This window comes from Phocoena phocoena, chromosome 11 (genome assembly GCF_963924675.1).
Source record: "Phocoena phocoena chromosome 11, mPhoPho1.1, whole genome shotgun sequence".
Taxonomy (NCBI): Eukaryota; Metazoa; Chordata; class Mammalia; order Artiodactyla; family Phocoenidae; genus Phocoena; species Phocoena phocoena.
In genome coordinates, this window is record NC_089229.1 from 19,847,507 (window position 1) to 19,968,918 (window position 121,412).

At 42.0% G+C, this 121,412-nt stretch overlaps 1 protein-coding gene and 3 non-coding genes across 4 annotated transcripts; 2 read left to right on the forward strand and 2 right to left on the reverse strand.

Moving 5' to 3' along the window:
* The first annotated feature begins 8,530 nt into the window (after positions 1 to 8,530).
* TRNAK-CUU (transfer RNA lysine (anticodon CUU)) lies at positions 8,531 to 8,603 on the forward strand. Its single transcript has one exon. It is a non-coding gene; the product is annotated as a tRNA-Lys (tRNA).
* A 9,206-nt stretch (positions 8,604 to 17,809) lies between these two features.
* Positions 17,810 to 98,825, forward strand: GNPTAB (N-acetylglucosamine-1-phosphate transferase subunits alpha and beta). The gene is made up of 21 exons (XM_065887205.1): positions 17,810 to 17,926; positions 42,653 to 42,738; positions 51,366 to 51,485; positions 52,548 to 52,589; positions 55,320 to 55,525; positions 69,963 to 70,027; positions 70,295 to 70,429; positions 74,888 to 75,049; positions 75,445 to 75,624; positions 75,838 to 76,008; positions 77,568 to 77,691; positions 78,787 to 78,990; positions 79,672 to 80,774; positions 82,836 to 83,035; positions 83,255 to 83,474; positions 84,151 to 84,264; positions 88,611 to 88,696; positions 88,941 to 89,039; positions 92,468 to 92,635; positions 96,015 to 96,105; positions 98,074 to 98,825. The coding sequence occupies exons 1-21, from the start codon at positions 17,810 to 17,812 to the stop codon at positions 98,149 to 98,151; spliced, it is 3,771 nt and encodes a 1,256-aa protein (XP_065743277.1). The 3' UTR covers positions 98,152 to 98,825.
* Positions 57,588 to 57,694, reverse strand: LOC136131682 (U6 spliceosomal RNA). Its single transcript, XR_010656411.1, has one exon. It is a non-coding gene; the product is annotated as a U6 spliceosomal RNA (small nuclear RNA).
* On the reverse strand, positions 58,935 to 59,041 carry LOC136131700 (U6 spliceosomal RNA). The gene has a single exon (XR_010656427.1). It is a non-coding gene; the product is annotated as a U6 spliceosomal RNA (small nuclear RNA).
* Positions 98,826 to 121,412: the final 22,587 nt, after the last annotated feature.

The following is a 121,412-nucleotide window of genomic DNA, read 5'->3' on the forward strand; positions in this document are numbered from 1 at the left end:
CAAAGTAGTATATTTTTCAATGAATGGCAGGGCCTCAGGAATCATCCCACCAAAGAGGATGTCACCATGCTTCTCCTTCCAAGAGTCTCTGGAACAGTCAAGGAAATTTATGTGAACGAATGTGTGTAACCATTGCTCTGAAAAAAAAAAAGGGCTCACGTACTAAAGTGTACCATCTCTTTAAAAAGCACCATCTGGGACTTCCCTGGTGGTCCAATGGGTAAGACTCTGCGCTCCCAGTGCAGGGGGCCAGGGTTTGATCCCTGGTCAGGGAACTAGATCCCACATGCATGCCATAACTCAGAGTTCACATGCCGCAGCTAAGAAATCCGTATGCTGCAACGAAGATCCTGCGTGCTGCAACTACGACCCAGTGCAGCCAAAATAAATAAATAAAATTTAAAAAGCACCGTGTATAATTTCTACTCTCCCTTTTACGATTCAGAAGAAACTTAAAATATGCTCGTAGGGGTAGGGGTTAAGTAGAATCTCTTTTCCATATTCCTGCTCTGGCAAAGGGGCATTGTCATAATAGGGATGTCACAACTCCGGGTGTCAGCCACCTTTTGAGTGACCCAACGTGTGTGTGTGTGTGTGTGTGTGTGTGTGTGTGTGTGTGTGTGTGTGTTTATTACAGGGCAGGGATCCCTGAGCTGTGAATGGATTCTGGGCCCTGTTCCCAGGTATGGAGAGAAGTCACCTCTGTACACAAAGGCAGGAAACGTTACACAGTGAGCCAGATTTTTCTGGTGCCTAAGCTATACTCACTTGTACATAATTAACCTTTAAAGATATACTGTTTGTTTTCTTTAAATTGTTCATCTGGCACCCTTTCTTCAGGGTATTCTCCTAGAATACCTAGAAAGGGGATTCTTTCTGCTTCACTCACTGATCTATTCCCAGAGCTTGGAGCAGTGCTTTGACATAGGTGCTTAATAAATACTTGGTGAATGTATTCACCTCAGCAATGACCTTCTTCAGGAAGTCTTCCCTCTGTGCCACTCCCCTGTATCAGGAGGCATCCTGGGCTACTTCCGTTACATACTTCACAATGTAACTTTTCAGTCTACCCACTAGACTCAAAACTTTGTGAGCAGGAACTAAACCTCCTACATTTGTATCTCCAGTGCCAAGCACTATGTTTTGTGCTGGTCTCAGCCTATCAATAACCAATGTGGTTGGACTGGCCCTTGTGGTTATTATGATTGCAAGATGCCCTTCAGCAATAACCATCAGGAAACTTTGAAAAAGATAAAGTGTTATTACTTATAAGACCTGGAAATCATATAGCACACCTGTGAGGTCTAAGGGAAAAGACAGAGAGGGAGAAGAGCATGCATGGGACTGGGTTCTCCTTTTACTGGGGCGGAATAGATTACTGCAATTTAATAAATATTTTGGAGTAATTTTAGATTTATAGAAAAGTTGCAAAGATAGCACAGAGCAGGAATATAAATTGAAGGAAGAGAAAAAGATGAGTAGTCCAAACGGTCAGCTATTAAAATCAATCAAGATCTCAAAAACAAAGGAGCTTGGCTCTTTATTTAGTCTGTGGCTGGTAGTATGTTTATTTGAGATGGCCATCTTTGGATGCCTTGGTGATCAGAGCTTAAGTCAGGGGACTTCCCTGGAGGTCCAGTGGTTAAGACTCCGCACTTCCACTGCACGGGGCGAGGGTTCAATCCCTGGCTGGGGAACTAAGATCCCGCATGCTTCATGGCATGGCCAAAAAAAAAAAAAGCCTGAGTCAGGCTGTTGCATTACAAAAAACGGTCGGGGCTTACACTACACACTAGCACAAAATAAATGTTTATTGAGCAAATATGTACCAATGAATGCTTAATACTGATTTAATACTATTGCCTAGAGAATCTGGTCTTCATACAATCGTACATACCATCAGCACATTAGCATCTCCTAAGAGGCACTGTTAACCCCACATCACTGAGTACAGAAATCAGAAAGGCTTAGCAAAGGTTTAGAAATTCTGGCTACTCAAAGGGAGAGAAACCGGAGCACTTTGTGGGAGTGATACCTGTTCATTACAAGTTACTACAGGTTTGGGCAATGGTACCAGAAACTTCCTCAGTTTCATCATATTTTCTGGCAGATGTTTTTAGGCTCCCAGGGTTAAGGAAGAAAGAACATATTTGAGAAACTTGGGGATTTCCATGATGACAATGAGAGTGAGAATTTCTTGAAAATTTTAAGAGGTCAGTTTTTTTTTTCCTTCCTCTTATGAATAGTTTCAAAATTAACTTGCAAATGTAGCGACTCATATGATCTGACTTTCTCAGTTTAGCTGATCTTAAATCTCTACATATATAGGGTTTTCTTAGGAGATGCAGTTCATGCTTTAGTTGTCGTTATCTATGGAAAACTGAGGTATATGCTCATGTTTACCATGATCTCGTGAATTTATTTCTGTAGATAAAATATTACAGGGAAGGGGGAAGAGGTTTCGTCAGCTGTTCTGATGTAAATTGAACAAGATTTGTAATTGGCTAGGAAAATGACAGAAATACCAGGTCAGCAGACAATTGTTTGCCTCCCACCCATCTGAAAAAAAAAGTAATTTTTTTTTTTTAGCCATACCACATGGCTTGCAGGATCTTAGCTCCCTGACCTGGGATTGAACCCTGGACCCACCGCAGTGAAAAGCACCGAGTCCTAACAACTGGACAGCCAGGGAATTCCCAAGAAGTAATTTTTTTGAAGGAGGCACTCCTTTCATAATTCTTTTACTTACTTACCAAATTAATAATTAATGTTTTATTGAAGAACCAATCACCCAGGATTTGTAGTTAATTCATTCAACAAACATTGAAGATGTACCAGTTGTCAGATGTTGTGCTTTGTGTTTAAGGATACATAAAGCAAACAGTGCCTGAAATTAATGACTCAGTGTTCAAATGAACTTGGTTTGCTTGGGGGATGAAAAGTGGTCCTGGGTGACTGGAACACATGAAGATAAGGCTGGGAGATCCTGGGATGACATTGTGAAGGGATTTACATCCATATGATAGAGAGATTGGGTATAACCTGGAAGAAACCTTCAAGAAAAAGGCGAAAGTTCTGTGAGTAGCGTGGTGTCATTATCAGATTTATTCTCTGCAGGTGAAAGCTCCTCCAGGCGTTGGGTGGATGGACTAGAGATAGCAGTGGGGATTAAGGACAGGTGGGTCCTTTTAAGAAATGCTAATGACCTAATCTAAGGCATTGGATTGTGGATGGAGAAAAAATGTGGTGGCCAATTGAATGAGTGCAATAAGAGATAAGAGGTGAAGATGAGATGCAGTTGGTTTCCTGCTTGAGAGGCTCACTGCCTATATCCATCATGAACTGAGCCCGGGAACAGAAGTATGATTATGAGTTTGGTTTTAGATATAACAACAGTTTAATGACTAGTTTAAGATGCTTCTAGGAAACCTAGGTGAAGACAACTGACAGGTAGATGGAAACTGACTTAGGTGGCATCAGTGGACCAGGGCAGGGGGTTACGTTATTAAAATAGGTGAGACCACCAAGGCAGTAAGTGCTGCCCTGACATCAAGCACAAGAAGGAAAAAGATCAGTTTGGGCAGATAAGCAGTCAGTGAACATCGCTACAAGAAAAATGTCAGTAGCATGGTACAAACAGAAGTTAGGTTGCACTGGACTGAGGATTGAAGGCACTAGGATTAGACTTCCGATTCTAAGAGGACAGGTAGAGAAGTACATGATTACAACATGGGAAGATGCTCACATTGATGGGTTTGTTGCGGGAAGGAGGACCCCTTCCAGGTCCCAAGAGCAGGCTCTTGTCTAATGCTTGGAAATGAATTGTCCGAGGAGACACATGTGCTGACAAAGCAAGAGACTTTACTGGAAAGGGACGCCCAGGCGGAGAACCGCAGGGTAAGGCAACCCAGGAGGAGACTGCTCTGCCACGTGGCTCGAAATCTTGGGTTTTATGGTGATGGGGTTAGTTTCTGGGTTGTCTCTGGCCAATCATTCTGACTCAGGGTCCTTACTGGTGGTGCTCGCATCGCTCAGCCAAGATGGATTCCAGCGAGAAGGATTCTGAGAGGTTGGTGGGACATATGGACTGTTTCTCCTTCTGACCTTTACCGAATTCTTCCAGCTGGTAGTGGCTTGTTAGTTCTGTGTTCCTTACCAGGACCTCCTGTGGTAAAACAACTCATGCAAATGGTCACCTGGTCAGGGTGGGCGGTTTCGGCCAGTGGTTGCCCTAACAGGTTAGGACAGAGTCCAATCTGAGGGAGAATCTGAAGACTGATTAGAAGAGGAAGTAAGTGATGAAACAAGGTCATGGAGGAGCAGGAGGAGGGAATGAACAGGAACAAAAGTGTGTTTCATTTCTAGGAACTTTCTGAGTTTCTCAATCTCAGTCATGTAATTTCAGTGCCTGTGCTTAGATTGGGCAAAATGACACCGCACACCTCATCTCAGATGGGATTGGATCTCATCCAAAACTCAGACTGGGACTTGAACCCAAGGGCTGGGACCCCAGCCTGCTGTCTTTTTTTTTTTAATTTTTAAAAAATATTTATTTATTTGGTTGCACCAGGTCTTAGTTGCGGCAGGCGGGCTCCTTAGTTGTGGCATGAGAACTCTTAGTTGCGAACTCTAGTTCCCTGGTCAGGGATCAAACCCAGGCCCCCTGCATTGGGAGCGAGGAATCCTAACCACTGGGCCACCAGGGAAGTCCCTTGAACCCATTGTCTCAATTGAAATCCTCACACATGGTCTCGGGACTTAATGAAGCTCAGGTTCTTTATGTCTCCTCACAGAAGGAACTCAGGGAGAGGCAAAGTGATAGGAAAGAAGTAGATTTATTGAGAGATACTCCATAGACAGAGTAGGGGCCATCTCAGAAGGTGAGAGGCCCAGAAATTTGGGGGTGGTTAGTTTTTATGGGCTGGGTAATTTTATAGGCTAACGGGTGTGAGGTTTATTCCAACTATTTTGGGGAAGGGGTGGGGATTTCCAGGAATTGGGCCACCGCCCACTTTTTTTTTTTTTTTTTTTTTTTTTTTGCGGTACGCGGGCCTCTCCCTGCTGTGGCCTCTCCCGTTGCGGAGCACAGGCTCCGGACGCGCAGGCTCAGTGGCCATGGCTCACGGGCGCAGCCGCTCCGCGGCATGTGGGATCCTCCCGGACCGGGGCACGAATCCGCGTCCCCTGCATCGGCAGGCGGACTCCCTACCACTGCGCCCCCAGGGAAGCCCTACAGCCCACTTTTTGGCCTTTTGTGGTCGGGACTGTCGTGGTGCCCATGGGTGTGTCATTTAGCGTATGCTACTGCATTACAATCATGAGGCTCAAGGTCTACCGGAAGTTGAAGCTTCCACCATCTTGGGCCTTATTGGTTCTAAGCAGTTTTTGTTGTGTCCTCAACAGCTATGTCATTCTTTTAAATGTTGTGCCTTCGTGCCTCCCCTATCTCAGTATCATTCAGGGGTTCTTTCTGTTGCCCAGCGCAAGTTCACATGCCCGATGCACAGTGAGGCCAAACAAACTGAAACTTTGGAGTTTGCAGCAGAGAAAGGTTAATTGCAGGGCCCTGCATGGAGACAGGTGGCTCATGTTCAAAAACCTCAAACTCCTGGATGGTTTTCATGGAGAAGTTTTTATAGGTAAAATTTGAGGTTAGGGCTGCAAAGTGAGTTACTTTTGATTGGTTGATGGTGAGGTAACAGAGCGGTGCTCCAGGGATCATGTGCTCACCTGAAGTTACCATCCTCCACCTGGGTGGGGGTTTTAGTTCTGCAGAAGAGCTCAAAGATATTGTGACGTGTATCCCTTCAGGAGGAAACAAGACCCTGCCCCAAGGCTGCACTATTGTTTCATGACTGCTCCTCCTTTGTTTCTGCAATCCCTTACTTCCTGATTAGCAGCTGCTGTTTGAATCTGCCCTTTGGTACTCAGGGAAGGTCCAGGAGGCTGAGACCTTTTTTCCTAAGAACAAGAAACAGGGGACAAGGACTTCCCTGGTGGCGCAGTGGTTGAGAGTCCGCCTGCCGATGCAGGGGACAGGGGTTCGTGCCCCGGTCCGGAAAGATCCTACATGCCGTGGAGTGGCTGGGCTCGTGAGCCATGGCCACTGAGCCTGCGCGTCCGGAGCCTGTGCTCCGCAACGGGAGAGGCCACAACAGTGAGAGGCCCGTGTACCGCAAAAAAAAAAAAAAAAAAAAAGAATCTGCCTGCCAATGCAGGGGACACGGGTTTGAGCCCTGGTCCGGAAGATCCCATATGCCGTGGAGCAACTAAGCCCATGAGCCACAACTACTGAGCCGGTGCACCCTAGATCCCATGCTCCACAACAGGAGAAGCCACCAGAAGGAGAAGCCCGCGCACCGTAACAAAGAGTAGCCCCCACTCTCAGCAACTACAGAAAGCCCGCGAGACCCGGCGCAGCCAAAAATAAATAATAAATAAAAGAAACAGGGGACATGAAAAGGATTTGTACACTGCTCAGTTTCATCACCATTTCCAAATCGAACATTACAATTGTTCTTACTCTATAGGGTTAAATTAGTTAATATATTTAAAATACTTAGAACAGTGTCAGGGATATAGTTAGACACACAAGAAATACTAGACTTTATTATATTATATTATTATAATAATTATTTTGTTATAATATTGTCATACTACTACTAATTATTATTACTATCTTTGTTATTATCATTACTGTAAGCAGATAGGTTAGGGGGTCCCTAGAGAAAGAGAACCGGGAATGGCTTTCTTGATGTTAGAGAAGCCATTTTGGCCTAAGCATTTTTTTTTGGCCGTGCCACGTGGCGTGCGGGATCTCAGTTCCTCAATCAGGGATGGAATCTGTGCCTCCTGCAGTGGAAGCACAGAGCCTTAATCACTGGACCACCAGGGAAGTCCTGGCTTAAGCCATTCTGTGATTTAACCCTGGCCACAATGCTTGCATGATCAGGTCTCGGTAATCAATTATCTTAGGGAACAAAGGAACGGAGGAACCGGTAAAAGGCAGTCAAACAATAGTGCGGCGATAAAGCAGAGTCCTAGTTCCTTCTCAAGGGATATACGCAATAATATATCTTTGAGTTCTGCAGGAACTAAGGCCCCCACTCAGGTGGAGGAGGGAATGGTGATGTTCACCCTTCTGAATTCAATCAACTAAAGCTCGGACTCTGTCAACCTTTGCCCCAGTTCTATGCTAAACTCTCCTCTGCTCAAGCCGCCTCATGAATATGCAGGTACCCTAGCTTAAAGCTTCCCCAATATTGCTGTTCGGGGGGGACTCTGCTTCGGGAAAGATCCCTACTGTTCTCCTTACTTGCTGCAAGTAATAAATCCTTCCTTCTCCTGATCTTTGGCTTGGTTGTGTCTATTGTCTTGATACCTACCAAGAGGTGAACCCAGTTTTGGGGTAACATTATTACTGTGGAAAGAGTTTCAAAGTCTCCTTTAGAGTAAGCTCCATGATTCAGGAATGGCGTTTCTTTCCCTTGTAAATATAACCCTAAGGCCTAGCAAAGTACCTGGCACATAGTAAACCCTTGATAAAAAATATTGACTTGTTGAATCTATATGTGAGGGGAACCAGTGACCGAAACCACCCACCCTGGCCAGCCCCAATAGTAACAACTTTCATGAGCTATCTTACAAAAGGAGGTCCTGGTAAGGAACGCAGAAAGAACAAGCTACCACCAACCCAAAGAATTTGCTCAAGGTCAAAAGGAGAGAGGAGACGCCAGTCCATACGTCCTACCAACCTCCCAGAATCCTTCTCACTAGAATCCATCTTGGCTGAGTGATGCGTGCGCCACCAGGATGGACCCTGAGTCGGAATGATTGGCCAGAGACAACCCGGAAACTAACCCCATTACCATAAAACCCGAGACTGCGAGCCACGTGGCAGAGCGTTTCTCCTGGATTTCCTTACCACCTGGTTGCCTCTTCCCAATAAAGTCTCTTGCTTTGTCAGCACGTGTGTCTCCCCAGACAATTCATTTCTGAGTACTAGACAAGAGCCCACTCTTGGGCCCTGGAAGGGGTCCCCCTTCTTGCAACATATATATAGAGCAAGTTGTGGATCAATATATATGAGATGATATTTTAAATGCAATTTAATGGTGAAGTGTTTAGAGATGATGTGTGCTGATCTCTGCAACTTATTTTGAAATCCGAAAAAATGGACTGATGAATGGGAATTGGCATAGCTGTTTGAATAGATATGTGAAAAAGCAAATAAGGCAATGTGCTAATAGTAGAATCTAGGTAGTAGATGAGAAGGTGCAGGGTGGGTGCAGGGTGGGTACTTTCAATAAAAAAATGCTTCAACTTTTTAAAAAAATAATTAAATCTGCAAAAACAATTGTCTGGAAGAATATGCATCCTGTTGTTAACAGTGGTTACCCCTTGGGATTGGCAACAGGGCCTTGGAGGGAAGGAGTCATTAACTTTTTACCTTATATGCTTTTATTGTTTTTATTTTTATGAGTGTGAATTGTTTTGGAACAATAAAATTTAAAGGTCAATTTGTGGGAATTCCCTGGTGGTCCAGTGGTTAGGACTCTGTGCTCTTACTGCCAAGGACCCGGGTTTGATCCCTGGTCAGGGAACTAAGATCCCACAAGCTGTGTGGCATGGCCAAAAAATAAAATAAAGGTCAATATGCAAAAGAAAAAGCAAGAGGAAACATTCACAGAGAAAAGAAACAGGATGAGAGCTATAGGAGATTTTGTCTTCTTTGACCTACTAAGAATGTAATACTTTCATAATAAGAAAACTAAACTAAGATTTAGTTAAAAACAAAAGGATATTAAAATTCATAGAAATAATGCACAAAAGTAAATATTTGCTAAGCAGACATTTTTGATTCTTACCCACATTTGTTAGAAATTATTTTACGGAAAGTAATTCACTGGTAAATTTCACCAAAAAGAGAATACTTTGACTAACAGGTTCTGTTCTTATTACACTCTTGTTACTATGATCTTTGAAGCTTCAAGGATGTGCTTGCTGGAATTGGACCTTCTTTGGAAATTATCATTGTGGGTCCTGCCACTTAGAGGTGAAATTGAAACCAAGCAAGACCCTGAAGGCCCTTCCCAGGTACAAGTCTCTCCGTGTCTCTAGCTTCTTGTCTGTAGAAAAAGCTTTAGACTTCTAGGCCTTCCCTGAGTTCCAAAGGGCAGACTCAGTTAATGATTGAGAAAATGAAGAAAAAAAGGAAAAGCAGTCAAGTAAGAAAAGTACTAATAACTTGAACAATAGAGTCACAGGACTCCTAGTTCCTCCTGGAAGGATATAGCTAACAATCAGATGCATATCCTTGAGTTGTTGTATAGAAACCAGGACCCCTGCTGGATAGAAACTGCTAATCAGACTTGTTGGAACCAGAAGGTTGAGGATTGAGATTTCTGAAATAATCACCTTGTTACCTCACCACCAACCAATCAGATGAATATCCACAAGCTGATCACACACCCTCAACCCTCACCCCTAATGTTGCCTTTAAAAACCCTTGCCATCCGGGAGTTCAGGTCTTTTTAGCATTAGCTGCCTGTTCTTCTTGCTTGGTGCCCTGCAAATAAATGCTGTAATTTCCTTCACTACAACCCAGTGTCAGTAGATTGGCTTTGCTGCATGTTGAGTGAGTGAAACTGAGTTCTATTAGGTAACAAAATGTGTTGAGTATTTGTTGTCAAAATCTGTAACTTGGACAAAGGATTTAAGCAAGTTTTAGGCCCATGTCTGAATCATTCATTTATTCATTTTACAAACATTTTCTGAGTCCCTACCCTAACAGAAACCTGATGGGCATGAAGAAGATTTGAAGAAGTATGAGGAGTAGACCCTGCCCTAAAAAAGGCTTACAGTCTTGTTCAAAATACAAGTATGCACTTGAGAATTTCAATAAAAGCATGATGCAGTGTTGCATACCATAAAACCATGGCATCTCACATTTATGGAGGATCTTTTTTTATTTTTTAAATAAAAAAATTTTTGTATACAGCAGGTTCTTATATAGAGGATCTTAACCATTATTTGGTTCAACCTCATGAGATGGTTAATGTCAAATAAGAGATAGAGAATTTACAAGCAGAAGAGATCACTGACTGAGGGTCAGAGTGATTTCTGAGGTTCCAGCCTAAGAATCTGTGAGAGTAATGGTACCATTGATAGAGGCACAGAAGGTAAAACAGGGAGGTGATTTAGGCACAAAGATGATGAGATCTGTTTTAGACACTGAATTTGAAGGAATAGGACGTTATATTGACTAGTCTCCATTTGCTCCCAGATTCACTCCCATACCCTTTGCTGACCCCATAAATGGCTTTTCCCAGCCTCTTGTAGCTTCTGCGTGGCTGGCTTCATCCCTTCTGATAATGCCTGCATTTCTAATCCACGACTGCAACTCCTGTTGGGCAGCTCCTTTTCCACAGCTCCAGCTCTCACCAGATTCTGATAACACCATTTCCTTGAAGATATTGTTAAATATACCATTTCCTTTTAGACATTTCCTTAGAGATATTATAATTTTGCCATGGAATGAAATGGAAAAGGAGAAGAGCAGAGGGCAGAGGTCTAGTCCATGTAGTCTGGACCACCTAGAGAGGACAGGAGGACACAACCCAAAAAAGGAATTTATCAAAGATACTTAAGGGGAATTCCCTGGTGGTCCAGTTAGGACTCTGTGCTTCCACTGCAGGGGGCCCGGGTTTGATCCCTGGTCAGGGAACTAGGATCCCACAAGCCTCAGGGGCTGCCAAAATAAAAATTAAAAAAGATACTTGAGAAGAATCAGGGAAGTATTCTTTTCTGAATACCAAAGTAAGACAACATTTCAAGAAGGGGGTTGTCTGGGACTTCCCTGGCGGTCCAGTGGTTAGGACTCAGTGCTTTCACTGCTGAGGGCCCGGGTTCAATCCCTGGTCAGGGAACTGAGATACCCCATGCTGCATGGCACGGCCAAAGAAGGGGGTTACTGAAAATATTACCAAACAGTATAGGATTCATTATTTCAGTGGTGTTTTATTATTTCAGAGGGCAGTTTTTTTGTTTTTTTTTTAGCACTTGGTTTAGAGTTGAGGGTAGTTGTCTCATCAGAGAGGGCAGTTTTAATAGCAGCAAGGGTAAAAATCAGGTTGTCAAAGGTTAAGGAGGGAACTCACTTTAAGATTTGGCAAGGGATTTGAATTGACATTTCATCCAAGAAGACATACAAATGACTAATAAGCATCTGAAAAGATGCTAACGGCATTAGGGAAAGGCAAGGAAGTACAAATCGAAACTCTACTGAGTGACTATAAAAAAAATGAGAGGTCAGGGGTGGTGGTGGTGGTGGGATGAATTGGGAGATTGGGATTGACATGTATGCACTAATATGTATAAAATGGATAACTACTAAGAACTTGCTGTATAAAAAAATAAATAAAATAAAATTCAAAAATTCCAAAAAAAAGAGACGGTGCCGAGTGTTGGAGAGAATGAGAGAAAACTGGAATCCTCTTGCATTGCTCCTGGAAAGGTAAAATTTTGTGTAGCCACTTTGGAAAATGGTTTGGCAGTTTTTTCAAGTGTTAATGTAAACTTACCACAGAACTCAGCAATTCCGTTCCTTCATATTTACCCAAGAGAAATGAAAACGAAAACATAAGTCCACCTGAAGACATGTATGTGACTGTTCACAGCAGCATTACACATAATGGACCCAATCTGGAAATGATTCAAATGTCCAGTGACTGGATAAACAAAACATGGTAGGAATACAATGGAATGCTGCTCAGAATAGCAAACAACTCCAAGAGAACTTTTTTTTGGCCGCTCTTTGTGGCTTGCGGGATCTTAGTTCCCTGACCATGCCCTCGGCAGTGAAAGCACAGAGTCCTAACCAGTGGACTGCCAGGGAATTCCAAAGAGAACTTTTAGGGTTATGAAAGTATTCTAAATTCTAAGTCTGGATTACGGTGATGGCTGAACAGCTATAAATTTACTAAGAACGTTGTTGACCTAAAATGTCTCAATTTTATGGTATGTAAATTATCTCTCGATAACGTTGGTTTTTAAAAAAATGTTAACTAGATAATATTCTAGGAAATTGAGGTAAAAGAATTAGGGCGGTAAATGGATACAGAAGCCAAAATATTGTTTCATGATTGCTCAACAGACACTGAGGCTTTGACCCATAACTTTTTATTTAATATTATTAGAGAGGAACTTATCTCAATATAAAAGAATGTTTCATTTTTTAAAAAAAGGAATATTTCTAGCTTATCTAGAGGAACTTCTCAGAATTAATTAGCAGTAAATCTGCACATTGTGAAGTGAAAATAAAGCCAAGAAGAATGACTTTACCCATTGACTCTAGACAAGTATGAAGTGGGTTGGGAAACATGAGCAAAACTAGTTCTGTCTCATCTCAGTTGCAGTTTTAATGCAATTAAAACTGCTTTAAATTGAGGACTCAAAGAGGATATCAGCCCTAGGAAGGAATAGAACTGTCCACATTGCAAGGGAGAGAACTTAGAATGTAGCTTTTAGAGCTTTGTTTGTTTCACATGCACCTCACAATGGGGCAATAGAGAGAAACCGGCAGCTAGTCTGTACTTGATGATAGAAGAAAAGACAAAAGAAAATAGACTTTTCTTTTTCATGAGCTTCCCTCTCTATTCACACTTAACGCTAATCATTATTAACCCTTTCCCTTGGTACCCCCTAGAGATTCTTACCATAATCATTTCCTAACCCTTTTGGCCTGAAATGTCAGAGGCATCAGTTATATTGCCTTCTACTGTGATATTTGCACTTCAGATAAACTAACTGGAATTTGGTGCCCTTAACTATATAGCTGGTATCACATGGATTTATACTGTTTCCTTAAGATTGGTAACAGTCACTATAATAAATTTAGAGCATTGCCAAAGCATTGTAGCAAAATATCGGAGTAACCCCTGCCAATCTTCTAGAAGGCAGACTGTGTAAGATACAAAAGTCTTCCTATTTAATTATGCACTTAACATTGCAATGAGTTAGATAATCAGTGTTTACAGATAATCAAATACCTATGTTGAGGAACTTCCCTGGTGGCACAGTGGTTAAGAATCGCCTGCCAATGCAGGGGACACAGGTTGGATCCCTGGTCCAGGAAGACCCCACATGCCACAGAGCAACTAAGCCCGTGCGCCACAACTACTGAGCACGCATGCCACAACTACTGAAGCCCGCATGCCTAGAGCCCATGCTCCGCAACAAGAGAAGCCACTGCAAAGAGAAGCCCGATCACCACAACGAAGAGTAGCCCCCGCTCACTGCAACTAGAGAAAGCCCGCGCACAGCAACGGAGACCCAACGCAGCCAAAAATAAACAAACAAACAAATAAATAAAATATGTATGTTGAGTGCTCATCACTTTGGCTCTAAGGAGCAGAAAACTAAAAACCAATAAAAAAAAAATCATGGAGATCAGAAAGTTCCAAAGGTGTGAGGATCAGGAAATTGATACAACTTTCAAACAGAAGGGTAGGAGTTAGCTTTTGCAGGTTAGGTAGATTTTGCAAAGTATATCATGGTGGGCTTGATATTGATCCTGGGAAATAGTTGGAACCTGTAGTTAAATGGATAGCTCGTGAGAACTTAAATGGGGAAGTATAGGAGCTGGAGCGAGGTGGGCAGAGGGAGAGAGAGAATATATATTCTTTTTGAGCAAACCTGAAACTTTCACAAAAATTGACCATGTACTAGGCAACAAAGGAAGCCTCTATGAATTCCAAAGTGTCAATATCATATGAAATACATTCTTTTACCTTGTTTTGGTCAGATCGTTATTTGTAGACTAAAACATCTACTTATTGATTTAAACAGAAAAAGATTCAGTTGGTTCATCCGTGAACCATTAGGAGGGATGAACAAAGATTTTAGGTTGAATTTGTAGGAAGTGCTCCCCAAACCTCAGCTGAACTGAGCTACAAGGGAGCTGTGGACTCTGCCACGGTCGGAGAAGAGCAGACCAGGTCATCTGCTACAGAGGCAGGAAGCCACTTCCAGCAGTGCTGGCTTCAGAACAAAATCACACCTGCACTGACTCACTGGCAAAAAACAGGTGCCCTTTGCCCAGCTTCTTAACCCCATGTCACTCCCGGATTAAAATCTTCTGTGAATTCATCTTATTAGGAGAATCTAAATTACACCTGGAACCCTAGTTTCAGGGATGTGCCAGTTATCAGTTGTTGCCTCTCAGCTCCGACTTCAACCGTTCAGAACTGGCTCCATAATACTGGACTTGGACTTGGAGTATTTCTCCTTTGTAGTGATTATGATGCTAAACTTTGCCAGTAGAGGGCGCTGGAGGTATACTGGAGGAGGAAGGGGGCGCTTCCTGATTCCAGAGGGTTGTTTTCGGTTTTTCTTTCACGTGCTGCCTGGTGGGTTATTGTACCAGTGTGTGGGGACATAGTGGTGCTCTGCCCCATCCATGAACATCCAGAGAGCCCAAGTTACCACCTTAGCCTAGGTCTGGAACCATCTTGCCTCGGTTCCCCTGATGTGGACACTGCGCCCCAGGCAGGGCACATGCAGTGAAGCCCCACCTCCCAGAGTGCACCTGCATTCCATATTGACATTCATGCGATGCAATAAAGTTAGTACTTAGAGGGAAGCTTATAGTTTTGGAACATTTATGAAAAACAATAAACACTAAAACAACTAGCTCAAGAGCAACAGAGAAGGGAATTCCCTGGCGGTCCAGTGGTTAGGACTCCTTCCTTTCACTGCTGAAGTTCCTGGTCCGGGCGCAAAAATGCCCGCCTTGGGTGCGGCCAAAAAAAAAAAAAACTAGGAAAAAAATTGAGACAGACGAAGAAGTAATATACAAAATGAAACAGAGTAAATAACAATAAACATAACAGAAATTAAAAAACCTAGATGACTTGAGTACATTTCTGGAAATCCCCCAGCCAAAATGATCTAGGTCCAGATAGTTTTCAAAGTGAGTCCTACCTCAAAATTTTGGTGTGTTCTTCATAATAGTCTTTTTTTTTTTTTTTTTTTTTTTGCGGTACGCGGGCCTCTCACTGTTGTGGCCTCTCGCGTTGCGGAGCACAGGCTCCGGACGTGCAGGCTCAGCGGCCATGGCTCAGGGGCCCAGCCGCTCCGCGGCATGTGGGATCTTCCCGGACCGGGGCACAAACCCGCGTCCCCTGCATCGGCAGGCGGACCCTCAACCACTGCGCCACCAGGGAAGCCCCATAATATTCTTGTTTCCATTAACAACATATTGAAATTCAACTCACCAAAACTTCAATAATTCCAACTGTGTACTTGATACTTTTATCAGTTCAAAATATATACATTCATCCAATAATTTTTATCAATTGGCTACTATAGGCAAGGCACAATACTAAGGGTAGGGATATATTATGAATAAGATGGGCAAGTCTCTTGCCTTTATGATGCCTGTATGGCATCGATGAAACCTACCAAAAAACCCACAAGTAAAAATCAAGTAAATAGAATAATGTATGGTCACACTAATGAGAAAAACATGTATATTTGTTTATGTGTACATGATATATTTGCATTCACAAAAATAAACAGTGGGCCATGTTATGTTTTGGCTCTTGGAATTCTATCAGAAGCAATAAAATTTCTTAATAATTTTGTTTTATTTGATATTTTGCAAAAAAATTAAAAGCTGCCCTGGCTTTCTTTTTTAGGATAAAAAAAGAAAGGCATGAGGTCACTTACAACTGACCTGTGTTTTATGAACACACACTGTATATCCTGAAAGGAGGCAGGGGACAAAATTAAAGTAGGTTGTCTGACAACAAGCAAGTATTTCAAACCTAAAGCTGAAAAGTAAAGGCATTTCATAATGTGAACACTTTTTAATTTTATTTATTTATTTTAACAACTTTTTACCTTGAGTAAAGCAAGGACTCAGCTAAATATAGACGTATCAGGAGTTATTTCAACTTTGCTTAATCAGCTAGTTCAAGCTCTTTGTTTAGGTTCAGTTTCCTTATCAAGCTTAAGGTAAGGCCTTCCAAATACACCATCTCTATATTCAACATTTACGTTTTGCAGGCCCAGGGCAAGAGGCTCTTCTTTGTGTAGGATTGTTTATTTTGGTTGCTCATTTTTCATCAAGACCGAGGAAAAGGTGACTCAGAGATGGATGGTGTTTTGGAGCCCAACACTTAAAGCATTCTCGTCTCCTAAGTTTCAAAACCGCTGAGAATGTGGTATAGATACAAAGACATGGAGATCAAAGCGTCAGCTTTAGTACTGATAGAGTTAATTGGAGAATGCTGTTCACCTCCTCAGACAAGTGGGCAGCCAATATTTTCTCCCTGAATGAGACAGACTTTCTAGGCCCAGGCCCGGGCTGGGACACAGGTGCTCCTGTACTTGGCAGATAGTGGATCAGAACTCCTGTCTCTGGCAGACAAGCTCAATTCCTTGCAACCTCACCAGTCAGGTACCTCCCTCTTCTCCTGGGATGAGAGGTGGAAAGAGACACCAGCGGTGTTAATAAAATGTTGAAAGAAAAAAGTGCATCTTGAAATGAAATATTGTCATTGCAAACCCCTTGAGACTTAAGTCCTCTGGTTTTATTCCATTATGTGGTACTGTCTAAACCCCCTCTTCTACCCGAAGGCCCTGCTAGAAATCATCTGGTGCCAAAGTAGAAATAACTGACCCCCTTTGCATGGGTTCCTGCCCGCATGACTTCCAGTACACCACATGACTTCTATCATAACAACTTTTTCTGTATTTAGTGGTTTATGTGTTTATCTCCCCAACTAGACTCTCTGGGAACAGCGGCCAGATCTAGTTCTTTTTTTTCTAAAATTTACTTTATTTATTTATTTTTGGCTGTGTTGGGTCTTCGTTGCGGCGCGCGGGCTTCTCATTGCGGTGGCTTCTCTTGCTGCAGAGCATGGGCTGTAGGCGTGCGGTCTTCAGTAGTTGTGGCCCACAGGCTTAGTTGCTCCGCGGCATGTGGGATCCTCCCGGACCAGGGCTGGAACCCGTGTTCCCTGCATCGGCAGGCGGTTTCCTAAACACTGCGCCACCAGGGAAGCCCTAGCTCATTTTTGATTATCCAACACCAAGCACTATGCCAGGCACCGGACACTAAATACATATTTAATTAATAAATGAATGAATGAATTTAGGTTTTGGCACATTTAGCCCCCAAATTTCCTCTTTCAAACAATATGGTTAGACAGCCAGAGAGGAAAGGAGGCACATAACAGCATCTCGTCTTAGGGCTGTGAAAAAACATGATTTCCCAATTATTGTAAATGCAGGAAGGGTTTTGTGCACCAAAACATTCGTGTCAATATAGCACCGTCTGGGGCGCGGCCTCCTTGCAGAGGCCAGCCCCGGCCCGGTCGCCCGCCCAACCCGGTTTCGAGGATCCCAGCCAGGCCGGGAGAGCCCGCGGCGCACGCGCAGTGGGGGAGGGCACTCGGCTGCCCTCCGCCCCTCCGCCCGGCAGGTGGCGCTGCTGTTCCCACCGCCGCCGCTGCCGACCCCGTCTCTGGCTGGGCTAGACCGGGGCGGCGCCGGCCGCTTAGCGGGCCGCGCGACCGCCTCCGCCGCACCGAGGGCGTGGGCTCCCGGCTCCCGGAAGCGGCGGCCGCGGCGTGGAGCCGAGCCGGCGTCGATCCCCGGAGCGGCAATGCGCGGCGGCCGTAGCCTGTGACCTGAGCGCGGCAGCCCGGTGGGGGCCGCGGAATGGCGGCTCGTTGAGGAGGCGGCAGCGGCGGCGACGTCTCCGGCCCTTCGGGCGCGGCGCGGCGTGTCGGCGGCCGGGGTGATGCTGCTCAAGCTCTTGCAGAGACAGACCTATACCTGCCTGTCCCACAGGTATGGGCTCTACGTCTGTTTCGTGGGCGTCGTTGTCACCATCGTCTCGGCCTTCCAGTTCGGAGAGGTGAGTAGAGGCGCGGGAGCCCTGGCCGGGGCGCGCTGAACCCGCAGGACCCCAAGGCGTCCCAGCCCCGGCGCGCTCCACTCTTGCCTTGCCATCCTCCCTGCAGCTCCGGGGACGAGCTCCAGAACCTGCCCTTTCCCCGGAGGCGCCGCGAACTCTGAGCTCCTCTCCGGGCTGCGGTTTCAGCACCTGGGATCCAGACCTCGGTCTCCCGACGGTTTGGGGGATACACGCTCCTTCTGCCGAGTCCCTTTCCCTCCAGGTGCCTTCTTCATGGTCCCCAAGTCATTTGACTTTCTCCCTCAGGCCTTGTTCTCCACGCACCCCTCTCCCGGGACCCAGAGTTCCTAAATTGCACTGATTTCTCAGTCCTTGCCCCTCCTGCGGTTTCCTCCTCAGGTGTCACCCTTCTAATCTTTTCCCTTTGACAGAGGCACTTTATATTCTTAATCCCGTTTCTTCCCGGATCTCAAAACTTTGTCCAAGAGGGGTGTTTTCTTGGCACGTGAATTTGCAGTGGGGAGAGTGTACGGGCCCCAAATTTAAAGGACTTCCACGTGAAAAGGTGCTTTTTTTTCATTTTTTTGGTCTCTTATTTGAGACAGCTGAATATCATCAGTGAGCCCTTAGAGGCTGTACTGGTAGATGTGAAAACACTGATGTGTGTCATCTCCAAACACTTTTCTCTATCCCGAGATCAGCTGAGCCTAGGGCCCCTTCCTGTGAACAGGATGCCCATAACCGTCTTGGACTCCAGCACCCAGTCTCTTGGGAATCAGCACAAACTCTCGGGTCATGGGATATGCTAATCATTTAGATTCCAGATCACACAAACCCAGCCTGTCTTGATCTGCTGTTAGTTAAAGCATATGTATAAGCATAAAGTAATTCGATAAGATTGTAAACCCCAGAGGGTCCAAGCAACAGGTTTGGCAGGTGGAAACACCCAGGTTTAATAGATTTTGTGCCCCTCTGGGTATGGACTTTAAATATTTTCTTGAATGAAACAGCCTTTTGATTTAGGTTGCATGGCTATTTCATGACTGACGGTCTAATATAGTATTCTTTGTCGTAAACAGATGTACAAGAGACTATGAATAGTTGAGAACTGGAGCACACGTAGGTGATTTTAGAGACCATCCCCTTTTAAAATGTGGCTAGGAATTGGAAGAAAGTTGTATTTTCAAGTTGTTAGAAATTCGTCTCTTTATTATTTTTTTCTTTTTTGGGGGTAGGAGGTTGCAAAAGGTTTAAAAATTGACAGAATATTTTTCAGAAATGCCACAGTATACATTTGCTTGAAGTCTGTACCCATGCTGGATTGTGGGCTCCATAAGAGAGGGTGCTATCTTTAACCACTGTGACCAGGTGCTGTGCCAGGTACTGCCAGAGTATACAGTCTAAATATTTGTCTAATGAATATATGGCATGGTTTTCAGGTTTACACTTTTAGTAGTTCTTGGTCTAGGGGCTGATGAAAATAAGTCTTATAAGTGAGGGTTGAGAAAGTGCCCCAGACTTGTAAATGTGGAATATGTACCCAATATTATACTACCTGCTGTTCTGTCTTCGTTTCATGCATTGCACCTTAATGCAGTGATTGTATCTATACATAGTTAAGTGTCTTATTGCTGATAAAAGATTTTTTTGGCCCTGAGTAATTTTAAGTTAGCTGTTTATTAACTCCCCTGCAGTGTGAAGGTGACTCAAAGGCATCAGTTGTTAGCCTGCCCTGTCCCCTAGGGCTCTGCCATCACTCCGGACGCCTCGTCTCGGTGAGGCAGGGACTGGATTAAAGGTCATTCACCTGAAAAAAAAAATTTTTTTTTTCTTTTTATGTATTCCACGTCTGGTTATTTAGTTACTGAAAGTCTTGAAATGGCCACAGATCTTAAAGTTTGGAACAGACAAAAGAAATGAGAGGCGAAGAATGCCAGCAGGTGGCATGGGAAATGGAAACAGCTGGCTCCATACCCCTACTATATTGCCTGTAGTTAATTTCTACAGTGCAGCTGAAGAGGAGCTGCAGGATTAGCAGATCTGGGCTTGAATGCTGGTGCCAGTATTAATGATCGTGATCATGGCTAATACATAGGGCTTATCAGATGTTAGGCACTCTCTTGACTGCTTCACATATATTAACTCATTTAATCCTCACAACATCATACCTGTGAGATGGGTACTAGTGTTAACCACCCCCCACCCCTGCCTCCAATACCAAAGTCTGAAGGTGATCAAGACCCTTACACTCAGCCCACCGTATCCACCAGTTCCGCATCAGGGATACTGGAGGGCTGACTGTATACCCGTTTTACAGGTGATGAAACTGAGGTACCTGCACAAATTAATCCAGCTAGTTCATGGCGGAGCTGGGCTTCAGACCAAGGCAGTGTATGGCTCCAGAGCTGTACTCTTAAGCATGTCTCTATAGCTTCTCAGATAGTCTGGGCTGTCCCTTATACGATCTTCAAAAGGATACTTAACCTCTCTAAACTTCAGCCTCCTCATCTTCAACAAGGAGGCAAGAATACCTTCTTTGCAGGGTTGAGCCTATTAGCTCCTAGCACATAATAGGCTCTCATTAAGCGGTAGAACTACAGCTGCTATCATTATTGTCATCAACTATCTTATGCCCTCCGCACTTATTTTGAAACAAACCTTTGAAATAGAACATGCTCATCACACAGTTAATATTACCAACTTGTTAATAACTTCACTGATTGTAATGGGTCGAAGATCATTGTTAATTGTGGGTTCATCACTATCTTTTTTCCCTCTCTCAGGATAAGTGGTATTATTGGCTGCTACCTTTTAGTAAGCTATTTGTATACTCATCCAAGTACTGAGAAAGAAAAGTGGAATTGAGAGAGGGAAGTACTAAAAAAATTTTTTTTTTATTTTCCCCTTAAGTTGAGCCAGGTCTTTTTGAAGAACTCTTGGGAACTCTGATTAAACAAAAGCAGAACCTGATCCAAACCCACAGGGAGGGCCCTCTGGATGGGGACTAATGGCCACTGAAGTGCATCGCCTTGGGTGAGGGTAGCAGGTAAACTAGTTGATTTCGGCGAGTCACGTGGCCTCCGGGAGCCTCAGTTTCCTCATCTGTAAATGAATGATTATCCCTTTTAGCTCAGAAACTTCTGATTTTAAATGTTTGTCCTCTGTTAATATTGTATAGACCTTAAAACGTGCTTTTGAAGTAAAAATCTGTTATTTCAGGGTCCTCATCATTTAGTACATTTTATATGGAAATCCACAATCCCTTATCTGAAAATTCTACTGAACCTTGGAATTAAACATCGGTATCTTGTAGTGAAACATGTATTTACACTCAGTGGGGAGAATAAAGACTATAAGTAACTTCAAGTCAGTTTAGGTCAAGTTTTGCCACCAGATGAGTTCAGGTCAGGTCAGGTTTTCCTGCCAAAAAAGATCTTCAGTGTTGAGAGCTTTTTGGATTTTAGGATTGTGAATAAAGGATTGTAGATCATTACTGGGTATGTGTGTATCTGTGTGCATGTGTGTGTATAAAATACAATATATTACTTCCTTACATGTACTAAGTATGGAAACAAAGAGGTGTCCAAAAATTAACTTCAGTGAGGGAGTCAGACAAGTTCAGATAGAATCTACCCATACTGGGCAGTAACCCTGGCCTCCCTCCTCTCTTTTGCTCACCTGTCTTCTATCGCCATTTTGGATTAGTTAGATATTCAGTGAAAAAGAAGATTGAAAACTGGGTCCAGCTCCAGTTTCTCATACTGGCCCAATTTCAAGAAAGAAATTAGTTATGCTTATATTTGATTACTTTGCTCATTAAACAGATACATTTTGAGTGTGTTCTTTGCCAAAGGCAACAAATAGTTGACGTTAAAGGAACCTGGCCTGAGAGCTGGGAGGCAGCCTCTGGCCTGGCTCTAGCCCCACCATAAACTGTATCCTTAGTGGTTTCCAGACTGTGTTACTCCCAGCTGCCTCCTAGGTTGGGGCAGCCACTCTTACCTGTCTGTGTAGATTTCTTTTGGGTGTGGAGAAAACTTTCATTATTAAAAATGTTTTAAAACTTCCAGACTGGATTTCTCACACCCCCATTTTCGCTTTAATGTTCTGTGAATATACATTTATTGGATGTTTCACATGGGAAAGCATGAACTATAATGTAATGGAGTTCGTGCTACAGAGAAAATGCCAGTGGCTGCACTGAGCCTCTTTTATTTGGCCGTGCTGCGTGGCTAGCGGGATCTCAGTTCCCCGACTAGGGATTGAACCTGCGCCCTTGGCAGTGAAAGCGCAGTCCTAACCACTGGACCGCCAGGGAATTCCCTCACTGAGCCTCTTTAAATGGTATCTTTCTTTTGGGGGCTTTGGGAGAGATACACAGCCCAGCTAAGTGTCAAATCAGAGACATTGTCATTTTCCCTGCTATTCTTAGCACCTCTAAAATGCTTTGTACCCAGTAGGTGCCAAATAAATACTTGATGTGTGAATGAATGAATGAATTGGGGGTGATCTTAAAGAACCTCCCGTTAAGCTCATTTCCAGTAAAGATAAGTTTTCTACTCTGATGCAGCCCATCTTTACTTACCTTTTATTTCTCAGACATGATTGGTCAGGTTATACCCTGTATGGTGGAGGGTACTGTCAGATACAAAGAATTATGTACAGCTCATCCTTGGCCATCTTTGGCTAGTTGAGATGAGGCCATGATATACATATGAGTAACAATACAAGCGAGTAAGTAATTGAATGCCTGAGTAGGTACACAATAATGACTTAGAAGATCAGAGGAAGGGAAGAAAATTATGCGTTGAAACATCCTAAGGGAAGTTGAGACTTTTATAAGGAGACGGGAGCTTTTTCTTTTTGAATTATTAGTGGTTTACAATTGTTGCTGGTATTAGCCAATGGCAGTTGGTTGCAAGTGATAGAATTCCACTTCGGACCTGGGTTAAGAAAAAAAGGCAGGTTTTTGACTCATGTAGTTGAAAAATATAGGGTGAAATTTCTGGCTGGATCAGATCGAGGTGCTCACATGATGTCATCAGGACTCCTTGTCCCTGTTCTCCAGCTCCATGGGTTTAGTTCTCAGACAAGCTCTCGCCGTATGGGAGCCAAGATTGGTGGCAGCAACTCCAGCAGCTGGTCTCCCAGTTTAGTAACCTTCTCTTCCTCATTAGTGCCAGCTAGACCCAGGGCAGCCTGCCTAGCTGGGGAGTGAGTGCCCTTGTGCCTTCATTAACCACCTTGATCATTTCCGGAGCTAGGGTTATGGGTGGGACTGTCAGCCTCCACTGAACCACATGAACTGAGAGGGGTTCCCCAGAGGGAAATCAGGAGGCTGTTATCAAAGAGCCAGAGCAACAGATGTCCTAGACACTGGCTTGAGTCAAAACCCATCTTTTCCTTGGCCTTGACATTGACACATCGACATTGTGACTGTGATAGCTGTTAGCCCTTTACCTTGTTATAGAAGATGTGAAGGTGTGTTGTTTCCATTTTCCATTTTTGATACTGTGTTGTTAAGTACTCTAATCTGTGAAACTTGTATTGTTTTAAAAATTTTATTTATTAACTTTTTTTTTGCTGCATTGGGTCTTCGTTGCTGTGCGTGGGCTTTCTCTAGTTGTGGCGAGTGGGGGCTACTCTTTGTTGTAGAGCATGGGCTCTAGGCGCGTGGACTTCAGTAGTTGTGGTACATGGGCTTAGCTGCTCCACGGCATGTGGGATCTTCCCGGACCAGGGCTCGAACCTGTGTCCCCTGCACTGGCAGGTGGATTCTCAACCACTGCGCCACCAGGGAAGCCCCTGAAACTTGTATTGTTTTTTTTTTTTTTTTTGGTACGCGGACCTCTCACTGTCGTGGCCTCTCCCGTTGTGGAGCACAGGCTCCGGACGCTTAGGCTCAGCGGCCATGGCTCATGGGCCCGGACCAGGGCATGAACCCGTGTCCCCTGCATCAGCAGGCAGACTCTCAACCACTGCGCCACCAGGGAAGCCCACCGAAACTTGTATTCTTGAGTGGGCGTATTAATATGGAGTTTTGTTAAACACAGTGCTAGTGTGCGCTCATAAATCTTTCAGTAACGGTTCAATATATATCTGTAATGGGTGATTTGATAGTTGCATTTGATTTGACTTACTCTTGAGGTCTAAATAATGTTGATCTTGTTAATGAAATTAAGCAGAAAATTAAGAGAGAAAAGCTTAACCTGACCTTTTTGCAGCATCTGTCACCCCATGTATGTGGGAATGCTCACTCCCTCTTTCTCAGGAAGACCCCCTCTTTGTTCTCCTCGTCCTCACCGTTACTTCTCTGTCTTAAATGCTGGGATTCTCCAGGCTTTGCTCCCTGGCTGTCTCCTCTTAGAGGGGATGTCAGGTTTCAGACCCCAGCCGGATGCTTGTGACTCCCCGGTTCCAGTGCCTTGCCAGCAGGTCCTGGCTGCACACCTCCTGCTGGCTGCCTGCAGCACGTCCCTGCCACTGCGCCGTGCTGTGATGCAGGGGCCTCTCTCGTCACGGTACTCTCTCCTCACCACACGCAGACGTGACTGCAGAATAATTCTGTAACAGTTCAGCGTCCTTCCAGCTCCTGAACTCTCCCAGAAGACACAGGAAGAGTTTGCCCCAAGACCTCATCAAACCTTTCCTGGAACTGGCCCCAGCTGGATCATAGAGCCACCCCTAATAGACACCTTAAAAGGAGGAAGAGGTTTGCTTTTTGACAAGTCTGATGCCCCCGTGAAGTTGGGGCCCCTCTCCTGAACATTTGTGTTATATGCAGGTGGTGTTCCACTTGGAAAGAATAGGTCGGTGTCGCTGGCGGCTACTAGCTGTACGGTCGTGTTGGTGAGCACAGCCGGGAGGACACGTAGCAGTTGTCTTTTTCTCCCACTGGCCGTTGACGTCAGCTTGTAGGGTTAGCTCTGCCTCTGCCCCTGGATGAGACACTCTTGTGGGCCTAACTCAGCCTGCTCTTGTTACTCCTGGGTAAGAAAATGTCCCGTGGTTGCTTCAGATTACAAAACACAATGTCAGTTCAGCCATGAAAGCCTTCAGTCTCATGTCACAACAGAACTTTGAGCCTGTTGAAGTTTCTTGCCTCTCCGGCCCAGGCCTGCTCCAAGCAGAAAGCCTGCAATTGAGGAAGGGAGCTTGGGTACGGTGGGCTGCTTCTCTCTTTCTGCCACGGAGCCTGTTTCTGACCCCTCCTGGGTTGTGGGACTGGGAAGAAGGAAAGGAAATGAGGGCAGGAAAGTCCTTCCTAAATAGGCGCTGGAGCTCTGCGATTTGCTGGTGTCACAGCTCGTTCTCTTCTGAGTGCTTTCAAAGGGCATCCTTCAGAGACCCCACCCTGAGCACTGTCACTTGCTTTTACTCTGCTGAGAGCAAATGCCTCTTCCTCTGGGCTGGTTACTTGCTCCTTCCTTAGCCCCTCAGTGTCTGCTCTTCTGGGGAACCACGGACCTGGTCTGAGGTGACCCTCTGCAGTGCTCTCTTGTGCATGGCCCACATCTCATCTCTTGCACAGGTGACCTGCATCCTTTGCTCTGTAAGAGAGGAAAGATACCTTTTCCTCTACTCTCCTTAGTTCTCAGCTAGGGCCCCTGTAACAGAAGACAGATTAGCAAGAGAAAAGCATACATTTATTTAATGTAAGTTTTAGGGACTTCCCTGGTGGCACAGTGGTTAAGAATGCACGTGCCAATGCAGGGGACGCGGGTTCGATCCCTGGTCCGGGAAGATCCCACATGCCGTGGAGAAGCTAAGCCTGTGCGCCACAAATACTGAGTCTGCATGCTCCAACCACTGAGTCCGCGCACCACAACTACTGACGACCGCGCACCTAGAGCCCGTGCTCTGCATCAAGAGAAGCCACCGCAGTGAGAAGCTTGCGCGCCACAACGAAGAGTCGCCCCCGCTCGCCGCCCCTAGTGCAAGCTCGTGTGCAGCAACGAAGACCCAGTGCAGCCAAAAAATATAAATATTTTACATGACCTTGGGGCCTTCATAAGGAAATGAAGACCAAAGAAGCAGTTAAACCCGAGGGTTGTAATGCTGGGCTTGATGGAGCATGGAGAATAGCGGGAAAAATGCAATAGGACAAAAAAGGGTGTGCGCTCTGGAGAGTAAGCTGGGGGAGACGCGAGGCCTGTTCATTCACATTTCTTGCGGCATTCCTCTGTCTTTAGAGATGAGGATTTCTCCTTTCTTCCTAGCATAGAGAGGGCCTGTCTCACAGAAAGTCTTATGACCTGTTTCAGAGGAAGGTCAGAAAATCCTTTTTATGTGGTGTTTCTCAAATTCATTCAGCTTGAAATATTCAGTTTGCCAAGGTGCCGTATTTGGAGGTAGCATGTCCTGAGCGCCATCAGCTCAAAGTGGGGGTGTGTGGGCTGACTACAGCCTGGCAGTAATGTCTCCCTGTCCCCGGAGCCCGTAGCCAGCCAGCCCTTTCTGTTTTCTCAGGTACGAGGTGGATGTTGCATGCACCCAACTACGTGAACCCGAGGTTGGCTGTCTTGGTGATCCTAGTTGAGTCCTTTTCCCGGATTTGAGGTTTCCTGGCGTGGGAGAGAGATTTCTACCCCTGTCCTTTAGATGAGGCAGAACGGGATTAACAGAGTGCCAGCAGCTTCCCAGAGCTCTCCTCTGACCCCTTCTGCCATGATGTGGATGAGTTTTCAACCACCTCCTGAGGAAACGTTGCACCTTGGTCCTACATATCGCTTTGGAATGTGGTATCTGGTATATTGGTGCTTTAGAAGAAACATGTCTAGATGTACGGCTTCTCAAAGCAGGTACAAATTAATTGAGCTTGCCCAGGAGATGAAACTTATTTGCCATTTCTGTACTCGGCTCTCTGAACACAAAAATGTTGTTTTTCTTCCCTTGGAATCCTTGTACCCCAGCAGAGCACTTAAATCATTCATTAAACTAGTAAAGTTTTTGTTGCAGCACTGCCCCTGGGCTTAGAGCAGTGAACAGAGCCCACTGGTTCCTGCAGACTGAGCGTTTATATCCTGGTTGTGCAGTCAGACATTAAATGCTACTTAATTACAATTGTGAAAAATGCTAAAAGGGGAGAGTGTTGTGGGAGAGACCAGCAGTGAGAACCCATCCTGTAGTGGCTGGGTCAGGAGAGGCTTTCTTTCTTTTTATTTTTTAAACATCTTTATTGGAGTATAATTACTTTACAATGGTGTGTTAGTTTCTGCTTTACAACAAAATGAATCAGTTATACATATACATATGTTCCCATATCTCTTCCCTCTTGCGTCTCCCTCCCTCCCACCCCTCCAGGCGGTCACGGAGCACCAAGCTGATCTCCCTGTGCTATGCGGCTGCTTCCCACTAGCTATCTATTTTACATTTGGTAGTGTATATATGTCCATGCCACTCTCTCACTTTGTCACAGCTTACCCTTCCCCCTCCCCATATCCTCAAGTCCATTCTCTAGTAGGTCTGTGTCTTTATTCCTGTCTTACCCCTAGGTTCTTCATGACATTTTTTTTCTTAAATTCCATATATATGTGTTAGCATACGGTATTTGTCTCTCTCTTTCTGACTTACTTCACTCTGTATGACAGACTCTAGGTCTACCCGCCATTACAAATAGCTCAATTTCGTTTCTTTTTATGGCTGAGTAATATTCCAGAGGCTTTCTTGATGCAGTTTGAGCTCAGCTTTGAAGGGTCAGAACTACTGAGGCAGAGAGCAGAGGGAGAGCAAGTCTGCTCTAGGCCGTTGGTTCTCACCTGGGAGTGATGTTGCCGCTCAGCCCTGAGGCGTTTGGCAGTGTCTGGAGACATTTTGGATTGGCATGACTGGGGCATGGGGTTGGTGCTGCTGGCATTAGGGATTCTGCTAAATATCCTACAGTGCCCGGAACAGTTCCCACAATGAAGAGTTGTCAGGCCCTGAATGCCAGTAGTGCCAAAGATGGGAAACCCTGAATTAGAGGAAACAAGAATGGCTGCAGGGCGCTCAGTCAGGGGCCTTGCACTAGGCTGGTGGAGGGCAGATAAAGAGAAGTGGGCAGATTTGAGAGATTTAGGAGGCAAAATCATCTGGCCTTCATGTTCCATTATGTGCCAGACAATCCACTGACATCTTGGTATATAAAAGTGAACAAGATAGACAGGTTCATTTGTCCTCCCAGACCCTAACGATAGGTGCTCAGTGAATATTTGTTGAATGAATACTTACAAATATTTATTTTTGCTCACTGATTGTGATTGAGCCTGTGAGGAAAGGTGGTTTAAATAAGATGCCTGAAGTACATAAGGTACCATGCATAGTGCCTGGTGCAAGGTGCTGAGTAAATGCCAATTCAATGCCAAGTGCCCCATGCCAGCCCTGATCTTCCCTTGACCACAACACTCACGGAGACCACAGGGCACCTACCTTCTGGCCTGATGTCCAAGGTCACACTGAAGAGTATATTAATCTTTTCTTAGAGACGGAGTAGAAAAGTTCACAATGATTTCTTTATCTGAGTGCGCTTTATTTTGGTTGATATGAAAGCAGAGGAGGCAAGTGCCTTATTAATTTAGCACAGCCTGCACTTTACAATAACATATGTTATCCTGGTTCCTTCTAAACTGTAACAGACAATTGTAGCTGTGATAGGTCGTGTATATTCACAACGTATCTTTGTAAGTTCTTACTGTCCTTAGATTGTTTCAATCTTGTGATCCACATGCAGTGTCTTCAGCAGGTGATTAGTCAGCCTGTGTGGGATTCATACATACACTAAATTAAGCAGGGAAAAAAGTGATCTTTCAGAAATGTTACAGACTAAGTCACACTTGTGCAAGGAGAGTCAAATGCATTCTGTATATGATCAGACTAAAAACTGTATTGCCCTTTATTTTTTAATTTTTTATTTATTTTTGGCTGTGTTGGGTCTTCTTTGCTGTGCGCAGGCTTTCTCTAGTTGCGGTGAGCGGCGCCTCTCTTCGTTGCGGTGCGCAGGCTTCTCATTGTGGTGGCTTCTCTTGTTGCGGAGCACAGGCTCTAGGCACGTGGGCTTCGGTAGTTGCGGCACGCCGGCTCAGTAGTTGTGGCGCACGGGCTATAGAGTGCAGGCTCAGTAGTTGTGGCGCACGGGCCTAGTTGGTCCGTGGCATGTGGGATCTTCCCAGACCAGGGCTCGAACCCATGTCCGCTGCATTGGCAGGCAGATTCTTAAGCACTGCGCCCCCAGGGAAGCCCTGTATTGCCCTTTAAAATTGCTTCCTAAAATTGTTTCTTCTTTGAGGTTCTAGTTTATCCCTCCTTCATTACCTCTCTCCATTAGGTCACTCAGCAGAGATCAGTGGAGGTGTTTACTCTGGGCCAGGTACTCTACTACTTAGAGACACAAAGATGGTTCTGTATCTTTCTGCTATTGAGGAGCTCACTCTCCAGACAGACCAGCAAACAGGCAAACTTAAGATGCATTGTGATAACTTAAGTTGAAGAGCTAGGCCTGGGTGTCCGGGGAAGTTTCTCAGGGTGACACGTGAGCTTGATCTTGAAGGAGATGGCTGAGGGAAGAAACGGGAGCCCCTCCCCCCTTGTAAGTGAAGGATGCTCTAGATGTAAAGGTATGGGTATGAGAGGTAGCCCTCACCTTCTGGAACAGAAGTGGTTCTGAAGGGCTGCAGCAGCGTACCCAGGAGTGAAGCTGGAGAGGCAGGCGGTGGCCAGTTTAGGACTCGCCTATGGAGTGACTCCAAGGAATTTGGATTCCTCCTGAAGAAAATGGGGACCATTCAAATGGTTTTAAGCAAGAGAGTGATGAGTCAAATCTGTGTTTAGAACAGTTGCTCTGAGGTGTTGTGGACAGTGAACTGCAGACGGATAACTGGGAACAGGAGACTGTGGGGCGTAGTAGGGCTTCAGGTGAACCTGCCACACTGGGTGCAGTGCTGCACAGCCAGCAGGCTTTGCATGTTGATTTTTATAATTGTACAAAGGCCTGAAAGAACAATGTCTTTGCTTTTGGAAACTGGCATCATCTATATCTAATTAATTGCTTGACTTTTTGGGCGAGTCTCTTTATTTTAAAGTTGTCCGTACTGAATAGTATGTAAAGTAGAGTAACTTACATCAAAGTACAGTCAGCCCTCCATAGTCGCAGGTTCCATATCTGCAGATTCAACCAACCAGGGATTGAAAACATTTGGGGAGGACTTCCCTGGTGGAGCAGTGGTTAAGAGTCCGCCTGCCAATGCAGGGGACACGGGTTCGAGCCCTGGTCTGGGAAGATCCCACATGCCGCGGAGCAACTAAGCCCGTGCGCCACAACTACTGGGCCTGCGCTCTAGAGCCCACGAGCTGCAACTACCGAGCCCACGTGCCACAACTACTGAAGCCCGCGTGCCTAGAGCCTGTGCTCCGCAACAAGAGAAGCCACCGCAATGAGAAGCCTGCGCATCGCAACAAAGAGTAGCCCCTGCTCACCGCAACTAGAGAAAGCCAGCACACAGCAACGAAGACCCAACGCAGCCAAAACAAAAAGGGGGGGGGGGAATTCTAAAAAGCTCCAAAAGGCAAAACTTGCAAGTGCGCCAGCAACTATTTACATAGCATTTACATTATATTAGGTATTATAAGTAATCTAGAGATGATTTAAAGTATATGGGAGGATGTGCTTAGTTTATATGCACATACTATGCCATTTTATATAAGGGACTTGAGCATCTGTGGATTTTGGTATCTGTGGGTTGGAAGCAGGGTAGGTGTCCCTAAGGATACCGAAGGACAGCTGTACTAAAGAATCACTGAGATTATCGCATTTAAAAGTAAGCTATTACCCCAAGCCAGCAGTTTTCCATAGGTAGTCTGGGGACCCTATCCAGTGATCCACAAGTTCAAACTATTTACACGGTAATACTAAGGCATTATTTACCTTTTTTCGCTCATTCTCTTATTAGAGTACAGTGGAGTTTCCCAGAGGCTTAACAGACATGTGACATTGCAGCAGACTGAATGCAGAACACAAAGATACTCCAGTTGTCTTCTATGAAACCACGCATTAAAGAAATTTGTGAAAATTAAAAACAATGCAACTCTTCTCACTGAACTTTTTTGTTTAGGAAAACAGTTATTTTTCATGAAAATCTTTATGTTGCCCTGTAATGGGTTTATTTCTTAAATGAACAAATATTTTAAAATTTCCTCAGTTTTAATTTTAATATGGTGAACATCAGTAGACATAACCCACATAAAATTTAAACATTTAAAAACTCTTTGGAATCTTAAATAATTTTTTTTTTTTTTTTTTTTTTTTTTTGTGGTACGCGGGCCTCTCACTGTTGTGGCCTCTCCCGTTGCGGAGCACAGGTTCCGGACATGCAGGCTCAGCAGCCATGGCTCACGGGCCCAGCTGCTCCACGGCATGTGGGATCTTCCCGGACCGGGGCACGAACTCGTGTCCCCTGCATCGGTAGGTGGACTCGCAACCACTGCACCACCATGGAAGCCCTTAAATAATTTTTAAGAGTATAAAGGGGTCCTAAGACTGAAAAAGCTGAGAACCTCTGCTCCAAGAATTTAAGAATAAATATGTGGTGGGACTTCCCTGGCAGTCCAGTGATTAAGACTACACACTTCCACTGGCGGGGGCGCAGGTTCAGTCCCTGGTTGGGGAAGTAAGATCCCACGTGCCATGTGCCCCCCCCCCAAAAAAATAAGATGTGGTACCTGTGTTATGGAAATTTAAACCACCATCATCTCTCACCACTATTGCTTCGTTACAATCCATTCTCCCCATTGCAACCAGGCTACCTTTTAAAAAATGTGAATCAGGTTACATCATGCCCATTGTACACAGTAGAAAATCCAGACTCCTAATGGTCTGTATGTAAGATCCTAAATGCGCCACTTCTTTGAGCAGGTTGTGTCACGTATCCACTGTGTGTCCTGTAACTATTTCTACAAAAATGTACCCTAATAGACTACCTTCAAGTTTGCTGGCTTAAAACAGGAGCAGCAAACTACGCCTGTTTTTGTATGGCCTGCAGTCTAAGAATGGAGTTTACGTTTTTAAGTGGCTTTAAAAAACTAAAAGAAGAAGAAGAATTCATAACACATGAAAATTATATGAATTGTAAATATCAGTGTCCATAAATAAATGTTTTAGTGGAACATAGCCATGTGCATTCATTTACTGTTGTCTATGGCTGTTTTCTCAGTACAACAGCAGCATTGAATAGCTGTGGCAGAAACCATATGGCCTGAAAAGCCTAAGATGGTTACTGTTTGGCCCTTTACAGAAGAGGTTTGTCAGTCTCTGGCTTAAAATGACAGTTATTTCTTCTCTGGGATGTGCAGGTCAGGTGGGAGTTGGCTCATCTGGGTTGGACTTGGACCCCATGTCTTTCGTCCTGGGACCAGCAGACCAGCCTGGACATGTTCTTCTCAAACAGTGGTAAAGGCACAGAAAGCAAGCGGATACTGGCAAACCTGCCTGAGGTTTAGGCTCAGAATTGGTGCCGTCTTTTTGTTCCTTGACACATTAGGTTTGTGTCCGCCTTAGGACCTTTGCACTGTTGTCGCATCAGGCTGGAGAGCACTGCCCGCAGACCACCATGTGACATGCTCCTGGTCATACAGGTCTCAGCTCAGTAATGCCTTCTCAGGTGGGCCTTCCCCACCACCCAACCTAAAGCAGCCTCTTTCACCAGGTCACTCCTTTTTCTATTCCCCTTCTTTTTAAAAGTAGTACTGGAAATATGTATGTGTGTATTTAATGTCTCATTTCTCTCTCCCTCAAAATGTAAGCTCCGTGGGAGGAGCATTTCTGTCCTATTCACTACTGTATCCTCAGCCCCTAGAATAGAGCCTGGCACCGAGAGGTGGAGTGCAGAGATACTTTTTCCCTAGTATCTAAATATGGAAAGGTCACCTGGGTGATCAGTTTCTAAACTGAACCTTAATAGAAAAGTATACAGGTTTAGTTGATATCAGTTGACATATAATTATATTAGGGTTCTTCAGAGAAACAAAGCCAATAGGATATATGTATGTGTGTGCATACGTGCATGTGTGCACGTGTGTGTGTGTGTGTGTATGGAAATAGACTGATTATATGGAATTGACTTACAGGATTGTGGAGGCTTACAAGTCTCCAAGATCTGCATTTAGCAAGGCTAGCGATCCAGGAGAGCCAATAAAGTAGCTCTAGTCTAAGTCCAAAGGCCTGAGAACCAGGAAAGCCGATGCTGTAGTTCCTGTCTGAAGGTTGGCAGCCTAGAGACCCAGGAAGAGCTGATGTTTCAGTTCAAGTTAGAAGGCAGGAAAGACTGATGTTACGGCTCAAGGCAGTCAGATCAGAGGACATTCTCCCTTACTCAGCCCTTTTGTTCTATTTAGGCCATCAACTGATTAGATGAGGCCCACCTACATTAGGGAGGGCAAGCTGCTTTACTAGTCCCAATTCAAATGTTAATTTCACTTGGAAATAGCCTAGTTGAGGAAGTTCCCTTCAGTTCCTAATTTGCTGAGAGGCTTTTATTTTTTATTTTTAAATAAAAAAATGAGTGTTAAGGGAATTCCCTGGTGGTCCAGTGGTTAGGACTCCACGCTTTCACTGCCGAGGGCAAGGGTTCTATCCCTGGTTGGGGAACTATGATCCCACAAGCCACATGGTGCAGCCAAAAAAAGAAAAAATAGGTGTTGAAGTTGTCAAATACTTTATCTGTTGATATGATCATATGATTTTTCTTCTTTTGCCTTGAGATATGGTAGATTACATTAATTAATTTTTGAATGTTGAACCCGTTTTCAAAAATACATACCTAGAATAAATCCCACTTGGTTATGTTATATAATTCCTTTTATACATTGTTAGATTTTATTTGATAACACTTTATTGAGGATTTTCACATCCATGTTCATGAGAGTTATTGGTTTATAATTTTCCTCATAAAATGAGTTAGAAAGTGTTCCCTTTGCTTCCATTTTCTGGAAGAAATTGTAGAGAATTGGTATCATTTCTTCCTTAAGTATTTGGTAGAATTCACCAGTGAACCCATCTGGACCAGTTGCTTTCTGTTTTGGAAGGTTATTACTTATTGATCCAAATTATTTAATAGGTATAGGCTATTCAGATTATGAATTTCTCCTTGTTTGAGCTTTGGTAGTTTGTATGTTTCAAGGATTTGGTCCATTTCATCTAAGTTATCCAATCTGTGATCAGAATTGTTGATAATGTTCCTTTATTACTCTTGGGAGGAGTATTATAGTGATTTACTTCTCTTCCAGAATTTTATGGCAAAATGCAAATAACAAAATTTGCCTTTTTTTTTTGGCAGTATGCGGGCCTCTCACTGTTGTAGCCTCTCCCGTTGCGGAGCACAGGCTCCGGACACGCAGCCTCAGCGGCCACGGTTCACGGGCCTAGCCACTTCGCGGTATGTGGGATCTCCCCGGACCGGGGCACGAACCCGTGTCCCTTGCATCGGCAGGCAGACTCTCAACCACTGTACCACCAGGGAAGCCCTGCCATTTTAATGATTTTTAAGTGTATAACTCAGTGGCATTAATTACATTTATGTTGTTGTGCAACCATTACCACTGTTTCCAAAACTTTTTCATCACCCCAAACAGAAACTTGGTATTAAGCAGTAACTCTCCATTCTCTCCTTGGGCCCTGGTAACCTCTGATAACTTCCTGTCTTTATGGATTTACTGGTTCTGGACATTTCATATAATGTATATTTCATACAATATTTGTCTTTTATTTTTCTGGCAGTTTCTGCTTGTTTTTCGGTGTTTCTGAGGAGATGAGAGACTGGAGTTGCTTACTCTGCCATTTTGCTGAGGTTACGTTCCAGACTGATAGTTCTGATTGTTACTTTTTTCATGTAATATTTTACCAAACACTTTACCCATGACTAGTCTGTATGATCCAGAAGGAAGACATTTGTATTGTCCATTACTATGTCCTCAGAGTCTAGAATGGTGCCACATATTTGTTGGCTAACTGAAGTTACTAATTTTTAATAGTTGCTTAAAAACTGCGTAATTTTTAATAGCTTCATAATATTTGTGTGACTGTACCTTTATTTACCTGATTATTGTTTAATTTTTAAACTATCTCCAGGTTTTATTTGTATAAGTAATAATGGTTATTATATTTATACAGAAGTGTTTGGGTGCACCTATGATGATTTTCTTGGCATGTATTTCTAGAGGTGGAATTAGAACAAAGACATGACCATTTCTTTGGTCCTTTGATACATATTGCTAATTGCCCCTCAGGAAAGGGGTTTTTTAGTGGCTTTAAAGCTATTTAAAAATATATAGCATTCTTTTTGCCTGATTTATGACTTCTCTGCATTTGACACTCATAAAAAAAGAACTCTCCTTGGTGAATTTTAAAAAATGTTTTTGTCTAAGTAACAGTATGAGATAAAATTCATTTGTTGATGGAGGTAAGTACAGAAAGCACCACAAGCAGATATTTTGTAAAATTTTATCTCATTTCACTAAACATTTTTATGGCAATTAAATTTTACCAAAATAGAAAAAACTTAGTTTGATTAGTTTTGGCTTCTGGTTTAATAGTTATAACAAATGTTTACCAACTACACTTTTATTTATACTTTGGGTATATTTTTCACGTTATAATTGTTTGTTTCATATTTGTCTCCCCAGTAGGCTGTGAGCCTCTTGAAGGACTAAATAAGTTCAGTGTTCTTTCATAGTCTTAATACCTTACATTTCCTATAGTACTTTGTAGTTATTAGAATAGATGGATATATATCAGCTCACTTGATTTCTTTTATAACAGCCCCTTATGGGATAAGGAATTGTTTTGGAACTTAGAGAGCTTTAAGTGACTTGTCTAAAATCACAAAACTATTACATTTGTCCATCCTCATCCTGCCCATGCTTTCTACCTAGGGTTAGCTCACTATAGCATTTGGCCAAGAAAACCAGGTTCCCCTAAATGAATCTCAAAGATAAATATCCTCACTGCAGTACTTTGGCTTCTCCCATTAAAAAAATAACAAAAACAAAAAAACAAAACTATAGAGACCTTATCCAGAGGAAATAGGAAGAAAAGCCAGGGAATCAGAGCTGCTCTCTTGCCAGAAATGCATGTTCTGATGGGAGAAGATGGTGAAAAATATCTGTGCCAGATCCCACACGGGAAAGAAGCTGTCTGAGATCCGAGGAAACATCCGTCTGCTAAGAGGAGCCAGCAGCCTGTTGACAAAAATTTGGGAGGGGAGGGGGAGTCAGAACTCTTCTTTTTTTTTAAAAAAAATAAATTTATTTATTTTATTTTTATTTATTTTTGGCTGTGTTGGGTCTTCGTTGCTGCACACAGGCTTTCTCTAGTTGCAGAGAGCTGGGGCTACTCTTTGTTGCGGTGCTCGGGCTTCTCATTGCGGTGGCTTCTCTTTTTGTGGAGCATGGGCTCTAGCGTGCGGGCTTCAGTAGTTGTGGCACGTGGGCTCAGTAGTTGTGGCTTGTGGGCTCTAGAGTGCAGGGTCAGTAGTTGTGGCACACGGGCATAGTTGCTCCACGGCATGTGTGATCTTTCTGGACCAGGGATTGAACCCGTGTCTCCTGCATTGGCAGGCGGATTCTGAACCAGTGTGCCACCTGGGAGGCCCAGAACTCTTCTTTTTGTGTGACTTTAGATAAGTCACTTAAACTCTTTGAGTCTCAGATTCTCATCTGTACAATAAAGAGTTTATATTAAAAAAATAAATAAAATCACAAAACTGGGGCTGAGGTCAGGGCCTGCTTTTGTGACACGTACTTAACCTTTAGGCATTGAATAGCTGCAACCCTGTCCAGGAGAACTCTGTGCAGTGTTGGAAATGGCCTGTAATTATGAGCTGTCCAGTACAGTAGCCACTAGCTACATGTGGCTGTTGGGTACTTCACATGTGGCTAGTGTGACGAAGGTACTAAGTTTTAAATTTAACTTATTTAGTCTTAATTTAAATAACCACACGTGCCTAGTGGGGAATACCATGTTTTTGGACAGTGCAGATCTAAATTCATAGGTACAGTAACTGTTTGCAAGGACGTTCTAGCAGGGCTCACACATTGGCATTGGATTTAAAGTACTCCCTGTGTAATTCTGTGATTCTGTAAACTCTGAACTGTAAAACAACTAAACCTACATATATGTACCCAGAAAGTCAGTTTGAATACATTTGGAAACCATCTTTAGTAGTCCCCCCCCACCTTTTCCTTTTATTCAAGTGTGGTTGAGGAGACTTCTTTTTTTTGGGGGGGGCTGCGTTGTGCGGCATGTGGGATCTTAGTTCCCCAACTGGGGATCGAACCTGGGCCCTCAGCAGTAAAAGAGCGGAGTTCTAACCACTGGACTGCCAGGGAATTCCCTCTCTTTGCTCCTCTACTTCTTTAAAAATCTCAGCTTTCTCTCCTAGAAAAAGGAGAGAGATTTTGTTAAGTTATGATTAACCCTATCCTGGATTATTCCTTTTCTCCAACAGTAATCTATTTTAATCTGTACTCATGTAAAAGCTGAACAGTAAGTATTCCTAAATCATTTCATGCAAGTACATGATTAGTCCTTAACAGGATGTCAGCTCCCTGAGGACAAAGCCCTGGTTCCCATTTTTTGCCCTTTAAAATGGTCATCAAATGTATGTTGTGTATCTAATTCTGTGAAGAATTCAAAGAAGGTAGACGTGGTCTAGAAAAGTATCTTTGAGTTTAATTAACGTTCAAGTAAATAGTGGTCATGCATCTTGGGTTTGGGTCATTTCCTGTGTATGAAAAGGAGAGATCAGCCCACTTTTGGTAACCATTCAATGCCTAATAAGAAATGGGTTAATCTTTTATTTTAGCCATTTCATGTTGGGAAATGCAGTGAGCTGTTTGTGTCCTCCCAAAACTTATATGCTGAAACTATTCCAGTGTGATGCTATTAGGAGGTGAGCTCTTTGGTAGATGATTAGGTCATGAGGGTGGAACCCCCATTAGTGGGATTAGTGCCTTTATAAAACAGACCCCAGAGAGCTCCCTTGCCCCTTCCACCATGTGAGGTGACACAGCGTGAACACAGCCATCTATGGACCAGGAGGCAGGCCCTCACCAAATAGCAAATCTGTCAGCACCTTGATCTTAGTCTTCACAGTCTCCAGAGCTGTGAGAAATAAATTTCCGTTGTTTTGAGCCACACAGTCTGTAGTATTCTGTCAGAGCAACCCTAATGGACTAAAGCAGGAAAACAAACATGTTTAATCAAATGTGATTAGAAAATGCTGCTGGTGATGAGATTTGACTTCCTGATTGGTATCAGGGGAGGAGGGGAATTAGCAGAAAAAGATAAAGCTTAGATTATCTTTGTCTGCCATTTAGTGGCTCTTAATGCAAAATATATTTTGTTTTCAGAAACCATGGAGAACCTGTTGTAATTTGGGAATATTATAAACTTCTGATGTGATTATCAATGTATGAAAAGCTCTGTCAGAGTTACTTAGAGTTCTTGCTGCTTGAGTTTGGAGAGCCCTGGCATCTTAAGTTTTACAAGGTAGCTCGTCACATTTATACACTTGAAACTTTGAGAAAGGGACATGTGTTTTTACAGAGAGAGTTTTGCATCCTTGTGTGCTGAGGCCTGCTGTCGTCTCTCTATACCTGTAGCCTTTAGCCTTTACATTGACTATCTGGGAGTGGATCTGAAAGCAGGAAGCTCTGGAGGGAAACCACAGAGCAGTAAGCTGTTCCAAGGTGTTTGTCTTGTAAAACTAGTAGCCGTATTCACTCATTCTAGAAAGTTTATTGATTTTGTGCCAGGCACTGTGCAAGGTTCTAGGACTGAAAATGAGAGATTAAGTTCCTGGCTTTGAGTTGCTCGCAGAGGTGTAGATGATATTTAAACAGGTGGATTAATTATATTGTAGCATGTAAATACTGTCTTTAAGAGACCTGTGAGCAGTTTGCAGTGAGTATTGTACAGCCCTAGAGGATTTGCGTATCTTATCAAAACAATCTTGTGAAATAGGTGGTATTAATATCCTCATTCTACAGAAGAAGAAATTGAAAATGGAGAAGTGCCCTAGATTTTATTATTGATATCCAGACTTAAACTTCTGATCGTAATCTTATGATCCTTGCACTGTTCACCAGTTCGCTTCTTAATAATTACCTTCCTCCTTTCCTTAGCTGGGGAATCCCCAAAGGATTATGGGGCTTGCACCTCATTCACTGTTACTGTACCACAGGCATGCATTTGGCCCTGTTTCGGGACCATCAAGCTCATCAACAAAAGTGTGTGCCGGTTTCATAATTGAAAACGTTTATCAACTGAAAATTTTAGCGTTTGTGCGCACAGACCAGCTGAAGGACTATCAGACATTCTAAAAATGCTGGGCCATTGAATTAAGGGTGATAAACATACCAGTTTCAACTGGTTGAATGACCACATTCATGAATGTGTATTTGACGAAGCTGGCTCTGTGTAAATAAGCATCAGAAGAGCAGGCCAGGTGAAGCTGACAGAGCCTGGGCCAAGCTAAACAGGAACATGGGCTACGGAGTTCGGTTGATTCAAACCTCAGCCCCGTCACACACACTGCAACTTGGCCTGGAGCTTCTTTTTGTGCCATCGTAGTACGTGCCTCAAAGTGGTGCCTTATTGTGGGGATTCAATGGAGGGGTGTGCTTGGCACAGTGGTGCTTGGTGAGTGTGTGTTTGAACCCCTTCTCCTGTGATCAGCACATTAAGACTGACTTTGGCTGCAATTTTGTAAAACTAACCAACAATTGATCTTGAATACCTTGGACGCCATGATTACTAAGATGGAGTCTTAAAAGTGATACACATTAAAAAAAATTTTTTTTAAATTTTATTTATTTATTTTTGGTTGCACTGGGTGTTCGTTGCCGCGCGCGGGCTTTCTCTAGTTGCGGTGAGGGGGGCTGCTCTTCGTTGCGGTGCGCGGGCATCTCATTGCGGTGGCTTCTCTTGTTGTGGAGCACGGGCTCTAGGTGCGTGGGCTTCAGTAGTTGCAGCACGTGGGCTCATTAATTGTGGCGCACGGGCTTAGTTGCTCTGCAGGATGTGGGATCTTCTCGGATCAGGGCTTGAACCCGTGTCCCCTGCATTGGCAGGCGGATTCTCAACCACTGCACCACCAGGGAAGTCCAAAAGTGATAAACATCTTTAACTAGTAGAATAAACTACCTTTAGATGATTTCTATAATTCTTTATTAATAGTACATTGCTTATGTGGTATTTGAGAGCTCATGTAGTATTTTAGTAAATAGTATTTTTAGTTCATTGTGTCTTAAATTTTTACCAACAAACTACCCTTAGTAACAGACAAAAGTAAGTCCTCTGAGGAGAATAATGTAGAGAGGAGGGGTGTGTGTGTGTGTGTGTGTGTGTGTGTGTATGTATGAGGAGAATAGCTCAAAATGGCAAATAGGACATTTTTTGAAGGTCAACATTATATCTGGTATTTTTATCTCATCAATATTCCATTTTTCTCCATAAAAAATTTGCATTACTACCAATAGAATGTTTTAAATGTCTTACCATTATAAAAATGATGGCATTTCAGAAGTTAAGCTTGTTTACCCTCGGCTTCCAGTATGCCTGGCACACTCCCCATACCCTTTACTCGCCCACGTCATGGGAGAATCACCGTCCTACTACAGCAGCACAGCAGACCGATGAAATAGATTTAGTACTTATTTCATAGTTGAGGAAATTGAGGCCCACACATTGTAGTTTACCCAGGGTTACACAGCTACGAAGCAGGAGAGCTGGGAGGTTCTCTTAGAAGGCATCCCAAGTTCCCAAATCCAGCCTGCTCTTACGTCACTCCTACAGTAGTGAGGTAATATTTACTAAGAAGAAGATGGTATGTAATGTGCTGGGTATGAGTTGATAATAAACAGAATTATAAGTAGTTCTCTACCCTTTGAGCAGTTTGATTGGTCTGTCAAGATGCTAACATGGGGTAAAAGGTAAATAACAATAAAACTAAGTGATGCAAGGCATCAAATAAGTGATAGAGATAGACGTTATCCAGAGTTCTGAGAAGGAAGCATTCAGACTGGGCTGAAGAATATGGAAAGGCTTTGTGCAAGAACAGAGACTCGATTTTACAGTAGTCAGTGTTTCTCTCACCTGTTCCTCTGGTCTTTTGTTTACTGCTGATAATGGCTGAAAACTAGCTAATTGCAAGTTGAAGTCTTTTTTGGCTTCTTTGTTTTTTGGAAGGTGTTCATATTTTTACAGTTTACCCCAGAATAAACAATTTTTTAATTGCACAAGTTTTTTCTACTCTTTTCCGTCCTTGATAGTATTAAGGAAATGATCTGACACTAACCCTTAGATGAATTTTATTTGATTTACAAGTTTCCTTTTTCATTCCTCATAGAGCATATTACTCATTCATCTAGAAAAGTTTAGAAAGATTTTCATAATAGGGTTTAGTTGACAGGAATAGCAGAAAAGGGAAATGGTTTTGATGGAAGAGAATCCTTAGGAGCAGGGACAAAAGACCCAGAGGAGGTGAAGACAGGAAGAGACACTGTGTCCTTATGGAGTTGACGTGGGGGCATGGAGGATACAGGTGAGAAACACAGTGTCAGGCCTGCAGCTGGGAGCACCTCTTAGGTAATAGACTTTTAGGACTGGCAGGGATTTCAAAGACCCCCTTCATTTTACAGATGAAGAAACAGCCTGAAGAGGCTAAGTAACTTGCTCAGTGTCACTCATAAAAGTGACAGAGCTGGGATGAAAACCCACATCCCGAGTAATAAGCCAGCATTCCTACCACTTCCCCCAAGATCTAAGTGTGCAGAACTCTGAACTAGAGGAACGTTCCTAAATGTGGTATTTAAGGACCCTTTGCTATTGCCGTTGTTTCTAATACACCGGAGCGGTTTGGAGATGCCAAGATTAATTTATCTGATGAAGGAAGGCATGTTGTATTAACATACAGCACGTCAGCATTTCTCAGCTCAGTGTGAAGCGCACTCTCTCTGATGTTTTCTCCCCACCTTCCAGGTAGCCGTACTAGCCAAGGACAGTTATATTGAGCTTTATTTTATTTATTTATTTATTTTTATAAATTTATTTATTTTTGGCTGTGTTGGGTCTTTGTTGCTGCGCAGGGGCTTTCTCTAGTTGCGGCCAGCAAGGGCTACTCTTCGTTGTGGTGCATGGGCTTCTCATTGCGGTGGCTTCTCCTGTTGTAGAGCACGGGCTGTAGGTGCATGGGCTTCAGTAGTTGTGGCACGCAGGCTCAGTAGTTGTGGCTCGCAGGCTCTAGAGCGCAGGCTCAGTAGTCATGGCACACGGGCTTAGTTGCTCTGCGGCATGTGGGATCTTCCCGGACCAGGGCTTGAACCCATGTCCCCTGCACTGGCAGGCAGATCTTAACCACTGGGCCACCAGGGAAATCCTTGATTGGGTTTGTTGTTGTTGTTGTTGAGTTGCATGAGCTGTTTATATATTTTGAAAATTAAGCCCTTGTCGGTTGCATCATTTGCAAATATTGTCTCCTAGTCCGTAGGTTGGTTTTTCATTTTGTTTTTGGTTTCCTTTGCTGTGCAAAAGCTTGTAATAAGTTTGATTAGGTCCCATTTGTTTATTTTTGCTTTTATTTCTATTGCCTTGGGAGTCCTTTAGCAATTCTTAATGAAATTAAAATGAAATGAAAGTTACATACTCTCAGTATTTGATGCAAAGAAAACATTTGTTTTTCTTTTCTTTTTTTTCCCTAGGTGGTTCTGGAATGGAGCCGGGATCAATACCATGTTTTGTTTGATTCCTACAGAGACAATATTGCTGGGAAGTCCTTTCAGAATCGGTGAGAAGAGATCAGTTTTGGAGAGTAGCTTATTTGGGCTTAAATAAGCCATGAAATCACCCATACTTTAAGTAGAATAGTTGAAGGGGTCTTTCCAAGTTGTAGGTATGGTTTAGCTTGTTCAAGACTACTCCCATGTGAAGGTACCTTGTAATCCATCCTCACGTTTTATGGATGAAAAATTTGATTGCCAAAGAGCAATCCTGCTGTGCGGTATATTGAGTACTTTAAGTTACACGATCTCACTTTGTCCTCGCCCCAGTGGACAGATGGAATGAGCTCAAGGTCATTCCATCCCCCTGTAGGATGAGGAAGCCAGGCGGCTACTCTGCAGCCAGTTCCAAGCCCCGGCCAGTGTTCTTCTGTTGACATCACTGTGTTAACCAGGGCATCTGCTGTGGTATCCACCAGGACTGGACGCCCACATGCCCCTGTGGTCACCACATCTGGCTGCCTCGCTGTGGGGAGGAGCAAACAACCTCACAGGTTGGGTCTTTTTCTCCTTAAAGCCAAGCTTCTTGGTGCAGCCACTCCTGATTGCTGCCTTTACCCTTTTCCTTGGAGACTTTTTCGTCCCTCACAAGACAGACCTCAAAGTTAAAGCAATCTTTTCCAACATCCTCCTTCCCTTCTCACAGCTAAAATAAGTCACACACGGTCTTTTCATTTTTTTTGTCTGTAAAACTGTTACTTGTATGGTTTTATATCATAAAAGCAATGTATGTCTATGGTCAAAAACAGTTCAAACATTATAGAAAAAGAAAAACAAAAAGAAAAAGTAAAGCCTCTCTCTGTTCCATTCTGAATTTCCCCTGACCCAGAGGAACCATGGTTAATGAATTTTTGTTTTGGATTCTTCTGGTGACCGTCCTTTCAACTTAAAAAAAAAGCAAAAACAAAAAACGGAGTTCTCTCCTTTTTGGTTTACTCACTTTATGCAGTATCTATTAACCGCTTTCCATTGTAACCGCGCACAGCTAATCACTATAGGGCAAGGAGCACGGGGTGACCAAAAACAAATGTGAGGTAGCTAACAAAGGTAGTTAACCTCACAGATAGACCTGCCAGAAGCCATAATCAGAAACTTCCCTAGATCCTGACTGTCCATTTTCCCTGGAGGATAGACACCATAAGTCCTCCTCTCTACCTTCACTGAACCAGAAAACCTAGTGAAAGTATAACTAGTAACTGGTGTCAATTGATGCACTTGGACCATTTTCTGGGAGCCTCTAGACTGCATCGGCAGTTCTGCTGGAGCTCTTGTCCCCGCTTAGAAGCACTTCGTTGCGCCTCTATCCACTTGTTATGAGTGCCTATATGGTCCCTATCAAATAAGTAGTTTTTTAAAAAAGCTGTGCTAATAAGACATAGATGTATGCACTATTATAGTCCTGAACCTCTCAGCAAAGAAGGGCTGTAGGATTCCTTGAGTTAGCCTAAGCTTTACTTTAAGCAAGTGAAGGGCGAAGTAGGGAAACTCTAGATCTTTCTCTTAGGATCTCTTAAAACAGCAGTTTCCAAAGAACCTGGGGGATCTGCGAAATCAGAGCTATATTTATAACAGTGCTGAGGTGTTATTTGCCTTTTTTTACTGCGTTGACATTTGCACGAATTGTGTAAAAGCCATGGTGGGTAAAATTGCCACACCTTAGCACAAGCCACTGTAATTCACCACCACCACATATCTGCACGGGGCAGAAAAAAGCGGGTTCGCTTAAGAATGTTCCTGAGGAAGCAGTAAAAATCGTTGATTTGATTCTACCCTGACCCCGTGAGTACACATTTTCTTAATGTTCTGTGTGATGCAACGGGAAGCACTCCTCAGGCACCTGACTGCATGGTGATTGTCTTGAGGAAAAGCCCTCTCGTGGTTGTTTGAGTTGCAGCCTGAACTCACTGTTCTGTTTCATGGATCACCATTGTTATAACTTGAAAGGACAGATGACAGTGTCATTACTCAGACTTGTTATATTTGGCAGGTATTTTCTTGACAGTAAACAAAGCGATCCTGTGTTTGAAAGGAAAGAAATGATAGTATTTGCTGCCAAAGATAAAATTTGAGCTTGGAAGTGAAAATTAGAACTTTGGAAAACTTGTTTCCACCACTGTAAGCCTAACAGCTTCACAATACTGTAAAGACTTCTCTGATTAGATTTGCAGCATTAGCCAAGAAAATTGCATTTGTTAATATTATGTAAGAAAATTAAGGAAATATGTCACCATTTGGCAGAGCTGCATAACTCAGTAAGCTGTTGTTTTCCAGATAACCAATGCATTGATGTTACAGAATTTCACATGGGTGAAAGCCATTCAAAGTGCAAGAAAGACCAATGGGTTTTAATGTAAAAGTACAAAAATTTCATTAATGTAGTTTCAGATCACACATTGCAACTAATTTTTAAGAAACTTCCACTTATTTTGGTGTAGTATCCAAGAAGAATATCCACTATTATTTGAAAAGGCTATTAAAATACGCCTCCCCTTTCCAAGTACGTATCTGTGGGCCTGGGTTTTCTTCAACCAAAAGAGCATGTGGGAACAGATTGAATTCAGATGATTTGAGATGCTTGCTTGCTTGCTTCTACTAAGTCATTAAAGAGATTTGGAGAAATGTAAAGCAGTGCCTCTCTTCTCACTAAATTGTTCTGTTGTTTCAGAAAGTACTGCTATTTTCATTTAGTTTTTATTTTATTTCTTTTAAATTTACTTATTTTTGCTGCGTTGTGTCTTTGTTGCTGCGTGCGGGCTTTCTCTAGTTGCGGTGAGCAGGGGCTACTCATCATTACGGTGCGCAGGCTTCTCATTTACGGTGCCTTCTCTTGTTGTGGCACGCAGGCTCAGTAGTTGTGGCTCTTGGGCTCTAGAGCGCAGGCTCAGTAGTTGTGGCGCACGAGCTTAGTTGCTCCACGGCATGTGGGATCTTCTCTGACCAGGGCTTTAACCGTGTCCCCTTCATTCGCAGGCAGATTCTTAACCACTGTGTCACCAGGGAAGTCCTATTTTATTTTTTAAAAATATTTATTTATTTGGTTGCACTGGGTCTTAGTTGTGGCTTGCTGGCTCCTTAATTGTGGCAGGCGGGCTCCTTAGTTGTGGCATGTGAATTCTTAGTTGTGGCATGCATGTGGGATCCTGCTTCTTGACCAGGGATCGAACCCGGGCCCCCTGCGTTGGGAGCACGGAGTCTTAACCACTGCGCCTCCAGGGAAGTCCCTGCTCTTTTCATTTAAAAAGTTATTTATGTTAACCCATGAAGGGGTTTATTATTGTTTTAAAATGAATTTTTGAATGTCTGATTTATTTTTGAAAATGGCAAGTGTGAATCATTAGAGAAATGCAGATCAAAACTACAATGAGGTATCATCTCACACTGGTCAGAATGGCCATCATCTACAAACAGTAAATGTTAGAGAGGGTGTGGAGAAAGGGGAACCCTCTTGCCCTGTTGGTGGGAATGTAAATTGATTCAGCCACTATGGAGAACAGTATGGAGGTTCCTTAAAAAACTAAAAATAAAACTACCATACGACCGAGCAATCCTACTACTGGGCATATACCCTGAGAAAACCATAATTCAAAAGGAGTCATGTATCACAATGTTCATTGCAGCTCTATTTACAATAGCCAGGACATGGAAGCAACCTAAGTGTCCATCGACAGATGAATGGATAAAGAAGATGTGGCACATATACACAAGGGAATATTACTCAGCCATAAAAAGAAACAAAATTGAGTTATTTTTAGTGAGGTGGATGGACCTAGAGTCTGTTATACAGAGTGAAGTAAGTCAGAAATAGAAAAACAAATACCGTATACTAACACATATATATGGAATCTAAAAAAAAAAAATGGCTCTGATGAACCTAGGGGCAGGACAGGAATAAAGACACAGATGTAGAGAATGGACTTGAGGACACGGGGAGGGGGAAAGGTAAGCTGGGACGAAGTGAGAGAGTGGCATAGACCAAATGTAAAATAGATAGCTAGTGGGAAGCAGCCACATAGCACAGGGAGATCAGCTCAGTGCATTGTGACCACCTAGAGGGGTGGGATAGGGAGGGTGGGAGGGAGACACAAGAGGGAGGGGATATGGGGATATATGTATATGTATAGCTGATTCACATTGTTATAAAGCAGAAACTAACACATTGTAAAGCAATTATACTCCAGTAAAGATGTTAAAAAAAAAAAAAGGAAGTAAATTATATCCAACCACACACACACACAAAAAGAAAATGGCAAGTGTAGATAGTTATAACCTAAAAACAAAAGCTTTTGGGGTTCCTTAAGAATTTTTAAGAGTGTGAAGTGTCTGGACCCTAAAAAGTTTGAGAATAATTCCTTAATGTAGCAGTTCTCAAGCTTCAGTGTGCGGCAGAGTTCCCCAGAGGGCTTGAGAAAAGACAGTTTCTCCCCATCTCCAGCGTTTCTGCATCTGTAGGTCTCAGAGGGGTGCAAAGAATTTTCATTTCTGACAAGTTCACTGGTGATACTGAAACCGCTGGTCTGGTGACCACACTTTGACAACTATTGTATTAACGGATTCTTAATGAAACATAATCTTCCTCCTTCTCCAACTTTTATTTTAACAATGCTGATTTTCCTAAGAAAAGCTCAAAATGGCCTTCTTTTACTCGCAACGTTTATTGAGTACTCACTCGGCCTACTGTGTGTGATGCTGTGCCGCGTGCTGGTGGCGCACAGACGCATAAATCTGCCTGGACGGAGCCTCAAAACTTTTAGAAGGAAAACTAGCTCCGAAAATCTAGACACTGAGGTCAGCAGTTTTAATCAAACACTCTTGTTCTCTTTCTGAAGGGTGTGGGTGTGTGTTTTAAATGTTTCTTCTCTTAATTTTAGATTGCATTAAAATATAGTTTGATTTTTATGTAGGGATATTTCAAAATTATCAAATTTCGATGATGACAAGAAAATGGATCATATGTAATATCTAATATGTTCTAATATATTTTAAAAAACCATAATGTTTATAGGAAGTTTTCATTGTTTTGCTGGTGTTTCTACATGTCTTTTTAATGTTGTTTGCCCTGAATGAAAAAAAAAAAATCCCTTTCTATATGCCAGTGACAAATGAATATGTGAACTGTCTACTGCTGCTAATTGTGAGGGCTTAAGTCAGTCTGGGCTCAGTTTTGTCATCTCTAAAATGTAGATAGTAGATTAAGTGTAAAATCTCTTCCAACTTTGTTTCTAAGATACTATTCATGTTCTAAGTTTTCTTCTCTGCTTTATGTGATGTAGAACCAAGGGACTATTAAGTGCCTTCATATTCACTTAAACTAAACTAATTAAAATAAAAGGTATCACCACGGCTTTGGTTCTGAATCATAGGTAACTTTCTTAGTCTTCAGCTCTAAGATAAAGGCTTCCTTCTCATCTGGAAACTAAGATAGTGGTCTGTGGTTAGAACAAAAGACTCACACTCACTGTGACCATGTCTAATAAGTAGAAAAACAACTGACTCACTGACCAGGGGCAGATCACACGATGTCCTCAGGGTTGTCGGTTTAACACCAGCGAATTGGATTGATCATGTAATACAGCCTTACTAGAAGCACCAGCACATAAATGCATTATTACATACTTATGCTGTTTTCCTCAGTTGAACTTGCATGGATATCTCTTGACTCTATTAAAACAATCTTTAATAGCAGATAATTACTCTTACAGAAAAGCTTTGGAATGTGCAAATTTTTGCCTCCTTTTTAAAAGCCTTTTCTTTCTAAAATATGTCACTTAAGCTTTTTTTTTTTTCCAAATTAATTTTTAGTCTGAGCATAGATAGATCACCTGTGAACTTGGGAGTGAGATGACTCTGGATAATTGTGGGTAATGTGAGGCATTTTTTTTTAATAGAAAAGACTAATGTTTATGTTGAGGGAATGAACTAATAGTTATTTGGACAGTAAATACATATTAAACCCCACTATGTCCCAGGCACTATTCCTAGGCATGTAGTGATGAACAAGAGGAACTCATTGACCTCATCTAGAACTGATATTTTAGTGGGGAAGGATTTTTTTTTTAACTTAAAAACATGAACTATAATCTACCTATAAATCAGTAGTTCTCAATGTGAGTTTTTGGACCAGCAGCATTGGCATTACTTGGGAACTTGTTAGAAATGCAGATTCTGGGGCCCCACTCCAGAACTAATGAATCAGAGACTCTGGGGATGGAGCCCAGCCATCTGTTTTGAAAGTCCTACAGGTGATTCTCATGTCTGCTAACATTTGGGAACCATTCATATAGACACATGCAGAAGAAAACCTAGATGAGGAAGCATTTGCGTATCGTTACAGTAGGGAGAGAGAGCCTGAACCTGTACAGGAAAGAGAGGAAATAATTAATGAAGAGGGGCACAGAATGTGTGACACCATTTTTGCCTTAGAGATAGTTGATCTAGTGGAAGACAGACATCAAAAAAAAATAGTACAACCAGTATGCTAAGGATTCTTTAGAGTACAAAGTACAGTGGAAGTTGCTTCTTAAGCAGTATATTTCCTTTGTGGGAGGTGAGGGAGGAGGGCATTTGGGGAATGAGGAAGTGGTTAAAAAGAAGTATGAAAGAAAGGATATTCTAGGCAGAGGGAGAAGCATGTTCAAAGACACAGAAGCCTGCAAGTTTTTATCCTGTTTGGGTAAGGGCATACACATGGAGCGTCTAGACCACAGGGTATAGATTATGAAGGAGTTTAGATTTTTATTCTACAGGCAGCGGTGCACCTTTACGGGAGGGTTGGTAGATGCTCAGCTGTCACTTGTGTCTGAGTATGAGCTGATTGATTCTGCATTTTCCACATGAAGCTCCGGGTCCCCTGGAACCTCTTTGACCTTCATCTCCTCTTATGCTCTTCCCTTTGCTCCTGTTGTCTCTTCCACACTGGCCTCTAGTTCCTTAACCATGCCAGATAGGCAGCTGCCTCAGGACATTTGCACCTGATGTTTCCCTTCTCCGGGCTCTTCTTCCCCAGTTGCCCACATGGCCTGCTTCCTCACTTCCTTCATCTCTTTACTGAAATAACACCTTTCAGTAAGGCCATCTCTGCTCTCCCTGTTTAAAACTGACCCCCCACTTAGACGTACTGTGTATCCTCATTTTCTTTATAACATGGAACATCATCTGACTTCACTTATTTGGTTTATTTACTGTCTTCACCTTTCTAGAATGTAAGCTTCATGAAGGCATAGATTTTGGTTTTTTTTGTTGACTGCTGAGTCCCCAGCACCTAGAACAGTGCCTAGCACATACTGAGTGCTCCATAAATATTTATTCACCAAATGGATAAGCACTCCTTTCATCCAGTCATCTCACCTGCTTCTTTTAAGCTATGTGTTTGTCACTCTATTTATTTTTTTCCTTCCATAATTTGAAAGATATATCCACCAAACTGCATTTGTTTTCCCCTGAGATAATTAACCCTGTGGCCAAAAGTCATGTTTTGGTTAGTCTCTGGAGCCCTTCGTGCTGCTGGGGGCCTGATCCTGTGCCTGGTCTGTGAGAAAGACAAAAGGAAGGTAAGCTTTCGGTCTTTGGCCTAAAAAAAACCCAGCAACCAAAAAAACAACACCCCCCCCCCAAAAAAAACCATAAAAAGCAAAAAAACCTGTACTGTTTCTTGGAAAAGATCAAACCTGAAACAGAATTATCCAAATTATGTCTATGTCACTATGAACTCCCGTGTTGTAGGTCTGGAGCAGACTCTGAAAGATGGGTAGGATTATGGTAAGTTGATGAAGGAAAGGAGAAGAAAGCTTTCAGCAGGGGTAAAACCTGAACAAAAACACTGAGATAGAGTTTAGGATACTCAAGAATTAAAAGCCTGCCTGACTCCTTAGGGGTAAGATAGTAAGGGAAAAATCAAGCAGGTTCGGGAAGGTCTTCTATGCTAGTAGTGTTCAAGTAAATCATTGAGTTCCTCACGTTGCAGGCACAAATCCTAATCCGCTGGGTACTTTAGGGAACAAAACAGGTGTGTTTCCTGTTGCCTTGGAGCTTACATTCTAGGGGAGGGACACATGAATTACCAGTGTATGTAACATGTTAATTATTTCATAGGTGATCATTGCTATGAAAAAAAAAAACAACAGGGCGAACAGGATGGGGAGGGGCCAGGCTTGGGGGCAGCTGGGAATGGGAAGACTGTAGCATTAAAGAGGGCCAGGTCTTCATTGGGGACTGCTGGCTAACTTTTTTTTTGGTAATTTTGTTTAAGCTTCTTATTTCTTTTCTATGTTTGGCTGCATTTGTATCCCAGCTTTCTCACTTGCTAAACTGAGAATGTAGCAGTTTAAAGTGAGCTTCTAAGACCTCCCCCACAGCCTTAAAACTGAAGGGACAGCAGCCTCCACCGGGTAGCTGTGATGATCAGACGATGCAAAACTGCATAAAGTGTCTAGCAGAATGCAACTCCAGAGAAGGGGCTCAGTAAATGTTAGTGCCCAAGACCCAGTTTGAAAGCATGCAAGTCTGTGGTATACGCCATGGTTGGATCACCTTTTCGCTGATTTTTTCATAACCTCTGAGTTTAAACCCTGTTATGCTCTTATTCCCAAGTATGTTGGCAACATGCATATAAGCTGGAGGACTTGTGTGTTTACCCTAGGCTCTGTCTGCCCATGCCGATCGACGTAGTTTACACCTGGGTGAATGGCACGGATCTTGAGCTACTGAAGGAACTGCAGCAAGTCAGAGAGCAGATGGAGGAGGAGCAGAAAGCAATGAGGTAAAACTGATCGTCAGAAAACAAGACACACAAAGCTCTACACTTGTAACTAATGGTACATTTCAGAAGGTAAGATGACGCTTACACTGCCGTTCAAACAAGAATCTGCATCTCAAATTCATGCCGTTACAAGATTCTGGCAGTCATGCAGCCGACCCTTGTTTCTTGGTGCCCAAGGAGGACTCGGCCACTTCGGTGAGATCTTGGCCTCACTTTGTCAGGTGGCCATCTCATGAATGTGGTGTTCTAGTGATGCCTTGATCTCCAAAGGGCCTAAAGGTGGAGGAGCCACCTAAGGAGCCCTGGGCTTCCTGCTCATTCAGTCTGAGTCCCAGATGTGATAGCTTCATGAAGTAAGGTTTTATTATGCAAAATTGCTACACAGTAAGATGGATTAGTCCCTCGAAAATAAAACAGGCCTACAGACATAAGTTTTTTTCCATTTGATAAAGGCAGTAAAAAGTATATTTGTTACCCTTTTTAATATCAAGTAGTGTACTATGGAACTAGAAACCTTGGTAATTTTTTTAAATATGGAATTTTGATTATCTTATTTATCTGGGAAAAGTACAGTGGGCTTCTGGAGAGCCTTCTGAGCTGGAGATCTGGCTGATGTAACTTCCCTCTGATTCCTCAGGAGTATTTACTGAGAATTTCCCCGTTCATTTCTTTGTAAATGTTATGGGTGCCCCCCAGTTGCAGGTGTTTGGCCATGTTATACTGCAACACATTTGTCTCTCTCTCTCTCTGCTCCTCCCCAGTGCATGAAAATCACTTTGATAGCCTCGTAACTATGTTTTACTAGTAAATGTAAAAGCTTATATTTTAAGTAAACTTTTGTGGTTACTGTGGGTGGTACGTGATAATATTTGTTGATCATAGCGTATTAAAATGTATAATTTATTGTGCGTCTTAAATGTTATACACAGTACAGTACCTCTTAACTTACTGGTTGGTTCTCATGGAGTAACCAGGAAAATCAATGTTGTCAAGTTCCCTCATTCACATGTAAGTCTAGCACTAGTCCATGCATATATAATGAAATCTATTTGCTTTCACTAGAGAAATCCTTGGGAAAAACACAACGGAACCAACTAGGAAGAGGTAAGCATTTTGATTTTCCTCTCAGTAATGAAAATCAAAGGAGTGAGGTGAAACGTCTAGGTTCTTCTCCCTTGCTTTTGTTGAGTACACAACAAAACAGAGTAAGTATTTTTTACTTACTCTGTTGTTCCTGTTCAGTCCCTCTTCTTTTGGTTTTTGACCCCCAAATTAAGTGCATCCGTTAGATGAGAAAACAGAGGCACAGCTGATTGAGAACTGTGGTTATTCTGGTTGTAGCTAACCAAAACTTTATCGTTTCTAGATACGTTAGGTAAGGTTTTTCTTCTTTGTCGTTTCCATTAATCGGTCTTGATGTGCTGTTCTCTTGGTTCACTTAAGTCTAACTTACACCAGTGTTTTCATTTATAGAATCTATGTCCATTGTTTAACTATGTGTTCAGTGTATATTTCCTTATCTTTAAAAGCTGTCATAGTTGTATGTCTTATATTTAAGGACTTGGGAAGGAGATTTAACCCAATGACAAGAATCAGATGATCTCTCTTGATTTGAATCATACCTGACTCTGATAGGTCCTTAAAACAAGACTGTCTCACTAACAAGCGGAAATCTCTGTTAACTGCCACTTCCCCACTGAACCATTAGACTTAAAATAGAAGAGTTATTCATAGAAATGATCCAAAAGTGCCTTCTGAATCATCTGTTAATGTTAATTATGCATATTTATTTATAAATACCTATTGCTAATACTGTTATTTTTATTTGTTTATTTTTTAATTTATTTTTGGCTGCATTGGGTCTTCGTTGCTGCACATGGGCTTTCTCTAGTTGCGTTGAGCGGGGCCTATACTCTTTGTTGTGTGTGGGCTTCTCATTGCGGTGGCTTCTCTTGTTGCAGAGCACAGGCTCTAGGTGCACTGGCTTCAGTAGTTGTGGCTTATGGGCTCTAGAGAGCAGGCTCAGTAGTTGTGGCGCATGGGCTTAGTTGCTCCACGGCATGTAGGATCTTCCCGGACCAGGGCTCAAACCCGTGTCCTGCATTGGCCGGCGGATTCTTAACCACTGCACCACCAGGGAAGTCCCCAAGACTGTTATTTTTAAATGACTTTTAAATTAAAGCAATGATGCAACATTACAGAAAGGTCGAGAGGAAAGACAAGAGCTCACATAATTCTTTGGCCCTCACTCAACAATTATGATCATTTTCTTATTCCATTTTCATGTATGTTTTTATAGTAAATAATTTATAATCTTTGCAATTTTGTGTCCTACTTTTTATTTTATATAATCATACATATTTCTATGTTGATAAATTATTGTAATACTTCTTATCAATTTTAATAGTTATATAATATTCCATAAAGTAACTGTACTATAATTTGCTAAATTTTGGGCACTGCCATATTTTCACTTTGTAAATATTTTGTGATATTATATTTGGGCCTATGGCATTTTCTGTGTGTGGGTTTGTTGTTTTTCCTGTTTTTGTTTCTCTTCTACTTGGACTAGATTCCTGGACATAAACTAATGAGGAAGAAACGTATGTATGTTTTCATGGGTCTGAAGAAGTATACATGTATATATAATGTAATTGCTTTTCCAAAGAGGAAATGGGGAACCCATCTGGAGGGATACCTGCAGAGCTTGCTGCACTTGCACTAACATCGCACCATCATTTGTTTTGTTTTGTTTTGTTTTTGCACCATCATTTTTTGAGGGTGCTAATTTAGTTAAACAAAAGGTCATTGTCTTCTTTTGCATTTCTTTGAATATTAGTGAGGTTGCACAATTTCATGTAGTCTGTTAACTGGTCATAGCTCCCACCTTCTGAGTTCTCTAGCTGTGTCCTTTGCCCATTTGTTTAATTTAGGTATTTCTTATGTTTAGACAGGAATATTTCATGTAACTTCATAAAACTTTGTCACATTAGCTTTTGTTTGCATCAGTGTCCTGTCATATTCAGTGTACTGAATTGTATTCTAGTTGGAATTGGTAAACTGTTCCTGGTAAGATGATACTCTGTTAACCAGAAGTTTTCTACTTCCTAATCTGTCTGATATTGGGCTTTACTGGAATTACAAATAATGTTTAAAACAATAGTAATGAAGTGCTTAATTTCTTGTACACCTTTGAGTTAGTAACTTTTGTGGCAGTCTTATTTTTTAAATTTATTTAATTATTAATTATTTTTTGGGGGGCTGCGTTGGGTCTTCGTTGCTGCACACGGTCTTTTTCTAGTTGTGGTGAGGAGGGGCTACCCTTGGTTGCAGTGCACGGGCTTCTCATCGCAGTGGCTTCTCTTGTTGTAGAGCACATGTTCTAGGCGTGTGGGTTTTGGTAGTTGTGGCACATGGGCTCAGTAGTTGCAGCTCGTGGGCTCTAGAGAGCAGGCTCAGTAGTTGTGGCACATGGGCTTACTTGCTCCACAGCATGTGGGATCTTCCTGGACCAGGGCTCGAACCTGTGTCCCCTGTACTGGCAGGCGGATTCTCAACCACTGTACCACCAGGGAAGTCTGCAGTCTTATTTTATTAACAGGAGTTTGAAAGCTCTATCTTTCGAGTTGCACTTGTTTGATAGTTTTATGCCATACTTGCTAACTTACTAAATTTTTATATTCTTGAGATAAAATTCCTTGTTTATTGAAAGATCATGATTTTTAAATAAAATATAGAAGAAACACCTGTGAAATTTAGTAGTACCAACAAGCTTTTCAGTGTTGATTTAATTTTCAAGCATGTGGTTGTGAGCATGTTCGTGTCTCTTTCCAGTGAGAAGCAGTTGGAGTGTTTGCTGACACACTGCATTAAGGTTCCAATGCTCGTCCTGGACCCAGCTCTGCCGACCAACATCACACTGAAGGACCTGCCATCACTTTATCCTTCTTTTCATTCTGCCAGTGACATATTCAACGTTGCAAAACCAAAAAACCCTTCCACTAATGTCTCAGTTGTTGTTTTCGACAGTACAAAGAATGGTAAGATCTTCTTGTGGGTATTTTAAAATCATGTTATCATTGGATGTTGGAATAACAAAATTTTGAATGGAACAGAATTGGTTCACTTTTAAAGAAATGCCTGATAAACCAAAAATGTAAAAAGGGGAGCTACCATTGTATTTCAGCCCTGCTGTCAGAAAGGGATTGCATCTATTTTACTCTGTGTAATACACATGCCTTCCTGTGCTGTGATCAGGACCTTAAACCTGGTACTCAAATTTACTGTATTCTCTTGGCTGGGAGTTATTCAGGAGGCTTTATTTTTTTTTCTTTCAAAATTCCTCAGCAAGGTTGTTTTCTGCAGCTTGGACTGACCATACTTGGAGCATTCATACTTTAAGTTCTGAATCATCTGGTTATGCAGTTGATTTGAGCCGATAATAGAATTAAATTTGTAATTCTTGACATAGAACTGCGCCCACATCCTTAGAGATCCCGTCCTCTCCTCAGCCACTGAGCTGCAGAGCCCCACACCTGCGTCTCCTTCAATCATCCTTCCTTTTGTCTCATCCTTCCTCTGTGCTGAGTGACTCTCCCAGGAAGCTCTGTTTTCACTTGTGTAAAATGAAAACTGTCGCATTCTCTTTACAGCCCTGTTCTCAAGTTCCCATTCTTTCAATGCCGTACCTCCCAACCTAAATCTTTGGAACCATCTTCGACCCGTTCGTACTCTAACCAGTAATCCGCCTCATCCTATGACTTGCTGTTTTGCAAAAATCTTAGATTCTTACCTTTCATACTCATCAGATTTCTTCTACACCAGACTGAGTTTCTTCACCCAGGCCCCAATAATAGATGCCTGTCTGCGCTGCCGGCCTCTAAAGTGCTTCTCTGATCCGTCTAGCATGAAACTGATAAAATCAGACTTTTCCAATTTCTTTACAGTTGCTAACTCTTTGGAGAGAATAATAGTAGTATATATTTGTTTCTCACATGGACACAAATTCCTCTTGCTGGTGTTCCAGATGGAGTTTTAATTGCCTTGGTCCTGCCCATCGGCCCTCGCATCCCTGCCCTCCTCGCATCTCCTCACAGCCGCCGGCGTCATCTCACAGATGTGGGGCTGCCTGTCCTGAGCCTCTTCCTGTCGAGCCCATCTCCTATTCTTTCCAGCCCCCTCTCCAGTTCTGTCTCCATGGAGATCCTGGACTAGTACATTCACAATGATTTTATTTTTCTGTATCCCTGTAGTACTTGTAACCTAACTCACAACTTAGTTTTTGAGTGCACAGGAGTTTATGGTGTTCTCATCTAATTTCTTTTTTTTTTTTTTGCGGTACGCGGGCCTCTCACTGTTGTGGCCTGTCCCGTTGCGGAGCACAGGCTCCGGACGCGCAGGCTCAGCGGCCATGGCTCATGGGCCCAGCCGCTCCGCGGCATGTGGGATCTTCCCGGACCGGGGCACAAACCCGCGTCCCCTGCATCGGCAGGCGGATTCTCAACCACTGCACCACCAGGGAAGTCCTAATTTCTTTTTTTAATTCACCATTTATTTTCAGCATTTAATTTTATTTATTTATTATTTATTTATTTATTTTGGCTGCACTGGGTCTTTGTTGCGGCACGTGCGGTCTTTAGTTGTGGCATGCGGACTTCTTAGTTGCAGCACGCGAGCTCTTAGTTGCCGCATGCATGTGGGATCTACTTCCCAACCAGGGATTGAACCCGGGCCCCCTGCATTGGGAACGCTGAGTCTTACACACTGGACCACCAGGGAAGTCCCTCATCTAATTTCTTTAGGGCAGAAACCTTATCCTCACCATTTGGTGTCCTGAGCAGTGTCTAACACAGTGCTCATTTCCTGGTACTTATTATTTGTGATTTGAAAGGAAACTATGACTTTTCTAAGCAAAGGTATCTCCTCTTCACACTATAGACCTGTTTCTGAACTATTTTGTATAACTAACTTTTTTTTTTTACTTATAATTACTATTTATTTTTATTATCATTATTATTTACAGTGAGTAATTTTTTTTAAACATCTATATTGGAGTATAATTGCTTTACAGTGGTGTGTTAGTTTCTGCTTTATAACAAAGTGAAAAATATGGAACGCTTCACGAATTTGCATGTCATCCTTGTGCAGGGGCCATGGTAATCTTCTCTGTATCATTCCAGTTTTAGTATATGTGCTGCTGAAGCAAGCACTAACTAACTTATTTTTAAAATTTAGGTTATATTTTAAAATATATAGGGAAAGTACAGGGGTAATTTTTGACAAATTTAACAAGTTATATGATTTATTGTTTTGCTAAATATAGCTTTGTTTTTATTTTCTTTCTCTTTATTTTAACATCTTTATTGGAGTATAATTGCTTTACAGTGGTGTGTTAGTTTCTGCTTTATACCAAAGTGAATCAGCTTTACATAAATCCCCATATCTCCTCCCTGTTGCATCTCCCTCCCACCCTCCCTCTTCCACCCCTGTAGGTAGTCACAACGCACAGAGCTGATCTCTCTGTGCTATGCGGCTGCTTCCCACTAGCTATCTGTTTTACATTTGGTAGTGTATATATGTCCATACCACTCTCTCACTTCGTCCCAGCTTACCGTTTCCCCTCCCTGTGTCCTCAAGTCCATTCTCTACGTCTGCGTCTTTATTCCTGTCCTGCCCCTAGGTTCTTCAGAACCTTTTTTTTTTTTTTAGATTCCATATATATGTGTTAGCCTACGGTATTTGTTTTTCTGACTTAACTTCACTCTGTCTTTCAGTCTCTGGGTCCATCTACCTCACTACAAATAACTCAGTTTCGTTTCTTTTTATGGCTGAGTAATATTCCATTGTATATATGTGTCACATCTTCTTTATCTTTTCATCTGTCGGTGGAAACTTAGGTTGCTTCCATGTGCTGGCTGCTGTAAATAGAGCTGCAATGAACATTGTGGTACATGACTGTTTGAATTATGGTTTTCTCAGGGTATATTCCCAGTAGTGGAATTGCTGGGTCGTATGGAAGTTCTATTTTTAGTTTTTTAAGGAACCTCCATACTGTTCTCCATAGTGGCTGTATGAATTTACATTCCCACCAACAGTGTGAGAGGGTTCCCTTTTCAACACAGCCTCTCCAGCATTTATTGTTTGTAGATTTTTTGATGATGGCCATTCTGACCGGTGTGAGGTGATACCTCATTGCAGTTTTGATGTGCATTTCTCTAATGATTAGTGATGTTGAGCATCCTTTCATGTGTTTGTTGGCAATCTGTGTATCTTCTTTGGAGAAATGTCTCTTTAGGTCTTCTAACCATTTTGGGATTGGGTTGTTTGTTTTTATGATATTGAGCTGCATGAGCTGCTTGCAAATTTTGGAGATTAATCCTTTGTCAGTTGTTACATTTACAAATATTTTCTCCCATTCTGAGGATTGTCTTTTCGTCTTCTTTATGTTTAAAAAATATGGAACACTTCACGAATTTGCATGTCATACTTGAACAGGGGCCATGCTAATCTTCTCTGTATTGTTCCAATTTTACTGTATGTGCTTCCGGAGCGAGAGCTAGCTTTGTTTTGTTTTTTTCTTTTTTTTTTAAGTTTTGAATTTTATTTATTTTTTTATACAGCAGGTTCTTATTAGTTATCCATTTTATACACATCAGTGTATACATGTCAGTCCCAATCGCCCAATTCATCACACCACCATCCCCACCCTGCCGTGGCTTCCCCCCTTGGTGTCCACGTTTGTTCTGTACATCTGTGTCTCAACTTCTGCCGTGCAAACCGGTTCATCCGTACAATTTTTCTAGGTTCCACATACATGCATTAATGTACGGTATTTGTTTTTCTCTTTCTGATTTACTTCACTCTGTGTGACAGTCTCTAGATCCACCCATGTCTCAACAAATGACTCAATTTTGTTCTTTTTTATGGCTGAGTAATATTCCATTCTATATATGCAACACAACTTCTTTTTCCATTCATCTGTCAATGGGCATTTAGGTTGCTTCCATGACCTGGCTATTGTAAATAGTGCTGCAATGAACATCGGGGTGCATGTGCCTTTTTGAATTATGCTTTTCTCTGGGTATATGCCAGTAGTGGGATTGTTGGGTCATATGATATTTCTATTTTTACTTTTTTAAGGAACCTCCATACTGTTCTCCATAGTGGCTGTATCAGTTTACATTCCCACCAACAGTGCAAGAGGGTTCCCTTTTCTCCACACCCTCTCCAGCATTTGTCATTTGTAGATTTTCTGATGATGCCCATTCTAACTGGTGTGAGGTGATACCTCATTGTAGTGTTGATTTGCACTTCTCTAATAATTAGTGATGTTGAGCAGCTTTTCATGTGCCTCTTGGCCATCTGTATGTCTTCTTTGGAGAAATGTCTATTTAGGTCACCTACCCATTTTTGGATTGGGTTGTTTGTTTCTTTAATATTGACCTACATGAGCTGTTTATATATCTTGGAGATTAATCCTTTGTCTGTTGATTCGTTTGCAAATATTTTCTCCCATTCTGAGGGTTGTCTTTTCGTCTTGTTTATGGTTTCCTTTGCTGTGCAAAAGCTTTGAAGTTTCATTAGGTCCCATTTGTTTATTTTTGTGTTTATTTCCATTACTCTAGGAGGTGGATCAAAAAAGATCTTGCTGTGATTCATGTCAAAGAGTGTTCTTCCTATGTTTTCCTCTAAGAGTTTTATAGTGTCTCGTCTTACATACAGGTCTCCAATCCATTTTGAGTTTACTTTTGTGTATGGTGTTAGGGAGTGTTCTAATTTCATTCTTTTACATGTAGCTGTCCAGTTTTCCCAGCACCACTTATTGAAGAGACTGTCTTTTCTCCACTGTATATCCCTGCCTCCTTTGTCATAGATTAGTTGACCATAGGTGTGTAGGTTTATCTCTGGCCTATCTATCTGGTTCCATTGATCTATATTTCTGTTTCTGTGCCAGTACCATGTTGTCTTGATTACTGTAGCTACATAATATAGTCTGAAGTCAGAGAGTCTGATTCCTCCAGCTCCGTTTTTTCCCCTCAAGACTGCTTTGGCTATTCGGGGTCTTTTGTGTCTCCATACAAATTTTAAGATATTTTGTTCTAGTTCCATAAAAAATGCCATTGGCAATTTGATAGGGATTGCATTGAATCTGTAAATTGCTTTGGATAGTATAGTCCTTTTCACAATATTGATTTCTCCAATCCAAGAACATGGTATATCTCTCCATCTGTTGGTATCATCTTTAATTTCTTTCATCAGTGTCTTATAGTTTTCTACATACAGGTCTTTTGTCTCCCTAGGTAGGTTTATTCCTTTTGTTGCAATGGTAAACGGGAGAGTTTCCTTAATTTCTCTTTAAGATTTTTCATCATTAGTGTATAGGAATGCCAGAGATTTCTGTGCATTAATTTTGTATCCTGCAACTTTACCAAATTCATTGATTAGCTCTAGTAGTTTTCTGGTGGCATTTTTAGGGTTCTCTATGTATAGTATCATGTCATCTGCAAACAGTGACAGTTTTATTTCTTCTTTTCCAATTTGTATTCCTTTTATTTCTTTTCTTCTATGATTGCAATGGCTAGGACTTCCAAAACTATGTTGAATAATAGTGGTGAGAGTGGACATCCTTGTCTCGTTCCTGATCTTAGTGGAAATGCTTTCAGTTTTTCACCATTGAGAATGATGTTTGCCGTGGGTTTGTCATATATGGCCTTTATTATGTTTAGGTAGGTTCCCTCTATGCCCACTTTCTGGAGAGTTTTTATCATAAATGGGTGTTGAATTGTGTCAAAAGCTTTTTCTGCATCTATTGAGATGATCATATGGTTTTTCCTCTTCAGTTTGTTAATATGGTTTATCACATTGATTGATTTGCATATATTGAAGAATCCTTGCATCCCTGGGATAAATCCCACTTGATTATGGTGTTTGATCCTTTTAATGTGTTGTGGGGATTCTGTTTGCTAGTGTTTTGTTGAGGATTTTTGCATCTATATTCATCAGTGATATTGGTCTGTAATTTTCTTTTCTTGTATCTTTCTCTGGTTTTGGTATCAAGGTGATGGTGGCCTCATAGAATGAGTTTGGGAGTGTTCCTTCCTCTGTACTTTTTGGGAAGAGTTTGAGAAGGATGGGTGTTAGCTCGTCTCTAAATGTTTGATAGAATTCACCTGTGAAGCCATCTGGTCCTGGACTTTTGTTTGTTGGAAGATTTTTAATCACAGTTTCAATTTCTACTTGCGGTTGGTCTGTTCATATTTTCTATTTCTTCCTGGTTCAGTCTTGGAAGGTTATACCTTTCTAAGAATTTGTCCATTTCTTCCAGGTTGTCCATTTTATTGGCATAGAGTTGCTTGTAGTAGTCTCTTAGGATGCTTTGTATTTCTGCGGTGTCTGTTGTAACTTCTCCGTTTTCATTTCTAACTTTATTGATTTGAGTCCTCTCCCTCTTTTTCTTGATGAGTCCGGATAATAGTTTATCAATTTTGTTTATCTTCTCAAAGAACCAGCTTTTAGTTTTATTGATCATTGCTGTTGTTTTCTTTGTTTCTATTTCATTTATTTCTGCTCTGATCTTTATGATTTCTTTCCTTCTGCTAACTTTGGGTTTTGTTTGTTCTTCTTTCTCTAGTTCCTTTAGGTGTAAGGTTAGATTGTTTGAGATTTTTCTTGTTTCTTCAGGTAGGCTTGTATAGCTATAAGCTTACCTCTTAGAACTGGTTTTGCTGCATCCTGTAGGTTTTGGATTGCCGTGTTTTCGTTGTCATTTGTCTCTAGGTATTTTTTGATTTCCTCTTTGATTTCTTCAGTGATCTCTTGGTTATTTAGTAACGTATTGTTTAGCCTCCACGTGTTCTTGTTTTTTACGTTTTTTCCCCTGTAATTCATTTCTAATCTCATAGCGTTGTGGTCAGAAAAGATGCTTGATATGATTTCAATTTTCTTAAATTTACTAAGTCTTGATGTGTGACCCAAGGTGTGATCTATCCTGGAGAATGTTCTGTGCACAGTTGAGAAGGAAGTGTAATCTGCTGTTTTTGGATGCAACGTCCTAAAAATATCAATTAAATCTATCTGGTCTGTTGTGTCATTTATAGCTTCTGTTTCCTTATTTATTTTCATTTTGGATGATCTTTCCATTGGTGTAGTGAGGTGTTAAAGTCCCCCACAATTACTGTGTTACTGTCGATTTCCTCTTTTATACCTATATGCAGTTGCCTTATGTATTGAGGTGCTCCTATGTTGGGTGCATATATATTTATAATTGTTATGTCTTCTTCTTGGATTGATCCCTTGATCATTATATAGTGTCCTTCATTGTCTCTTGTAACATTCTTTATTTTAAAGTCTATTTTATCTGATATGAGTATTGCTGCTCCAGCTTTCGTTTGAATTCCATTTGCATGGAATATCTTTTTCCATCCCCTCACTTTCAGTCTGTATGTGTCCCTAGGTCTGAAGTGGGTCTCTTGTAGACAGCATATATATGGGTCTTGTTTTTGTATCCATTCTTCAAGTCTGTGTCTTTTGGTTGGAGCATTTAATCCATTCATGTTTAAGGTAATTATTTATATGTATGTTCCTATGAGCATTTTCTTAATTGTTTGGGGTTTTTTTTGTAGGTCCTTTTCTTCTCTTGTGTTTCCCATTTAGAGAAGTTCCTTTAGCATTTGTTGTAGAGCTGGTTTGGTGGTGCTGAATTCTCTTAGCTTTTGCTTGTCTGTAAAGCTTTTGATTTCTCTCAAATCTGAATGAGATCCTTGGTAGAGTAATCTTGGTTGTAGGTTCTTCCCTTTCATCACTTTAAGTATATCATTCCACTGCCTTCTGGCTTATAGAGTTTCTGCTGAGAAATCACCTGTTAACCTTATGGGAGGTTCTCTTGTATGTTATTTGTCGTTTTTCCCTTGCTGCTTTCAATAATTTTTCTTTGTCTTTAATTTTTGCCAATTTGATTACTATGTGTCTCGCTGTGTTTCTCCTTGTGTTTATCCTGTATGGGACTCTCTGTGCTTCCTGGACTTGGGTGGCTATTTCCTTTCCCATATTAGGGAAGTTTTGGACTATAATGTCTTCAAACATTTTCTCTGGTCCTTTCTCTCTCTCTTCTCCTTCTGGGACCCCTATAATGCAAATGTTGTTGCGTTTAATGTCGTCCCAGAGACCTCTTAGGCTGTCTTCATTTCTTTTCAATCTTTTTTCTTTAATCTGTTCTGCAGCAGTGAATTCCACCACTGTCTTCCAGGTCACTTATCTGTTCTTCTGCCTCAGTTATTCTGCTATTGATTCCTTCTAGTGTAGTTTTCATTTCAGTTATTGTATTGTTCATCTTTGTTTGTTTGTTCTTTAATTCTTCTAGGTCTTTGTTAAACATTTCTTGCATCTTCTCGATTTTTGCCTCCATTCTCTTTTCATGGTCCTGGATCATCTTCACTATCATTCTGAATTCTTTTTCTGGAAGGTTGCCTATCTCTACTCCATTTAGTTGTTTTTCTGGGGTTTTATCTTGTTCCTTCATCTGGTACATAGCCCTCTGCCTTTTCAGCTTGTCTATCTTTCTGTGAATGTGGTTTTTGTTCCACAGGCTGCAGGATTGTAGTTCTTGCTTCTGCTGTCTGCCCTCTGGTGGATGAGGCTATGTAAGAGGCTTGATGGGAGGTACTGGTCGTGGGTAGAGCTGACTGTTCCTCTGGTGGGCAGAGCTCAGTAAAACTTTAATCCACTTGACTGTTCATGGGTGGAGCTGTGCTCCCTCCCTGTTGGTTGTTTGGCCTGAGGCAACCCAACACTGGAGTCTACCTCGGCTCTTTGGTGGGGCTAAGGACAGACTCTGGGAGGGCTCACACCAAGGAGTACTTCCCAGAACTTCTGCTTCCGGTGTCCTTTTCCCCACAGTGAGCCACAGCCACCCCTGCCTCTGCAGGCGACCCTCCAACACTAGCAGGTAGGTCTGGTTTAGTCTCCCTTGTGGTCACTGGTCCTTCCCCTGGGGTCACTGCTCATTGCCCTGGGTACCGATGCACACAGTACTTTATGTGTGCCCTCCAAGAGTGGAGTCTGTGTTTCCCCCAGTCCTTTCGAAATCTTGCAATCAAATCCCAGTAGCCTTCAAAGTCTGATTCTCTCGGAATTCCTCCTCTCATTGCCGGACCCCCAGGTTGGGAAGCCTGTCATGTGGCTCAGAACCTTCACTCCAGTGGGTGGACTTCTGTGGTATAAGTGTTCTCCAGTCTGTGAGTCACCCACCCAGCAGTTATGGGATTTGATTTTACTGTGATTGCGCCCCTCCTACCATCTCTTTGTGGCTTCTCCTTTGTCTTTGGTTGTGGGGTATCTTTTTTGATGAGTTCCAGTGTCTTCATCTTGATGATTGTCCAGCAAGTAGTTGTGATTCTGGTGTTCTCACAAGAGGGAGTGAGAGCACGTCCTTCTACTCCGTCATCTTGGCTCCTCTCCCACTAGCTCTGTTTTTTAAATTGAGGTTTCTTTAAATTAAGGTACTCTGATAACACTTCTCCTGAAGAGAAAAAAGAATGACACTATGTTAGCAGTTATAACTCAGTTATAACGTCTGTGGCGAGAATCTTGGGTTTATCTCCACTAATTTTATAACATATCAGAGACATAAAAGATTATAAATTTTGGTATAAGTAAAATCTGTGTTAAACGACAGTCTTCTGAACACTGTTTTTGAATTTTCACTTGGGTTTTTATTTGACTATCCTACTATTATATTGATTCATTCAGTAAAGATTTGTCGAGCCACTGCTCTGAGTTGGTTGTTGTTGTAGGCAAACAGCGGAGAAAAAGAAAAGGCACATTCCTGCCTTCATGGCGCTTCCATTTTTAGTGGGCCACAAACTTACTCTTTTTTTCTTTTCTTTTTTTTTTTTTTGTGGTACGCGGACCTCTCACTGTTGTGGCCTCTCCCGTTGCGGAGCACAGGCTCTGGACACGCAGGCTCAGTGGCCATGGCTCACGGGCCCAGCCGCTCCGCGGCATGTGGGATCTTCCCAGACCGGCGCACGAACCCGTGTCCCCTGCATCGGCAGGCAGACTCTCAACCACTGCGCCACCAGGGAAGCCCTCTTTTTTTTAAAAATTTATTTATTTATTTTTGGCTGTGTTGGGTCTTTGTTTCTGTGCAAGGGCTTTCTCTAGTTGTGGCGAGCGGGGGCCGCTCTTCATTGCCGTGCACAGGCTTCTCACTGTCGCGGCCTCTCGTTGCAGAGCACGAGCTCAAGACGCGCAGCTCAGTAGTTGTGGCTCACGGGCGCTAGCGTGCACACAGGCTCAGTAGTTGTGGCACATGGGCTTAGTTACTCCACGGCATGTGGGATCTTTCCAGACCAGGGCTCGAACCCGTGTCCCGTGCATTGGCAGGCAGATTCCCAACCACTGCATCACCAGGGAAGCCCCAGAAACTCACTCTTTATCATCCTTAGTTACTGAGATCCAGGATCACAAAATTCTTTTTTTTTTTAAAGCTGAGTTGTTTTTTTAATTTATTTTTGGCTGTGTTGGGTCTTCATTGCTGTGCACGGGCTTTCTCTAGTTTCGTCGAGTGGGGGCTGCACTTCGTTGTGGTGTGTGCGCTTCTCACTGTGGTGGCTTCTCTTGTTGCAGAGCATGGGCTCTAGGCACGCGAGCTTCAGTAGTTGTGGCACGTGAGCTCGGTAGTTGTGGCTCACGGGCGCTAGCGTGCACACAGGCTCAGTAGTTGTGGCACATGGGCTTAGTTACTCCACGGCATGTGGGATCTTTCTGGACCAGGGCTCGACCCATGTCTGCTGCATTGGCGGGCAGATTCTTAACCACTGCGCCACCAGGGAAGCCCACAAAATTCTTTGTTAAAGGACCAGGTAGTAAGTATTTTAGACCTTGTGGGCCAAGAGGCAAAATGGCAGATATTATGTAGGTATTTGTATAACCATTTAACCATTTTTAAATGTCAGAATTGTCTTTAGCTTGGGGCCATACTAAATTCGGCAGTGGCTAGATTTTGGACCATGGACTGCCAAACCCTGATCTAGATTAAAAAATCTTAGCTATGTTTGGCATTTTAAAAAAATCTCATTTAGGGTCTCCCTGGTGGCGCAGTGATTGAGAGTCCGCCTGCCAATGCAGGGGACACGGGTTTGTGCCCCGGTCCGGGAAGATCCCACATGACGCGGAGCGGCTGGGCCCGTGAGCCATGGCCGCTGAGCCTGTGCATCTGGAGCCTGTGCCCTGCAACGGGAGAGGCCACAACAGTGAGAGGCCCGTGTACCGCAAAAAAAAAAAAATTCATTTAGCCTCTTTCCAGTTAATCATTGAGATCTGTTGATTTTTTCCCTTCTCAAATGTGTCATTTCTGTCCCGGTTACCCTGCCACTTCCCTTGTGTCCACCGACTGGACAGTCCTCCTGCAGTCAGCCATCCTGCCCTGCGGCCAGGGCCTGCGTCTCCTCAGCAAAATGGTTTTTCCAGTCAGGCTTATCCCTTTGATGTTTAGGAAATGAATTTCCTCCTGTGACACTTGATTTTACCTCTGGACTACATTGACTTTTACAAGGAATTACAAAGTGCCTCCTTATAGCTCTCTCACACTGATCAAATTTATACCCATTGGGATCCTACAGAACTAGTGTAATCCCTTTCCTGTGTGACATTTCTTCTTCTTCCTTTAGCTGTCTCTTAGGAGCTTGTCTGCACCCTAGTTTGCTCTTCTCAGAATGAGCTTCGGTTTCTATTACTTTAAAAGTGTTTCAACTGGAATTGAACATTCTGTTTCAGTGTGGTTCAGTCTTCAAAGAGATCAGGACTCTTCATTTGTGAAGTGTTTACTGAGTGCATACTATGTGCCATGTACTACTCAGTGCTGAAGATGCAGCAGTGAGCAGATGGACAGAAATCTCGGCCCTTATCAAATTTACATCTTGGGCGGCTTCCCTGGTGGCACAGTGGTTAAGAATCCACCTGCCAGTGCAGGGGACACGGGCTTGAGCCCTGGCCTGGGAAGATCCCACATGCCGCGGAGCAACTAAGCCTGTGCGCCAAAACTACTGAGCCTGCGCTCTAGAGCTCGTGTGCCACAATTACTGAACCTGCGTGCCACAACTACTGAAGCCCACATGCCTAGAGCCTGTGCTTCACAGCAAGAGAAGCCACTGCAATGAGAAGCCCGTGCACCACAATGAAGAATAGCCTCTGCTCGCTGCAACCAGAGAAAGCCCACACACAGCAACAAAGACCCAACACAGCCAAAAATTAAAAAAATAAATTAATTAAAAAAATATTTACATCTTGGCAGAGGGATCCAGACAATTGATACAACATACAAGTAAATTATATAGTTTGTAGAAGATAAATGCTGTAGAGAAAAATTAAGCAGGGGAAATTGAGTGGTAGGGCAGACTCCCCAAGAAGGTGATTTTTGAGTGAAAATTTAAAGGAGGTGAGAGAGCCAGCAACATGAATATGTGGGGAAGGAGTGATTCTCCATATATTCCCTATATATAAGGTAAGTGGAATAGCCAGTGCAAGGGTCCTGAGGCAGGAGGATGTCTGACATGTTTGAAGAAGAGCAGGGAGGCCAGTGTGGCTGGAATAGAGTGAACCAAGGGGGAGAGGGCAAGAGATGAGCCCAGAGAAGTCACAGAGACCAAATGGTACAGGCCTCAGTAACCACAATGGGCTTTAGCTTCCAGTCACAGTGCGGTGAGGAATCAATCATTGGAGGGTTTGAGTAGAGGAGTAATGTGATCTGACTTACATTCCAGAAGGATCAGTCTGGCTGCTGTGGTGGGAATAGACTGAGGAGGGGCAAAGCTTGTAATGATTCAGGCAGGAAGGAAGGGGGCTTGGATCAGAGTGGCGGTGAGAAGTGGTTGGACTGTGGACATTTTGAAGGTCAGCTCAACAGGGTTTCCTGATGGGTTGGTATTGGGGAATGTCACCCTTCTTACTCTAAGCCTCTTCTTCTGCTTAAAAGCACAAAACTGGGATGGAAACTCAGTGTGGCCTGAGCATTACTGCCTCATACTGAACTCACTGTCCGCTAAAACTCCTAAGTCTTTTTAAAAATCTTACATGTGCTAATGCTCAAATACCCCTTTGATTTATTTTTTAAAAAATTATTTTTAAAGTACTCCTTTTAATTTTTACTTGGCTTGTTGCCGAGTTAAAGATCTTACCTTCGTTTGTAAGAGATTTTATTTTGCTAGATTTGACTGATTGCTCCAAACAGTCAAGGACTTTGGGGAACCCTTAGTCTGTTACCCAGGATAGTAGCTTCTCTTTTGGCTCCGTGTAAGCCCACACATTTCACAAGCATGCCTTCTGTATCTTCCAAAACTTTGATGGATTGTTGAGCAGACCTATAGCAGACCTCCAGAACTCCCCTCTAGGTTGATTGTGGCTTTTACAATTTTACACTCTCTGATCAGAATTGGTTATAATCCGCCTAACTTGAGATCTGGTCTCTGTTAAATCCACAAAGATGCCATGTGTTGTTTAGCTGCCTTCCTGAGATTATGTACAAATACATATTGCTCAGCTATTCAAATTGTCCGATTTACCAGTATAGAATCCACCATATCAATGGGGACAGACAGACAGACAGACGGAGGCAGAGTGAGGTGTGTACCTGATGAATTTACCCATAATGAACTCATGCTCTTAGTGCCCAGTACTTTCTTTAAAGAGAAACAGTATATTGTGAAGACTTTCTTTTCTCCAGTGCTCACCAACTGTATTTTTCTGATACATTTGAGACTCTTGCTCGGGATCAACACCCATCTTGCAGGCTGTAGTCTGCAGACCCTGCTTTCTGTGCCCATTTTGAGGATCAGAATTGCAGCCTTCCAACCTGTCCTGTTTTCCATGGTCCCCGAATATCAGCAGGTTTGCTGATCTCATTTGTTCCCATCACTTTAGAACTCTCTCCCCATAGGGCTGTGTCATCACCCACATCACTCCCAACTTAATCTGCTCTAATCACATTACCTGATGAATTTTAGGAATTCACTGTGACTCTGGAGGAACTTTAGGAGAGTCCTAAGTGGCTCCCTGCCGTTAATCTAAATGCCACTGGCCTTGCTTTCAAAGCCCCCTTCTGGTTGCCCTTTTTTTCCTAGTACCCACCACTCCCAGATGTTTTACTCTGGTCAAACAATTTTGTTTTTTAAATTAAAGATGTCGATGTTTGATGTTTGCTTCTACCTCTGTGATTTCTGTCCGTCTGTCATTTCTACGTTTCTTCTGCCCACACAAGTCTCTCCTTCAGTATTGCAAAATCTAACGTTTAATCGTACAGCAATTTACATTTGTTCCCCTTTTGTTAGATGGGTTAATTTTGTCTCCCCCAACTACCTTTTCTTTGAGACCATCTATTATACCGGTTTAACAGCTCTCAAAATGCCTTGTACAGTGTCCTGCCAGACATCATAGTTAAGTATTCATTAAAAACATGCTTGTTTATTGTATTCTCTATTGTAGTTGAAGATGCCCACACTGGAATTTTTAAAGGAAACAGCAGACAGACAGTTTGGAGGGGCTATTTGGTATGTTACTTTAAATTAACTGTATTTTTGCAGTAGATTAGAATAAAAGTATGAGAAATAAAACTTTTACTTTGAGAGGCTTTTTAATGTTTACTTTTCCTCTAAGCCTAGCTTTCTAGTACTAGTGAATATCGATTTAAATAATTGTAATATTCTTATTTTGAAGCTTGTGTGATGAAATAGATATTTACTAGTTTTCTCAGCTGTAAGTTTTCACCAGCCTTATGATGTGGAAAGTGAGTTGTGTTTTTCCCCTTTTTATTTCAGACAACAGATAAGGAAGTCCCTGGGTTAGTGCTAATGCAAGATTTGGCTTTTCTGAGTGGATTTCCACCTACATTCAAGGAAACAAATCAACTGAAAACAAAATTGCCAGAAAATCTTTCTTCTAAAATAAAACTGGTAAGAGTATAGAAAATAGAGCAATTAGCGTAGCACATCCCATTTCATGCGTGCCTCTTCTCTGTGGCCCCCTTTGTTATAGTATAGCCGACAATCATAAGCAAAGAGGGTCTCAATTCTGTCAGTGTTGTCACAAAGACAGCTCTTTATTTGTAGAAGATCCTCCCTTTTTACTCTTTATTTGGGCAAAATTCTGAGTCTTAACTTGGTTTGTTGGTTTCCCAGACAGAAGCAGGATTCATTTGTTTAACAAATGAGCTTCTACTGTGTGTCAGGTGCTGTTCTAGCTGCTGAGAATGTAGCAGTGGACAAAGCAGACAAAAGCCCTGATGGCAGTGGAAGCATGGAAGGAGGGGATGGGGGGAAATCAGACATGTGGTGGTAGTTACACACAGGCTCCTGTGGATTTATGAAGAGCTTCCACTCACAGAGGGGGGATGCTTCAGATTTTTGGAACATTTGATAATGTGAAACCTTCATTCATTAATAGCTGGTTGAGCCACTAACATATTTAGTATTTATACTTATTAACTTTTCACGCTTGACCACTGAGGCCATTCGCGAATTGACTTTGGAGACGGTGACATGTCTTTCCATAACATTTCTTGTTCTCAGAGCCATCTGTCTGATTCATGTAGGGCACAGTCCGTGTGGGTGTACTTTCCTTTTGACCTTATGCCAAGATGCCTGCTATTCTGTCAGAAACAGTCCAGGTTGTAAAACGTGAATGTTTCTTCTCTCAGACTAGAGGGCATAAAGTTCTTGGCTCAGAATTTGTTAGGCTCTGCTTTTCTTGATTTTACCAAAAAAATGTTCTTTAAATTCTGCCACTGTGTTTAGCTTCCTGCTTCTCAGTCCCTGCTCTTCTTGATGTCATTTAACAGTTGGGAGGTGGAAGGGTGGAGGTAGTGGCAGGGAGAGCTGTGACTCGGGGAGGGGCGGTTATTTAGTTCATGTCTGGACCATGTTTTCTGTCTGCCGGTCAAAGTTCCTGTTTAACTTATTTCCTTTTCCCCTTGAGTGTTTCACTGTTTTAAGATACATTGTATTACCTTTGTAAATACCATGGTAATATGAATGACATTTATGCTTTTTCTTTTCTTCATATTTTCCTCCATAACTTTCTTTATGGTACCTGGAAGTATGGTGATGCCCGGCTAGATTAGAGTTGAGTTATTTCTTAATCTGCAGTTATTTTAAAATAGATATTATATTCCTCCTTCCCTGAATTATTTTTAGTATGGATTTGGGCAGATAAAACCATAGATTAGCATTCATTTCAGCCAATGTTTATTTGGCTTCTTGGCTTCCTAGCTGTTGGTTCTACAGTTATAGACATATGTGTATCTGTACGTTTGACCAGCACATCTGCTGCTAGGTGGGCGTGTCCTGCCAAAGATCACCAGCCCAAGTCGTGGTCACCCCGCAGCAAACGAGTTTTTGGGCAGTGTGGAGTGGTGTGTGCCAGGAGACGCTGGGGGCGCAGGAACTTGAATTGGGCGGTAGCACCACCAGGCTCGGTACATGTGGACGTCACCTCCTCCGTCATTCACCTGGTTGGCAGTTGATCTGGATTCCCCAGACTTGTCTCTGTGGAGGCCGGCACCTCCTGGGGGTACAGCCAATTATTCACAATGTGCATTGCAGCTCACTGTCACGGTGCCAGCACCTGCGATTGGCTTCAGAGATGAGCACTTCTCATCTTTTGGAGGCTAGAGAGAAAATGAGAAAGAGGAAGCACAGAAGGAGAGTGTCAGTATTCAAGCCTGGTTCTCCAAGGGACTCTCTTTCCTTGGGTCCCACTTCCTGGTTCTGTTATGGGCACCCTGAGAATGAAGTTTCCAGTCATTGGGTTCCCAGTCCCTTTAGTGAGCATTGATTAAACACCTGCTGTTGTGCCAGGGACTGTGCTAAGGATAACTGAGTGACTAAAATCACTTATTGTTTGGGTGTGACTGCTTCCAAACAAAGTGTTAATACAAAGTGCTGGGAGAACATGTGGGCTTCGGTTGTACTGCAGGCAAAGACGGCTTTGCAGAATAGGAAACATTTTGGCTGGGGCTGTGCACAGAACAGCCGTTCTTCCAGCAGAGAAGCCAGTGGGAAAGACCTTTCTGAGAGGAGGGAACAGCTTGAGCGGAGGGCTAGGGGCTTGCAAGTAAATGGTCTTTTCAGAGAACCAAGGCAGCTGTGCAGAGGCCAGAGACCAGGTGGGGATTTTCCTGATGCTGAGACTGGGAAGTTAGGTGGAGGCCAGATTGAGAAAGATCCCCTGGTGAGGAGGCCGGACTTTATCCTGGAGGCAGAGCGCGTCTTGAGGAGGAGGACCCGGTTCAGGCCTGCAGAACACGGGAGCGGAAGGTGTAGCAGGTGGACATTAAACAGGAAGCCGGAGGCAGGAAAGCCAGTTCAGCCGCTGCTGCCGTAGCCCAGCAAGACACTCAGGTTCCACAAGTGCCTTGGCAGTGGTGCCAGTGATGAGAGTGGTTCCAGAGCCATCTGAGAGAAACCTTCAGCATGACGTGGTGACTTATTAGCTACTGGAGCAGATGGAAGGAGAAATGAAAGGGGAAGTGGATGTGACCAGCAAAGACGGATGTGGTGGCATTAACCACACTCAGAGCTTCATGGGAGAAGCGAGGTTTTCAGAAGGACCCTGAGAGCTCAGTTTGCAGTGTTACATTGGAGGGGCCTTGTGGCATATGGGAGGGAGGGCCGTTAGACATTGGGCTTCAGGACCTGAACAGCTGAACCTCTGTGCCCTCCCAGGCTCCTCCAGGGGGCCTTTGCCAAGGCCTGTGGACCCCAAGCCACCTAGCACTCAGTTCTGTCCCAGAGACCCTGGCCGGGCTGTGAGCATCTCAGGACAGGTACTGCCTACTCATCTTGTGCCCTAGTGATCACCTTAGGAAAATGTCTGAAATTTCAAAATACTTTTCTAGAATAAAAGCAGCTTGGATAGAAGAGATTAATTAAGATAAGGGTATTTTCCAAATAAATTAAATTAGGATATTAAAGTACTACATTTATTTATCCTATAGTAGTGATTTTTGCACTCCAGGGAGCCCCTCCAAGGTTCTGTGGGAGCCACTGTGGGAGGAGAGGCTGGGGGAGGGCAGCGAGACTGTTAGGTACCCAGATAGAACAGACAGAATGTTTGCCCTGCGTGGCCCGCCTCCCATCCGTCCCCTACATAGCGAAGCAGAATAGAGACGGCAGTGAGAGCTGACCTTGGGTGAGTGCTTTGTGTATACCAGACACTGTTAAGGTGAGAGAAAGTAATCAGTCACGAAGACAACACACGTGTGCACACACACACACACACACACACACACACAATTTGCAGTAAGAGTTAATGCCTACATAATGAAAAGGGCCTACATAAACTCTACTTTGGGCCTATATAAGCTCAGGAGCTTTGCAAGATGAGCTAAATATAGTCATGTAGCATATACAAGAGATCAGAATGAGCCCAAAGTAATTGTTTGCTCTGTTTTATAAATTAAGAAAGAAGGCTAAAAAATCAAGAAAGAAATTGGCCCTATTAGAAGAGCCAATTCAGCAGAAGGATGTTGCTGTCCTAGATGACTGGTTTTCAACCCTCTCTCTGCTTTTTAAGCTCTGAAAGCCTCTTTTCACAGGAAATTGTATGATACAGAGTTAAAACAAAAAACGTATCGAGGGTGGTGTGGGCTCTGGTCAAGGTGGGGAAGCCTGCCTGTAAAACATGTTGGTGCTTGTGGTGTTCCCTCCTGGATTTATGGTTGCTTTGAAAACGTTGCCTCAAGGTGGTTTTCCTGTGGAAACACTTCAAGCAGCCAGGACACCCGTCGTAGGTGTGGGCACGAGAGCTGTTAGACACCTCCTGGCAGTTGTGCTCTCCACCAGTGTTCAGCGAAGTTACCTTGCAGGGCTTTCCCCAGTGTAGGCAGATGGGTAATATTCTAGAACAGAGGTCACAAACTGGGGACCAGATGCATCTTGTTTGAATGCATGCCAATCAGAAATATTTGCGCTACCATTGAAAACCGGGAGATTTCATGTAACACTGGGGATTCTGGCCTCTCCAGAGATCTGGCAGCCTTTGTCACTATTGACTAGTGGCTGCAGTTTTCAGATGGGGCCTGAGATGTCCCATTTGCCAAAGCCCCTGACTCCCTCTTGTTTCTAAATACTTGGTCCATTGCATCATTTGGGAAATGTGTCTGGCCTGTTCAGGTCTTCTGTTTTTGGTGATACTGGCTTACTATTTCATACATGTATGTGAAACTTTTAATCTTCTAAATATATGTAGTATACATTTAATATGTACAATATGTAGCATATAGTAGAGTACACAATATGTAGTATATATATGTATTGTATGTATTTAAAGATCGAGGATCAAACTGGGAAGTTTAAGGTGTCTCTTCTCTGTTGTTCAGTTTTTCCACGTGTAACCCTCTTGTTATTTTATAGTTGCAGTTGTATTCAGAGGCCAGTGTAGCACTTCTGAAGTTGAATAACCCCAAAGATTTCCAAGAACTGAATAAGCAGACGAAGAAGAATATGACCATCAATGGAAAGGAACTGACCATAAGTCCTGCATATTTATTATGGGATCTGAGTGCCATCAGCCAGGTAAGGGATGCAGAGATTGTTTTAGAACCCGAATTGAGGGCTTTGATTATTAAAGATTTATGAGTCATTATATTAGAAGAAGGAAGAGGGCTTACAGAGAGGTGACTTGATTGGCACTTCTCTAATTTTCCAGTCACCGCCATTGGTTTATACTAATTGAAAGTGACCTGGAATCAGTTCCAAGAAATTTTTCTTCAAAAAATGTGTGAAAGAAATGCTGTTTTTGTTGTGCTGTTTTAAATATGCTGAGTGTTCTGCATTTTTTGTAATGTGTAAAAGCTGGACACGGTCTTTGGAAGTTTGCTGGCGCTCCCTGAGTGCAGAAGGGACAGCTGGGAGGGGCAGGTGTGACTTAGGCGCATTTTACATCTTTCTGTGCCCCATGCTTTTCTCAGTCTAAGCAGGATGAAGACGTTTCTGCCAGCCGTTTTGAGGACAACGAGGAGCTGAGGTACTCACTGCGATCTATTGAGAGGCACGCGCCGTGGGTTCGGCACATTTTCATTGTCACCAATGGACAGATCCCATCCTGGCTGAACCTCGATAATCCTCGAGTGACAATAGTCACACACCAGGTAGCGACTCGCCATATGTCACAAGGCTGCGGTTTCCTGTTCTGTCTTTTGCTGTTCTTTGTCTTGTTCCTGATTTCATCCTCTTACCCATCTCACCTCCATTTCCACCTTCCTTTAATCCTTCCATTCGCCTCCCTCCCTCCCTTCTTTCCAAAAACAAAACAAGACAAAAACCTCTCATCTCTCTCTTTCTCTTTTTTTTTCTGTTAAAAGGATGTTTTTCGAAATCTGAGCCACTTGCCTACCTTCAGTTCACCTGCTATCGAAAGTCACATCCATCGCATCGAAGGGCTGTCCCAGAAGTTCATTTACCTGAATGATGATGTCATGTTTGGAAAGGATGTCTGGCCGGATGATTTTTACAGTCACTCCAAAGGTCAGAAGGTGAGTAGCTAAGAGATGCCTGGCTTAGAAGTCATTTAGAAGTTACAGACAGGAAATAAGGAAATCAGTATATATACCATATTCAAATTGGATCAGAGAAGCATTTTTGAGTGTTAAGCTCGGGAAAGTTAACAATCAGGGAGTGAGAAAACTACAGCGGGAACTTTGCTTCCCTATATTCTCACCCAGGACCCACCCTCTACATTTGCTATTGCAACAGCAGAAAAAGCAAATAACTGTGAAACACAAAATCGTGTTCACCATGTCAGCAAAATGCCCAAGATAGAAAGCTCAAAGTAGTGCTTAAAGACAGGGCTGAAATTTCATTGGAGGCAGCCGGTCTCCCTCTGGCTTTGAGGGGCAGGATGGCAAAGTGGTCACGAGCACAGATATGGGTGCCAGCTGTGTAGCACTGGCCTGGGTGATGACCTGGCCTCGAGGTTTCCTGTCTGTGTATTGGGGGGAACAGGAAGACCCTGGTAGTGTTGTTAGAAGGGTTCAGTGATCAGTTGGAGACTTAGCACCATGAGCTTGTAAGTTCTAGAACTCTGTCAAGCTATGGCTTGACAGGGGAGACAGACAAAACCAGTGACTGTGTACAGCGATTTCCGTGCCAGTAGGTGTGCCCTGGGTGCGAGGAGTGGGAGCGCCAGAGAGCGAAGTCACACTGGGATAGGGACTGAGATGAGCTTGGAAGAACAGGAGTTAACCAGGTGAAGAAAGACCTTGCAGGTAGTTGCACCGTGCAGAGATACGGAGATTTTAAAGGGGAATGCATTTTTCAAAAATGATTTTAATTTAGAAAGCAACCATGTACCATGTGAGTTGTTTTGAAAGCAGACAGGTTCACAGCTCAGAATGCTGTGCTGGATAATTCATCACAGGACCTCGTGTATAAGGATATTGAGAGTTCGTCTGCCCCCCCTTTTCAGCCTTGAGACCAGATGGTGCATGAATCTGCTTAGGAGTTGACAACAGTGTCACAGAAAAGCAGTGACTTGTGTGCACACTTTCCACCTGCACGCTCTCGAACTCGCATTTAAGTCTGGCGTGTTGCTGCTTTATTTCAAAATAGATCATTTATAAGACCATGTTGTAAGACTGACCCGTAAGTTGAGTCCTTGTCTCCTTTCCTTGAGCAACAGAAAAGAGTAAATGTGCCAGGTAAGACCCATCAGCAGGGCAGGACTGAGAAACTACCACAGGATGGCCCTGAACGCAGACCTTTTCCAGAGGCTCAATTTGTTTTGTTTTTCTGTTAAAGGAATCCTAATTTAAGAATAAAAAGTGTCAGGGGACTTACCTGGTGGCGCAGTGGCTAAGACGCTGAGCTCCCAATACAGGGGGCCCAGGTTCGAACCCTGGTCAGGGAACTAGATCCCACATGCATGCTGCAACTAAGAGTTTGCATGCCACAACTAAGGAGCCGGGAAGCTGCAACTAAGGAGCCCGTCTTCTGCAACTAAGACCTGGTGTGCAACCAAATAAATAAATAAATATTTTTTTAAAAAGTGTCAGAAACCAGAAACCACTTTATTTTCCCTCTGGTTTTATCATAGGTTTATTTGACATGGCCTGTGCCAAACTGTGCTGAGGGCTGCCCGGGATCCTGGATTAAAGACGGCTATTGTGACAAGGCTTGTAATAATTCGGCCTGTGATTGGGATGGCGGTGATTGCTCTGGTGAGGGTGTGTTCAAATGTAACTTGTCCATGTTGACAGAATTTTTTTCATTTGTTGTCATTATCAACCATGTACAGTGACTTAAACATTCTTCGCGTATTGAAACAATCGTCGTAGACTCTTTGGAGGTGATGACTGGTGTCCCCATGTGGCCCAGTTTATTCATATTGTTATTGTTGGGGGCATTTTCCCACATGACCCTACACTTGAAAGTGTCTTTTATTATTCAAAATATGAAAATCAGTTATACCCTTAATTATGTGAGCTCGAGAGTAAGAATTGCTCTCACTGGTTCCTGTCGGAGCTCATGGCCAGTGGCCCCTAGAAGCACACTGCTCCAGGTCAGTGAGGGACTAAAGAGATGCAGAAGAAATAAACATCTCTCCTCAGCATCTCTTCTCCCTTTCTTGTACACTAACATTTAGACTTGTTGAGGATAACAAGTTTTTACATTTCTTTATTGCCTTTCAGTTTATAAAGCATCATCCATTATCCACTTGAATTTCTCAGTCACCAAAAGAAGGAGAGTAGGTGCACAGATATTCTCATCCTACTGCATTTGAGGAAACAGGTTTGGGAAGGTGTTGGACGAAACAAAGCTTGTGTTTCAGTCAGCTCTATCAGAGGCACTTTTGAAAAATATGAACCGCTGCAGGGAGAGAACATAGACGTGCAGGAGAGTCTCTGCAACACGGAGAGCTCAGGGACAGAGCAGTGACACTTGGTCACGAGCTTATTGCCAGTGTTAGGACATGTTCTTGTCAGTCCCGAGAGTCACGGTCTTCAGAATAATCTGATCCTCCATACACATCTACATGTGCCCCCCTTGAGCACATCTGAGGCCTGTACTTCTGGGTTGCACAGATGGTAAGTGCCGAGGCCTGGTCATCCCACACCCAGTCCACTGGCAACTGATGCCCCCTTTTCAGATTGTCTCTTTTTAAGCTACGTAAAATCTTCTGTTAAAGAATGGGGTGAACCTTTCCTGACTGAAATTCATGCATCGGTCTTGAAAACACAGCTGAGAAATAAGGAACTGGCTATTTTCCAAGACTGTAAACACAGCAGGATTCTGTTTTCCTCCTCTCCCTCCAGGTAACAGTGGTGCGGGTCGCTATGTAGGAGGAGGTGGGGGCACCGGGGGCATTGGAGTCGGACAGCCCTGGCATTTCGGTGGAGGAATAAGCGGCATCTCTTACTGCAATCAGGGATGTGCAAATTCCTGGCTGGCTGATAAGTTCTGTGACCAAGCCTGCAATGTCTTATCCTGTGGGTTTGATGCTGGTGACTGTGGGCAAGGTATATTTATTGCCATAAAAACGTATTTAGGATAAGGGGGTAACAATCTTTCATAAATAGAGGGTTTTGGATCGTTTTTGTTATTTAAAGTAATAATTCTCTAGGTATCCCTTTCCCAGCCTTGCATCCAAACTAGTTGTGAGTTATGAGAGGGCACAGATCTTTAGACAACATGAGACACTGAAGCTGCATCTTTTCCTGTTACTGCTCTAGTCTGATTTTTTTTTCTTTTTTTTAGTAAGCAGATTTATCTTAGCAGATTTATCTTACATGGTGAAGGTTTAATTTGGGAACAGTGAAAGGAGACCAATAATTCATTAAATAAGCTTGGTTTGAATACTGGATCTTGTTGATAGCTTATTAACGGCGGTCCTTTTGGTCAGAAAGTTGTCTTTTTTTCAAATGGACAAAAAGATGGAAGTTGACCATTGGAATTCGCTGTCCTGAACCGTGCCTTGTCTCTGTAGTGAGTCAGCCTCAGCATTCCATGTCGATAATAGTGATTGCTTCAGAAAGTAAAAATGAGCCCTATACCAGTAGCTTTTGTGTTAGAACTTCTGATGATTTTAAAGTCCATTTAAAGTCACTCTTAGAAAATGAAAACTCAAACCCTAAGAATTAAAGGAAAAGGGGGAAAATGCTTAGTTTTTTAAAAATCATGTTTGTGTTTTTTTCCTCTAGATCATTTTCATGAACTGTATAAAGTAACTCTTCTCCCAAACCAGACTCACTATGTTATTCCGAAAGGTGAATGCCTGCCTTATTTCAGCTTTGCAGAAATAGCCAAAAGGGGAATTGAAGGCGCCTATAGTGACAACCCAATAATCCGACATGCTTCTATCGCCAATAAGTGGAAAACCATCCACCTCTTAATGCACAGTGGAATGAATGCGACCACAATACATTTTAATCTCACATTTCAAAGTACAAATGATGAAGAGTTCAGAATCCAGATAGCAGTAGAGGTTGACACAAGGGAGGAGCCCAAACAGAATTCTACGACCCAGAAGTCTTACCAAAGTTTGGTTAGCCCCTCAGCTCTTCTTCCAGAGGTGGAAATCCTGTTTGAGGATATCCCCGAAGAAAAACGCTTCCCCAAGGTCAAAAGACACGATGTTAACACAACAGGAAGTTTCCAAATGGAGGTGCAAATTCCACTGGTCAATATTTCACTCCTTCCAAAAGAGACCCAGGTGAGCCTTAATAACTTGGATTTGCAGCTAGAACACGGAGACATCACCATGAAAGGATACAATCTATCCAAGTCAGCCCTGCTGAGGTCGTTTCTGATGAACCCACAGGATGCAAAGTTAATAAATCACCCTCTGATGACAGAGCAAAGAAATGACAGTTTGGAGGCCCCACTGGAAAAACAGGCTCACAAAAGCATCTTACCCAGCAGCTTAGGAACATCTGAAAGATTCCAGGGGTTATTGCCTTCTCCAGCAGTGACAATGACAGTGAATGGCCACTCCCAGAGCCAGACTCCACCCCTGGACTCCGAAAGCAAAGCAAGATTCAGGTCCAAAACTGTGACCCCGAAAGTAGGAGGTGGAGGTGTGTCAAAAGAAAAGCTCTCATCTCTGATTTTCCCACTGGAAAACAGGGAGACACAAAAGGTAATCACAGGGAAAGAACAAGAGAAGAACAGAATGGAGGAAAATGCTAACAGTTACCTAGGTGGTAATGAAGTATTACCTGGAAGAAAACTGCAGCATTACACAGAGAGTTACCTGGGCTTTTTGCCATGGGAGAAGAAAAAGTATTTCCAAGATCTTCTTGATGTAAGTTACATCCAGCCTTATTGTTTCCCATGCTCAGGAAAAATAAATAACCTTGTAAGTGGTAGTGATATAATAATAGCTACCATTCATTCAGTACTTCCCTGTGCCCGCCACTGGACTCAGTACTTTTCTTATGTGGTTTCATTTAATTGTCCCAATAATTCTAACAATAAAACTACCTTGTAAGGGTCTGCTATCATTGTCCCCATTTTGCAGTTTAGGAAGCAGCCTTCATGTGAATGAGCAAGGGATTTAGCCAGGGGCATACCCTGAGTCCATAGTAGAACAGGGATGGTATCTTTACTTGGCATGTTGTGATATCAGAAAACGCTTTTGAATACCTCGTGCAGTCAGATCTCATGTTTTTCAAACTTTACTAATGAAAAACCCGAGAGGCAGATAAATTCGTTAGCTTTCCTGACATCACAACAGCGGGTGAGGGTGAGCCCAGCGCTCTTCCTCCTGTACCACGGCCTCCACGGTGCCCTGGGGTCCTTTGTACATCTCACAAGCACCGTCACTGTGCTGACTGCCGGGGAGTGCAAGATGGTGAGAACAGTTGCTGCTCTTGGAGACTCAAAGAGCAAGCTGGGAGGACAGATTTGTGGGCAAATAATTGTGGCAGTGTGATAAGTGTCCGTTGAAGTATGGACGAGGAGTCCGAAGGGAAGATTCCTAAACTCTGCCTGGAGGTGTTGGGGGAGGCATACAGGAGGACATGCCCTGTGAGCTGACCTTGGAAGGGTGGGGCTGGATTGTGACCAAAGCACAAACGTGAGTGGATGTTAGGCTGGGGGAAAGTGATGAAGAGGGGCGTTGTCTCATTCCTCTCATGGTCTTCAGGAAGTATCTTGTCCCTGCCATGGTAGCATTTACTAATTGTTAAGCAAGGGGCTGCAGAGTTCTTGCCTACATTGATTTCCTCATTCTCCCCTGCTCCCTGCTTTTTAAGTTGCAAAAGCACTATAGGCTAATGGTAAAAATCGCAAGCAATGCAAAAGGCAAAAAAAGCAGAAAAAAAAAAAAAGGGAAAGATCTTTCTCCTCCCTTCCTTAATCTCCTTACTTGAGACAGTCACTATGAATATGTAGTTTGGTGGGTATTCTTCCAGTATTTTTCTATAGATATGCAGACATACTATATAGTTTGTTTCGCAGCAGTGAAGTTATATATATTGCTCTGCAGTTGCCTTTGATGTGGTAGTATGTGGGCAAATTGCCATTGTTTTTTTTAACAGCTGTAAGTTGTGTTCAGTGTTTTTGCAAGTACAAATACCTAATGTTGCAATAAATATTCTCGTACATATATCTTACTCTTGAGGAAGTTTTATTTCTGTAGGTAGAATTGCTAGGTTAAAGGGTCTATTGCGTATAAAATTTAACTGTCTTTCTTAAATATTGCACCCCTTCCTCCTTCCACAAACAGTATGCAAGCGTGCTTGTTTCTCCACAGGACTAACCAACAGCAGTTAATAGCATCTATATTTTCATCAGTTTGAGAAGCAAAAATATTTCATCTTCTGTAAAGTGTGTCCAGGTTCTTTGCCAATATTCTTTGCCCATTCATTCAGTTTCGCCTCTTACTGGTTTTGATAGGGTTCTTTACATTTCATAATATTAACACTACTATATGGTGAAACAAATTTTGTATTCTAGTCTTTGTGTTCAGAACTCAAGGGACTTGCTGCTTTGATGTCACCAGTAGAAATAACTTGATACTGAAAGCACTATCAAATTTATTGTAAATCAATTAAATATTGCATTGAAATTGGCTATGAAATCTCATGATCAATGACTAGTCCTTAAAGAGTACCTTAAAAGCAGACCTCCACCCCACAGCTGTCGTTCTCAAGCCGATGTTGGCGATACTTTCACTGAAATCCAGTTTTGTCCTGATGTTAGGATGCTTGAGGAGACCTGTTAGTGCTCGTTTCATTTGCCCCTCAGGACAGTTAGTGACTAGTTACTACCACGTGACATAAAGTAGTACCTCTGTCTCTTGTTAGCACAGGGCACCTGTGCACTAAACACAGTGCTGTGTTGTGTGAAATTCTCTTTTCAGGAAGAAGAGTCACTGAAGACACAACTGGCATACTTTACTGAGAGCAAACACACAGGGAGGCAACTAAAAGATACGTTCGCAGATTCCCTCCGATATGTAAACAAAATTCTAAATAGCAAGTTTGGATTCACGTCTCGGAAAGTCCCTGCACACATGCCTCACATGATCGACCGAATAGTTATGCAAGAACTGCAAGACATGTAAGTCTTGCTTGTGTTTGAGTTGTCTGTGTGTGTACAGAGCCAAGGCTGCTTGAAGTTTACATCCTTGCTATGCTGCGTTTATGGCTCCAACACTTGAGGACTAGTATGTCGAAGGTATTATCTATATAAGTGGGAAGGAAGATTCTGACTCCACAAGTGTTAGGTACTGTATATATTTTAAATATCCAGATCTTATGGTATGCTACATTTGGACAGGTTCCCTGAAGAATTTGACAAGACGTCATTTCACAAAGTGCGCCACCCTGAGGACATGCAGTTTGCCTTCTCTTATTTTTATTATCTCATGAGCGCAGTTCAACCACTGAACATATCTCAGGTTTTTGATGAAGTTGACACAGACCAATCTGGTGTCTTATCTGACAGAGAAATCCGCACGCTGGCTACCAGAATTCACGACCTGCCTTTAAGTTTGCAGGTACTGTCATTTCTTCCCCCTAAACTTAATGACATTTTGAATGAAACTTTTGATACTTTCTCTCTTTCCCCTACATACTTCAGTGGAATGCAAGTACAAGTAATTCTTCATAGTTAATGAGGGGGTTCACAACTAGTCCATTTTAAATGCCAGGATTAAAATCAAATTTGAAGTTCATATTTTATAAGATTACTTTTTTTAGGCTTTCAGTAGGGATTGTAATTGTATTGTCTGGAGACGAGGCAGACCATACCTACAGATAAGATTCTCGTGTCAAGCTCATTCAGGGCCTTCAGGTGTGGCCGAGTGGAGATCTTAGCCAGGCCCACGGTGTTGCAGAGCCCCTTCTGTCATGGCATCCTTTAGTCCCAGGAGTAGGACACTCACTAATGGAGAGCTCCAAGATGAATCCAGCTGCAGGACACCCATCTGGTGATCCCGTGGACCACCTTGTGTAAAACGGTGCCTTGCAGGCCTGTATGTTCTACTTTGAGACAAACATGAGTTATTTGTATTGTTTCATTCTGCTCTTTTTAGGGTGTCTTTAAGAATCATATAGTCAAACCCTCTTTGACGATAACGCTTAAATTTTGGTGACTTTAACATTTTTGTTTTTAAAACCACAGTTGTTACTTGTAATGTATATAGGTTTATCCTTTTATTTTTGCTTTGTTAGGACTTAACAGGTCTGGAACACGTGTTAATAAATTGTTCGAAAATGCTTCCCGCTAACATCACTCAGCTAAACAACATCCCACCAACTCAAGAAGCGTACTATGATCCCAATCTGGTGAGTGCCATGGGTTCTTTTATGTAAAGTAGAAAGTATATCCTTATCGGGTGTTAGTTACATCATTTCTGTAGAGCACTTGAAAAACTAGAAGCAGGCTCTGTTTATAGGTCTTTGGTGGAAATCAGTAGCCCAGATAATCCAGAATCATTCATATTTTTCTTTGGAATATCTTTTTTTCCTCCCTAATGGATGTTAAGCTGATACTGAGATTACTTGCTTATATTCTATAAGCAGACATCCCATTCACTAAGGATAACGGAAGATAGCGCCAGAGTATACTCACTGGCTTGGGAGAACGATCCTGAGGTTAAACATCAAATGGAATCCCATCTTTCATCAAAGCTCAGTTGCTTTGATGCTGGCACTTTCTGGATCTTACCACTAGGGGCAGTGGATGATCTATACACAAGTATATCGGAGTAGCATTTGGCTGAAATGCTTGGAAGACTGTTGATATCTGTAAGATGCATCCCAGCTTCAGAGAAATGATAATGTGGAAAAAAAAAGTGCATTTAGAATTGATGGACCAAGGATATAATACAGCCATTATGTGATGCTTACAGTTAATTTTTACTGATATATATGGAAGAATGTTTATAAAATAAAATTAGGTGGGGAGAAAATGGGTACTGCCATATACAGAATACAGTTTGAACTATGGAAAACTCCTGATACCTTCCACATATTCCCAAAATTAATGAAATGACAGTAGGTTAAATTATAGGTAGTTTTTTCTTTTTTTTAACATCTTTATTGGAGCATAATTGCTTTACAATGGTGTGTTAGTTTCTGCTTTATCACAAAGTGAATTAGCTATACATATACATATATCCCCATATCCCCTCCCTCTTGCATCTCCTTCCCACCCTCCGTAACCTATCCCTCTAGGTGGTCACAGAGCACCGAGCTGATCTCCCTGTGCTATGCAGCTGCTTCCCACTAGCTATCTGTTTTACATTTGGTAGTGTATATATGTCCATGCCATTCTCTCACTTCATCCCAGCTTACCTTTCCCCCTCCCCGTGTCCTCAAGTCCATTCTCTACGTCTGCGTCTTTATTCCTGTCCTGCCCCTAGGTTCTTCAGACCTTTTTTTTTTTAGATTCCATATCTGTGGGTTAGCATATGATATTTGTTTTTCTCTTTCTGACTTTACTCTGTATGAAAGACTGTGTCCATCTACCTCACTATAGATAACTCAATTTCATTTCCTTTTTATGGCTGAGTAATAGTCCGTGTGTGTGTGTGTGTGTGTGTGTGTGTGTGTGTGTATATATTTTTTTTTTTAGATCATGCAGTGTGCAGTCTTGTGTCTGGCTTTTTTTTTTAATAACATAGGTAGTTTTAATATAAATTTATTTTTATTTTTGGCTGCATTTGGGTCTTTGTTGCTGCACGTGGGCTTTTCTCTAGTTGCAGCCAGCAGGGGCTACTCTTTGTTGCGGTGCGCAGGCTTCTCATTGGGTAGCTTCTCTTGTTGCAGAGCATGGCCTCTAGGTGCGTGGGCTTCAGTAGTTATGCCACTTGGGCTCAGTAGTTGTGGCACTTGGGTTCAGTAGTTGTGGCGCAGGGGCTTAGTTGCTCTGCGGCATGTGGGATCTTCCTGGACCAGGGCTTGAACCCATGTCCCCTGTATTAGCAGGCGGATTCTTAACCACTGAGTCACCATGGGAAGCCCCATAGGTAGTTCTTAATATCGTTTTTTCACACTAGTATTTTCCATATTTTCTATAATGAATAGACTACACTTTCATAAGCATAATAACGTGTATTTTTAAAAAACTGACCATCTTGCAAATGTTCAAGCCCTATAATTAACTGCAGATGTTTGTAAATGAATGTAGAGAAGAGTAATGAATCAGTTAAAAATCTGATTCCTGAAAGAAGGCAGTCATTTGTTTGGCATTCATTGCACACGGCAGGGATGGTATTTCTCACTTGTGTTCTCGGAGGGTCCTGGGAAGCTCCCTCATGAGGAGACAGTGTGAGGGGCAGCCCAGCAGCTTTAGGAACCCGTAGACAAACTGTAAGTATTGCTGATCATGTGTTGGTTAGTTTAGCATATGACATGGGTTTGTATACAAATGTGTCACTTAAAGCCAGTTCTCTAAATATTCTAAAACTTAAAACTATGAAATCTACAAAACTGAGGTAGAGGTATAAGACCTGGTGTCAGCCCTAAGGGATTTTCCTCTAGTGGGGTAAGCAGGCATGAATCAGCAGGTGGAGACGAGTTCTGGGTTGTGGGTTCTCGGGAGGCCTCGCGTGGAGCTGATCCGCAGTCAGGCTGATAGGACAATGGCAGCTTGTCTGTGAGCTGCAGCAGCTTCTTCTGGGTCTTTGGCACAATCCAGTAAAAATGCTTTGTCAGACCCAGACTGTTACACAGAGATGTTAGTAGTTCTTTACAAGTGTGTTCTTAATGATGAAAAAGGCACATTTGTAATCACTGTAGGTGTGTTCCCTGCCTCCAAAGAGAATAGAATCAAAGTGAAAAAAAAAGTAGATTGCATAGGCTAAAAGACATTCTCAGTTTTAGGACTTTTCAAACAATGATAAAGCTCTTTTCTGTTTTCCCCCAATTTGGAGTTACCCCAACAAAGCTAATATAATCAACTCTAAATCATCCAGAGGTCAGTGTCCTGGTTTAAACATTTTTTTAATGTATTTGTCAAAATAAAGTTCTACCAGTTATCAGAGATCTGGGTACACCCTTTCTCCAGGAGGGGAACAGTGAGCTGAGGGTTCCAGGCTGCCCTGACTTGTCTTTTCTGGTATCTTCTTGGTGGGCAAACCCAGAGCACTGGACAGAGGAGGAAGAAAGGAGAAAGTGTGCTGGGCTCCTAAACCATCTCCGCTCAGCCTCTACCCTGGACCAGGCCTCTCTGGTCTTTACTCTCTTCGGGACCACACTGTGATCATACTGACAGGTTGCCTTGGAGGCTACTGACGTCACCCCAGGTCCGGGGAGCTTTGCGAGTGGCTCAGCCTGTTTCAGTGCTCGCTCCAGACTTGTCTTTCACCATCTGTATCTCCACATCCGTCCTGTCACTTGTCTGTCTTTCCTTCTCTATAAACTTTGGTTTCCTAGTAAGATTTTACAATTACCAACCCCTTGCACTTGTATAGAACTTAGAGAAGAGTGTTCTTTTCTAAGGAAGATGATCTATGTGTAGAAAACAGTTATTCATCTTTCCCTTTTACAGGCATGATGAAAGGTTCTTGAGGGATTTTAGGGCTTTTTTTAAAGAAATGCACACATATTCATCTATTAGAGTATTTTACAGTTTTACCAAATATCTGGCATGAGGTTTAGAATCAGCAAATATCCTTTGAATGCTAAGGATTAAGTAAGTAGGGGCTTCTTTGCTAATGGTTATAAGTTAGTCTTGAGGCTTATGCAAATAAAGCTGTTTAGAGCATAAGTACTAATTATACAGACGGCATTAGTTAACATTACTCGAGTAAACTCTTAGTCAAGGTGTTGGCTTCATTACTGTAATTAACTGTGATTACACACAGGATAAAGTATTTTCTAATTAGACTATAAGAATGACAGCTTATGAGTATCATATAGACCACTTCATTACAGTTTATCTTCGAAATTTATTTTCATTTTGAAAAAATTATAGCAATCACTTATAAGACTTTTAACAGATAGTGTGTAGTAATGTGTGATTAAAATAAAACTTTAGGGGCTTTCCTGGTGGCGCAGTGGTTGAGAGTCCGCCTGCCGATGCAGGGGACACGGGTTCGTGCCCCGGTCTGGGAAGATCCCACATGCCGCGGAGCGGCTGGGCCCGTGAGCCATGGCCGCTGGGCCTGCGCGTCCGGAGCCTGTGCTCCACAACGGGGGAGGCCGCGGCAGTGAGAGGCCCGTGTACCGCCAAAAAAAATAAAAAAAAAAAAAAAAAATAAAACTTTATTCACAATAACAGGCAATAGCATGCGGGCCATAGTATGCCAATTTGATTTTTAAGAATATTACATTAAAATAGTCATCTTGGGCATCTTGGGTGGCGAAGTGGTTGGGAGTCCGCCTGCCGATGCAGGGGACACGGGTTCGTGCCCCGGTCCGGGAAGATCCCACATGCCGCGGAGCGGCTGGGTCTGTGAGCCATGGCCGCTGGGCCTGCGCGTCCAGAGCCTGTGCTCTGCAACGGGAGAGGCCACAACAGTGAGAGGCCCGCGTACCGCAAAAAAAAAAAAAAAAAAAAAAAAAGAAAACTAGTCATCTTAATTACTGAGTCTTTCTGTGCCCCCTTAAATTTTGCACCTGAGATGAATGCTTCAGTGGCCTCACGCTAGTCTTTGCCTTGATGTAATTTCTGTATTTTCTCGCAGCCACCAGTCACTAAAAGTCTAGTAACCAACTGTAAACCAGTAACTGATAGAATCCACAAAGCGTATAAGGACAAAAACAAATATAGGTAAGTACTACATACATTTTCTCTGTTTAATTTAAGGATAATTATGAGTGGTATTTTCATAATTTTACCATAGTTTATCTATTAAGCATTCTTTGAAATTTATGTGAGATTTTTAGTAATATGGAAAAATTAAGTCATTCCAAGGATGATTTTTTTAAAGTTTTATAAAATGCTTTTCTTATTGAAATTTTATTTTACATATCCACATAAATATTTAAACTCTTTAAATATGTTTTGATATTAGATTTGAAATCATGGGAGAAGAAGAAATTGCTTTTAAGATGATTCGTACCAATGTTTCTCATGTGGTTGGCCAGTTGGATGATATAAGAAAAAACCCCAGGTACTGTTTTTGTTGTTGTTTGTTGTCGTTGTTTTTAATTTAGAACATGTTAGGTTCACAGTGCAATTGAATAGAAAGTATGGAGGAAAAAAAGCAGTAGGACTGGAGAGACGGGAGTGGCTTATTTCTGTTTGGAGCAGACGGAAATGTCTAACGGTAGAGGTAGTGTTTGAACCGAGGGATGGGAGTTGTGAGTTGAGATCGGGCCCCGCGCGCACAGGGACTAGCACGGACATCTCAGAGTCCAGTGACAGGACTGTTCAGTGAGGCTGAGGGCTGGGCTGAGGGGCGGACAGCATCATCGGGGAGGTGAGGCCAGACGGCTAGCACTCTCAGAGCATTTCTAAAAAGGTGCTACCAGAGAAGTTGTTTTGGTGGTTAGACCTGCAATTCAAAGTAAAGTTCAAATTAGCTTCTGAGGAAAAAGGAATGCTACCATAAATGTGAAAATCCAGTAAACTGCAGTCATTCTTTGGGGATAAATTCAATGTTCAGGTTTACATAAACCTTGAAAATTTCCAGCCTGGCCCCCTAACAGTTGCCCTAGTTCGATATGAGTTTTGAACTTTAGTGGGAAATAGGTGTTTCAGTAGTTTCTCTGGCTTATGAAATTGAATATTTTCATCTGAGTTTTTCAAATGCTTTTGGAAGTTTTCAGTTTTATCTCTTTTAAATTATGATCTTAATTATACATGATCAGAGGTGTAAAATTTCCGGGCATTTTAAAGCCATGGCATTTTTCTTAAAATTCCATTCTTGATTTTTGGGCCATGGCATTTTTTCTTAAAATTCCATTCTTGATTTTTGGGCAGGGGGGAATATGGAATTTTAAGAAGAATGAAAATATTTTTAATACTTATGTAGTATATTCATAAAATATTTCCTACAAAATAATATTTCCCACAAGCTAAGCAAACAATAAGCCATAATAATTAAGAACCAGCCAGCTTGCAGCTCTTTTTGTACATGCTGTTCCCTTCTTGGAATGCCCTGCTCAAATATAAAAAAACAAAAACAACCTTAAGAGCCAATTTCAGTACTTGCTTTTTGCTTCCCCCATTCTATCGACGTGCTTGCTCAGTCCTTGGTGATCTATAGTGAGACCAATGGAGAATTTAGAGCTTTTAGTTGTACCCTATACTTTTACGTCTTGTGCCAGTTTGAAAGTTGTTGGGCGAGAGGATTCACAGACATCTTCATGATACTTAAAGGGATAGGGTTTTGCTGAAAAGACCCAAGGCAAGACAGGCTTTTTGAGCAGTGTCTGCCAGGCCCAGATACGTCCTGTAACCCTGAACAGATTTTGTCATTTTTAACTCTTGTTCTGTTATTTTTAAGTCAGGAGTGGAAAACCAGCCTTCTGACTGACTTACACTTTAAGAACAGGTTTATCGCATTAACAGGGAATCTAGGATAGGCAGTATCCGGGCTCTGCTGCCCTTCTCCCTTCCTGCCTGTGTTGGCTTCATCCTCAGGCTGGAGCATAGGGCAGCTGCAGCAGCTCCAATGTCCCTGCAGACATAGCCAAGTTCTGAGGCTATAGGGGACTGTCCCTTCCTGTGTGTTGTGTGTTGTTCCCTCCCCCATTTCTATACCAGTCACCGTGAAGGGGAGGGATTCACTTACGCTAGTCAGAAGCTGACTCTGGGTTGGGGTGCGGTTGCCTACCTTTTGAGTCAGCTCATGGGGGAGAAATACGGAGCAAAATGCAAGTTCTCATAGGAAGGAGAGGGAGTGTTTGCTGGGCACCCAGCAAGGTCTGCTTCAGTTAGTTACCCTGTGTCTACACATACTCTTTGTCTCATACATATACTTTCTTCTTTAACTTTTCCCAACTTACTGAAAAATTTTGAAGATACAGAAAAACTGAAAAAAATATTACAATAAACCCTTAGCTCAGACTTTTAAATTTTCAGCATTTTTCATGTCTGTCTGCTCTCTCTCTTTATCTCTCTGTATGAACACAAAAACACATAGGTTTGGTTTTTGTTTTGTTTGCTAAACCATTTGAAAATTAGTTGCAAACATCCAGACCCTTTACCCCTCATTATTTTAGCATGTCTTCTTTTTTTGGCTGCATTGGGTCTTCGTTGCTGGGCGTGGGCTTTCTGTAGTTGTGGCAAGCGGCGGCTACTCTTCGTTGCGGTGCGCGGGCTTCTCATTGCGGTGGCTTCTCTTGTTGCGGAGCACGGGCTGTAGAGCACAGGCTCAGTAGTGTTTAGCACATCTTCTAAACAGAGTCATTCTCCTTTATACCACAGGACCACTAACACATATCCAAGAACCTTAACACTGACTAAAATAATACCATCTAATAGATGGTCTACATTCAGACTTCACCAGTTGCATCTAGATGCCCTTTACAGCTGTTGTTTGTTTTTAATCTAGGAAACAGTCAAGCCTCATGCATTGTATTTGGTTGACATAACTCTTTAATATCCTTTAATTTAAACTTCCCCAACTTTAGAGAAGAGATAGGATAATGAACTTTCACTTACTCATCACTCATCTTCAATAAGCATAGACTTTTCTCCTCTGTTGTCTTTTATAAGCATTTGTTTTTTAACTTTGTTGGTTTGAAATGGTATCAAGTTAATTCATTGCAATTAAGTCCATACGTTTCCCATCTCTTTTTTTAACCATATAAATGTTTGCATGTGTATATGAAGAAATCAGATTATATATTCTGTAGATTTCCTGAACTTTGGACGTTTCTGATTGCCTCCCAGTTGTTTAACGTGTTCCTCTGTCCTCTGTATTTCCTGTAAGTTGGTAGTAGGATCTGAGGGCTTTATTAGACTTGATAAAATTAAAAAAAAAAAAAAAATTAAAATTAAATGTACTTCAAAAGTGGTGTTATCCCTACCTACTGTTTTAATGGGCCCTCAGTTTAGTGACTTTTGTCGGGAAGGGAACCTGAAACAAGTAGGGAAGCACCACTGTAACCTACTTTTTGCTGGAACTCTAGCCTCTTACAGCCTGGTTGGAGACATGTTAAGAAGTCGTCATCAATCTCATAAAATCTATAGCTATAAGGAACCGTCTCTATCGCAGTGATCTACAGGACTGTTCTTAGTAATGTAACTGTATCAGTTCAGAGAACTCAGTTGTAGGCATTTAGTAGTTTTTCCCTGGATGCTAACAGAATGCTTCAGTCAGGGACATGCCAAATAGAAATTAAAATAATTTACTCCCATAGCTAGAAGGCACATTCAAAATTATCATCCCTAGTTCTTTTTGTTTTACAGGAGAGGAATATCTAAAGAAAAATTTTACAGAACATTATTCCCCTAGAGAATCATATCAGTAAATGCAACAGCTTGGGACATAAGTCCATTTAAAATATATTTGGAATCCACACTTCTTTTGTTAGGTAAGGATCATCCTTATGATAACCAGTCATAACCCTGGGTCTCTCTCGTTTCCAGGAAGTTTGTTTGCCTGAATGACAACATTGACCACAATCATAAAGATGCCCAGACAGTGAAGGCTGTTCTCAGGGACTTCTACGAATCCGTGTTCCCCATCCCATCCCAGTTTGAGCTGCCAAGGGAGTATCGAAACCGTTTCCTTCATATGCATGAGCTGCAGGAATGGTAAGTTTTCCTGTTTCATATACGTGCATATGTGTATTTTTCTTTTTTTAGAGTGATGAAATTTCTTTACTGTGTTATTTGCTTTCTTTGTAAGATACACGTATAGTTTTTATTGAGATCACTGGCTGAGCACACTTTCTGAGCCTTATTCGTCATGACTGCCATCAGAGTGGCTGCCCTGTTTCTTGAGTACCTGCTGGGCAGTATATTGACTCTTTACAATGAAAGGTGCTACTCTTGTTGCCACGTTACAGGTGAGAGCACAGTAACAGAAGTGAGGGATTTGCTCAAGGTGGAGTAGCTGACAAGTGGCAAGTCCAGCCCGATTCCTGACCCTCCGCACGTTCGTTCCACTGTATTCCAAAGCTGCTTTAGAATGTTTCCTTCTTTTTTACTACCAGCACTTCATTAGAAAGATCATTTTAGCTTTCAATTTAGGGAAATTTTTTAGGGAAATTTTTGACCCCTTGCCTGCCCGCCACACCAGGCACTAGGAACAGGGGCAAAGCCTCGGAGATACTGCGGGTTCGGTTCCAGACCACTGCCGTCCCCAGTTCACATAAAAGTTATGTTCAGACTGTGTCATAGTCTATTAAATGTGCAATAGCATTATATCTAAAAAAAAGTACATTCCTTAATTTAAAAATATTTGCTAAAAATGCTAACCATCATCTGAGCCTTCAGCAAGTTGTAGTAATATCAAAGGTCATTGATCGTAGATCACCGTGACAAACATAATAATGAAGCACTTTGAAATATTGCAAGAATTACCAAGATGTGATACAGAAATACGAAGTGAGCAAATGCTGTTGGGAAAATGGTGCCGACAGACTTGCTTGACACAGGGCTGTGCCATGCAGTAAAGTGAGGCCAGTTAGGTGTGGTATTGCCTGTGCAAGACGGAAGGGACACTGCGCCGGCCTTCACCAGAAGCCAGCGAACCAGCCGTGACACGGAGGACGTGACTAGGTAGGCTTCAGTGCTCTCAGAGTACAGAGGAGGAAGCAGCTAGTTCCATGACAGGACGGTGACATTTGGACTTGGTTTTGAATTATGAGAAGGACTTTTCCAGAAGACAGTGCTGTGGAGAGGGAAAGGAGAAATTGTGAAGGGCTGTATCTGAGTTAGTTAGACATCTTGCTTTAGAGAATAGGGGTTCCCAGGAGAGACTTTTTTAGATGTCTGTCTCACGATTTGGAAAGATAACTAACAGTGCTTGCCGGGTGGACTGGTGAGGAAGGCGTCTGGAGTAAGGCAGTGTTGTCTGGGAACTTGAGGCAGAGAGACAAGCAGTAAGCATTTCACTTGTCCTGGAAACAGATGGTCAAGGTGTGAACCAAGGACATGGCCCAGGGAATAAAGAGAAGCAGTAGATACAATTGGCAGAGATTTGAGAGAGGAAATTAGCAGACCTTGGCAGCTAGAGCTCTTTGGTGTCTTGCAGTCGGGTAAGTGAGACAATTAGCATGTGTATTGCTACTATGTACATATTCTCATTTTCATAAGGAGAAGTTGTTACTAAATAACTTACCTTCTAGCAATGGCAAGGAACGGCTTCCCACCATTTTCACTTTGCCTTAGCTCAGAGGAAAAAGATCTTTGGACGGTTCCAGCTGTCAGTCCCCACAAATCCAGTTCGTGACTAAATTCACCTTCAAGGGCCCACTGAATAAGAAAGGAGTGGGTCTAAGAGTAGCTGGAGAGGGCTTTGATTTCTGTGTTGTACAGATGAGGTGAATCAGGTTGCTGATCCGGGGGCTTCCTCTTCCTCAGCCGCCCTGCTTCTGTTGGGCTGGCCAAAAAGTTCCTTCTGGTTTTTCCACATTACGGAAGAAAACCTGAACGAGCTTTTTGGCCAACCCGACAGAAACGTCTTCCTTCGCTTTCCTTTCGTGATCCTGCACTCCTGAGTCTCCGTCATCTTCCCCTGGTTTCCTGCAGTGGCTTTCTTCCTGTCCCTTTCTCGGGAAGAGCAGCTTCTGCACTTAGAGCAGTCCATGTGGTGTGCTTGTCGCTCCTTGTAGACTGTGAGCCCTCGTCGGGGCAGAGACTGGCTCTCCCCGTCCGAGTCCACTTGCATCCCTGGTGCATAGTAGGTGCTCAGTGCATGGCTGGCTGAGGGGAGCTCAGCTCCCCTGTTACAGGGTTCTCTGGTCACTGGGGCAACTCATTAGCTGTGTCACAGCCTGTGGCTTCTTAGCTCTTCAAATTACACATAGATTCTGAATGATACTGAAGACGTTAGAACTCACTGAGCTGGTTTTTGATCCTCTTAACGTAGGAAACACAGGAGGAAGAACAGTGTGGGGCAGGGTACCGTTTGGAATATGTGACTCAGAGTGGAGATGCCCACTACCAGGCAGGTGTGAATAAGCCTGGAACTCGGCACAGAGGCCTAAACCTGGCAGTTGTTAGCGTAGCCTATCTTCTAAGCCTTATGCTAAGCATTTATTTTCATAACAAATTATTATTTCCAAATTACAAGTGATGAAACTGCTGTACTCCCATTTATCTCCTAGGCCAGTTGATCCCACCCTCAGGATGTCTCTTCTGTTGCTTCATGCCTTCCATTCTCACTGCCCTAGTACAGCCCTCATTCTTTTCTCTGCCCAGACTGACCGGATTGCCTGCCTCTGGCCACCTGCTTTGACATCCATCCTTCACACGGCCGCCATTTGCACCCCGTTTGTGACACACACACACGCACATGCTATATATCATCCCCCTTCCCACAGAGTATTATGTCCAAACGCTATTGCATGGTTTTCCAGAACAGCTGTAGTTTACACCTACCTGCTTCTCCGTGGCCGAGTGTCCCTCGTGCAGACTTGGCTCAGTTGAGCAGGACGCAGCTTGCAGCGGCTGCTGACGCTCATCCCCTTTCTCAGCCACAGGCTGTCCTTCCCCACTTCAAGGCTCAAATGGAGTGTCCCCACCTCTGTGGTGCTTTCCCACAAGACTCTGCTTTTGATAACAGATATTTCTGTCCACGTGTGTGATGGCTAGTTGTCTGCACGTCAGCGCCTCCCCAGGTTTGCAGATACTTTAGAGCAGGGACTTCTCCTTGTCACCTTGCTGTATCCACAGGAGGTGTTGGTTGGGTGACTGAGCAAATACAAATGAATGGAAGAGGGGATTTTGTTTAATTTGTTAAAAATTCTAATTTTCTTTTGAAGTCCTCCCCTGCCTGGGTAACTTTTACTAATTCCAATATTTACTATAACAATGAAAATCTGAACTCAGGTGGGAAATGTATAATTATGTTAACATTTCAGAATTGCCTCCAGACATTGTTTTTGCTAAACTAGTAGCTTTACTAAGTAATGACAGTTAAACCCTACACATAACTACATATTTTCCTTCTTTTCTCTCTGAACAGGAGGGTGTATCGAGACAAATTGAAGTTTTGGACTCATTGTGTGCTAGCAACATTGATTATATTTACTGTATTCTCATTTTTTGCTGAACAGGTAAGTGTTATATATTTTATGTGGATGTCAAACAGTATTTCTTGGTATCATTAATCTGATTTTTTTAAGAAAATGATATAAATTCATAAGAAGAAAATGTTTATTTCTCCTGTTGGCTTATACTCATGTTAAATATTTCATAATATTCAGGCAACAGTCATTATCGCCTTTTTTTTCCCCATTTATCGTCTAAATCTATAACCAGTATTCTTTGTACCTGGAGCTCAATAAATAGAGCTTTTCAGTTTTAGCCTGAAGTCTGCAAGTCAAACTATTTTAAATCAAAAAAACCACCTCGAATCTGCATCTGACACTAATTTTCTGTTAATCTTTCCAAACTAGTGGCCACAGCGTCTTATCTTCAGGCCTCCCCCTGTTCTGCTGACGGTGCCTGGCTAGGGCACACGGCCGGTCTCCCACTTACATTTCCTTTGAGCTGCTGGGAGTTCATCCCCACACAGGCGCACACACAGCCACCTCCCAGAAGTCAGAGGGAGATTTGTGAGGTCAAAAGAAAGGGATAAGAGAGTCCTCATTAGGCCACAGCAGGTGTGAGATGCTCTGAAAAGAAAGGATTTGGAAGGAAGGGATGGGTGCCTGGGCTGACCGACTTGTGCCGGGCACGCAAACCTGCCTCAGCCTCATTCCAGGTGACTCTCAAGTGGAGCTTTTCTGGCTGTCAGGATGGGAAGCTTACACTGAGTTTACTTACAATGAGGAGGCCGGGCGTGGGGCGGCGGCCCTAGAACTGAGAGCTTTAGGATAAATAGCCCTGGGCTTCGTGCTGCAGATGGAAGGAAACTCAGGAAATAAAGGTCTGACAGGCGCGCAGGATGGCAATTTAACCTTCATCCACTTCCCACGGAATAGAAACCTTCCTCTTGGTCTTGTTGCCATTGTTCTTGGCAAGTAAAAATCTTAGAAAAAAAATCTTAAACAGATTGTACCTGCTTTTAGAACGGAGGTCCAGCGAGGAACCTGTGAGTCAGCTGTGTGCTGGCCTGCGATGGGGGAGGAGAGGGACACTGGCTGAAAGGAGCAGCTGGCGGCCATGGAAGGAACAGGAGGGTCTTTCTCTGCTGTCATTTATACCTGCAGAGAATTGTGGACCAGAGAGGCAGGGCGAGGGGGAGAGGAAGGGAAGAGTAAACCCCCTCTCCTCCCCGACACCCTGCTCTTCAGCTGCCTGAATCGAATTCCTTAACTCCTGCACACTCCCACACAAGCCAGGGCTGCCTCTTCCGCTGCCCCAGAATCCCAGCTCGTCATCCAGACCAGGGTGGTCCCATGCTTGGGCAAAGTTCTGCTTTCACCTCAAGATGGAGCAGTAGAAATTGAAACTTTCTTATAAAGGTGGTCAGGTTTTCTATTTCAGATGTATCATGGATAAACTGTTTCTATTAGAAGTATTTATCTAAGTTCTAAGCTGCTTCTATTAGAAGTATTTATCTAAGTTCTAAGCTGCTAAGTTATAAATGAACTTTTGTATTTCAACCCATTCATGAACTTGAAAATACAGGCAATGCCCAATGATTATTGTTGTGGTCACTAAGTATAGGGAAAAAAAGTGGTGATAGAATTCTTAAAAAAAAATTAAAATTCCAACTTACGCATGTAGTCATTTTCAAACCCAGAGACAATATCTTAATGGCTGAAGAGTCCATTTCCTTCAGTAGAAAGACTTGACAAACAGACACTGTGAAAATAAATATACGTGGTAATTGCTATGTAAAAATCTGTAGTTTTTATAGGTCTTAAAAAAATGAAACTTGGACCAGAGTAACTTTAACCCTACAAAGCCAAACAAAATCAGTGGTTGGTTTCGTTTTGAGGGGAGGAATGATGTTTGTTTGCTGTTTTTTATGTATAGGACTGTGGAAAAGATTAAGGTCATAAGACCCTCAGAAAGAAAGTTAAAGTTTGTCAACCTGGAGAATTAAAATTTATTCTCTGTCTTTCATCCTTTAGTTAATTGCACTTAAGCGGAAGATATTTCCCAGGAGGAGGATACACAAAGAAGCCAGTCCTGACCGAATCAAGGTATAAAGGATCTTCATCTGAAAATCTACCTCAGCATTCACTGAGCATTTTAAAACTGGACATCAGAGATGTCTTCATGATGTAATGCTTAGCCAGCTTGGCCTGAAGAAGGAATACCATCCAGTATAATACTCGGTTTCTGGAATGAATATAGCCTACTGACCAGGAATTGCATAACCAACACACGGGAAATTTGTGTGTTGAGCAGCTCTGGTTTTACTTTTAAAGCATCTGCTCGTGGACCGATCTTTCTTTTAATGAAAAGCCTCGCTGATGAGAGACATCAATGGTTGCTATGGCAACTGAGCAGCTAACTAACATGAGAAGCCTAAGCCAGCTTGAGAGCTATTGCGAAGAGTCCCCCGTCTCTTGCATTCCAAAGCTCTTTGCTGTGGTTTTACATTTTGGGTTTTTTTGGTTTCTTTCTTTCTCTTTTCCTTTTCTCATTTTTAAAGTAAGTACATACTAAGTTAACTAAGTTATCCTTGCTTTTGCAAACAATGAATCGGGACGTGTAAACATGTTTTTATAGACGTTATTTAACTAATGCAGCAATATCATGTCCTACTGGCAGTACCTAAATTATTAACATTTAAAACAATGTGATCTTAACCCACTTACCATTATTTATGAGCTCAGTGACTGACATCTGATACTTTGTGCTTGTTTTCTTCAGCCCCTGAGAATACTGTGATTTCATGAGGAGGCCTGAGTACAAAGGGCTAGAGTTAAGTAGCTGAGCTACTTGCCAGATGTAATTATGTTTTGAAGATGTACATATTCAAAAAGAAGTGCCTCATTTTAGAAATGAGTAGTGCTGGTGGTAGTGGCCCATAACAGTGGTGTCTTCTTTAATACTCATCGGTATATTCCAGTAGCTGGCTCTCAATCAGTTTCACATAATGAAGGGTCAGGAAACTTTTTCTGTAAAAAAGCCACATGGTAAATATTTGCAGGCCACATGTGTCTATGTTGCATATTCTTTGTTTAGTTTAGCTTTTGTTTTTAACAATCCTTTAAAAATGTCAAAACCATGTCTAACTCGCAGATGTACAAAAACAGGCCACCAGCTGGATTTGGGCCATAGGCCATTGGTCTGTGACCACTGGGATAGAGAATTAGTATTTTTATGTGTGGGTAAGCCCTGACGTTCAGCCATGTTTTATTTATGACATTGTACTGTGGATTTTATGTGTCCTTTTTGAACTCTGACAGGTATTTTAGATCATGATCTTAACAGTATTCTTTCAAAATGGCATACATATTTTGTAAAAAGAACTTGTAAATAACTGTGTTTGTGCTGTAAGAGTTATGTATTTCAAAAATTGAAGTCTCATAAAAACTTAAATTTTATCTGCTGCTTTGATTTTTAATCTTTGAGGAGTGAGTTCGTTATCCAGATTCAGAAATCACTCTGAGTGCTTACATGGAATGTCAGGATCTGTCCTTAACACAACTGAAATTAAGTGGAAAGCAGTAAGGAGAGGGTGGTAGTATTACAACCTGGAGAATGTCATTATATGGGGGAAAATAAGTTCTAAATGGGATTTATGTGGTAAAAATTCAGGGGTTACCTGGGTATCATTCTTAGCATGAAGAATTCTAGAAAAGTTAGGGAAATGAATATTTGGGTGTGATGGAGATTTCTGGTCAGGTGAATATAATCCACACCTTATTCAGAGCCACACCTTATTCAGAGCCTAATAGATAATGAGATGGATAACAGAATCAGAATGTTCATAGAATCATTTATCTAATGAGTCAGTAGAATCATTAGAACAAAAGAACTTCAGAAGCTGACGAGTCGTCAAATGGTCTTCCAGAATTTTAAAGCCTCAGAACCAACAGTCCAAATGAAACCCTCTGGAAGACCAGGATGTAACACAGAAGAGGGGAAGCTGCTCATCCTACCTGACCCCAAGGCGGTGCCTCCAAAACTCCCAGGCTTCACAGGCAGAGTTTCAAAGCCCCACATTTGTATGTTATCATCGAGGACACTAGGGTCAGGAAGATTACGTGACTTGTCCAAGGTCTCACAGCCAGTTGGGGGCAGAGGTGGGCTGGAGCCCAGCTTGTCTCTTTCTCTAGTCCCCTCCAGGCCCTGCCGCCTCCCCAGGACACAGTGGCATGTGCAGGTGAAAAGCACACTCTCCGCGGTCCGACTTGCGGCATTCGAGTCCTCGCTCCTAGACACTGATTGCCAAGATTCAGCTTTCTCTTCTAAAACGTAGGAGGCAATACTGGTGTCTGCCTACCTCATAGGCTTCTGGTGAGGATGGAAGAAATGACATGCAACATACCCAGCACAGTGCCTGGCAAATACTCCTGCCTGATAAATGTCAGTGGTGAGGATGATAGTGAGGAAAGTATGTAAAGGATTGTTATCCCGGTCAGGGGTGAGGTTTCCAGTGTAGTCTTTAGGGTGAAATTATTACACTGCCCTTAGCTAAGAAAGTGACACATTTTCTAATTAAAAATATTTTTTGCCTACTTTTTCTTCAAGTGTTTATTTTTAAAACTGTTTCTACACACACCAAAAAGCATACAGATAATGATCAAGGGTTTAAAAGTGAACTGTGATTGCAGCTTAGGTCAGAACATTTAAGGAAGGAATAGCACTAATCCCCCAAAATTCTTCCAGAGCGTGGAAAGGAGAAGGAAAACATTGTCTCGTTTTTCCGTCAAGGTCAACACAACCCCACACCAAAGCCTGGTTCAGTTGCCACAAGAAAGGAAAAACCATAGGCCAGTCTACCTCATGGGAATCCCAAACGAAACACTAGCAAGCCAGGTTAGTTCATTCTCCCAAGGAGCAGCACTTTATGATCAGGCTGGGCCCATTCCAGGATTGCAGGTTGGCCCAACACTTGAAAAGCAGTGCACATCACATCCGGAGGGCCAAAAAGGGAAACTGCAAGAGGGATTCCCACGTGGTTGGGTAGGATAGGAAGAAAAACATCGGCTCGGAAACAAAACAGAACAAAACAAAAAACCCCAGAATTCCCTGGTGCTCCAGTGGTTAGGATTCCATGCTTTCACTGCCAAGGGCCCGGGTTCAATCCCTGGTCAGGGAACTAGGATCTCACAAGCTGCACAGCACAGTCAAAAAATAAAACAGCATTGAGTCGAGACCTGTGCCCCTGAGACGGGACTCACAAGGGAGGGGAGGGGAAATCGCAAGGGCAGAGACTTGCCCCGAGGAGTGAGCGGCTTGAGCCACAGACTGGGCCTCCCACGCAGAGGAGAGAAGCCTAGACCCCACTCGTGAGAAGTACACGGGTGCTGGCTCATCCTCAGACAGGGTGGAGAGAGGTCTGCCCTAGTGGCTGCTATCTTACTGCACGCCCCATTTGAGCTGAATGAACACCCCACTCCCCTCACTCCACACCACAGCTGGTACTGGATCTAGCGCAGCCAGGTCCTGGGAAAAGATTGATTTAGGATGCAGAAGTGGCTGGGAGGCCTGGGGTATGATCCAGGTGGAGTGGCAGAGGCCACTGGCATTTACTCAGACAGTGTCACAGAAGCAGCCCAGACTTCTGACAGCAGCCCAGCTGCTTCAGTGCCCACAACCAGAATGCCATGAGCCCCAGCCAAGCAAACGCTTGAGCCCTGCCCATTCCACACCACAACACTGCACTAGATGTGGGACAACCACAACAAGGGAAAAGATGCGACCTTAGGCTACGTCTGAGTGGAGCTGCAGACACCTGTATAGGCAGTGCATGGAACCTCTCTAAGTACACGAGCCCCACTTACTTCTGCACTACCCTCCTTGGGGCAAAGGCCCCGATGCAGGGAGAAGGAAAATAACACAAAGGGAGCAGAACCAGCTCAAGCCTGACCCTCAGGGCATCCACTCCAGCCACTTGGGAGCAGGCCCTGCCCCTGCCACTGAGCAGAGAAGAAGTCCGCCTCACACCCTGTGCAGACTCTAGCTCTAGCAACACCAGCCACACCCCCTATCAAAGTGGCAGTGGACAGCACACCCTGAGGAAAGATGTGGCTGACATCCACATCAAATCCAGCCCTCCAATCAAAGACACTGGGCACATGCAGTCTACACAGGGATGCTCCTACATAAAAACACCCCTTCAAGACAGTAGATAACTCTTAAACCTAAATTCATAGAGACAGAGAAAGTTAAGTAAAATGAAAAGGCAGAGGAACTACTCTCAGTTGAAAGAGCAAGAGAAAACTCCTGAAAAAATAATGCAACAGAGACAATCAGTCTACCAGACAATGAATTCAAGAAGTTGGTAATAAAAGTGCTAACTAAATTAAGAGAATCAATCTAAGCACAGATCATTTTAACAAGGAACTAGAACTTAATAAAAAAATAGATAATTAAATTTCTGAGATAAAAAGCACTCTAGAAGCAGTGAATAGACAACTAACTGACAGAGAAGAACACATAAGTGATCTGGAAGACTGAATAATGGAAATCACCCAATCGGAAGAGCAGACAGAGACAAAACAAACAAAAACAATGAAAGCAACATACAAGATCTATGGGATAGTATAAAACGTGCCAACTTTCACATTATAGGGGTTCCAGAAGGAGAAGAGAGAGAGAGAAGGGGATTGAAAATGTATTTGAAGAAATTATGGCTGAAAAATTCCCAAACCTAAAGAAGGAAACAGATATCCAGGTTCAGAAAGCACAGAAAGTCCCCAAGAAGATGAACGCAAACAGACCCACACCAAGACATATCATAATTAAAATGGCAAAAGTCAGAGAATTCTAAAGGCATCAAGAGAAAAAAAAGAGTCATATACAAGGGAATCCCCATTAAGTTATCAGCTGACTTCTCTGCAGAAACTTTGAAGGCCAAAAGGGAGTGACATGATATATTCAAAGTCCTAAAAGGGAAAAACCTGCAACCTAGGATACTCTACCCAACAAGATTATCTTTTAGGATAGCAGGAGAGAGAAAGAATCTCTCAGCAAAAATAAAGAAATCAGCAATATTCAACCTACCTTGAAAGAAGTGTGGAAGGGTCTTCTCTGAAAGGGAAAAATCCCAGTAGGAAAGGCAAATATGTAGTAAGGATTGAAGATCACTTAAATAAGCCAGTAGATAGATTAAAAAATTTTTTTAATTGAAAAGCAATTATGACTACAATAAACAGTAAAGGGATAAGCCTGAAGATATAAAATATGACATGAAAAACAAAACATGGTAGAGGGGAATAAAAAATGTAGATCTTTTATGGACTTAGAGATGATCATATTAAGTAAGTCAGAAAGAGAAAGACAAATACCATATGATATCACTTATATGTGGAATCTAAAATATGACACAAATGAACCTACCTATGAAACAGAAGCAGACTCACAGACACAGAGAACAGACCTGTGGTTGCCAAGGCAGGGGGTGGGGGTGTTGGGGAGGGAAGGATTGGGAGTTTGGGGTTAGTAGATGCAAACCATTATAAATAAAATGGATAAACAACAAGGTCCTACTGTATAGCACAGGGAATTATTGTCAATATCCTGTGATAAACCATAGAGGAAAAGAATTTTTAAAAGGATATGTGTGTGTGTGTGTGTGTGTGTGTGTGTATATATATATATATATATATATCTGAATCACTTTGCTATACAGCAGAAATTAACACACTGTAAATCAACTATACTTCAATTAAAAAGTTAAAAATTTAAATGTAGGGCTTCCCTGGTGGCACAGTGGTTGAGAATCTGCCTGCTAATGCAGGGGACACGGGTTCAAGCCCTGGTCTGGGAAGATCCCACATGCCGTGGAGCAACTAGGCCCATGAGCCACAACTACTGAGCCTGTGCGTCTGGAGCCTGTGCTCTGCAACAAGAGAGGCCGCGATAGTGAGAGGCCCGCACATCGCAATGAAGAGTGGCCCCCGCTTGCCGTAACTAGAGAAGGCCCTCGCACAGAAACAAAGACCCAGCAGAGCCAAAAGTAAATAAATAAATAAAATTAAAAAGTAACTGTACCATTAAAAAAAATTTTTTTTATGTAGATCTTTTAGAATGTGTTTGAACTTAAACGATTATCAGTTTAAAGCAAGTAGATAAAATTATGGGTCAATATATATGAACCCTATGGTAACCACAAATCAAAAACCTACAGTAGGTACACAAAAACCAAAAAGAAAGGAACTTAAGCATACTACAAAAGAAAACCATCAGATCACAATGGGAGGAACAAAAAGAAGAAATGAACAGAGAAGAACAGAGAAGATCAATGAACTAAATGATCCAATCAAAAGACATAGGGTGGCTAATTGGATAAAAAAACAAGACCCTTCAATATGCTGCCTACAAGAGACTCACTTCAGGGCAAAAGACATACAGACTGAGAGTGGGGATGGTAAAAGGATTTTATGCAAACGGAAATGACAAGAAAGTGGGGGTAGCAATAATCATATCAAACAAAATAGACTTTAAAACAAAAGCTATAATGAAAGACAAAAAAAGAGCATTACATAATGATAAAGGGATCAATACAAGAAGAGGATATTATACTTGTTAACATATACACATCCAATACAGGAGCACCTTAAATAGATGAAGCAAATGCCAACATACATAAAGGGAGAAATTGAGAGTAATACAATAATAGGAGGAGACTTTAACACCCTACTGACATCAGTGCACAGGTCATCCAGACAGAAAATGAATAAGGCAACAGAGGTCTTAAGTGACACAATAGACCAGTTGGACTTAATTGATATCTCAAGGACATGACATCCAAAAAAAGCAGAATACACATTCTTTTCAAGTGCACATGGAATGTTCTCCAGGATAAATCACATACTATGTCACAAAACAAGCCTCAACAAATTAAAGAGCATAGAAATTATATCAAGCATTTTTTTGGATCACAATGGGATGAAAGCAGAAATCAATTACAGAAAAAAAAAGGGGGGAACATGTGCAAACTAAATGACATGCTACTAAAAAAACCAATGGGTCAATAATGAAATCAAAGAGGAAATCAGAAAATACCTCAAGACAAATGAAAATGAAAACACAACTTTCCAAAATCTCTGGGATATAGCAAAAGCTATATCTATATACTAAGAGGGAAGTTCATAGTGATACAGGCCTTCCTCAAGAAGCAAGAAAAATCTCAAACAACCTAGAATTAGAAAAAGAAGAACAAAAAAAGCCCAAAGTCAGCAGAAGGAAGGAAATAAAGATCAGAGAAGAAATAAAATAGGGATCAAAAAAGCAATTAGAAAATATGAAACCAAGAGCTGTTTTTTTTGAAAAACTAAATAAAACTGATAAACTTTAGCCAGGTTCACCAAGAAGAAAAGAGAGAGGACCCAAATAAAATAAGAAATGAAAGAGGAGAAATAACAACCCATACCAAAGAGAAAAAAATTCATGATACTATGAACAGTTATATGCCAACAAATTCGACAACCTAGAAGAAATGGACAAATTTCTAGAAATGTACAGCTTGCCAAGACTGAGTCAAGAAGAATCAGATAATTTGAACAGACCAATCACTAGAAGTGAAATTGAATCTGTTAAAAAAAGAAAAAAAACAAAAACACAAAAAAGAACTCTCAGCAAACCAAAGTCCAGGACTGGACAGCTTCACAGGGGACTTCTACCAAACATATAAAAAAGAACTAATACCTATCCTCAAATTATTCCAAAAGGATTGAGGAGGGAACACTCCTAAATTTATCCTACAAGGCCACCATCACCCTGATACCAAAACCAAAGATACTACAGAAAAAGGAAATTACACGCCAATATCTTTTGAATATAGAAGCAAAAATCCTCAACAAAACACCAGCAAACTGAATCCAACCAATACATAAAAAGATCATTACCATGATCAAGTTAGATTTATTCCAGAGTAACAAGGATGGTTCAACATATGCAAATCAGTGTGATACACCACATTAACAAAAGACAGAAATCACATGATCATCTCAGATGCATCTCTAAAAGCATTTGACAAAATTCAACATCAATTCATGATAAAAACTCCCATCAAAGTGAGTATAGAGGGAACATAACATAATAAAGGCCATTTACGACAAACCCATAGCCAACATAATATCCAACGATGAAAAGCTGAAAGCCTTCCTGCCGAATTCAGGAACAAAACAAGTATACCCCTCTTACCACCTCTATTTACCATAGTATTGGAAGCCCTAGCCACAGCAGTCAGACAAGAAATAAAAGGTATCCAAATTGGAAGGGAAGAGGTAAAACTGTCACGATTTGCAGATGAAATTATACTTTTATAGAGAACCCTAAAGTCTCCCCTAAATGAATTCAGCAAGGTTGCAGGATATGAGATTACTATACAGTAACTGCTTCATTTCTATACACTAATAATAAAATATAAGTTTAAAAAAATCCCATTTAAAATTTCATAAAAAAATACTTAGGAGTAAACTTAACCAAGGAGGTGAAATACATATACTCTGAAATCTGTAAAACATTGATTAAGGAAACTGAAGATGATTCAAAGAAATGGAGAGATATCTCATGCTCTTGGATTGGAAGGATATTACTAACATGGCCATACTACCCAAAGCAATCTACAGATTTAATGCAGTCCCTATCAAAATACCCAGGACATTTTTCAAAGAAAAAAAACAAATAATCCTAAAATTTGTATGTAACCACAAAAGGCCCTGAATTGCCAAAGCAATCCTGAGAAAAAAAGAACAAAGCTGGAGGTATAACCCTCCCAGACTTCAGACTATACTACAAAGCTACAGTAATCAAAACAGCATGGTATTGGCACAAAAAGAGACACATAGATCAATGCAACAGAATAGAAAGTCCAGAAATAAAACCATGCACCTACCGTCAATTAATCTACAAAAAAAGGAGGCAAGAATATATTGATGCAATGCAGAAAAGACAGTCTCTTCAACAAGTGGTGCTGGGAAAACTGGACAGCCACATGTAAAACAATGAGATTAGAACATTCTCTTACACCATATACAAAAATAAACTGAAATGGTTTAAAGATCTAAATGTCAGGCCTCAAACCATAAAACTCCTAGAAGACAACACAGGCACAACACTCTTTGACATAAATCGTAGCAGTATTTTCTTAGATCAGTCTCCTAAGACAAGAGAAATGAAAGTAAAAACAAATGGGACTTAATTAAACTTTTGCACAGCAAAGGAAACCACTGACAAATTGAAAAGACAACCTACAGAATAGGAGAGAATATTTGCAAACTATGTGACAAGGGGTTAGTGTCTAAAATATACAAACAGTTCATACAATTCAATATAAAAAAAATCCAATCAAAAAACTGGGAAGACATGAATAGTCATTTTTCCAAAGAAAACATACAGATTGCCAACAGGCACATGAAAAAATGCTAATCACTAATTATTAAAAAAAATGCATATCAAAAGCACAATGAGATATCACCTCATACTTGTCAGAATAGCTATCAAAAAGTCTACAAATAACAAATATTGGATTTGGAGAAAAGGGAACCCTCATATACTGTTGGTAGGAATGTAAATTGGTGCAGACCCTTGGGAAAACCGAATGGAGGTTCCGCAAAAATCTACAAATACGGACTTCCTTGGTAGTCCAGTGGTTACGACTCAATGCTCCCAATGCAGGGGGCACAGGCTTGATCCCCAGTCGGGGAACTAAGATCCTTCATGCTGCACGGTGTGGCCAAAAAAAAAAAAAATTTTTTTTTAAATTAGAAATACCATATGATCCATCAATTCTACTCCTGGGTATATATCCAGAAAAAATGAAGACACTAATTGAAAAAGATATATGCACCAAAATGTTCATAGCAGCACAATGTACAATAGCCAAGACATGGGAGCAACCCAAGTGCCCATCAACAGACAATTGGATGAAGAAGTTGTGGTATATATATATATAATGGAATATTAGCTTAAAAAATGAAATACTGCCACTTGCAACAACGTGGATGGACCTAGAGAATAAATCAGACAGAAAAACAAATACTATATGATATCACTTATAAATAGAATCTAGAAAATAATACAAATGAATGTATAAGCAAAACAGAAACAGACTCACAGATACAGAAAACAAACTTGTGGTTACCAAACGGGAGAGGAAAGTGGGGAGGGACAAATTAGGAGTATGAGATTAACAGATACAAACTACTATATATAAAGTAAATAAGCAACAAGGATATACTGGATAGCACAGGGAATTATACCCATTATCTTGTAATAACCTATAATGGAATATAATCTGCAAAAATACCAAATCACTATGCTGTACACCTGAAACTAATACAATATTACAAATCACCTATACTTCAATGATAAAATGTGCAACAATTAAAAAAAAAGAAAATAAGAAAACATTTTGTCAGGAATCCAGGTAATTAGAGGGAATAACTGGGCAAATGACATATATGGAGGAGTAGTAACAATGTGGTCTTCTAAGAATTAGCCCTGAGACTTGAACTAGGCAGTCTCTTAAGTATGATCAACGTCAATAAAATCCTGAAGCCTTGCCAAATTTTAAAGAGGTAAAAATATACAAACAAATAAATTACAGAACTGGTAGTAAACTAAGGCGTGTACAAAAGTCAAAATATACGTTTACATTATTTGGGGGGAAATACACTTATGTACAGAAGAAAGGAAATATTACTCCCAATTTAAAATTGTGTATTGTCTCTTGGTAGTGAGTGAATTTCATTTCTTCATAAATTATTTATCTTCTAAAAATTGTTTTAGAATGAATACTTTTAAAACAAGAACAATAAATATTAGGTAGAATTATAGTGACACATGTTAAATTTTTAATGGAAAGTACAATGGTTTTTATTAGCCAACCCCAGGAAAGCTAACTTTGAAAATCCATAAAATGCTGCATTTTGAGGAACCAAGATGGCAGAGTAGAAGGCCGTGCTCTCACTCCCTCTTGTGAGAACACCACAATCAGAACTAGTTGCTGCACAATCATCGAGAGGAAGACACTGGAGCTCACCAAAAAAGACACCCCAATCCAAAGACAAAAGAGAAGCCACAATGAGGTGGTAGGAGGGGCACAATCACAGTAAAATCAAATCCCATAACTGCTGGGTGGGTGACTCACAGACTGGTGAACACTTATACAGAAGTCCACCCACTGGATTGGAAGTTCTGAGCCCCACATCAGGCTTCCCAACGTGGGGGTCCAGCAACGGGAGGAGGAATTCCTAGAGAATCAGACTTTGAAGCCTAGTGGGAATTGATTGCAGGACTTCGACAGGACTGGGGGAAACAGAGACTCCACTCTTGGAGGGCACACACAAAGTAGTGTGTGCATCAGGACCCAGGAAAAAGAGCAGTGACCCCAGGGGAGACAGAACCAGACATACCTGCTAGTGTTGGAGGGTCTCCTGCAAAGGGGGGTGGGTGGCTATGGCTCACCGTAGGGACAAGGACACTGGCAGCAGAAGTTCTGGGAAGTACTCCTTGGCGTGAGCCTGCCCAGAGTCTGTCATTAGCCCCAACAAAGAGCCCAGGTAGGCTCCAGTGTTGCGTTGCCTCAGGCCAAACAACCAACAGGGAGGGAACACAGCCCCACCCATGAACAGTCAAGTGGATTAAAGTTTTACTGAGCTCTGCCCACCAGAGGAACAGTCAGCTCTACCCACCACCAGTCCCTCCCATCAAGCCTCTTAGATAGCCTCATCCACCAGAGAGCAGACAGCAGAAGCAAGAAGAACTACAATCCTGCAGCCTGTGGAACAAAAACCATATTCACAGAAAGATAGACAAGATGAAAAGGCAGAGGGCTATATACCAGATGAAGGACCAAGATAAAACCCGAGAAAAACAACTAAATGAAGTGGAGATAGGAAACCTTCCAGAAAAAGAATTCAGAATAATGATAGTGAAGATGATTCAGGACCTCGGAAAAACAATGGAGGCAAAGATGGAGAAGATGCAAGAAATGTTTAACAAAGACCTAGAAGAATTAAAGAACAAACAAAGATGAACAATACAATAACTGACATGAAAACTAAACTAGAAAGAATCAATAGCAGAATAACTGAGGCAAAAGAACGGAGAAGTGACCTGGAAGACAGAATGGTGGAATTCACTGCTGCAGAACAGAATAAAGAAAAAAGGATGAAAAGAAATGAAGACAGCCTAAGAGACCTCTGGGACAACAGTAAACACAACATTCGAATTATAGGGGCCCCAAAGGAGAAAAGAGAGAGAAAGGACCAGAGAAAATATTTGAAGAGATTACAGTCGAAAACTTCCCTAACATGGGAAAGAAAATAGCCACCCAAGTCCAGGAAGCACAGAGAGTCCCATACAGGATAAATCCAAGGAGAAACAAGCTGAGGCACACAGTAATCAAATTGGCAAAAATTAAAGACAAAGAAAAATTATTGAAAGCAGCAAAGGAAAAACGACAAATAACCTACAAGGGAACTACCATAAAGTTAACTGTTGATTTCTCAGCAGAAACTCTACAAGCCAGAAGGGAGTGCAATGATATACTTAAAGTGATGAAAGGGAAAAACCTACAACCAAGATTACGCTACCCAGCAAGGATCTCATTCAGATTTGATGGAGAAATCAAAAGCTTTACAGACAAGCAAAAGCTAAGAGAATTCAGCACCACCAAACCAGCTCTACAACAAATGCTAAAGGAACTTCTCTAAGTGGGAAACACAAGAGAAGAAAAGGACCTACAAAAAAAACCCCCAAAACAATTAAGAAAATGGTCATAGGAACATACATATTGATAATTACCTTAAATGTGAATGGATTAAATCCTCCAACCAAAAGACACAGGCTTGCAGAATGGATACAAAAACAAGACCCATATATATGCTGTGTACAAGAGACCCACTTCAGACCTAGGGACACATACAGACTGAAAGTGAGGGGATGGAAAAAGATATTCCATGCAAATTGAAATCAAAGAAAGCTGGAGTAGCTATACTCATATCAGATAAAATAGACTTTAAAATAAAGAATGTTACAAGAGACAAGGAATGACACTACATAATGATCAAGGGATCAACCCAAGAAGAAGATATAATAATTAGAAATATATACACAGCCAACATAGGAGCACCTCAATACAAAAGGCAAATGCTAACAGCTATAAAAGAGGAAATCAACAGTAACACAATAATAGTGGGGGACTTTAACACCTCACTTACACCAATGGACAGATCATCCAAAATGAAAATAAATAAGGAAACAGAAACTTTAAATGACACAAAAGACCAGACAGATTTAATTGATATTTATAGGACACTCCATTCAAAAACAGCAGATTACACTTTCTTCTCAACTGCGTACGGAACATTCCCCAGGATAGACCACATCTTGGGTCACAAATCAAGCCTCAGCAAATTTAAGAAAACTGAAATCATATGAAATATCTTTTCTGACCACAATGCTATGAGATTAGAAATGAATTACAGGGGGAAAAACGTAAAAAACACAAACACATGGAGGCTAAACAATACGTTACTAAATAACCAAGAGATCACTGAAGAAATCAAAGAGGAAATCAAAAAATACCTAGAGACAAATGACAATGAAAACACGACAATCCAAAACCTATGGGATGCAGCAAAAGCAGTTCTAAGAGGGAAGTTTATAGCTATACAAGCCTAGCTCAAGAAACAAGAAAAATCTCAAGTAAACAATCTAACCTTACACCTAAAGGAACAAGAGAAAGAAGAACAAACAAAACCCGAAGTTAGCAGAAGGAAAGAAATCATAAAGATCAGAGCAGAAATAAATAGAAAGAAAACAATAGCAAAGATCAATAAAACTAAAAGCTGGTTCTTTGAGAAGATAAACAAAATTGATAAACCATTATCCAGACTCATCAAGAAACAGATGGAGAGGACTCAAATCAATAAAATTAAAAATGAAAAAGGAGAAGTTACAACAGACACCGCAGAAATACAAAGCATCCTAAGGGACTACTACAAGCAACTCTATGCCAATAAAATGGACAACCTGGAAGAAATGGACAAATTCTTAAAAAGGTATAACCTTCCAAGTCTGAACCAGGAAGGAACAGAAAATATGAACAGACCAATCACAAGTAGTGAAATTGAAACTGGGATTAAAAATCTTCCAACAAACAAAAGTCCAGGACCAGATGGCTTCACAGGTGAATTCTATCAAACATTTAGAAAAGAGCTAACGCCATCCTTCTCAAACTCTTCCAAAAAAGTGCAGAGGAAGGAACACTCCCAAACTCATTCTATGAGGCCACCATAACCCCGATACCAAAACCAGACAAAGATACTTCAAAAAAAATTACAGACCAATATCACTGATGAATATAGACGCAAAACTCCTCAACAAGATACTAGCAAACAGAATCCAACAACACATTAAAAGGATCATACACCATGGTCAAGTGGGATTTATCCCAGGGATGCAAGAATACTTCAATATATGCAAATCAATCAATGTGATACACATTAACAAATTGAAGAATAAAAACCATACGATCATCTCAGTAGAGGCAGAAAAAGCTTTTGACAAAATTCAACACCGATTTATGATAAAAACTCTCCAGAAAGTGGGCATAGAGGGAACCTACCTAAACATAATAAAGGCCATATATGAAAAACCCACAGCAAACATCATTCTCAATGGTGAAAAACTGAAAGCATTTCCTCTAAGATCAGGAACGAGACAAGGATGTCCACTCTCACCACTATTATTCGACATAGCTTTGGAAGTCGTAGCCACAGCAATCAGAGAAGAAAAAGAAATAAAAGGAATACAAATTGGGAAAGAAGAAGTAAAACTGTCACTGTTCTCAGATGACATGATACTATACATAGAGAATCCTAAAAATGCCACCAGAAAACTACTAGAGCTAATCAATGAATTTGGTAAAGTTCAGGATACAAAATTAATGCACAGAAATCTCTGGCATTCCTATACACTAATGATGAAAAATCTGGAAGAGAAATTAAGGAAACACTCCCGTTTACCATTGCAACAAAAAGAATAAACCTACCTAGGGAGACAAAAGACCTGTATGTAGAAAACTATAAGACACTGATGAAAGAAATTAAAGATGGTACCAAGAGATGGAGAGATATACCATGTTCCTGGATTGGAGGAATCAATATTGTGAAAAGGACTATACTACCCAAAGCAATTTACAGATTCAATGCAATCCCTATCAAATTGCCAATGGCATTTTTTACGGAACTAGAACAAAATATCTTAAAATTTGTATGGAGACACAAAAGACCCCAAATAGCCAAAGCAGTCTTGAGGGAAAAAAACGGAGCTGGAGGAATCAGACTCCCTGACTTCAGACTATATTATGTAGCTATAGTAATCAAGACAATATGGTACTGGCACAAAAACAGAAATATAGATCAATGGAACCAGATAGATAGGCCAGAGATAAACCTACACACCTATGGTCAACTAATCTATGACAAAGGAGGCAGGGATATACAGTGGAGAAAAGACAGTCTCTTCAATAAGTGGTGCTGGGAAAACTGGACAGCTACATGTAAAAGAATGAAATTAGAGCACTCACTAACACCATACACAAAAGTAAACTCAAAATGGATTCGAGACCTAAAATCTAAGACTGGACACTATAAAACCCTTAGAGGAAAACATAGGAAGAACACTCTTAGACATAAATCACAGCAATATCTTTTTTGATCCACCTCCTAGAGTAATGGAAATAAAAATAAAAATAAACAAATGGGACCTAATGAAACGTCAAAGCTTTTGCAGAGCAAAGGACACCATAAACAAGACGAGAAGACAACCCTCAGAATGGGAGAAAATATTTGCAAACGAATCAACAGACAAAGGATTAATCTCCAAGATATATAAACTACTCATGCAGCTCAATATTAAAGAAACCCACAAACCAATGCAAAAATGGGCAGAAGACCTATATAGACATTTCTCCAGAGAAGACATACAGATGGCCAAGAAGCACATGAAAAGCTGCTCAACATCACTAAGTTTTAGATAAATGCAAATCAAAACTACAATGAGGTATCACCTCACACCAGTTAGAATGGGCATCATCAGAAAATCTACAAACAACAAATGCTGGAGAGGTTGTGGAGAAAAGGGAACCCTCTTGCACTGTTGGTGGGAATGTAAATTGATACAGCCACTATGGAGAACAGTATGGAGGCTCCTTAAAAAACTAAATCTAGAATTACTATATGATCCAGCAATCCCACTCCTGGGCATATACCTAGAGAAAACCATAATTCAAAAAGACACACACACCCCAATGTTCATTGCAGCACTATTTACAATAGCCAGGTCATGGAAGCAAACCAAATGCCCATGGACAGATGAATGGATAAAGAAGAGGTGGTACATATATACAATGGAATATTACTCAGCCATAAAAAGGAACGATACTGAGTCATTTGTTGAGACGTGGATGGATCTAGAGACTGTCACACAGAGTGAAGTAAGTCAGAAAGAGAAAAAGAAATATCGTATATTAACGCATGTATGTGGAAACTAGAAAAATGGTACAGATGAACCGGTTTGCAGGGCAGAAGTTTAGAGACAGATGTAGAGAACAAACGTATGGATACCAAGGGGGGAAGCGGCGGGGGTGGTGGTGGTGGTATGCTGAATTGGGCGATTGGGATTGACATGTATACACTGATGTGTATAAAATTGATGACTAATAAGAACCTGCAGTATAAAAAAACAAACAAACAAACAAAAAACAACTAATACTAAACTTTCTTTGGGTTATTTATATGGAAATATGTTAATATAAATGTTTCAGACATTACATGAAATTTCTAAAAATCTTATATGTTCTGGTATAATGTTATAAGTCATAATTCTAGTTATTACTTTAAAACGTATATCTCAGAAATAACAACAAAAGAATAGAATGCTGCATTTTAAGAGACTGTGTGTGATGAAATAAGTCATTCCAATTCTTACATTTTTATTCAGTTGGATAAGGATTAAAAATTGAAACCCCAATATAGAACAGTTCCCATTTGGAGCTAGGAAAGTCAAAAGCTGACATAATCCAATCTTGATTATTCATGAGGCAGATAATTCTTTCATCTCTTTTGTTCCTTACTTTGTTCCTGTTTTTCTGATTTTTGTTTCCTAACATTTGAGAAAATAAGTCAATGATTTTAATAAGTCAGCAGATGGAGATGTTGAGCTGTCCTCGTTAATGTGACAAATCAAATGAGTGGTTCCATACTTTAGTTGGTATGGGATTAACCTGGAGAATGAATTTAAAATGCAGATTCCCAGTCTCCGCCCACAGTTAATTTGGTAGGCCCTGGATTGGGCCAGGGAATCTGAATTTTAACACTCCTTTCTCCCACTCCGCCACATGCCCCACTTCACCCTCAGCAAGTGATCCTGGTACAGGCTGGCCCAGGAACCACACTTTGCAAAACTGATATTTGAAGCCATATGTATATATGAAAACATTTAGAGAAAGAATGCAAACCGAGAAAAAAAAAAAAAACGAGTAAAACCAATCCCTGGGGAATTCCAGCATCTAAAGGTCCATTAGAGGAGGAAGAGCTAGCAAAGCACTGAGAAGCTGCCATGATAAGAGGAACAAGAGAATGTGTAGTTGTGGAAGAAGCCCAAGGAAGACAGAATGAGGGAAGAAAGAATGGGCAATAGTTTTGACTGTTGCTGAGAGTCAAGTGAGGTGAGGACCAGAGGACGTCCATTCAATTCAGCAACACGGAGATAACTGGTCACTTCAGAGCGATCACCATTTTGAATTAGTGGGAGGGGCCAAAGTTGTTTTAAAGTAGCTTAAAGCACACACGGGAGGAGAAGAAATTGAGGCAATAAACTTAGATAATTCTTTCTAGAACTTTGGCTGCTAAGAGGAAGAGATAGGACAGTAGCAGTTTGTTTGGAAATAAGGCTCAGGAATTAAGCTGAGAGAGTATTTGTAAATGTTAATGGGAAGGATTGAGCAGAGAAAGAGAGAAATAATGGATAATATAAGAATCTTGGAAGACAAGAGGCCATAAATGTTAGATCACAGGAGGAGGGACATCTTCCTTAGTCTAAGAGGAAGAAAGGATGGACACAGATGCAGGTAGGCTGTAGGTTGGATGGCAGGAGTTTTGGGGGTTTCAGTCTCAACATTTCCTCAGAAAAAAGTAGGAAGAGGAACAAATACTAAGCATGAAGGGAGGTGGTAGGGTTAAAGGTTGAATAGCATAGAAAAAGCTTACTGGAGAGAATGAATTGGCTAGAGGGAAATGGGAGAATTTGGGGCAATGTTGAGGGCCCAAATGAAGCCAGAACTCATAAATTTAAATGTTACACATTTGCCCCGTTGGGTAATTTTCTTCAGAGGCACCAGAGCTGGGGTAGGCATAAGAAAGACAGTTGGATTTTTGCAGGAGAAACGCTTTCCCAGACAAATGCAGTGGAAGCACAGGTCGTTATTTGCAAGAGACTGAGTGAAATGATGGAATCTGAGTCTAAGACAACAAGAGTGGGGATCATGGAGAGAGGAAAAGTATATAAAAAGGTAAAGGACTGGAAGTTCTTATGAGTCTGGCAAATGGTTATAGTGGGAACAGATGAGACTGAGCTAGAAAGGTAGGAGGAATTGGTTTGAGGGTAGGATTTCTGAAAGAGGAATTCTGAAGGTGGAACAGCTTCAGGTATGGCCACAGGAGTTGGAGGACATTGCATGGAGTGCAGGGGCAGGTCACTTTAAACAAGAATCTTAAGGAACGGAGAGGCCAAAGGACGAGGGCAGCAGCAGTCAACATGAGAAGATTGTGGCAGATGCCATAGTGCTCAGTGAGTGAACAGGAGTGACCAAGAGGTTCATATCAAGGCTGCTTGGGACATCTGCCTAGAAGATTAACTTTCCAAATTAAGCTTTCTTTTTAACTATGATTGCAAAAATATCAATACTTACGTATAATCTTGTCCTTTTCAGACCTTCTTAGGAGGCTCCTTTGTTTTGGTGAATGGAGTAATAGAGGGGATGCAACAAAAGCATGAGAAAGTTATCTTGTTTACAAAAGAAAATGATAGAACACAAAAGGGAAGATCCAGGGTAACAGGAAAAAGGAAAAATAAAGGTGTAGTGGGGAGGCAAGCAAGTAGGAGACACAGTGGGAGGGAACTGGCAGCTTCCACGAAGCTCTCCTACAGGGTCTTGGAGGGAAAGGGCTCCCTGGTTAAAGGGATGTCTAGGAAGTTGTTCTCTTTGATGTGCAAAGTGTCAGTTCACTAAACTTAATAAAAATCAGTATAATTTGCCAATTATAGGCAGAATTGGATGGGATAAGGAATGAGACTGGCCTTAAGATTGTGAAAGCAGGGAGGGGAAGGGTGCGCTTTGACAGGGCGAGAGAGAGTCATGGACATATACACACTAACAAACGTAGTAAGGTAGATAGCTAGGGGGAAGCAGCCGCAAGGCACAGGGATATTAGCTTGGTGCTTTGTGACAGCCTGGAGGGGTGGGATAGGGAGAGTGGGAGGGAGGGAGACGCAAGAGGGAAGACATATGGGAACATATGTATAACTGATTCACTTTGTTATAAAGCAGAAACTAACACACCATTGTAAAGCAATTATACCCCAATAAAGATGTTTAAAAAAAAAAAAAAAAGATTGTGAAAGCAGTGACTACCATAGGGTCCTTCTAAACCAGTCTATGCAAACAATTTTCCTTTTGATTAAATAGCTGTCAACTTCTTAGATCCTTTTTTTGTTTTTTTGGCTGCACTACACAGCATGCCGGATCTCGGTTCCCTGCCCAGGGATTGAACTCGTGTCCCCTGCAGTGGAAGTGTGAAGTCTTAACCACTGGACCGCCAGGGAAGTCCCCTTAGATCTTCTTTTGGAAATACTTCCTTAAAGACTCAGATGCTTTCTACATAACCTAAGTAACTCTTCTATTTGAAAGAACTGTTATATTTCTATCTAAAAATCTACACTTGTTGATAAAATTTTACTTCTAATTTTTAATATAACATTTTTATTTTTTATGTTAAATATGTCTGGTGTTGGTAGACATTCATATGTTTGATATTCAGGAAATACTACACCAGTGACTCAACAAGTACCCATTATAATATTATCAATGTCGATAGCTTATATCTACTGAGTTCTTGGCTATATGCTGTTGAGTACCTAAGAGTTTTTATGCATTTACTTCACTTTTCTAAAAGAAAAAATTCTGAGATAAATACTATTATTATGGCCATTATGTTAGTAAAGAAAGTGGAGGCTTAGAGAACTCAAGTCATTTGACCAAGTTCTCACAGTTAATAAGTGGCAGAGCCCAATTTCATTTTGTCCTAGATTTTCATGTCTTTTTTTTTTTTGCGGTACGCGGGCCTCTCACTGTGGCAGCCTCTCCCGTTGCGGAGCACAGGCTTCGCGCAGGCTCAGCGGCCATGGCTTAGCGGCCCAGCCGCTCCGCGGCATGTGGGATCTTCCCGGACCAGGGCACGAACCCGTGGTCCCCTGCATCGGCAGGTGGACCCTCGACCACTGCGCCACCAGGGAAGCCCCCATGTCACATTTTAAACCATTTGAATGAGTTTCTCCTTGGGTAATATTATACTTAACTTCTAAGATTCTTTCTGGAATTCTTCTTGGTAGGAAGCAGTGATTGCTAGCTACTCACCTAAACTCCTCGTTCTTCTCTTCCTGGGCCCTCAGCTTGGCAACATTCGCCAGTCTTCCTGACTGGTAGGTGTGACCAGGCGACTTGGTTAGAACCAAGTTCTAACCAATAAAATGTGAGCAGAAATGATGTGTCAACTGCTTACATCTTCCAAGCCTAGCCCATAAAAACCTCCATCCCCGCCAGCTAGAAGGGGAAAAGAGTACGGAGACCACCTCTAGGGCAAACTTGGAAGTCACGTGTTGAAGACGGCAGTTTCTATCAGCTTGGGTCCCTGACTGACCACATGGATGAAAACTGGCCCAAGGACCTATTCACTTGCCCAGCACTGTTACAGAAGTAATAAAATTTTTGAGTCATTATATATGCTTGGATTTCTCCCAGTAAGAGTCCATTTTAGCTAATGCAAACTAGGTAAAATAATGAATTTCAGTTATTACCTCTATATTGTTCAGAACTGCATTTGGCTGCATTTCACATAATGACTAACCAAAAATAAATACACACATCTCAGCAGAGATACAGGGAGGTGCAAAATATGAAAGAGATTTGTTTTGGCTTTGTATTTTTTTTTCTTTTTGGCTGCACTGTGCGGCTTGTAGGGTCTTAGTTCTCCAACCAGGGACTGAACCCGGACTCTCAGCAGTGAAAGCACGGAGTCCTAACCACTGGACCACCAGGGAATTCCCATGAAAGAGATTTGTGATAGCTTATTTGTAAAGATGGCCACAATAATCACTCCTGTCCCTGTATGCACAGACTTTTGCACTGTGACTATGCTGTTCCTTCCACCAATTTACTGGAATTTATTTCTCCACCCTTTAAAGCTGGCTTTGCTATTTGAATAGCTTTGGCACATGGAACACATCACATACAGAGGCTTAAAAACTGTTTGTACTTTGGGCTTGCCCTCTTTTGGCTTCAGCTGGAACCTTGAAACCTTAATGTGAATGGGCCTGAGCCAGCCTCTTGGAGAGCCCACTTAGAGGAGAACTGAAGCACCGTAGCCAATAGCCTGCATATCCCCAAACATGTAAGCAAAGACATATTAGATCATCCAGTCCCCATATACCTGCCAGATTGCTGCCACATGAGTTACAGGTGAGATCAGCCCAAAGTGATGACCCATAAAACTGCAAACAAATAAAATGGTGTTTGCTTTTAGCCACTAAGCTTTAGGGTGGTTTACTATGTAGTAACAGATAATTGATAGAAGTTTATAGATATCGTGGATGTAATAAGATCTAATAAATTTAATTAGAGTCCGAGATAGAATGAAGAAGAGAATAGCTAAGAATTTTCCATAAAATTTGTTTCTATGAAACAATTGAATCTACAGATACATGAAGAACCAAAGGGGACAAATAAAAAGAATACACACCTAGACTCATTGTAATAAAGCAACAGTACACTAAATAACATAGTAGCAAGACAGAATATTCAGATCATATAAAAATGAACTACAATTTAATAAACTGCCTATGAAACAACAATAAGCAGACTTCCTAACAGCATCAGTGGAGGCGTATATTTGAACTGCTGAGAAAAAATATCAAATCAGAAAATGATCTTTTAAGATAAAAGGCAAATAAGGACAATTTCTGATAAGTGAAAATAGAGTTTACTACCAAAAGAACTTTTAAGGCATGTTATTTCAGGAAGAAGGAAAAGGATGCCAGAAGGATGGTCTAAGATCCAAAAAGGAGTATTTTCTGAGTGCAGAAATTGGCAAATATATAAGTAAATTATCAACTGTCTGTATATATTATTACAATAATAATAGTGTCTAACTTCAGGGATTAAAGCCAGAAATAATGGATAACAATAGTGTATTTTGTATACATTGGAACGTATATATATGATGACTGGGAAGGGATGACTGGAATCAAAGTGTTCAAAAGTTAAGCTGTTCAAAATGAAACTGAGGACTTCCCTGGTGGCACAGTGGTTAAGAATCTGCCTGTCAATGCAGGGGACGTAGGTTCGAACCCTGTTCTGGGAAGATCCCACATGCCATGGAGCAACTAAGCCCGTGTGCCACAACTGCTCAGCCTGTGCTCTAGAGCCTGCAAGCCACAACTACTGAGCCCACATGCCACAACTACTGAAGCCCGGGCTCTGCAACAAGAGAAGCCACCACAATGAGAACACCGTGTGCCACAAAGAAGAGTAGCCCCCACTCACCGCAACTAGAGAAAGCCTGTGCACGGTAATGAAGACCCAATGCAGCCAAAAATAAAATTTTTTAAATTCTATAAAGAAAATGAAATTGAGTAATTTTAGATTTTAAGTGTGAATGGTAAACTACAAGAGTTAGAAGTTGAACATATAATTTCTGAATGAGTAGAGGTGGGTAAAATGTGAGATTAAAACAGAAACAAAAACACTCCATTCAACACAAAGCACACAAGAGAAAAAGAAAAGGTAAGAAAAAAAAATAAATTACTACATGGTAGGAAGAAGCTCAGAAGTGTGAGTTAGTCACAGTAACTGTTAATGGACAGAACTTACCAGTTAAAAGATAGACTATTATATTGTATCATAAAACAAAACCACTATTATATTGTATCATAAAAAAACCCACATATGCACTATGGGATACACATGAATATAAAAGGATATGGAAAGTTTGAGAGT

Bases quoted from the DNA above. Each gene is read 5' to 3' on its own strand.
- GNPTAB (XM_065887205.1), top strand. From the start codon at position 17,810: ATGCTGCTCAAGCTCTTGCAGAGACAGACCTATACCTGCCTGTCCCAC. The intron at 17,927-42,652 runs GTGAGTAGAGGC...TTTTTTCCCTAG, and splicing joins CGGCCTTCCAGTTCGGAGAG to GTGGTTCTGGAATGGAGCCG. The intron at 75,625-75,837 runs GTAGCGACTCGC...TTCTGTTAAAAG, and splicing joins TGACAATAGTCACACACCAG to GATGTTTTTCGAAATCTGAG.